The sequence below is a fragment of the Ochotona princeps genome, chromosome X, assembly GCF_030435755.1.
Source record: "Ochotona princeps isolate mOchPri1 chromosome X, mOchPri1.hap1, whole genome shotgun sequence".
Taxonomy (NCBI): Eukaryota; Metazoa; Chordata; class Mammalia; order Lagomorpha; family Ochotonidae; genus Ochotona; species Ochotona princeps.
This window is the reverse complement of record NC_080865.1, coordinates 6,748,190-6,892,368: the sequence shown is the minus strand read 5'-3', so window position 1 is coordinate 6,892,368 and position 144,179 is coordinate 6,748,190. Positions and strand designations below refer to the sequence as shown.

General features: G+C 42.8%; 2 protein-coding genes and 1 long non-coding RNA gene across 6 annotated transcripts; all 3 read left to right on the top strand.

The window, feature by feature from the left end:
* Nucleotides 1-37,807: 37,807 nt before the first annotated feature.
* Nucleotides 37,808-94,141, top strand: LOC131478591 (uncharacterized). Of its 4 annotated transcripts, none has more exons than XR_009244564.1 (5): nt 37,808-37,863; nt 39,724-39,806; nt 40,235-40,337; nt 43,771-43,906; nt 94,112-94,141. It is a non-coding gene; the product is annotated as an uncharacterized LOC131478591 (long non-coding RNA). The 4 variants fall into 4 exon arrangements; XR_009244562.1 differs by having other exon boundaries at nt 43,771-43,914; XR_009244563.1 differs by lacking the exon at nt 94,112-94,141 and adding an exon at nt 44,806-44,914.
* A 27,299-nt stretch (nt 94,142-121,440) lies between these two features.
* On the top strand, nt 121,441-123,709 carry LOC131478509 (E3 ubiquitin-protein ligase TRIM41-like). The gene is made up of 2 exons (XM_058658547.1): nt 121,441-121,577; nt 122,027-123,709. Exon 2 carries the CDS (start codon nt 122,044-122,046, stop codon nt 123,664-123,666), a length of 1,623 nt encoding a protein of 540 aa, XP_058514530.1. The 5' UTR covers nt 121,441-121,577; nt 122,027-122,043; the 3' UTR covers nt 123,667-123,709.
* Nucleotides 123,710-129,473: 5,764 nt separating this feature from the next.
* On the top strand, nt 129,474-132,562 carry LOC131478510 (E3 ubiquitin-protein ligase TRIM41-like). The gene is made up of 2 exons (XM_058658566.1): nt 129,474-130,522; nt 130,894-132,562. The coding sequence occupies exon 2, from the start codon at nt 130,910-130,912 to the stop codon at nt 132,245-132,247; it is 1,338 nt and encodes a 445-aa protein (XP_058514549.1). The 5' UTR covers nt 129,474-130,522; nt 130,894-130,909; the 3' UTR covers nt 132,248-132,562.
* Nucleotides 132,563-144,179: the final 11,617 nt, after the last annotated feature.

The window sequence follows — 144,179 nt, the reverse complement described above, 5'->3', positions numbered from 1 at the left end:
TTGTCAATATAACTTCAGAAATGCACAAATGTCTTGTCTACCAAATCTCTTGCAACCAAAATTGCTGTTTATTCTAGCCCCTGCCTGAAATATATGTGAAATCCTGAATAAAAATTCTCACACAAAATTTTAGAAGTATCTACTACTTTTGAAAACTAAAGTTACAAAAAGAATGAGAGTGAGTGTACATCCACTCACACACAAAAAGATATATCTTCTGTCCTTTGGTTCATTGCATAAATGATCACAATGGCTAGGGCTGTGCCAGACCAAAGCCAGGAGCCTGGAACTCCTTCTAGATGTACCATGTGGGTGGCAGGATCCCAAGCACTCAAGTCATCTTCTGCTGCCTTCCCAGGTACATTAGCAGGGAACCAGATGAGATGCGAAGCAGCTGATACTCAAATTTTGCTCATATGAAATGCCAGTGACAGTCAACAGCTTAGCCTACTATACCACTGGTTTGAAAAACTATTGGTTTCTCAAATGACATTTTTTTTTCAATCCTCAAATTCATCAAATGTCTTTCCTCTAACTCCTTGCCTTGCTCACAAATACTGCATATTTTTACTCCTATGCAGAGGCTATGGAATTTTAGCTTCATAAAAACAGCAGACAGAACAGAGATCGTTAGAGACTGGAGATGGCAGGAAAGACAGTTGATAGAACAAAAGTGCATTCTGAAAGCAGTGATAAATTCTAGTGTTGTAGAGGACAATGAGGTGACTACAATTGAAAGTTGACAGTGTATTTAAAAATCCCTGTAGCAGAGGATTTTGAATGTCTCCAACTCAAAGTAGTACAAATGCTGGAGGTGAAGTTAATGTAATTACTTTAATTTAGCTGTTACATATTGCATACACATATAAAAAAGCACAGTCCATGCCATATATATTAACAGTTCCATATGTCAAAGCTAATTTTTTTTTTTTTTTTTTAAATTTTAGGTCCCAGCGCGGCGGCCTAGCAACTGAAGTCCTCGCCTTGAATGCTGGGATTCCCATATCGGTGCCAGTTCTAATCCTGCGGCCCTGCTTCCCATCCAGCTCCCTGCTTGTGACCTGGGAAAGCAGTTGAGGACGGCCCAAAGCCTTGGGACCCTGCACCCACGTGGGAGACCTGGAGGAGGTTCCTGGTTCCAGGTTTCGGATCAGCGCAGCACCAGCTGTTGCGGTCACTTGGGGAATGATTCATCAGACAGAAGATCTTCCTCACTGTCTCCCCTCCTCTCTGTATATCTGCCTTTCAATAAAAATAAATAAATCTTGATTTTATTTTTAAAAAATCATTGTTTTCTTGTTTTTATCAATCCTAAAACATTGTATCACCATCCCTATCTAATTCTAGCCAAATTCTGCCTGCCTTGAAAAATCTGCTTTACACCAGATTTCAGAATAAATGGAAATATTCCTAATTCTTTTCCACTTATGAGGTGCTGGTGCTTCTTTTGAGATAGGACTGTTATGGTGTTATGCAAGAATACCAGTTTTGTTTGATGGACAGGCTGTTTTGCTGCTATTTGAGAATTATAGCGTATGACAAATGCAATAACTAGCATTCTACATTGCTTCTTAATAGCCTGAACCTAAATCCTAGGACCGAATTCCTGATTTCTGAAGCATCCACTGACTAAAATTGACAACAGTTACATTCAGGGAAATGAGTTACTAGTCTAGAAAGGAAAATCTAGAAATAAAATTTAAATGTGACTGTACTTATTGAGTAGCCATGGACAAAAGTCTTATAAACAGGAAAACAATCACAACAAAATAACCACAATCTGGAAAGGAAGTGACTGAAAAAAAGCAGATAAAAAATGCTTATGGATCGTTAATAGCTACTTCTATCGCAATAGCATTTTTGATGCATGTAGTTTCCAACGGGTAACCTAAGAGTTACTACCTAAGGGTAATCAGAGTTTTGGCAAGAGAAAAAAATGAGTAGGAAAAAGTGTGGGGCAATTCTTTCTCAGCCGCAGTGCATTTTTTTTTTTACTTCCGCAGTGGCAGCGACTTGAAAATCTAGCGCCTCCAATTGTCTGACTCAGTGCGCAAGCTCTCTGTTACCTGTGTCCATTATTACGCATGAGCTAGACAACTGCTCTCTGGGTGAAAACTTCAGCTACCGGGGCCACTTTCCGCAGTCTTGTTTCTCCCTCTGACCGGAACTCAAGCGGTAGGTACATTGTCTGTCTTGCAGTAACTTTAAATGTGTGAGGAAGTCGAGTGGCCCCACAGGATTTGGTGATGTGGTATGTGGACTCAGAGGAGACTGGGCCCCAGGGATAATGTCCTTCTGCTCACAAGTGGCGCTGCTTTTATTCCTGGTGGAGCCAGGCCGGGGGAGGGCATGTGCCTCACTGAGAAAGAGATCAGGTGAAGGTGGGGCATGGGCTGTGGATTCTATTGGAGATGTATGTGTTTTGGAGGCTCCTGTATTCCAGCTTTTTATCTGGACAATGCAGAAAAACCACCAGAATGAATAATGAGAGGTGTGCACTCCAACAAAACTTTTTTTTTTTTCGGTGATAAACAAATAGCTAATGAGATTCTGACTAAACAGTCATTAGAGTTTTCAATTTTAATGATATTTTCGTTAATTTCTCCAGCATGGGAAACCCAAGTTTATGATAACTGTCATCAGAAATGAACTTTGTTTTTTTTTCTATACGATCTAAGACAATTTATCTTCCAAATCGGCAAATATAAATAATGTTGGAAACAGCATGTTTAGTGGATTTGTTTTTGAAGCATGTTTAGAAATAAATTACAGATTGTCATTTAACCATGAAAGTGATCAAATGTAATTATCTTAGCTTTTTTTCCCCAAAAATGACAATATTCTGCTTTCAGTGAGAACTATGAGTCAGAGAGTAAGATCCACCACTCAAACGGCAGGAGAAGCTGATCAAGAATATTTTCAAGACCCAGTTGAACCAATGGATGTGAGTGTTAAATAGATTTTTGAGAAGTTGTTATTGAGTAGCATAGGTACTCTGGTAAAGATCTCCCATGTTTGTAGAATGACGCTCTCATGGAAGAAACATTTGTCTAATAGAATTCTGCTGTGCTCCTGGCAGTTACTCTTACATGCCCAGGAGATCTAGCCAATGACTTTACTCAAGTTTACTCACTCTGTTTAGCACACATGCATCACAGCTCAGACAAAAACAAGTCACTGGAAGTAACTCTTCTAGAAGACAATTTTCTCTGAGAAAAATGATTTTATTGCTAATAAATACACAGGTTCATGTAAAATCCATTACTATTTCATTTTGCATTGATATCTGAGGTGTTAACACTGAATTACTATAAACATCTCCACGTGACCAGATATTATTTTTTAAAAAAACTTTATAATATACACCAAAAGTCTTTGATGATCCTTAAGCATACCAATGTATTATACATAGTTAAATATTACAAGAAAACTTTTTATCTATACCCACTCATTCCAACAGACCCAGCAATCTGGTCATGAAGAACCTCAACCAAAAGCCCCATCAGCGGAAAATAAGAATATCCCATCTTGTCAGGTGACAGAAGAGGGAAGAACTGAAGATGAAGGTAAAAGGAAGGGGGAGTAAAATCCTAAGGAAACGAGGTGTACACATGTGTTGTGCATTATAGCATACTCAATTCCAAGAGGAAGAAAAACATTTGAACAAGGCAGCATTTCTTGAATGTTGCTTCAAAAGTGAAGAATATAGTTTTTAGCATCACTCGTTGTCTTGTTATAAACATTTTTTCCTTATTCTTCAAGATCTAGTATGGGTGCTGCAAAATGCCTAATCCACCAGGCCTCTGGGCCAAGTGCAAGAGTGTAATATTTCACGTTGTCATAAAATTATATATAATTTATTTTTAAAAGGAGATTTATTTCTTTGAGAGGCAGAGTTACAGAGAGATGAGGAGAGACAAATTTCCTCCATCCACTGTTCTGCTCCCCAGATGGCAGCAATGGCTGGGGCTGGACCAATACAAAGCTGGGAGTCAAGTGTTGTCCTCTGGTCTTCCATATGCATACCTTCTCAGACCACCAGCAAGGATCCAGATTAGAAATAGCTAATACTTGAAACATATGGGATGCTAGTGCCATAGGCTGAGGCTTAACATGCTATGCCATGGTATCAGCTAGTTCTTTTATATATTTATATATATATATATATATATATATATACACATATTTTACATATATATATTATAAAATCTTACACAGTTGATTAGGGGGCAAATGGTCAAGGGCTACAGGAAAGTGGGTAAGACCACTGTTTCCACATTCTCTTTTTTCCTTCCTGTTTATGGGGGAACAGGGCAGACAAAGGGAGAAGCCACACCTACCCTCCCAACCACCCCAGGGTCTCCAATGTGGGGCATGCTCTGAGAACATTGCTCAGGTTGTTTTGATAGGTCAACTGTTCTGAATTGCTGCCAATCTCGCCATTCCAAGCACTATGAAATCTCTTCAGAATCCACTGGCTGACATAGTCCACATTAACGTCTCCGTTTGCCCAGATTTTCACTGCCAACACTTGACTGGGGTAGTTGATCAATTTGTTCTGTCCTCTGTTATGGTACCAGGTGTCCTCTACAGGCTCCAGTGCACTGTCATATCCTCCACGTGCACCTGGATATGCTATCCACTGCTCCATCTGAGCCTCTGAGGAAGCTCAGCTTTGACACACACAATCCAGTCAGACCATGGAACCTGCACTTCTCTTCATGGTTGGGGTTCTGAGTCCAGCAGTTCGATTGGGGGGATCCCCAAAGAATCTTCATCTGAAGTGATCCCAGACCTGATTCTTGTGCGTGCATGCCAGCACAGGGCCCAGCACAGTCCATCACCCCAATCAGCTTATGCATATGCTGGTGGTTACAATTGCTGGGTCAGTTTTGTTTCCAGCCCTGTCTTTCACACTGATCAATGGGTGTTGGAGCCCATCCCAATCCTGCCCACCCCACACTTACCCATGTAAACCAGTGGGAGCTGTAGCCTAGTTGAGGCGACTCCCAATAACCTTCACCAGGCCCGCCCCCTGCCCTGGTTTCCATGCTTGCCAGTACGTACAGCAGACTGGTCCGGCCTCTCTCACATCCTGTTGAGTTCTTATACTTGTCAATGGGCATTGAAGCCTAGTTCAACCCAACCAGCCCCACTATCCAGCCCACACACCTGCGACAGGTGCCACTCTCTGTCTAGCCATGCCTGCCCCAGTCCTGGTTCTCATGCTTACCAGATAGAGTGGCATCCCAGGAGGAAGGTGCCTACTGTTTTCCTCCTGGGCCTACTCCCATTCCTGGATAATGCACTCTCCAGGTGGTTCTGCAGTTTAACTTGACAGAATTAGCCCCCAATGCCAGCATCTGCTGGCTGATGCTGCTGCAAAGCCCAACCAACCTTCACCCATTCTGATTTATGCTTGTACCAGAAGGAACAATCAGTCTTGCCTGGCTTTTCCCTTGTCCAGCTCACATGAGGTCCACAGGTGTTGTAGCCTTGCTTGGTCTGGTCTGCCCCCATCCCAACTCATGCTCTCCAGTGGGAGTGGTGTTCTAGCAGGGGAGCCTTCCACATTCCCACTACGAGCTTTGCCCCTTTTCCTGCAGGTCTTGTGTGTGCTGGTTGGGTGCCACGGCCCAGTCTGGCATGGACTGCTAACCTCAGCTTTTGCCGGTGGGTGCTATAGCCTGACCTGACCCGGCCCACTCCCAGTTCCAGCTCAGGTTGAGGGGAGTAGCTAAAGTCTAGCCCGTCCCAGCTGGCACTCAGTCCAAGCCCTCATGTGTGCTGGTGTGTTGTCACTGGACCCAGCCTGACCCACGCTCCATTCTGGTGCTCATTTTTGCCAGCAGATGATGTGAACTGGCCCTGCCTGGTCTGCCCCTGACCTGTGCCAAATGTGTGCTGCTGGGTACCATAACCTGGCCTGATCTAGGCTGCTCCCCATCGTGGTTCTTGCGCTTACCTGCAAGGACTGTGTCCTGACAGAGGAGTTTGCCAGGCTGCTCCATCAGAACCATTCCCAATGCTAGATCTCGCGCACACAGGTGGATTAATGGGCCAGCCCTATTCAGTCCACCTCCTGATCTAATAACCTGAATGGGCCTTAACGCATTCTGGTTATTATTGTTGGATGTTACAGCCCAGTCTAGCCTGGTCCACATGCAGACACAGTTCACACCTTGCTCATCAGAGGCAAAATCATAGCCTAGCCTGTCCTACATCTATCCTGGTCCTCACAAACACCAGTGGGTGCTGGGGTCTGGTCAAGTCCTGCGCACTCAGCCCCAGTCCACACTTGTGCCAAGGTACACTGCAGCCATATCCAGACCAGAATGTGGCTCCCATTCGAGCCCCGTGCTTACCAGTGGGAACCACAACGCAGCCAGAGTGTCCTCTTAGCTCACCAACTAGGTGTGTTCCCAGCGATAGACCTTGCATGTGGCAATGGTTGCTCTGACCCAGCTTGACTTAGTCCCTCAGCTGTCATGATCTTCGCCTTTGGATGCTATAGCCTGGCCTGACCCAGCCTAAACCAGGTCCCACCACTTGCTGGCAGGTACTGGAACCTGGCCCTGCTCTGTCTTCTCCCCTCCCAGTCTCATACAGCCTGGTAGGTGTGACAGCCTAGCTGAGCTTGACCTGTGCTCCAGCCTGGTTTCTGCTCTTTCCAGTGAGGTAAAGTTGGCTCGGCCCTGCCTGGTCACCCCCCTCCAAAACCAACCCACACATTAGCCAAAAGTTGGGATTATTCTGCTCAGGCTGCCCAACACCCAGGCCTGAGACACGTGCTCACCAGCAGGAGCTGTAGTCCCCAATAGGTTCCCCAAGTTTCCCCACTCAGCCTACTTCCTGACCCAGAGCTCACATGCTCCAGCAGGTGCTAGGTCCTTGCCTGGCATAGTCTGCCACATCATCTTGGCCTTTGTATGAACTAGAGCATGTTGCCGCAAGGCCTACCTCACACCCTGTGGCAGGACATATGCACATATGGGTGCTGCAGCCCGGACTTGCCCAGCCTGTTTCCAGTCCCAGCACCCATGAGTGTCAGTGAGTCCATGGTCATTCAGAGCTCAGCCCATCACCACCCCAACTCTTAAGCTAACCCATGGGTCTTGCATTTCCACAGGGCTGGGCCCATTTATCCCCTGCAGAATCTACCCCCAGACCTGGTTCTCTCGTGTGCTGGTTGGTGTCATAACCCTTCCTCATGTGACCCATCCCCTGTTCCGACAGTCAGGTACTGGGATCTAGCCCTGCCAGACAGGCCCTCAGCCATAGCTTTGTGTGGACTGGCATGTGACAGTCAGTCCCATTCTATGCTAACAGCCCATCTCAGGACTCTCATGTGGACTGGTGAATCAGTCTGACCCAAACAGATCATACGGACTCTCCACTCCAAACTACTAGGTCTCAGTCCCCACGCTTGCTAGCAAGTTTGGTGACCCCATCACTGGGAGTCACAGAGGATTCATCCCTCACCTACATTCACATTGGCCTTACCCATGGATGTCTCTAGGCAGAAATTACATACCCCAAAAACCCTAGAGCTTGCCGATGGGTAGCCAGCAGGTGGAGCCTCGCACCACTTGGCATGCTGGTTGCCCAAAAGCTCAGGACTCACTCACCAAGTGGCGACAGTGCCCATGGCCTGAGTCCCAAGCATTGGGCCCGACCTGGCTTGGCTACCCTCCGCAGCCATCATGTTGCTGATGGCTCCTTTTACCTGAACCCCGAGACCAAGCACCCCTTCCCTAGGTTCCTCCTGCCACCAGTATCAGCTATTTCTTAGTCACTTGATCAAAAGCCTATCCATCTTTTAATGGCATTTGAACAGTATCAGGTTTAATAAGTAGAACATGTAAATAAGGCTTATAAAGCATCTGAAATAATACTTAGGGCCATTGGCATACTTTCAAAATGAGAAAAGTGGATCTCAGATATTGTCACTAATCAAAGAGTATTTGGCTGGGGGAGTTGCATTTGCAATTTACTCTCAAGGTTCTGTTTTTCCCATTTTTTTTTAAGCTTCTGAAAGACTAAGTGAATGGATTTAACTACAATGAACATTATCCAAATATCTGTGCAAATTGCATAGTATTTGCCTTTGAAAAGATGCCAGAGGAGCAAATTGTCTAATGAGTGATGGTCACTCTTTCCTCTCACTGTTCTTTCTTAATGTGTTAAAAGACAGATTTCTTTATGCCGTTAAATCTATATACATGAAATACATGAAATTTGAAAGCCTTATATATACAAAAAAATTAAAAATTAAGAAAAAGATTTCTACAAAAATGATAGGTAGCTCAAAATATTAGCATGCAGATAACTGTTGAAGGCTACTTTACAAAGTTTACAGAAATACGTCGTTTGTAAAGTGCATGTTTAATGAACTTTTTGTAGAGTTCTTCTGTACATGGAAGTCAAACTATTCTGAGCCAGAAAATTTTGCTATTGTTTTGCATAACTGTTTTAGTCTTACTTGGAAATTTCTTTTTAAAAATTTTATTTTTATTTTATGATACAATTCCATAGGCTCTGGGATTTGCCTTACCACTTTCCCAAATCCCTTCCCCCCAATACTGATTTCTCCTATATTATTACTATAGTATAGTCCTTCATAAGCAGTCATAAGTTCACCATTCTGCTATTTAAGTGTGTCCTGAATTGCAGGTATGGACAATGGCAGAGAGTCAAGTATCCTATTGCAAGATATACTCAACAGTTTCATTGGGAGTCCATTTTGATTTGGAATTAGAGATGCATACTGCATTATATCTTCACATCTGGATATGGTTGTCTCTATTACACAGTTACTATATATTCCCTTAAATGAAAAGCCATAATACAAAATCAGAACAGAAATAAAATGTAAAAATGTACAACACCTTGAAGTTAAATACCATAGTACTGAATGACCAATGTGTCACTGAAGAAATGCAAAATAATGAAAAACCATCTTGAAGGAAATGATACTACTGTATGACTTATGAATCAGTGAAGAATTTAAGAGAAAAGAAACTATTTCAAAGAAATGAAAATAAAAATAAAAATATTAAAACCCATGAGTTGCAGCAAAAACAGTATTGAAAGAGGCTGTTGATCTTATATTTTGCATATAGGTGGCCTTATAGAGAGCACATATGATATTTATCCTTTTGGGATTGAGCTGTTTCTCTGAGCATAGTTGTGAATGGAATAAATTCATTCTTTTCAATGGCTGAGTAAAATTCCATAGAGTATATTACTACAATTTGTTTATCCACCCCTCTTTGGATGGGCATCTGGGTTGTTTCTATGTCTTTGCTATTGTAGATTGTGCTGCTGTAGGTAGAGGATTACAGATCCCTTTCTCGTATGCAGCTGTCATTTCCTTTGGGTGAATTTTCAGCAGTGGGATATCTGGGTTGTATGGCTGGACAATTTCAGTTCTTTTAGCACTCTCCATACTGATTTCCATAGAGGATGTAATAGTTTACACTCCTGCCATCAGTGAAGGATGGTATCATTCTCCCCGCATCCATGCCAGCAACTGTTGTTAGTGGACTTCTGCTTCTTTCTTGATCATTTCCTTTGCAGTAAGAAGCTTTTTAGTTTAATGTAGTCCCATTTGTCTATTTTAGCTTTGACAGCCTGTACTCTTGGTGTTTTTTTTTCCAAGAATTCTTTCCCAGTTCTTGTATCTTGGAGAGTGCTTGCTGTTTTCCTCTAATAGTTTGATGGTTTGTGGGTGCAGATTTAGGCCCTTGATCCATTCAGAGCTGATTTTTGTATAAGTGACAGGTGGATCTCTTGCTTCTTACCTCTGCAGGCTGCTATTCAATGTCCCAACACCGTTTGTTGAAGAGACCAGACTTTTTCCCTGAATTGTTTTCAGTTTTCTTGTCGAAACTTAGTTGGCTATACACGTGTGGACTACAGTGAATCAGGCCTTCACTTGGTGCCATTGGTATCCTTCATCAGAGTGTCACTTCCAGCTGCTTTACTTTCTATCTAGTTTCCTAATATTATGTCTGGAAAGACAGTAGAATGAAGCTTTAAACACCTGGGCTCCTGCCATCCACATGGGAGACCAGGATGAAGTTCTTGCCTCCTGACTTTTGTTTGGGCTATTGCTAACTTTTGGGAGCATCTGGAGAGTAAACCAGTGTTTGGAAGATCTTTGTCTCTCTGTTTTCCTCTGTGTCTGTCATTCTGCCTTTCAAACAAGTAAAAGTAAATAAATACATTTTCTGTATTGGGTGATTTTCCATAATCTGAATGACAATATCCATTTATTTCTTTTAGCCCCATTCCTATATTCTCACTATAAGAAAATAATTTCATTGTGAATCATGTATCATTTTGCTGTTAATTTTAATGCTTTTTCTATGTGGGGGGATTCATTTAAGAAATGTGATATAAAAGCCTAGTGGACATAAATATATTTTTACAAAATGTGTTCTACTTATCCTAATAAGGATGATTATATTTTCATAGATCTACAAATCCGTTCAGCTAATCCTTCAAATAATTAGTTTAATTGAAATTCAGCTTAGATTTGTGATGTAGACTTCAGCTATCTGAGACAAAGGATGCTTACAATTCTTCATCCAATATTGATACAGGAGAAGTATATGTAGTGTGTTTATTCAATTCTAAGCTAAAGTAAATTTTTACAATATAGGAATGCAAACATGAAAATTACAATCCAGGTTGCTGTAATGTCGTGAAAAAAATCCTACCTTTCTGAATTATTATCTAGCTGTTTCATATTCTATTTTTGCTTTATATCTTGGAAATATGTATTTATGCTATAGTTATAGTAATTGTATAATTAAAAAGCGTACTTTCACTAGATTCACCAATCATGAATAATTTAGGCCATTTTGGTTTCCTATCCATTTCCTCCCTCCTTCTCTTTCTCTCCATTCCACTTTTGCAATTTATATTCTTGTCTGTCCTCTATCTTTATATGTATATATTAATATTTATAAAGATATGCTTGTATTAGAATCAACTAACTAACTTTTTCAACAGCCAGAGCAAGATAATTTAAGGATTCAATCCTTTGGCTGGAAACAGTACATTGAATTCTGAAGAATGTGTTCCCACTCCTGTTTCAAAATTGCTTCATATTTATTTGCAGTTTCAGGGGCTCACAAATTACAAAGGGCTTCCACTCTTAGAACTTGGTGACATAGGTGACAAATCCTTGGGTGGTAACAGCAGTAGCAGATGGGCTATTTGTCTGGATCTAGAGTGTCACTCAATAATGAGAAGCTGGAAGTTGGGGATTTCCTTCTCATAAGGCTTTAGGTGGGGTGTGCGGTGATAGTGGCTCACAAGTAGTTTTGCCCATTGATGTGAACATTTTCTGGTGACTAGCAATCTGAAATACTTTCTGATTTTCTCTCAGAATTGATCTGTGGCTAGATGTTTATTTCCTGTTAGCCCTGGGAGAAGGAAATGTCAGAAGCCTCTTATTACTACATCTTGCTGATGTCATTCAGTATTTTTTTTTTTTTAATTTCTAAGGTCCCCTCTTGGAACTCCATGACATTTCTCAAATTCAAAGTGAAGATGAACAGGAAGATAATCCTGAAATTGAGGAGACATTGAAGGAGCACTAAAATGCCAGAAGTGGGTATGTAGTTCATTAAAGTATAGCATTATGTGATTTTCCCTGCTGATAGTAAGTCTTTTATAACACTGTAGCAATAAAGCTAACGCTACTATAATTACAACACTCATATAAAAAGATTCCTTGAATTATAGTTCAAACTTCCAACACCTGTGACACTGAAATATTATGAAAAAATTGAAAGAAATTGGATCAAAGCCCTATTGAATTATAATATTTGAAAATATTTTATTAGCTTTCAGTATAAATCTAACAAACAGGTAACCCCTTTTGCATGCTTTTATAATTACTTCTAACAAACGATGTGTTTGTGATATGGATTTGGATCAAATATGCTGAGGCACTGAAGAAGATTCTAGTATCAGCTCAAATATAATTTTTGAGTTTCCATATGAAGCCTTTAAATTTTGAAGAATTATTTCCTCTTATTAACAATTTGCAATTTAGATGACACGCACTTAACATTTTTCATATTAAATTTGTTTTTAAAATATGTTGGAATAGCAGTGAAGGGAATAGTATGATTCCCGTCTTTTCTGTGTCTGGTTTATTTCAGTTAACTATCCCTAGGTTGTTTCATTTTGCTGCAGATGTCAGGATAATTCTCCTCAATGGCTGGATATTATTCCATGGTGTATGTAACACCTCATTCTTTTTCCCTGCAATCATTGATGGGATCGTACATAAACTGCTGCTGTATCTTGGCTGTTGTGAATAGCACTGTGAACATTTAGTGCAGGCCTTTACATTCACATGCTGATTTCCATTTTCTTTGGATATACTCACATAGTGGGAGACAGAGAGTATATGTTTGGTCTGTTCTTTGAATATTGAGAAATCTCCAAACTGTTATGTTAATTTAGATTCCCACCATCGTTGTACTAGAGTTTACTCTTTCCATCTCCTTATCAACATGTGTTGTTTTGCACTTTTCTGATAACAGCCATTACAATTTGAATGGAATCACACCTCACTATAGTCTCCTTTTTAATATGCATTTATTTGAAATACAGAACAACAAAAAGAGAGAGAAATTGAGGGAGGGAGAGATTTTCCACCCTCTGTTTCACTCTCCAAATGTCCACAACAAGTTGTTCCGGTTCTGGTTTCAAATCAGAAAGCAGGAACTCCATCCTAGTTCCCACATGGGTGGCCAGGGTCCAAATAATTCGGTCATCTTTCTCTGCCTACCCAGGTGCATTAACAAGAAGCCGAATGAGAAACAGAGCAGCCAATACTGGGACTGGATCTGACACTGTATTATGGGATTCTGGTGTTGGCAAGAGAGGCTTAACTGACTGCGCCACAAAGCTGGACCTCTTATTGTCATTTTGATGCTCATATTCCTGTTGGCTAGTGATACTGAATGTTTTTCATGTATTTGTTGGCTATTTGTATTTCTTTTTACAACATGATTTACTTATTCAAGTAGGAGGGGTGTGGGAAGTAGAGCATTCCTTTATCCAATAGTCATTTTCCCAAATGTCCATGAAGACCAAGACTAGAATTGTCAAAAGCCAAGATGTGTATACTTAATCTGCTCACACACTTGAATTTTAGAATCCACATACGTGAGCCATAACCACTGCATCCCTAGGCTTACATTATCAGTAAGCTAGAGTCAGGCGCCAAGACAGGAATTTGAACTCAGGTTCTACAATATGAGTCATGTCTCTTAGTGCTTAGTGCTAGCTCAAATGTATTTCCCTTTTTCTTTTGAGAACCGTGTAGTGGATTCTTTGTCTACCTCTTAACCACATTCTTCTTTTTATTGTTGTTTTTTAGCTTATTGTTTTTTAGCTTATCTTTTTATTGTTGTTTTTTAGCTTTTTAATATTCTGGATATAATAATTTGTTACAAAATAGTTTGCAAATGTTTTCTGTTTTTTCTTTAATCTTGATTTCTCAGAATTCTTGTTTTTCCTTTCTTTTATTATTATTATTGTTATGGATAGCATTAATTTTTTAATACATTTCCATAGGCTCTGGGATTTCCCTTCGCCCCTCTCCAAACCTCTTCCTCCCCACCCACTGATTTCCCATATGTTATTACTTTGCTATAGTTGTTCATAAACAGTCATAAAGCCATCATTGCAGGCATGGACAATGGCAGAGAGTCCAGCATCCTATTGTCAAGATATATTTAACAGTTTCATTGGGAGTCCATCTTTGATTTGGGAGTAAAAATGCATGCTGTATTGTATTCCCACATCTGGAATTGATAGTCTCAACTACACAGTTACTATATAAATCTTTAAATGAAAAGCCACAAAAAATCAACAACAGGTAAGAAATAGAAAATTATAACGCCGTGAAGTTAAATAACGTGCTACTGAATGACCAATGTGTTGCTGAAGAAACACAAAAGAAAATCAAGAACCTTTTTGAAGACAATAATGTTACTATATGACCTATGAGTCAGTGAAGAATTTAATATTAAGAAAAAAACTGTTTCAAAGAAATGAAACAAGAAAAATCAAAATCCATGAGATATAGTTTCAGCTGATCTTTATTGGTGAGATGTGTTATCTGCAGACAACAGTTAGATGGGTTTTGGTTTCTTAATGCAGTGTACCAATCTATGACAGTTGATAAATGAATTTAATCAATTTACATTCAGGATTAATATGGTGGTAGTTTGGTCCTGTCATTTTAGCAATAGGTTGGTCATTGTTTGGTTTAGTCTTCTGTTGCTATTTTACTGGGATGTTCTTCACATTTGGGTTGGTTTTGTTGGGTGCTGTTACTTTTCTCTGTCAAGAGTGCTTCTTTAAGTATCATTTGTCAGGCAATCAGGAAGAGGCATATTCTTTGATTTTTTTTTTTTACTGTGGAAGAATTTTCTTCTGTTTTCAAAAACAAAGGAAAGCTTTGCTGGGTATGTTATTCTATGCTGACTTTTTTTTCCTTTTAGAAACTGGAATATGTCACTCCATTATCTTTTGGTCTGTAGAGTTTCCTGTGAGAGGTCAGCTGTGAGTCTGATTGCCATTCCTCTATAGGTCAATTGATTCTTTTTTCATGTACACATTTAAGGATCTTTTCCTTATGTTTGATTGAAGACAGCCTGAATATCATGTGTCATGGTGAAGATCACTTTTGATCAACCCTGTTGGGAGTCCTGTGCCCCTCCTGGTTGCTGTTTCCCAATTCTTTCTCTAGATGAGGTAAATTGTCCCTTATTACTTCATTGAATACACCTTTAATCCCAGCTTCTCTTTCTGCTCCTTCTAGGACCCCCCCATAAATCTTATATTTGGCCTTTTAATTATGTCTCTTAATTTCTGAATACTTATTTTAGCTCAACTCAGCTCTGCTTCCAGCCTTTTGTTTGTTTCCCCCTGGTGACAGGAAATATCTTCCAATTCTGAGATCATTGCTTCTGCTTGTTTCATTCTATTTTGGAGACTCTCCACTGCACTTTTAATTTGCTGCACTATATTCTTCATTTCTGATATATCAGCTTTAATTTGATTTATTTCCAGTGCGACATATTCCTTAAATTCCTTGAATGCCTGCTTTACATACTTCTCGATGTTGGTAGAAAGTTTTATAACAAGTGTTTTGAATTCTATATCCCCCATTTTCTCGATGTGTTCCTCGGTTAACCCTGAGATTGGCAAATGCTTTTGCTCCTTTGCGGGTAATTTTTCAGCAACATTCATTGTGCTTTTGTATCTTCTTTTGTTCTTGGTCATTGTACTTCTGGTTAGCAGATTCTTCTCCTTGGGGCAGGTTTCTAGGCTGTGTCACCCATAGATCTAGAGTTCAATTTTACTTATTGCCATTGGTACACATCTCTTTGGTTGTAGTCACTGGTGCCACTCCCTCCAGTGAGTTCCAGGTCTGGATTCTTATGTTAGATTGCCACCACGGTCTCAGTAGCCCCAGCTCCTGGCTCACCACTCTCCACCTCCTGTGATACCGTGCTGAGACTGCACCGTTGTGTGTACAAACTTTCTCCTACTTCCATTTGGGGCAGGTTCCAGGATTAGGAAAATACCAGTTGTCCTATATAGTTAGGTTATTGGTGATGCTAATCTTGCCAGAACCTGTTGGTTGTTAGGTCTGAGGGCCACACAGACCTATTTTGACTTGTACAATGCCGAAGTCAGTATTCTTTCCCTCTGGTATCAATACAGTGCACTGAGCTCAGTGAGTTTGCTCCCAGCTCAGCACATGCACCTGATGTGGCATTACTAGAGTTCTTGATCTGTTGGCCATCAGGTCTGAGGGTCATGTGGACCTGTCTTGGGTGGAACCTGTGGGATGCCACGTTGTTGCAGTTCACTGAAGCAGAAATGAGTTCACTCTCAGCTCAGTGCATGCGCATTGTCCTGTCCCATAGCCTTTGCCTCCTTAAACAAAATGGCACCTGATTTGACTTTAACAGGTGGACTGGGCTGTGAAATCTACCCTGTTTCCGCACCACCCATATGGGACTTGCTGCTCTGTCTCTGCTCCTGGTTGAACCAAACAGAGCAGCAGGATGGGCAGTTATTTTTCTGAGTTCACCTCTTGAGCTCTCAGTGAATGTCCCTTCCCATCTTGTTGCTGGTGGAGTTCTGGCTGCAGGTGCAGTTCAGAACACTGCTCGCTGAATGCTGCTGGGTTATCAGTCACTGCAACACCACACATGCTTTCATGTGTCTGTCAGTCTCTGGGTACCTCTCTGCTGTTTTTCTCTCCTCTCCTATTTCCTGGAATGTGCCTTCTCTACTCCAAACTGGGTAATGTTTTTTGTCTGGTTACATGTGTCCTTACCCTATTCCACCATCTTGATTCTCCCTCCCACTTAGTTTTTATTTTTATGCATAACTTAATGGTCTGTTCTTCAGATTCTGTCAAAATCTGAATGATGCCATTCTCAAATAATAATTGCATTTCAGATCTTTCCTCAAGGAAACCTGGATGACTGAAAAATAAAATGACATGCAATCATCTGGTTGTCTTCTTTTGTCACTTACCAAAATTAGAGTACTTGAAGATCACTAGTGTTTAAAGTGGTTGAGATTAAGGCACCTACGCTAAACATAATCTCTGTCCCACTTTCATTCAATCTTCAGTGTTAATTATGCTTTTGATACATTGTTGAATTCAATTTACTATTACTTACACTTTGTGAATCTATTTTAATCAGAGCCATCAGTCTAGCTTTGTTTCCACATTCTCATCCAGTTTTTCAATTTAGATAATGCTAGTCTTATAGAATGAGTTTGGAAGGGTTCCAGTCTTACAGTATTTGGGAATATTTTGAGTGGAACTGGTGCCAATTCCTAAAAATTTGGTAGAATTAAGCAGTGAAGTTATCTGTTCTTAACTTTCTCTTTTTGTTAGATTTTTTATTACTGATTCAAATTTCTGATGTCATCATATTTTCTATCTGGTAAATTATACATATGCAAACATTAATTCATTCCCTCGGTTCTCAAATATGGGGGCATAGGATTGTTCATAATACTCCCCAATAGGAGTATTATGTAGACTTTTGTATTTATGCATTATCTCATTTTCTATCGGTTATTTCATGAACAACATTTGATATGCTATGATACACTGTGGAATGCACTCCAGTAGTACTTGAATCTAAACATTACAAATATCGTGGAAGAATTGAAAATATTCCACTTGTCCCTCAAATACACTTACTTTTTGAAATGAATTGACATTTTTGCTCTCAATCTCTCAAACAAATAAATCCATCTTTATGGAAAAAAAGAATTTGACTTTCCAGTTGCTTTACTTCCTCTTCTCTTTCCCCTTTGATTTCATTTTCCTTTTTTTGGCTATGTTTTGGGACATAGTATATATTATTACAATTTGATAGCTATAAGGAGGGTGATAGTAGGAAATGTGTGAAACCACATAATTTGTTAAATGACTAGGCGTGCTCTCATAATTGGTATTGAGGCATAACAAGTAAAGCTGCTGCCTGCATCACATATAGATGTCAGTTCGGGCTAAATGCCTGAGAAAATCAGTGGAACATGGCTCAGGTGGATGGACCCCTACCACCTGTGTGGGAGACTTTAAGGAAGCTCCTGGCTTTTGGCTTCAGCTTAGCCCAGTCCTGAATATTTCAGCTGTCTGGGGAATGACCTGACAGATGGAGGAGCTCCCTGTCTCTCTCTCTCCTTCTCTCTGTAACTCTGGCTTTTGAATAAATGAATGTATCTTTTTTTTTAAAAAAAGAAGTGCCATCCACATTTACATATGGATGATACATGCAAAGTTGGGATAATTGGCATCCTACTTAACAAAACATGTAAGAATAAAGTAATTTTATGCATCTTCATAACAAAGGAAACACAAATACAATGGTGGATTTTGCTTTAATTAGCCAGTTCTGAATGTCACATTGTCTTATCACTTAAAAATCAAAATATGATTTAAAGTTGAAACAATTAAATCACATAATGTTAATATGTTAATAATTACTTTCATTTCTTGGATTACTGTTGTTTGTGCACAGATTTTTAGTAAAAACATACACACTTTAGCTTTCCACCTAAAACTAAATTTCAGTATGTTGTTTTGATTTGATTTGTCCTAAATTCCGTTTATTAGCTTCCTTGTACCACTTGTTCAACAAACCTGATTAGAAATCCACCTTCGACCTTTCTGAGAAGTTTAACTAAATAGAAGCCAATAGGTGCCAATTAGGTCCCTAATTTTAGTCTATGTTACAAAACCAAAACTGTGGTATGGCTTTGATGTCATCTAAATAAAATTCTATGTCTTCACCATTGTAGATTATGTTGCTGTAAATACAGGGTTATAAGTCACTTTCTCATATACAGATTTCATTTCCTTTGGATGTATTCCTAGAAATGAGATTGTTGGGTCACATGGTAAATCAATTTTGAGTTGTCTTGGCACTCTCCATACTGACTTCCATAGTGACTGTACTAGCCTACACTTCCTTCTCTCTTATATAAGGCAACCTTCATGCAAAATACAAGATCAAGAGTTATAAAGTGAACATATAGGTACATTTATTCATCTAAAGAAACTGTAGTGAAGAGTAGCACACTATGAAGGGAAGACACATTGCAGTATGCATCCATACTCCCCAGTAAAAGATGAACTCCCATTAAAACGGTTAACTATATCTTGACAATAGGATGCTGGGTTCTTCACCGTTGTCCATTCCTATAATGTCAGAATACATGTAAATAGCAGAATGATGGACTTGCGATTGTTGTTGAAGGACTGCACTATCGCAATAATAAAAGGGAAATTAGTGAGGGAGGCGGAGGGGCACTAGGAACAGGAAAGGGGAAATCCAAATATTTATGGAATTGTATCATGAAAACTAAATAAATAAATAAATACATTTCTATATCATAATGTTCTGAACTATTGTGTTTACATTACAGGCAGAAGACACCAAAACATTTGAATGAAGACAATTGGCAACACTTCCAACGGTGCTTCTATTGATAATCAACTTCAGGTTATCAATAAAAATTTACAGTTTCTGAAAAGGAATCCAGGGCATTTTGAAATGATTGATGTTTCATACTCTGATTTTGTATTACAGAAATCGTGTTTGTGTATTTCTATCACCCTTGAAAAACATTCTCATCTCAGTTCTATCTGTACATTTTTTATCTTTAGCATACGTAATTACACCTTCTTTGAAATAACTTGTTCTGTGCCATTTTACACATTGTATATATTTTTTATCTTTCCTGTTTACAACATTGAACAGACCCAACCTGTACAGTTGAATAGTACCAACAATGTTTACTATCCTTGTCTTATGCATGAATAAGAAATTGGCATTTTAAAAAATTTCCTGTTAATTGCAGTTGTTTGTAAAATTTAGAATGATGCGATTTCATTCTGTTTATGAAGAACTATACTATAGTAATAATATAGGGGAACTCAGTGAGAGGTGAGGGGATAGAGAAGAGAGTAAGGGAAATCCCAGGGCCTATGGAGCTGTATCATAAAATGATGATGATGATGATGATGATGATGATAATAATAATAATAGTAAGTAAAATAAAAATTAAAAAAAGACAAAAAAAGATTTCATTCTATATCAAACTTGCTAAGAGTACTTGTCTTGAATATGTGCTGGCTTTCATGTAGTGCATATATTTACATAATCATAAATCTTTTTCTACCACTAAACTGTCAATTTAGTGCAATGTACTAAACCATTGCTATGTTTAAATCAGCCTGCATTCCTACGAAGAAAATTGCTATGGATTTAGTACTAAAATTATCTAGAACCATCAAAAACTGATGTCATGGATCCAGTGTGGTATCCTAGCAGCTAAACTGCTCGCCTTGCACGTTCCGGGATCCCATATGGCCACTGGTTCTAATCCTGGCAGTCCTGCTTCCCATTCAGCTCCCTTGCTTGTGGCCTGGAAAAGCTGCCAAGGATCCTTCGGAAAGGAAAGCTGTCAAGGAAAGCCTTGGGACCCTGTACCCACCTGGGAAACATGGAAGAGGCTCCTGGCTGCTGGTTTCAGACTGGTGCAGCTCTGGCCATTGCAGCTGCTCGAGGAGTGAATCAACAGACAGAAGATCTCTCTTTGTCTGTCTTCCTCTCTGTATATCTGACTTTGCAATAAAAATAAAATCTTTAAAAAAGCTGATACCACACCATTTGTTAAAATCTGAAATCTTCTAAAGATATTAAGACGTAAGGAGGGAGAAAAAAAACACTTTGCTTATCTGCATGAAATTAGATCGGTTTGACTATCACTATATTTTATCAAGAAGACCCTCTCTCCCCACCCAAATTATTGATTTCAGCCTTATACTCCTCATCTTATAGGCAATCTGATAATTACATCTCTGAATGTCATATTAATCTAATTTCCAAAAGATAATTCTGTAACAAAGGCCATTTTCACAATACATCCTACTTAGAAAAGACAGGAGTTATAAATAGCAATTGCTTCTCCTTCTTGTATTTAATATGTTTTCTGTTCTGGGTAGGTTGTGATGGCTCAATTGGCTAATCCTCTCATTGCAAGCTATAGGATCCCATATGGATGCCAGTTCTCTTCCTGGCTGTTGCGTTTCCCATTCAACTCCCTGCTTATGGTCTAGGAAAGCGGTGGAAGATGGCTCAAGTCTTCAGGATCCTGTATTAACATGGAAAACTGGAAGAGGCTCTTTGGCTCCTGGTTTCTGATCAGCTCTCCTCTAGTCATTGTGATCATTTGGGGAGTGAGCCATTGACCATTTCTCTGTAAATTTGATTTGCCTTTCAAATAAATATAAATAAATCTTTAAAAAGTTTTCTATTCTGGGCCTGGTGCGGTGGCCTAGCAGCTAAAATTTTTGCCTTGAATGCACCAGAATCCCATATGGGCTCCAGTTCTAATCCGGGGGAACCTGCTTCCCATCCAGGTCCCTGCTTGTGGCCTGGGAAAGCAGTAGAGGGCAGCCAAAAGCCTTGGGACCCTGCACCCACATGGGAGACCTAGAAGAGCTCCTCGATCCTGGCTTACGATCGGCGCAGCTCCAGCCGTTGCAGCTCACTTGGGGAGAGAATCATTGAATGGAAGATCTTCGTTTCTGTCTCTCCTCCTCTCTGTATATCTGACTTTGCAAAGATAAATAAATAAATCTTAAAAAGGTTTTTTGTTCCAAGAGAACTGAAAATCTAAATTTCAAATAAAAACAATAGATGAAGAGTATACCATTTTGCTGAAAAAAATGTGTGAGAAATGCCAAGGATAAACATTAGGAAGAAAGATTAGAGCTTAGTTGGGGACAAGGGCAAAGAAAAACGGCCGTATACTGAGACCTATGCTATTTGCACTGTGTGCTTACAGCTTGTGTCATAAAACAGCCATGTGTTTTCATCTTGATTTTGAACGTATTGATCTTTCTGTTGGTGGGAAATACATTTGTGTTTTGGTCATGTCTCCTCATTAGTAAATTAGAACACAAATTTAATTGTGTCTATGGGTAATAAATGAATAACATGAAATAGGTATTACATTACAGGTATATTTAATTTATTTTATTTCATTTTAAAATCCAAATTTCAAAATGATTGAAATTTGCCTTTAAAATTACATGTCTAAGGGCTGATACAGTGTCTCTACTAACTAATCCTCCACTGCCAAGTGCCAGCATTCCATATGGCTCAAATCCCAACTGCTCCACTTCCCATCCAGCTCACTGTTTATGGTCTGAAAATGCATTACAGGACTGCTCAAGTGTTTGGGACTCTTCATGCATGTGGGATACCTGGAAGAAGCTCCTGGTTCCTGGTTTTGGATTGGCTCAGTTCAGGCTATTGTGGTCATTGAGAGTGAACCAATGAATGGAATATCTTTCTCTTTTCCTCTCCTTCTCTGTAGTTCTCCTTTCCCAGATGTCCATCCAGTAATAACTGTTAAAGGAAATGTGGTATATATACACCGAAAGAATAAAAAGAATAAAAAAAATAAAATCCTTTTTTATTGCAACAGAATACATACAACTGAAAATAATTATGCTTATTGAAACAGTAAATTCTAAGAAAGATGACATATGGGGTTTTTTTTTGATACATGGTAGTTTATAGCAAATACAGAAAATGTACAGGAGTGAAATGGATGTCCTGTGACTTAATAGTTGTTTTTAGATATTCTTTGTATTCCTGCAGGGCTATGGTCTTTCTACTTTTCATTTTCTGAATATTATGATTAGTGATGTCATAAGCTTGTGGTTATAGAGTGGGTTAAAATTATGTTTAAGAAAAAATTTTAAAAAACAGTGAAGCAAGGAAGATGGAGGGTGGGAGATATGGTTATTTCCTAAACTTTTACTTACTAAACACATAAAATTTATTTTTATATTAATAACACTTAAAATAATAGGGGCCTGCATTGTGTTGAAGCAGGTTAAACTGCCGCCTGTATGCCAGCTTCCTATGTGAGTGCTGAATGAATTTCCAGCTGTTCCACAACTGATTCAGATCTTTGATATTGTGGCTGGGAAAGCAACAACAGAAGTTTCAGGTTCTTGGGCCTCTGTGATCCACACAAGAGATCAGGAATGAACTCTCAGCCCCCGCCTGCAACATGGCCTAGCCCTGTCCCTGTGCATTGCACCCATCTTTTGCGTGAATGAATCAGCAGATAGAAGATACCCTCCCCTCTCTCCCTCTCTCTAGATTAGATCCAGATACCAGATCAGGGATGAAGGATGGCCTCAAATAAGGGGTGTGGATATTTTGAAAGGACAGAATGATCCTGCAGTTTTTCTTATGTATCCATCTTTCTAAAAAATTTTATTCATTTTTATTTGATAGTAGGGAATACAATGAGAAGAAAGAAAGTGCACACGAGAGAGCTCTTTCATGTGCTGGTTAACTCCCAGGTATCCAAAATTGTTGGAGGTAGGTGGTCTCAACCAGAAGATAAGAGCCAGGAGCTTTCTCTGGGTCTCCCAGGTGTGGGCAGGGCCCTTGGCACTTTGATTATCCTTTCCTATCTCCTAGGCCATTAGCAGGGAGATGGGTTGGAAATAGAGCTGCTGGGTCTCTGAACAGCACAAATATGGGGTGCAAGCCCCACAGATGCAGGATTAGCACATTACTCCAGGGTACCGGCCCCTCCCTGTGTCTCTTAAATATTGTCCAATGTTAAAATGAGGAAATGATCTATCTACATAGCAGACCTGGGAAAGCTAGTCCTACAATACTCAAGAATTTTGGAGCCTTTGGAGTAGAGCAAAACAAGTTTTAAATCACATTTTATTGCATTTGAAATAAAAATGGGAAGAAGTTCCCTCCAGGAGAATACATGAATGGCTGAAGCATCCATTAGTGGATGCTGAGGAAAGATCATCCATGTCAGTCTGGGGGTTGTGTCAGACCTGTGAGTCCCAGAGATGCGTGGTCCAGAGGGCCCTGGGTTTCCTGGCCCAGGTCACCAACCCAGCCTGTGTGGTGGGGGCTGTGTCTGTGAGCCCTGGGGATGAGGAATCTGGTGGTTCCTGAGTAACATGCCCAGGGCTTTGGACCCCCACCTGCGTGGTGGGTGCTGGATCTGTAAGCCTCAGGGGTGGGGGGTCTGGAGTGCCCTGGGTCTTCTGGCCCAGGTTCTAGGGCTCACCTGCATGGTGAGCGTCGGTTCTGTGAGTCCCAGGTGTTGGGGCAGTCCAGTGGGCCCAGGGTCTCCTGGGCGAGGTTCTTGGGTGCACCTGTGCACTGGGTGCTGAATCCATTAGCCCCAGGAATAGGAGGCACAGAGGGCCTTGGGCCAAGGGCCAGCCTACGTACTGGTTGCTGAATTCATGAGCCACAGGCATGGGGTAATACGGCCTGGTCCAGGTTGCCTAGATCAGATCCATGAGCCCACCTAGGAATACTGGTCCTACTCAATGTAGAGGATGGAGTGCTGGATAGCAGATCATGGTGCACACAGAATACAAGATAGTTCATTGTGGCCTGCAGAGGCCATCTGTAACATAGCAGAGAATGGAGAACAAAACATATGGACAACTACCCCAGCCAAATGACGACAGCAAATATCTGGGTGTTTGGAACCAATAAGGTCGAAGGTGTCAGCCAATGGACATTGCAAGGGATTCCCCATCCATAGATCAGTGACACAGACAGCATTTTGAAACTGTCACATCCACCTGGGCAGAACTCTTGGAGCCTGTGCCACCTTGTGACCCTGGGTTGATATCAGGATGCTTTTCCCCATCCCTGAGTACTGGAATGGTTGGGAGTCTGGGTTTGGCCTATCCCCCTATCTCCTCCCTACCCCCAGAAATGGGAATAAGAAATAGAAAGGTTGGAAACAATGATCACACCTACTTTTCACTAATCCTAGATCCTTCCCACCCTGATTGACTAGGTGAACATCATCTAAAATAAAATAATAACAAAAGAATGCATAGAAAAATTCTAAGGATTTTATATTGTTTAGATATGGGTATTCTCAGAGTGATAGTATGTCTTAAGAAAACTATTCTCATACAAGCACAATTTGGTTTCAACACAAGGAATCAATAGTGTAAATCAGCAAATAAGTTGATACTGAGTAAAGATGTATGGTTATCTAAAGAGATGCACCAATAGTGGTTCCTAAAATTCAGCAAAATTCAAGAGGAGTTGGACAGAAAAGTACAAACTTAATGGAGATTATCTTTCTGTTAAAATCTGCTACAAAAAAGCAACCCACATTTAACATACCGAGGTTATGAATATTTTCCATTTCCTGTAAGGTATAAGAAAGAAATTTTCCTGCAATGTATCTATGTATCTTCACTTCATGGTATTCTAGTCAACATTCTCTAGATGAATGTTCATATGCAGGAGACAATATATGATTTTTGTCCTTTTAGGATTTGCTTATTTCACTGAGCATAATGGTCACTAATGAGGATCTTTTTGTTGCAAGTTGTAGAATTTCATTCTTTATAATGGCTCAGTAGAATTCCGTTGCAGTATGCATGTATACTGCTGAATAAAAGAAGCACTCCTAATGAAACTGTAACATAACTGGGCAATAAGATCCTGGAATTTCAACAATTGTCTGTAACTACGATGTCAAGTTACATGTAAATAGTATAATGATAGACATATGACTGTTGTTGAAGGACTCTACTATTGCAACAATATAGGGGAAATCAGTGAAACAAGGATTAGGGGAAGGTGGTGGGGAATCCCCGAACCTATGCATCTAGATCATAAAAAAAAAAAAAAAATAGAAAAGAGCAACTTATAACATCCCCAATTCTATTCACATTATACAGTTGGTCTGTGGAATATATTTAAGTGACAGAAAAACCACAATTCATAAAAATTCATTTGTACTTACCAAATAAAACTACATAAAATTACACAAAAGTCACAAAGAAGCCCACACTTTCTTACTGGCAGATGTACAACTTTATTGAGAACTTGAACCAAAACACCCAAAGCGAGAATACCTGGCAGTATTTCAGTCTATGTTCAGTAACACTTCTGGGTGGGCTTCACCTATAATACAAATACAAAGTGTGCCAGCGTTGATTCACAACATTATGAAGGCATCCTGTCAGACAAACCAAAAACTTTCAGTTTTACATCATAGACTAAAACTGGAGTCTTGAATCAGCCACTCACAGAGTTGCTGTTTGTTAGATCCATACAGAATCACGGATGTGAAACTGTCAAGCACATAGGTCAGCACTGTTAAACACACTACACTATCAGGGCAAGTAAACCCAGAAACTGTCTCAGGACTGATACAATCAAATGAACCTACTGAAAGGTAGTTTTAAGAGGAATGCAAAATGTCCACATGAATATAACAGGCCTACACTAATATTCTAAGAAATATAAGGAGTTTACCTCAAAATGTCTGATTTAAAGGCGACTTGGAGTCACATTCTGATGACCGGATGGATAAAAGTTGAACATGTCACATTTGTCACTGGTAATTATGAAGGAAAGGGAAACCCAAACATAGCATTAGTTTTCTCTCTGTTGTGGGTATATGCAAGGAGGATACCTCGGATAGTTTTAAGTAAGGTAAGCATTTTTCTTAAGATTTTATGCATAGTTTGTATGTAAATATGAGTGGAGCTTTTTTTTTTTAAGTTGAAAGCATTTCTGGATGTATATCCAATTAGCTGGTCACAAATGTTTTCTCAAATGAAATGTTAAATGAAATAAAATAGCAATGACATATGTACTGTGTCTCAGTGTTTGACAAAAAGAAGAAAAAGAGGGACACGTGGTCGAGAGGTTCTGAACAGTAATAAAAATTAATTTTGGAGAATCTTGAAATTCTCAGTAATAGATCTCTACATGCGGCAGAATTTCAATTACTTCCTGGGATGTATTAAATTGGGTATGTTTTCCTAGAATATAAATTATTTTATCCATGAAATCATCAAGTGAAAAGCAGAAGACCACTTCCTTGTTCTTCTATCTATGTGCAACGCCTGCTTGCACTACACATGGGAAGTTCTGACTTAGTGGCAGATTGGATCTAGCTTGAGACATCAACAGCCTATATCGAAGTGTAACTGAGTCCCAATTTTTCCATTCCTAATTCAGCTCTGGTGAGTCTAGGAGGCAGAAGAAGGTGGCCCAGGTCCATGGTCCTCTGCAATCTATACAATTATGAATGACAATATCCCACAACTGAGGTCTTCTTTAAGTAGAAAACAGTAAAAAGAATGAGTAAATGGATTTAATATATGTTGACAATAGTATCCAAGTAAATATGAATACATTCATGGGTTGTAATTTTTTGAAAACGTGTGTAAGAATATCAGTGATTTTTGTGTGTTGATTTTGTATCCTTCCGCTGCACTGGATTGCATTGATTGGCTCTAAAATTTGCTTAGGACAGTATTGAAGTTTCTATTTGCACAGCATCATGGCATAGCAAGTAGGTTTGTTTCCTCTCTCTATGTTTTTTATCTGTGTAGCTTTTTTATTGGTTCTGGCTAACATCTCCTGGGTAATATGGAATTAGAGCAGTAAGAATGGGTCTATTTGTGCTTTAAAATCTTGCAGTGAATGCACTCAACTTTCTGCACTCAAGATGATATGGCCTTTATTACTGTCTGGTGTTTTCTTTCTGTATCTTATTCTGTCTTAAGGAAGTAGAGGTTTGATATTATCAAATGCCTATGGCTTGTTATAGAAATGGTCCTAGGACTTTTATTCTTCATTCTGTTGATTGGATGCATTGATTCGCAAATGAAAATGACACTCAGCAATATTTAATGCTACCTTGGACATGCTGCTGTATTCTGTTATTTGGTAACTTATTTACAATTTTTGGAATCTATATTCCTAAAGTATAATCACAAATACTTTTGTTTATTCTTCATGTGTCACGTGCTTGTGAAAACGAGGTGATGCTGATCTGTTAGAATGTACATATAAATATTTCCTCCATCCCAAAATTTGTTAATTGTATGAGTATAATTGATGTTTGTCTGCCTTAATCGTTTGGTAGATTTAGCAATGCAGCCATCTGAGCCTGGATTGCAGCCATTTGGGGAGTGTGTCAGTGGATGGAAGATCTTTCTCTGTGTCTCTCCTTCTCTACATAATTTGATATGTCTTTCCAAAAAAGTAAACAAAAATGTTTAAAAATCCGTCATTGGAAACAGCTTCTTTAGAGATGGTCTCAGAAAAACTCAAACTACAGAAGGGAAAAAAATGTCAATAAGCAGATTTGCAGAGAGCAGAGGACAGAGTACATCAGGTGATGAGACCAGCAAAATGCAGGGAAAACCTACTTACTCCCTAGTATCTCATAAATGATTAACACTTAGTATACAGAAAAGGACTCAGCAGCAGCAATCCATGGAAAAAGAGAAGTGGACAAAGCAGCTGAATAGGTATATTTCAAAGGAGAGAAAAGGGAAGCACTGGGACCAGAGGTAAATACCCCAGTTAAGAAGCCTCATTCTCAAACTGTAAGTGAATGATATGTGCATTAGCTGTTGCTGGAGATTTTGAATAATATAGCAAGGAAATGTTTATGTACATAATAATTTGCATGGGATTGTAACAATTTGTTTTAGTTGTTTCAGTGCAGAAGTAAGGCCTTGAAAATTGAAACCACTATTGAAGGGTTCCTTATGTCAACATGTCATTATAACATCGATGTCAGCTCCATATGTACTTATAAAGGGTATAATTACTTCAAAACATATTCCTACCTGATGCCATTTCATAGATTACACACCTGGTTCTGGCTTTTGGGGGCTCCAGATGCACTATGATTCTTTATGAATTTCAAAATGTTCTTCTTGTTCATTTTCAGTTGGGGCTTTAGAAGGATCACTGAGATCAGCTTCCACATGAGGCTCTTAGAATTAAAAAAGGTTATGAGTGGTGTCAGCAACATGGTAGAACAGGAGGCTTCTGTGACTTTTCATCTTCCCTGTGTTGCAACAAGCAAACATCTAGGCAGAGATCAAGCACCCCTGGGAGAAATCTACAGAGTGGTTAGTAGACCCCTAATCACCAGAAAGCTGAGAAAATGTGCACTCCTACGGGGTAGAAAAGCTCATGAGAAACTGTCACCAAGCCTACAGAAACTTACCATGAAGCAGCAATCCCTAACACTCACCCTTGCCCTGATGAATGGCAGTGCGGAGCTCTCATTACTTCTGTTCTCTCCTCAGGGTCTGGAATCTGAATAACCCAGCTCCGAGGGTGGAAGCCATTTCTAATTTGTGTGCTCCACGAGATATTTAACAGGCACAGATGGACTGAGAGAAGAGAGACACAGAAAGAAAAACATTACCTGACCTCACTGACATGTGGAACCCAAAGGGGGTGAACAGAGACAGTGGTTGGAAGGCTATCAGGAGAGTGGGTGAGGAACGGGTATTGTAATTGCAAGTGAAGAGCTGCACATTAAATAAATCTAGGGATGCAGAGTGCAACATACATGTTGTTAGCAAACAGAAGAATTATTCCAGTGAACAGTTCCCCGATAGCTGACTGTAGGTACTCTTACCACAGAAAACACACGCTAAGCATATGGAGAGATGCACAGACTAAATTTCTGCACTCTCACAGTTAGAGACTGACTGATAGTGGTGGGGTGAAGACAGATTATCTGTACATCACCTTACTCCCCAGAAGGCCTCAACATCCAGAACTAGCCCAGCCTGGAGTGAGGGGTCAGGAACTCCAACCTCAGCATCCAGTTGTGTGGCTGAAGCCAAAGAATTGAAGCATTTTCTACTACCCTAGCAGCTGTATTCCAATTCAGCTTAGGAAAGACATGGCTGCACGCCCAGGTACACAAAGGCCCAAATCACAAGACTAAGATAAGGAAGCAAGGAAGATATCCATCAACAGATGAATGGATAAAGAAAACGTGTTTACATACACAATGAAATATTACCCAGCCTAAAATGGTGGAAATCGTCACACACTGAATGATATGGAAGTGAAAGACGTCAAATTAAGGGAAACAAGGTAGAAAGAGAAAGACAATCAGCATTTTTATTATTCCAGATGTGGAAGCTGGCAAATCACTTTAAAGACCTATATTAATTTGAAGCAATGACTGTTGGCTGTGAGGTGTAGACAAAGCTTATTCCATAGACTGCTTCACTGTCCAAATGACCTAAATACCCAAGACTTGTGCAGGAAGGACACAGGAATCATGAACTCCGTCCTCTTCTAGCTGTGTAGTGTAGGCCAAAGTATTTGCAGTCATTAGGAGTGTCAGTTCCATTGCACACTTGCAGGATTGCCACTATCACAACACTATTACATGCTCTGTGAATGCATAGAGCATGCATTGAACAGCTTCAGTGTTGCAAATACAGAATGACGATAAGGACACAAAAGTGATGACTGCTTAACATTCCAGGCATACAATGTGTCTCATGAATACTATGATTATGAACCAGGGTTATGCATAATCTAAAACTTTAATTGTATTTAAAGAGATGGAAATTTTATATAACCTGAATTGTTCAATGATCATGGAATTGATACGTGTATTTACTATACGTAACCCCAGAGAAATGAATAAATATAAGAAAATACATATTTAGGTGATTAAATGTCAGTATTATGAATTAATAATTGATTAAAAACTGTAAAAGAGAGGAAAAAATTCAAGTTAAGATAAAATGCGACATGTTGGACTCACAATGAGCAAAAAAAATGAATAAAAGAAGAAAAGGGAAATTTGAATGTAGGCTATGTCTCACATTATTACATTATTGAACTCTAAGGATCCTAAAATGTGCAAGTAAACCATAGATATTCCGTTTCTGGATATGTATTCAAGGTAAAGGGATTTCATAACAGAAAATCTATATGTGTACCTTTATTAATAGCAAGCATAATATCAGTAAGTACAAGACTTTATACATGCAATCACAAGAGAGGGCAGACAGATAGCTAGGAAGTTGGGGAGGAAAGGCTTAAGGACAAGGAAAAAGGGGAATATGTAAACCCTATGTATCTTACCAGTGAGTAAATAGAGAGGAAAACACTATGCATTTAATTGTAAAACTGTGATAACTTTTGTGGAAATGTAGGTTTGCAAAATGAATGGAAGGTGGAAATAATTTGACAGCATAGACATTTGCTTGCTATGCACATTAATAAAAAGCATTCTTACCTACAATTACAAGTTGTATTAAATGGCAGAATGTGAAACTTGTACCTGTTACTTAAGGACTATACTACTGTAAATACATGGGGGGAAATGTAAGAGGGAAATTAGGGAGGGAACAAGCGAAGGGCAAGGGGGGATCCTCACGTCTACCAAAATGAATTGAGAGAGATTATAACAAATAAATTAATTAAAATTAAACAAAAAAATAAAAACCATTCACCTTTCATACAAAACTATAGATGGTGGCAAGACTACAACTTTGAGAACAAAGTAAAAATGTGGCAAAGCCAGCCACCTGTTTGTGAGGAAAAGGCAATAACTGAGCCCTGGATTTCTCCTGTAGAAAATGCATCAGTATTCCAACATATCCAGTTGTGTGCATGCACACTGACCTGGAGATACTCACATGCCATGAAAAAGTAGGTGGGCTTTTGAGAAAGTGGCTGAGACAGAGAAAATACTTTTATATAAAAGAAACAACTGCATTCTTGCTTTCGGTATAGACGCCTGGCCAAGAGGGAATTGTAAAGCTCTCAAAGTCAGTCCTGAAAGGACATAGAACATGCCTCAGAGCAAAGCTGACAAAACTGTAACACATATTCTTCACTTTTGCAGGCAATGTCAGGAAATGTTGGAGACCCATGATGAATGCTTATGTTCTCCCTGTTATCGATGTGTCCCCTTGTATGAGGGACACACACACCTCACACCCAAATGTTTTTTGCTTCAAAGGTATTTTGCCTCATGGTCCTTTACCTTCAACCTCAGCCACGTCCTCATCTTCTACCTCGTGACTAGGGGGAACATCATCCTCTTCATCAGGCAATACCTCTTCTGGCAGAAAATCTTCTTCAATAAGCAGCAGGATCTATTACAATGAGTGTTGGTATATTAAATGGGTTGTTGTAATGCATATTCTAGCTATATATAGTATACAGGTAAATTCAAAAACAAAGAGACTAAAAATAATTATTGTTTTCTACACATATACATTTAAAATTAATTTATTTTATTGTAAAACATATATATATATATATGTTTTACAATATATATATATATATATATATATTGTAAAACATATATATATATATATATATATATCTATATATATATATATATATATGACAAAGAGAATTTGCTTTCCCACTAGCTGGTTCACGCTCCAGATGTGCCAGACAGCACAAGCTGGGCTGATCCTGAATGAGGCACCAAGAACTTTTTCAAGGTCTTCTACATGAATGCAAGGGCCCAAGATTTGAGCTATTCTGAGCTGACTTCCCAGGCCAATAGTAAATCCTGGATCTGAAGTGGAGCACCAAATTTGAACTGGAGCCCATAAGCTGTGCCACACTGAAGGAGCGAGATTTGCTTGTTAAACACCAATGCTGGTACTCAAAACCATATTTTTAATAAAATGGTTTTTTCCCTGTGAGCTGATTCTCCAAGAACTGTTACTACCAGTGATTTAAAGGTATTTTCCTCTGTGCTGGGAAGGAACGGTGCTATCTAGTTCGAATAAGTGTGATTGTGACTGGTTACGTCTCCCAGGAACCTACCAGGATGCATCCTGAATACAGCAGAATGAACATTTCCTGGATGAAGTTCTCCTTCCTGAGATCAACTGGCACCCCTCATCTGGTTATTGACACTGAAGACCTGTGTCAGTGTGTCTATGCTTAGTGACAGTGACTGAAAACTACATCAACAGAAATCATCAGCTATGGAAGCACTCACTTCCTCAGGCTCAACAGGCACTTGAAGTCCTTCTTTCCCATTCTGTCCTTCCTTCAAGGCAGAGGTTGCTTTCACTCTTTCCATCCTATTTTCCTGTGATATTCTGAAAGCAGGACACCATGACTGGGAAAGCACATTTAAAATCATAGTTGTACTGGCCCTCCCATGAACAAATATCAACTTGAAATGAATGAAATTTTGTAGATATTTGCAATACAAGTTCTATGCAAAGCATACATTTCATAATTTCTACGTGTTTGCCATAATGTTTATGCTGCTAACCCTGAGGTAGAAATTTCAGTGAACCAAAGAAAAGACATAGGTGACTTGTGACGATATTCCTCAAGTAATTGGATATTCCATTATGTAGAAAATTGGAAAAAAAAATGCAGAGCAACCTCAGGGGAGGACCTTTCTTTGTTGTCGATTAATTACGAAAACAATAAAAAATAAAATAATAAAAAATAGACCCCTTTGCCACTGAAGAGCCTTGCTGTTGGTGTACAGTTACTCAAACATTCCTTTTCTGGTTTGTTTGCACCATTGGGAAGGGATGAGGAGTTGGTACTGACCATGGGCACACCCCTCTCTGGGCAACTCGGTCTGGTGCTCTACTCAACTCTGAGATGCTCTCCTCAACCCTGCCCCTACCTTCTCCATCTCCACACCTTATCCTCTCCACACTGGTCCACCTTCTCCCTGGTTCTCCTGTGAGGATCCTGGAATCTGTCCTCATGAGCCATGGCAGGAGTCCCTAGGACACAGACATCTCCCACAGCGTGCCCAGACCATGGCACATCTTCAGCTGAGCCCTCGTGAACCAGGCCCAACCCTCCTCCCTTTCCCAGGCTCACTAAGAACATGAGGAGCATGGCGGCCGTGCCCCTGAGAGAGGAGAAGGGCGTCTTCCTCAAGGAGCTTTCTCTTCAGGGACCACGGGTAAAACACAATCCCGGGACACTGCTTGGCGTCTTCTGACACCCTTTCACACTTAGGGTCATCAGAAGGCTGTCACGGACCTACCTGTGGAGTCTCAGGAGGAGTGAAGATTTCGGCAAACAACAGAGAGGCGCGCCAGCTCCAGATGAAAGGCTGCTGTGCAAGAAGACTGCTGAGTCCCAGAGTGTTTGCCCCGAATCTCTTGTCTGTGGGCAGGGCTTGTGTGTACCAGCCTACACTGACACGCAAGTACATGGTGTCCTCCTACTGCAAAAGTTTCTTATCCAACATCAGTGGAGAGATTCAGTAGGAAGACGATGTGATAAAATGTTTCCAAAAAGTTTTTTTTTTATTGTAAGAAACAGCAAAAGCAACACCAATAGAGTGTCAGCTTTGTCAACAAATCCAGTGTGCAGTAAAACATGGGTAGCTCTCTCAACGAGAAAAAAAGTTCATTATCCTTAAGCAGTGAGTTTTTTTTACACCCTGAAGCTGAAGATAAGAGAAGCAAAAAACAATTTTTGCTCACGTTGAATCACACAGAGCATGAATCTTAAATCACCCTGCAGCAAGAATGTCAGACAAGTGAGAAAATCCCTTTCTGACTCCACTTTTAAGCAAGCTCCCTGCTAAATGCCTAGGAAATGAGCAGAATATGGTACAAGTTCCTGGGCTCCTTACAGTTAGGTGGAAATCTGGATAAAGCTTCTAGCTTCAGCCTCACTAAGCTTTAGCAAATACGGGAAATTGTGGAGTAAAGCAGCAGATGAAAAATCTCTCTTCTCCATCACTTAAATATCCTAAATGATGAGCTGTGGGAAGGCTATTCTGCACCAAGGCTGGTATTTCAGGGCTGTGCATTACCGAATCAGAGGATCCAGGACAGAGTGCTTTGTTCCCATCCCAGCTTCCTCCCCATATACACTGTGGGACCCATCAGGTGGTGTCAAGAGCCATTGACTAGCTGCCATGCATGTAAAGAGACCTGGATGAAGATCCTGGCATCCAGCTCTGGCCTGGCACAACACTATCTGCGGTAGAAAATTTGGGGGGAAAATTGCACACAGTATGTTTCTAACTGCTACAACTCTCTCTCTCTTTTTTACATGACACTTACATGTTTATTTTCTCCAAAACAGTGTGACAAGGAGTGTCAGATATTGCTTCAGCTGGTCCATATCCTAAATGGATTTAAACTCTGTTTCTTGTCTAGTCCCATCAGATACCAAAACACCTGGTGACAAGTCGCTGGGAGAGGCCAAGGGCCTTGAGTTACTTTCTCTGACTGTGCATGTACACTCATACAGATCTGGGTCAGAAACTGTGAAGGGTCAGAATCCTGGTGCTCTTATCTGTTTTCGCACTAAGGCACACAGAACCAACATAATCTTTTCACACTTAATTAAATATTAGCTAATGGATATATAGAAAAATTCAAAGAATTCTGTATTGTTTCGACATAGATTAAATCACCACGATACTACATCTTAAAACTATTCTAACACAAATACAATTCGGTTTCAGCACAGGGAATCAATAGTGTAAATTAGCAAATTATCAATTTTATACTGGGTAAAGCTCTAAAGTCATCTAAGGAGCTGCACTAAAAGTGGTTGCAGAAGTTCCGCAAATTAAGATGAATTATCACAGAAAACTACAAACTGAATGGAAAATATTTTTCTGCTAAAGTCTACATACAAACACACACACACACACAAATACTGAAGTTCTGAAATTTTTAAATTTTCTGTCAGGCATAAGAAGAAAAATTTCCTGCAACTTGTCTTCACTTCTCAGCATTCTAACCTCCATTACAAAGTCCTTCTAAAGTAATATATATATATGTGCATGTTTGTCTATTTATTGATCTGGTATTTTGCATGAATATTGCCATATATGAGAGAAGGTATGATATTTGTTCTTTGGTGATTGGCTTATTTTACTGAGCATAACGGTCTCTAGTTTGGACCATTTTGTTTCAAATGGAACAATTCCATTCTTTTTAGTGGCTGAGTAGTATTCCATTGCAGTATGCATCTCTACTCCCAACTAACAGATGAACTCCCAATGAAACTGTAAAATACAGCTTGGCAATAGGATGAAGGACTATCAATCATTGTCTATGCCTCCATCGTCAGGATGCATTTAAAGAGAAGCATGATGGATTTGTGACTTTTTTTTGAAGGACTCTACTATTGTAATAATATAAGTGAAATCAGTGGTGAATGAGTGGTTTAGGTGTTAGTGGAAGGGAAATCCCTGAGTCTATAGAAACATACCATAAATGTTGAATGAACAATAAACAAGGACAATTTCCAACATTGCTGATACCATTTACATTGTACAGTGTGTCTGTGGAATATTTTTAAGTGGTAAAAATATGTAATGATTGGGCCCGGCTCTGTGGCCTTGTGGCTTAGGTCCTTGCCTTAAACGCGCCAGGATCCCATGTGGGTGACAGTTCTAATCCTGGCAGCTCCACTTCCCATCCAGCTCCCTGCTTGTGGCCTGGGAAAGCAGTCGAGGACGGCCCAAAGTCTTGGGACCCTGCACCCACATGGGAGACCTGGAAGAAGTTTCTGGCTCCTGGCTTCGGATCGGCGCAGCACTGGCCTTTGCACTCTCTTGAGGAGTGAATCATCTGAAGGAAGATCTTCCTCTCTGTCTCTCCTCCTCTCTGTATATCTGATTTGTAATAAAAATAACTAAATCTTTTTAAAAAATATGTAATGGTTACGATGTGATGAATACCTGTTATTACTCAAAGAACATATAATGATGTATGCTGAAAATCTGAAAGAATTAAGAGGTGATTTTGCAATATATCTATGCCTATATTACTTGGGGAATTTTTTGCATGAAGTACTTTTGGATTTAATCAAATGCTTTCTCTGCCTCTATATTGATGATCGTATGGCTTTTATTCTTCAATATTTTGATGTTGTGTAGCACATGTATTGTTAAACCATCCCAGCACACCAGGGCTAAATCCCACACGGTCCAGGTGAATGTTCTGTGTGATGTGTTGTTGGATTCTGTTGGCTAGTACTTTGTTGAGGATTTTCGCATATATGTTCATAAGGGATATTGGTCTGTTTCTCTTTCACTGCTGTGTCTCTGTCTAGTTTTGGGTCTAAACTGATGTTGGATTCATAGAAGAGTTTGAAATGAATGTCTCCCTTCCTGTTGTTTTGAATAGGTTGTGTTCGATTGGGGTAAGTTCTTGAAATGTTTTCAGAATTCAGCATTCAGTATCACTCATGATTGTAGGAGGTGCCCTCCAATTCCAAGATTACTCCTTCTGCCTTACTCAGTTTATTACTGAGGCTTTTCATTAAATTTCTAATTTAGTGCAATGTGTTCTGTATTTCTAGTAATTCCACTTGATCTTGTTTTAATGTTGCTATTTCCTGTGTAACATATTCCTTCTCTTCCTTGGACTCTTATATGTGCTCCCCAGTGTTTTTAATGAATTTTTGAACAATTTTTCACAAAAATTTCATTATACTCCAGTTCCTTGATATCATCCTTGTTTAAACCTGACATTGACATAGAAAAGTTCAACCACAGAAAGTGGTTAACAGACCCCTGATCACTAGAAAGCTGAGAAAGTGTCCACATGTAAGAGGTTAGAAGAGCTCATGAAAAATTGTCAAAAAGGAGCAGACTAAAAGAAACAAGCCCAAACTATAGGTTGTCTTCATTCTGATCACATGGACGAAGGACCCTGACATGCACGGATGCACCCGTAACAGCAAAGGAACCACAATTCTGAGAAAGTCAGCAATTAAGCCAAACTTTAAAATAGGTATTAAAATCTTATTTTTAAAACAAGATTCATTTTATTTTCATTGGAAAGTCAGATATACAGAGAGGAGGAGAGACAGAGAGGAAGAACTGTCCTTTGATTCACTCCCCAAGTGGCCTCAATGGCGGAAGCTGGGCTGATCTGAATCCAGGAGCCCAGAGCCTCCTCCAGGTCTCCCACAGGGGTGCAGCTTCCCAAGGCTTTGGGTCGTCCTTGTCTACTATCACCGGACAGGGAGCTGGATGGGAATCCGGGCAGCTGGGATTAGAACCGGCTCCATGTGGGCTACTGGCACGCACAAGGCAAGGACTCCACCTGCTAGGTTACCTTGCCAGGCCCAAAATGGGTATTAAAATATTTAACACTAACTTTGATCAAGGAGGTCTTAATGATGCACCTCCTTCCCAAAGACAGGAAAAGCTTGGAAAAGCGAGCAACACCATCGCTGCAGGTGGAGGAACCATATCTAAAAGAACATTGCAGCCAGAGCACACCTGGTGCCAGAACCCTAAGTTGCGCACAGTAAAGGCACACTGTGCATGCTCAAGAGGAGGGGGCCACGTCTTCTCGCGCATGTGCATGCGCATGCACTTTCCCGCTCTCGCGCATGCGCCTTTTCCGTCTGCTGGCGCGCCTCCCTGTTGTTTGCCGAAATCTTCACTCCTCCTGAGACTCCACAGGTAGGTCCGTGACAGCCTTCTGATGACCCTAAGTGTGAAAGGGTGTCAGAAGACGCCAAGCAGTGTCCCGGGATTATGTTTTACCCGTGGTCCCTGAAGAGAAAGCTCCTTGAGGAAGACGCCCTTCTCCTCTCTCAGGGGCACGGCCGCCATGCTCCTCATGTTCTTAGTGAGCCTGGGAAAGGGAGGAGGGTTGGGCCTGGTTCACGAGGGCTCAGCTGAAGATGTGCCATGGTCTGGGCACGCTGTGGGAGATGTCTGTGTCCTAGGGACTCCTGCCATGGCTCATGAGGACAGATTCCTGGATCCTCACAGGAGAACCAGGGAGAAGGTGGGCGGGGGTCGGGGTGAGGGGAGAGGGAATAGGGGATGGGCGGAGGGAGGTCAGCTCAGAGTTGAGTAGAGCACCAGGCCGAGGTGCCCAGGGAAGGGTGTGCCCATGGTCAGTACCAACTCCTCACCTCTATCAGGATGGCGCAGACAAAAGGCCAAAAGGCATGACAAACCCTGTTTGTCAGCAGGAAACGGGTCTGCTCTGTGAGATTCTGACAGTAATCCCTTTGCGGTGGTGCCTCCCTCTTTTGATGTGGTCTGTAAAAATATGGGGCAGGGCCTGACGTGGGGGCCTAGCGGCTAAAGTCCTCGCCTTGAATGCGCCGGGATCCCATGTGGGTGCCGGATCTAATCGCGGCAGCCCATCTTCACATCTAGCTCTTTGCTTGTGGTCTGGGAAGGCAGTCAAGGATGGCCCGAAGCCTTGGGTCCCTGCGCTCACGTGGGAGACCCAGAGGAGGATCCTGGCTCCTGGCTTCAGATGGATGCAGCTCTGGCCATGCAGCCGTTTGGGGAATGAATCGTGGGACTGAAGATCTGCTTCTCTGTCTCTCCTCCTATCTGGCTTTCCAATAAAAGTGAAATAAATCTTTAAAAAAAAAAGAAATATGGGACAATATCTCCAGAAGCATTCTCTATGTTTGCCATTTGCTACTGGAGATTTCATTGCCGGGCTCTCTCCCATCAATATTTTTGCAAATTTCTAGGAACCATTGACATGTGTTCTTTAACTAGACAGATTTCTGTCCAAATATTGCTTTTTTTAGAATAATATTTTTATATGAAAAAGTGAGATACATGAATTTTCATGTTTTTTTGTTAAACACTGAAATCTCTTTTTATTGAGTAGAAAACAGAGCAGTAAGTAGGTACAGTCAATGTAAATGCTTCATATAATCAACACTGGACTAGTCTGGAACAATTCCACGTTCAGGTGTAACATTATGCTTTTAAAATAGTAAAAATAGTAAAAAAAAAAAAGCATGAATATAACTTCAAGATAGATATTACCGATATAATGTTGTCTGTGATAATGTTTATTCACTTTTGCCTGAAAGAAGATAGTGTGCATGCTGAATTAAAAACGGATTGGGGTAGAGTTTAGAAACTTTGAATAAATATGCAAAAATGTAGTGATGATCAAAAGAATTCAATCAGCTCTCATTCTAAAAGAGTTACTTTATTTTAAGAACGCTTTGAGAGATACAAAGGAGGAATAATTAGGCGGAATATATGCGATCATAATAATTTAGAATTCATAGACATCAAAGCCAAATCCTTCAAATTATCCATGTTGTATTGAATGAAAAGTCAGATTACCAACATAATTTAAATATGCTGGAATGGAGAATATTTAATAGTAATTCATGAAAATAAGAGATGCAGACTGCCAAAATTCAAGTAGGTTCAATGTGGTTATAGATAAGCTATCAATTTTTGTGCATAAATCTCACTTCTTGCAATATCTTCTTTCAGGCAAAAGTGAATTTTCATAATGTTTTATAAGTTGTAACATTCTGTTTTCAGGGTGAATTATGACTAAGAGTTTTATCCCAAGATTTGCCGACAATGAGGATGAATTTCTTCCTGAGCCAGGAGAGCTTGAATATGTGAGTACTGTAATGTCTGATGACCTCTGCTGGTGTTTGATTTGTGAGACAATGTTCCCAAAGAATGTGTACACATTGATGTAGTTCATCCATGTAGATCATGGGTCATAATTGGTCTGATGAGGGAAACGCTCACTCTGCACGTTTTCATTGGGTATCCAGGGTGGATACTCTTTTGATCCTGGGAGACACAGCCCGTGACACCACCGTCCTTCGGACTCAGCTTGTTAGCAATTTCAATTCAGCACCAATAAAATAACTAACGCATTTAAAATATGGCTAGCTAAATCTCTGAGAAAAGTTGCCTCTCTTGCAGAAGCATAATTTCATTAAGAGGTTGAGTAATAAAAGTGTGTTGGAAATCGTCTCTGATGATCTTTGGATGTATTACAGCAAACATTTTCTTTTATTTACATTCATTTCAATAGCTCGTGATGCTTGATATTGAAAATCTTCTTCAGCAGCTGCAGCAATTGGAAAATATTGCACTTGGTCATCACGTGCAAGTTGAGGAAGCACCTCAGGTTGAAGGTAAAAGCAAGGCAATTAAAATACCTTTGGGAATGAGGTGCATGTCACCTTCAAACATTAGGCCACACTCCATAACAGAAAGAGAAAAGATTCTACAAGTGTCTCAAACATGTCCTGAACTTTGGTTGGAAAAGTGAAGAATAGTGCTTGTAACTTTGTGCATTATCTTCCTCTAAGATATTTTCTGTTGTCCTTCAATCATTCTCTTCACAGCTGTAAAATACTATCCAGCCAGGTCTCTACACAGAGTATGAGTTTATTAGGTTTCATTTATGTTGTGAATGTGTATATTAAATCTTGGACCTTTTCTCAAAAACTACATACCTTATCATAGCATGAAGCATGCCTGGTTAATGAACGTGCCTAGTAATGAAATCAACAGGGATGTTAACACATTTTTTGACACATGTTCTGATTAAGAAATCCAAGGCTTAGCTACTGTCTTTTACGGAGGCGTACAACGTGGCCAGGTGAGCTACATTAATACTCCATTCTCAAAGATCATCTTTGTTGTTGTATGAAAATATGGATTTTTTTATTATGTTCATACTACACAAATGTCTGCTGTCAAATATTATATTACTTCCATTTTACTTTACGTTTTGGAAATCTGAATTCCTGCAAAATGTATCATTATTTTTCAAGAAATTCCATGGGATTTCTATCTATATTGGATTTTATGCTTTACTTAATATTTTTACCAGTTTTCTCGTTTCCTAACCCTCACATTCTCACAGCGCCCATACTTATCTTGTCTTCCCTCTGTTCTGATGACATGTGTATAGCAATATTTATCACAATTTTTATATATTGACCTTATGATTGTTGTTTACACAGATCATCAGATTTATTTTCAGTTAGTGTGAAGTAACTTTAGCCTTCCTGTATGCATAGTTCAGAAAAGGGGAAAAGTAGGTCTTTTGGATAATAATTGTGTGCTTACCAATTCAAGGCATTTATCATTTCTACTATAACAAAAGAACTCAAGGGCTGGGCATGATGGCTCAGTTGACTGATCCTCCTTTTATAGACATCTGTGTCCCAAATGACTGCAGGTTCCTGTCCCAGTGGCTCCTCTTCCCATACAGTTCATTGCTTGTGGCCTGGGAAGGCAGCAGAGCAAGACCAAGGACCTTGAAACTCTACACCAAGGTGGGAGATCAGGAGGAGTCTCCAGGCTCCTGGCTGTGGATTGGCTCACCTCCGGCCCTTGGTACCATTTGGGCAGTCAGCTGGGAGAAGCAAGATCTTTCAATTTTTCCTTCTCTCTCTAAATCTGTCTTTATAATAAAAATAATTTCTAAAAACAATTCAAGTTATGATCTACATTCAAATTTCTGTTTTGTCCCAACAATCTCCTTTGTATAGTTTTTTTTCCTTCTCCTGAGTCCAACTAAATGTATCTCACTGTAACATAAATTCATTCACCTCTAGTTTACATGTGCTCTTCCAATGTTTATCTTTTATGACACTAACATTCTAATTATTATTTAATTTTTAGTTCATTTGATGGGTAATACTGTGATAAGTAGATATGCACATTCCATGCATATTGATCATATAAGTTTATTTAGCATTTCCCTCTCAATTCTAACCATTTTTAGTTTTAATATGAACTGTGTGCATATATATATATACATATATATATATACATATATATATATATATGTAATTTTGTTTGCACTTCACAGTTTCACATATCTGGAGTGACATTGCCAGTTCCAACACAGGGTCACAATGCATATCATGTTAAACTGAGCAACATTTCTCTGTCATTATCACTTTATGCCAGGAACCATGAAACTCTTCCCTTTTATCCATTCATAGATTATCTACCAGGTTACTGGTAGCTATGGTATTATAACTTGGCAGAGGAAAACTGGCATTTATTCTTCCTCTCTGGCCCTGTAGCGATATCCATATCAAACTCCCCATCTGCCCAACTTGCTCAGACTACACGCATCACTGTCCTACATTCTGTTCAAAATATTAGGGCTGGTATTGGTGCATATTGAGAAGCTAAATACTCATCAGACACACGCTTTAAAAAAAAGATTTACTTATTTTTATTGCAAAGTCAGATATACAGAGAGGAGAGACAGAAGAAGATCTGTCGTCTGTTGATTCACTCCCCAAGTGACCACAACAGCTGGAGCTGAGCTGATCTGAAGCTAAGAGCTTCTTCCAGGTCTCCCATGTAGGTGCAGGGTCCCAAGGCTTTGGGCCATCCTCAACTGCTTTCCCAGGCCACAAGCAGGGAGTTGGATGGGAAGTGGAACTGCTGGAAAACAAACCAGCACCCATATCGGATCCTGGCGCGTTTAAGGCAAGGACTTTAGCCAGTAGGCTACCATGACAGACACCAGACACGTAATTTTAACCTAGGACTCCTGTGCTACACCTACCTAGAGACTCAAAATATCACTGATTATTTTGATAAAATGCACGTTATTGTGAAGGGAAAAGTAGTTCGATAGAAGAAAAGTACAGTAAGGAAAAAGGTGACATTCAGGAAATGTTATTTTCCTTGTTTAATTCATCAGGTTCCTGAAATAAGCATGTTGATAGTACACATCACAGTCCTGATCAAATCTTCCTGCAGGATTGGTTTCACAAACATGAGGCAAAAAATTTGATCCTTTTGTTGTATGAATTCAGGTTTGGCTGCTTCTCTGGGTTACCACTTTATGTTACTCTAATTTTTGATACTTGGGGTGCACAACATAATCTGTTGCTTAGTAAAAATATAAGTGACTACTGTAGTTCAAATAAATATATCACACACTTCATATTTGTAGTCTTGTTTCGGTAGTTCAAGCCTTTGAAGTCTATCATGTTAGCAAATTTAAAGTAAACTATTCTGTCGCTAACTATATGTGCTGTATGTTGCATCTCAATCTGTATTTAACCTGCTACTTTTTAACCTAGTGATTGATAACACCCACTTCGCACCCTCTCATGAAAATTGGCATTCCAACATTGCTTTTTAGGCCTCACATATAAGTGAGATCAGACAGTATTTTTCATTCTGTATCTACCTTCCTTCAGTCACTCTACCTTCCACCAAGCCTGTTGCATCTCCCAAGGAACACACAGATTGCAAAGTGCTACCAGTGTCAGAGCTAGGTCGTTTAGATCCCAACAGTGAATGCACCTAGAGTTCTCTGTCTGCTTTGAGACTGTGACTCTTGTGTGTAATCCAGAGCACCAGGAATTCCCACTTCATCCACTGAGCTGCTCTGCCCATTTCAGTATGGACGTTTTCTCAGCGCTGTAGTGAATAGGAGTCCGTCAGCCACTCCATTGATTTCTCTTACAGGTGATTGATCCCTGTCCAGAGGCTTGTTTGCTGTAAATCCGGGCAGACAAAACGTCGGAAACCCCTGTTCCACTGTGTTCCTTATGTCACTCAATATATGTTTTTGTTTCTAAGAGCCCCATGGAGAAGCTGATCTCCAGGAGTCGCCTGAAGATGAAACTGCTGATGAAAACGAAGAAAATCCAGAAGGTGATGAGGCATCAGAGCATAGTGGGAGCCCTACAGTGCCAGAAGCAAGTAATTAATGAAGGTGCAACAGTATGAATATGTGAATTAGTTTTCTGTTATTACACGTTTTGTTATACCCATACCAATAATGCTGATGCTACTTCAATGACAGTGTTGACACCAAAAGATTGTTGTGAAAGTAGCTTAATCAGAACCTGACACACGGGGAAACACCACCTAATAATGGAAACAAATAGGCTGATGACCGCACAGATTGTAACAAAAAAGCATTTTCTTACTGGTCATCATAAATCTCCCTTCAGCAGCTAATAGCTATTTCAATCTCTTATAATTTATGCTTTCATTAAATATTTAGGCATTGTGAATTCTCAGTAATGCCACTTCCTCTGACACAGGCATGCCCACTTCTGATTCATCACCCTGCTGATGGGCCTGGAAATGCAGAAGATGGCCCGAATGCTTGGGGCTCTGCAGCCTCATGGGAGGCCTCTGCTAAATTGCAGGAAACTAAATCAGCCAGATACTCAGCATTATTTCTCTAGTCTGGGTCTTGTATTTGCACATAATCAATTTCCTGAATACCAAAGGGAACAATACTTTAACAGATAAATTAGTGGAACTCAACACAGTACCATGAACATTGATGACATCAGAGTTTTTTCTACATCCTTTAAAGCCGGGACACTGAATCCTCACTTGTGTGCTGGCTGTGCTGAAGCTGAAGCTACTAGACTTCCTTGTGCTACTAGAAAGCATGATATGTTTAGCAGCAGTAATATATGTGCCCACCAGCATATGAGCCATGTTTCCACAGAGGTCTAATTACATGTAAGCTGAACTTGACTGTTGCAAACCTCTAGGTTCCATCTATTTTATAAAGTCAAAGAAAGGATTCTCTTAGAGGTCGTCTCAATAATGGTTTGTATCTTAATGTTCCCAATTGTTGTGTTTCTACTGCAGGTGAAGGAGACTCAGATGTTTAAGTGAAGACATGAAATCCTGCAATTGCTCTTCCATGGATGTTGGGATTTCAATTCTCAATAAAGATGCAGAGTTTCCTGGAAAGACATCTTGGGCATCCTTTGTGTGTTTTGACATTGTGTGATCTAATGGGTTTGGGATGTCAAGTTATCAAGTTTGTGTATGCAGTTTCCTTTTGCACACCCTGTGACCTGTTTTACTACAAATCCATCTATAGATCCTTTCTGATTTCCAGCACACACAATCTTCATGCTTGATCAGGAACCCTTGTTCCTTGCGTTGTGATCATGATCCATGTGCCCACTTGACAATGTTGGACAGGCCTACTCTCTACAACATTAGGTAGCAACACAAATGTGGGAGAGTCTTGTATTATGCATGATGGAAAAAGGAAATCTTTCATAACTTCACCATGTGAAGTGTGAGTTTTTCTTTTCTGTAGTATACATTGTCAGAAGGGGATGTTGGTTTTTGGTTTACTAAGAAAATTATTCTGAAATATGGCTGATTTCCATCAAACATTTGTAGCCAATCACTTCAGATGTCCATAGAGTCTAACGCTTATTACCCTGTACAAGTGGAGGATTATACTGGTACATTCCTAGGCATAAACCAACCTTGTTTTTCTGTGAAAAACATTTGCAAAGATGTATTATCCTGCAGGATATTCAATGTCATAATCCCACACTTCATATTTTTCTCTACTTTTTCATGACGTAATTGTTTATATCCTGCACCTGTGTCTCTTCTCTGTGATGGTTTTTCCTCCCAAATTTACTTCAGTAAGCTAAATCGGGATATAAACTTCTTTCAGTGTACTTTAGAACTTACATCTCTTAAAGAGTACTGTAGAACTCAGCTTCCCACATTCAGTTGCACTGAGATAACTTACTCAACTTGTTGTCGGAGTCAGGTTCAGGGATAGAAGCTGAAGAGTCAGCTGCAGGGTAATTCCATCTTTCCAAGCCCATCGTTTAAGGCCTTTAGCCCTTGCTTAGGTACTTGAATGCTGACTTACAGCTCTCTAATCATTTATAATTAATCAACAGCAACCTTGAGGCCCATTTGTTTCTCTACATTGCAAGAAATAGATCTGGTACAAAGGTTGTGGAGTAGTGTGGGAAACTGCTGTTCCTGAGCCCACATCGCATATAGTTGGTTCAATTCTAAGTCACTCCACGGTAAAATCAGTCGAAAATCACCCATGTATATTGGTTCTGCCAGACATGTAGAATACCCATAAAAAATTGTGGCTCCTGGGTTCTTCCTTACTGCTGGCTCTGGCAGCCTTCTGGGGAGTGAATCACTGGATGAAAAATTCTCTCTTTCTCTCTGTCTTTCCCTAATTCTGAATTAATAATTAGTAAAGGAATCTTTGAGGACAGCTAATGTGCATCCAAAGCCCATTGGACTCCATGTCTATTAGAGAAAGGGTTGATTTCACAAACATTATTGATTTTCCATTTCTTGTTTAAAATACTCCCTGGTAAAATGTCTATTAAAATCTTATATATTGAGACCCCGGGGGGGGGGGGCAACGGAGCCCGCAGGTTAGCAGCCATGGGGGCCACCTCAGAGCCGGACTAAAGTCCGAGCTCCGCCCTGCTCCCGTTAGTCGGGAGCGGGGCAACTTGGGTGAGTTCCATTTGCCAAACCCGCAGCAGGGAGGCTGTGGGCGAGTCATCTGTTCTGGGCGGCCAGTGCACCAAGTGGTGCCAGGCTCTGCCTGCAGGCCACCCGGTGGCAAGCTCAGAGGTTTTTATGATATGGAAAGCTATTTGGGGACACCCATCAATAGGCCCAACTTTGGTATAAGGGAGACAGGATTCCTTGCAATGTCCAGGAACAGAGGCTTGAATCTCTAGAATAACACACCCACCGCCCTTGTTAGTGAACGGGATTGGAAAGTGGCGCGATCTAGAGCTCGGGTGTTCAAACCTCCAGCAACTGGGAAGTTGCCAGGGGGCCGCAGGATGGGGAGTCTTGCTCAGATCCTGACTCCAGCCACCAGGTGCTCAAGGCGAACTGTGCCCGGGCCTGCCAGGATAGAACACAGGTCAAGCTGAGTTGGACCATTGCACCTGCTACTCTGCTTGAATCAAGGATGCGAAGCCACAATGTCTAAGGCTGAGGCTAGGACAAATGAGGGACTGAAACAAGCTGAGTCGGAGCAACCACTGGCTGGCGTATGATCTACGGCTAGTAACAGGCCCAGTCTGGGAGCCAAGGGGATACCCTAACTGGGTTGAGGCTCCCTCCAAGGGGCGCGTGTGCGGGAATGGGGGCTGTGTCCTAACCTAGAAATAGTTGTAGTCTCCCAAGGCACTAGTGTGGGCTGGGATTGGATGCACCGGACTGTGCTGGACCCCAACACCGTCTGGTGTCCTGGATAACCAAGGTAAACATGAGACTGGCTAGGCTAGGTCTCGACCCCCCACTGAGCCACTTGTGAACTGTACATGGGTATAGACAAGCCACAGCTGGGCTGAAACATCCTATAACAAGAACCAGAATGGGGTGAAAGCCAGCCAGGTTAAGCCACTGTCCCTGCTAGGACAAGAGGTGAACCTAGAAGAGCTGGCTCAAAACCCCCTGGTATGCGCATAACTTGGCAATGGGAGAGGCTCAGAGGGAGGTGCCTGGGCAACTCCTTTGGCAAGATACAGACCCTCCAGGTTAGCGCAAGAAGCACAATAGGAAACAGCCCAGAATAGGCCATGGAAAATTTCCCACGGGCATACATTTGGCACGGGACAGGGGCAGACCAGGCTGAATCAGTGCATGTTGTCCACTGGCAAATCCAAACACCAGAACGGAGTGTGGGTTGGGCCGGGTTTGGTCGCGACAAACCCAGTGTACAATGTGGACTGTCAGGGCGAGGTTACCGGTACTAGATTTGACTGCAGCGCCCAACCAGCACACTTGAGAACCAGGAAGGGCAGAGCCGGCATGGGAATTTAGGGGCTGGTCCCCTCACCGGACAGCTACTCCCACTGGAGAGCGTGGGCTGGGTTGGGGACAGACCACACTAAACAGGGCTACAACACCTGTGTGCCGCATGGGAACTAGACCAGGGAAAAGCCAGGTTGAGCAAATTATCCCCTGCTGGGGCAAGCATAAACTAGAATGGATGAGGGATGTAAGGACTTAACCACAACACCAGCTGGCTGAAGCTGGCTCTGGGGGCTAATTCTGTTAAGTCAAATCGCGGAACCACCCGAAAAGTGCATAAACCGGGACAGTGAGAGACCCAGGAGGGAAACAATGGGTTCCCCCCTCCTGGGTCACTGCCCCTGCAGGAGGACATGATAACTTGGAAGGGGGCCAGGGTGGCTAGACAGAGAGGAACTCAACAACATCTGTGGGAGCTGGATGGCTGAGCTGGCTAGTTAGAACTAAGCTTTAAAACCCAGGGACAAATACAAGAGTTAAATGGGATGTGGGACAGACTGGACTAGTCTGCTATACACATAGGCAAACCAGGGTAGGGGCGGGCCTAGTGGGGGTTATTGTGGGTTGCCCCAACTAGGCTGCAGCCCCCACTGGTTGATGCAAGTGCCGAGTACGTACTAGGCAGAACCAACCTAGTCTGCAACACCCACTGGTTCCAGAGCAACTCCAGTCCAAAAACAAAACCAGCCCAGGAATTGCACCTATAAGCTGATTGTGGCGATGACCAGCTGGACTCAGAACCCTAGCCAAGAAAAGACAGAGAACAGAACGGGTCAATCAACCATCTCAGATATATGTTGGCAGGGAAAACTGGGCGAATGAAGATTCTATGATGGACAGTGTCAACCAGTGAACTCTGCAACGACCTTACCGAGCTGGGATTGGCGAGACTGGCAGTGATTCATAACTAGAGAAAAATTAAAACCACTAGGGGTTGATCGCAGCTAAATAGTCTCCCCAAGAAGCTGTTCAATACATCTGGACAATGAGCAGCTGGACTATGTGCTTGGCATCTGTTTGCAAGGGAAGAATCTTGATTGAATTTGAACTGTAATGCTGCAACGGGGTGGGGGGTCCACCGTGGGGGAGGGGCATGGAGAGGGGTGGGGGGGAATCCCAGAGCCTATGAAACTGTCACATAATGCAAATAATTAAAAAAAAATAAAAAATAACATAAGCACAGCACACTAAAAAAAATCTTATATATTTTTGCATCTTATTTCATCATGATTTCATCATCTGATTTTTTTATATGTCATGAGAAGCTAATTTTATTTTTTATTTGTTTCTTAAGATTTTATTTTATCTCTAATGATGTCCACATAGTTGATAAGAATTCATGCCCATATGCACCATTGATCGGGGTGGGAATAGTCAAAGAACAGAGTGAAGTGGGTGAGACAATTGCTTCTAATTTTTTGTTCCTGTGTCTGAGGTTTGAGGAGAGAGAAGGTTAGAACACAACTCATTGCAACTTAACCGCATCAGTAACTAGGGACAGCCACTGATGTCATCCTAGTGTCTCCAATATGGAGCACGTTCCAAGAGTACTGCCCAATAGGTTTCAATAGTTCTGGGATGCTGCTGATTTCATTGCTCCAATTTTGAGGAAATACTTCCAACTATGGCTGACATAGTCCACCACAGAGTTCCCACTTGCCCAGACACTTGTAATCAAAACTTGGCCAGGAGAGGTGTCCAATTTGTTCTGCCCTCCATTCTAAGCTATGGCCTTAGACATCAGCTGCAGGCCTCAATGAGCTGTCATGTCCCATATGCGTATCTGGGTGCGTCTGCTGCCCAAGCATGTGTCAAATGAGGAGGCCCATTTGACCATGCACTCCCCAGTGAGAATACGGATCCTGTGGTTTTCCCCATGGTTGGAGTTTTGACTGCATCAGTACATTGGGCAGGGAAGGAATCTCCAAGGAAACCTGGCCTGTAATGACCCTAGCCCTTGCCCCTGTGTATATTCAGCCAGTGTTGTGCACTGTTGTTCATCTCAGTCTGTTGTGCACATCAGCCTACACATACACTGGAGATTGCTGTTGCCCAGTCAGTTCTATCCCAAGTGCCATCTCCTACCAGTGAATGCTGTGTCCCATCCTAACTGCCCACCACAAACTCAGCCCTCACACAGCAGTAACTACAATCTAGTTGGAGCGACCCCCAATAATCCGCACCAGGCCTGCCCACAGCCTCTGTTCCTGTGCATGCTGGTGTGTGCAGCAGACTGATCCAGTCAAATCCAATAACATTCCATTCAGCTCCTGTACACACAAATGGGTGCTGCAGCTTAACAGCCTGATTGACCCTGTTATCCAGTGAACACTCATACCAGTGTGTGCTACCTCTTGTCCAGCTGGTCTTGCCACAAGTCTTAATTCTCATGTTCATGGATGGGAGCTGAAGCCCATTAGAGTGTGCACACAGTTTCCTAGTAGGCTCACTTCCAGCTCCAGAATGGACTTTCCTGGTAGAACTTCTGTCTAGCCTCACATGACTTGCCCCCGACTCCTTGCACTTGTCAGCTGATGCTGCAGCAGAGACTGACCAATCAATACTTTGGCTCATGCATACACCAATGGATAGTCGCTTAGCCCAGCCTGGCTGTTCCTCTAACCCAGCTCACATGCAGGCCAAAAGGTGTTGTAGACCTGCCCAGCCTGTTCTGTCCCCAGTCCAGCTCTCATGTTCACCAGCTGGAGCAGTGACCCATCAGGGAAACCCACACAGTCCCCCTACTGGGCTCATCCCCCCATCTCAGGTCTTACATGTGGTTGTGGATGCTATGCGTCGATCTGGCATGGCTTGCCTCACCTCGGCATTCACTAGCGGGTGCTGTAGCATGGCTCCACCCGGCCTGCTCCAGTTCCAGCTCATGCTGGCGAGTACTGCAGACTAGCCCAGCCTGGACTGCCCACAGTGCCAGCCCTAATGTAAACTAGCTGTCACTGCAGCCTGCCCTGGCCTGTCCCTCACCCTGTTCTGGTTTTCACATCTGTCATTGAATGCTCTGAACTGGTCCAGCCCGACCTGCCCCTAGACCCAACCACATGTATGACAGTGGGTACTGTAACCTGTCCTGGTCTAGGATGATCCCAGTCTTGCTTCTATTGCTTACCAACAGGGACTGCATCCTGACAGAGGAGTTCCCCAAGCTCCTGTATTAGGCCACCTCCCCGTCACAGACCTTGTACACACCAATGGATATTTAGTCTGACTTGGCCTAATTCTTATTACGGCATTCACTGGCGGGTGCAATGGACTTGCTTGACAGACCCACAACCATTCTAGCTCTTACTATTGGGTTTTTAAGCCTAACCCTCCCATGCTCACCCCTAGACCTGGATCTCAAGTAGTTCAAGGGTCCCGGACCTATCCCTACCCATGCTATACTCATTTGCTCTTGTGAGTACCAGCAGGTGCTGGAGTCTAGCCAAGCCTGGCATACCCAAATTCAGTCCACACCCATGCCTCATGATGCTACATCCATGCCCAGCCCAGTTCTTCACCTCCATTCTGAATCTTGCATTCAACAGTGGAAAGAGCTGCCCAGCCAGTGTGTACCCTTAGCACACTTATAAGCCCTGCTTCTAGCCACAGATCATGCATGTGCCTGTGGTTGCTCTGACCTAGCCCAGCATAGCTCACCCCCATTTTTACGCCTTGCGTGCGTCGATATGATATGGGCACCAGTTCATGTCATGGCAGCCCTGATTCCCATCCAGCTCCCTACTTGTGGCCTGGGAAAGTCATCAAGGACAGCCCAAAACCTTGGGACCCTGCATTCACATCAGAGACCTGGAAGAAGCTCCTGGCTCCTGGCTTCAAATTTGCTCAGCTCTAGACATTGCGGCTGCTTGGAGATTGAATCAGCAAACAAAAGGTCTTCCTCTCTGTCTCTCCTCCTCATGGTATATCTGACTTTCCAATAAAAATAAATAAATCTAAAAAAAGAGAAAAAAATCACTTTTTCGCAGCCCCTTCTTTACCCAGAACACACTCCTCACCTGCCCCATTCTTTCTCAGTGGTCCTCCCTCCCACATACCCCAGTACTGCCTCCCTGAGCACTCCACAGCCCCTTCACCCTCGAGAGCACATGTCCCAGATTCTGGTCTTACAACAGTGTGTTACGCCAGTCTGGGACCCTGCCTTGTCTGCTCGGGCACCATACACACCCACATACATGTCCCCAGATCTCAACAGTCAAAGCGCCATGTGTTTGCCTCCACTTGCCTTTAAACAAACGTTAAAAAGAATAGAATAGGCAACCGTGTTGACCCCCTGGCATAGTTAACACGAATTTGGGATCAACCAGGCCAAGAATGTCTGCCAGCTATTAGAGGCTTTTGTCCAACTGGTGTAACACTTGGTAGGTACAACGCAACCTAGGCAATTACCTACAGCAACTTTGTGATTTTGTTTTCGCTGCTCATTTCCTTATTTCAAGGACATTTTCCCAATCTGCACAATGGACACATTCAGGCTTTTTTTTTCACTTGTTTGTATCACTTATTTGTGCCTTTGCATCTCTAACATTATAACTACTTTCCTTGAATGTGAATGTTGTTATTCATAATTCAAGGTTCAGACATATCAACAGATATTGAACCTCGGAAGTCAATTCAGTCTGTTATAAACAGTACATCAGGAGTGATTATAGTCATAAATGTATGTATAGAAATAAATGTATGTATAGAAATATTGGAAATCTAACAGTTCATGTACATGTCTGGGATTCAGTGTATATTGTTTTCATTCATATATACATTGTGTAATGTCCAAATGATGTAACTGTAACATGGCTTCAAACATGATTGTTACTTTAAGTTGGGAATATTCAGAACCCTCTGTTTTATGTTATTGTAATACATTATTCACCTCACTTGGCTGTAGAACTGTACAATTTGTTGTTCCTTTCTAAATATATGTTCTTATCTATTTTATTCCTTTCTAAATATATTTCACATTTATTTCATACTCTCATTCCTTTCTGAATATATTCACATGTATTTCGGACTGACTCAGCCCCTTGTCTCTGCTACCATTTTACTCTTTGGTGTTCGGAAGTAAATAACTAGTTCATTAATCTTACTTTGCATATTTTTAGTGTTAATTTCTTCTCTAGTCATTGAGGCATTTTGGGGAGCAAACCAGAAGATGGATTTGTGCTACAAATTTACTAAGTATGGGAGTGAAGTCCTTGACTGTATCTCCTGGGAAAAGAGAACATCCACCCTGGACTCAGCAGAATGTAATCTTCAATGGATGTTTCTATTGTGAGAGTAACTGACAGCCATTGTCACCAGGAAAGAACTTTGCTAGTCCATTTACACCACTCAATACATGTTCTCAATAATCATTTTAACAAAATCATCATCTTTTACAATATTCACATCAACATACACAACACGCTTTTGGAAAGATTTTGGCTTATCTCCTCCCACTGTAGACTTTGATACAGTTTCTCACCCTCTGATATTTCACATTGAAAGTAGAATATTGTGAGAAACCATTTACTTAAGCGAAAAAAATGAGACACAAAGGTAGAAACAAGAGGATTGTCTACCTGCTGGATCACGATCCAAATGGCCTCAAAGGTAGGGGCCAGGACATGCCCAGGTCTAGCATTAGGACTCCAAGGAACTGGGCTGTTTTCTCTGCCTTCGCAGTCACATTAGCATGGAGCCGCATGGGAAGCAGAGCACCAGGAAACATCATGAAACCCTGGTTCCCATAGGGCATGCTGTAGTTGCAACCTGAGACCTCATACTCTGTGCCACAAAATTGGAAGACTTTCACACATTGAGTCCTCATAGTTAACCAATCAGTTCATTGGAATTACTTCCCATATTTTTAATGCTAAATTCTGCTCTGGCCCTTGAGTTCTTTGGTGAGGAAAGAGGTGGATGGCGATCTCTATACCTCCCTGTGTCTCCGGTTCTTTCTGTGTAACTGTGACGAAAGAAAAGAAAAGAAAAGAAGAAAGAGAGAGAAAGGGAGAAAGGGAGGAAGGGAGGAAGGAAAGAAGGAAGGAAGGAAGGAAGGAAGGAAGGAAGGAAGGAAGGAAGGAAGGAAGGAAGGAAGGAAGGAAGGAATTATATAAATTTTATATCTGAAAATGGGAAATCGTAAAAAAAAGGCATCGTGAACAGTTTTGCCCGTTTCATAGGCAATGCTTTCTTTGAATGAGGCTACAATAGCATAAACCAATAACAAAACCAGAGACTATATTTACATGTAAATAAGAAGTTGCTGCATAACAAAGTAACAAACCACTCTGTGATGGGAAAGCCAAAAATGGGAAAAATATCTGCATATCTTACAATGTAATTTTCAAATTATTTATATCTGGAATATTTAAAATAGCAAGCTCCACAATCTTAAAAAATTAAACTACAAACAGCCCCAGCTGCAAGAAAAATCACATTCAAGAACTACACTAAGAGGCTAGTGGTGTGGCATAGTGGGTTAAGCTTCAGTGAACTGCACCAGCAACCCATGTGGGAGCAGGTTCCAGTTCCAGCTATTGTGCTTAGGAGCCCGCACCCTGTTGAAACACCTGAGAATAAAGCAGGAGACAGCACAAGTGCTTTGGTCCCTGTTACCCACATGAGAGGCCCATAAGTGGTTACTGGTCCTGGCTTCATTGTGTCCCACCATTCCTGTTGTGATCACTTGGGGGGAGTGATCAAGCAGACAAAAGATTTATCACTTCCACTCTCTGTTATGCTGCCTTTAGAATAATAAAAAAGAGACCTGATTAGAAATTTCTCAAAAGAATAATTAGTAGTCAGACATTTGACCTAATAATAAACACCAGTTAAACGTCCCATTTTCTCACATTGAATTGCGGGGGTTATCACTACACTACTTCGGTTCCTACTAGCCAGCTGTTGACTTGAGTAAGTTTCCAGCTCCTGGAGACGCAACAACCCAGTTTTGGATGTTGTGGGGATTTGGAGACTGAACTAATGAACAGAAGTGTTCTTGCTACATGTGTCCTATCCTTGTCCTTCTCTTTTATTGTCTCCAATTCCCTCTTCTCTTCCCCTATACTTCACTTTTTTTAAGATTTATTTGTTTTTATTGGAAAGTCAGATAACAAGAGAGGAGGAAAGACAGAGAGGAAGATCTTCCGTCTGATGAATCACTCCAATTTTAAGCCAGATCTCTGATAACAGCCTGGGGATCAGCAGAAGATGGTCCCAGTATTCGGGTGCATTCCACATCCAGGAGATCCAGATAAAGCTCCTGGCTTCAGTCTGACTGAGTTTTTGAGGAGTAAAACAGTAGATGGAAGATTTCTCTAAGTCTCTTCTCTAACACTTAAATCCTAAATGATGAGCTATGGGCATTTCTACACCAAGACTGGTATTTCAGGGCTGTGCATTACCAAGTTGGAGGATCCAGGCCAGAGTGCTTTATTCCCATCCCAGCTTCCTCCCCATATACACTGTGGGACACATGAGGTGAAGTTAACAGCCATTGAGTAGCTGCCTTGCATGTAAAAGACCTGAATGAAGATCCTGGCATCCAGCTCCAGCCTGGTCCAACACTATCTGGGGTAGAAAATTTGGGGGGGGGGAATGACTCACAGTAAATTTCTATCTGACTGTTGCATATGTCTCTTTTATTTATGATGCTTAAAGATTCATTTATTTGAAAGTCAGTGTGACAAGGAGATTTATGGTAAAGCGAACCCTACAACACTCAAGGGTTTTGGAGCCTTTAGAACATTATGAAACAAGTTTTAATTCACATTTTATTCCATTAGAAGTATAATTGAAAAGAAAGTCCATCCAGGAGAGTACATGAATGTAGAGGTTAGTGTCACTCATAAGAATATATAGAAAAATTAAAATGATTCTGTATTGTTTAGACATGGATGAACTCTAGTGACAATTAGTGCTACCCAAATTATTCTCCTAAAACACAACTGGATTTTAATACAGGGAATTAATTGTCTAAATCAGCAAATAATTAATTTGATGCTGAATAAATACCTGCTGTCTTCTAAAGAGATGCACTGGAATGTTGGAGCTTTCAATTGACTGGGATGATACTCTGCTGATTCTGTCTTCAGACCAGAGAGGGTATACCTAAGAAGCCGTTGATCTTGACTGGACAATAAGATGCTGGACTCTATGTTTGGTATACGCTTGCAATGGGGGAATCTCAACTGAACTTGAGCTGTGGTTATGCAACAAGGTGGAGGAATCCACCATGGTGGGAGGGTTTGGGAAGGGGTGGGGAGAACCCAAGTATCTATGTAACTGTGTCACATAATACAATATAATTAATGAAGTTAAATAATAAATAATTTTAAAAAAAAGAGATGCACTGGAAGTAGTTGCTGAAAGTCAGCAAATTCAAGACGAATTTCCACAGCAAACTACAAACTGAATGGAGGATAAAGTCTATAAAAAATCCTACATTTAACACACCAAGATAATGAAAGTATTTCATTTAATGGCAGGTATGAGAAGAAAGAATTCCAACATTCCTGATTTTATTCATACTACAATTGGTCTGTGGGATATTTTTAAGTGATAAAAATATATAATTATTATAGTGTGAGCAATATCTGTTATTACCCAAAGAACATATGATCATGTATACCGAAAATCTGAAAGAAATAAGATGTGAATTTGCAATAATGTATGTCAAAAGGTTGACAGCAAAAACTCAATACACAAAAACTTTTCTGTACCTGCCAAATAAAACTACATAAAATTTCACCAAAAAAAAGCCTGCACTTTCTTAATATGTAGATGTATACCTTTATTGAAAACTTAAACTCAAACATCCAAGAGAAGAATAACTAGCAGGATTTCAGTTTGTCTTTAATTATACGTCTAGGGGTGCTTCACCTATAACAGAAACACAACGTGTGTCAGCATTATGATTCACGTTATGAAGGCATCCTGTCAGACAAACCAACCCTAGTTTTACATCATAGACTAAAACCTGGAGTCTTGTATCAGCCACTCACAGAGTTGCTGTTTGTTAGATCCATACAGAATCACGGATGTGAAACTGTCAAGCACATAGGTCAGCACTGTTAAACACACTACACTATCAGGGCAAGTAAACCCAGAAACTGTCTCAGGATTGATACAATCAAATGAACCCACTGAAAAGCAAAACCTCTGCATGAATATAACATGCATAAAAAATACTCTAAGAAATAAATATAAGGCGTTTGCCTCTAAATGTCTGATTCAAAGGTGACTTGAAGTCACACTCTGATTACCCAATGGATAAAAGTTAATGTCATATTTGTCGGTGGTAAATATGAAGGAAAGGGAAACCAAAGTAGCATTATTTTTCTCTTTGTTATGGAGATGTACAAGGAAAATATCTTGGCTGGTTTACCAGTATCTTTTTAAATATAGGTGAAGATTTTTCCTAAGATTTTAGACATAATTAGTGTGTGAATATGAGTGAAACTTTTAAAAAGTTGAAAATGTTTCCGGGGGCTGGCCTTGTAATCTAGCGGTTTTCACTTGCATGCACTGGGATCCCATATGGATGCCAGTTCATATTCCGGCTACTCCGTTTCCCTTCCAGCTCCCTTACTGTAGCCTGAGAAAACAGTGGAGGATGACCCAAAGTCTTGGGATCCTGCACCTGTGAGGTAGAATTGGAAGAAGTTCCTGGCTCCTGGCTTCAGATTGGCTCAGCTTCAACTGTTGCGGCCACTTGGGGAGTGAACCAGCAGATGGGAGATCTTTTTCTCTCTCCTTTTCTCTGTAAATCTGAACTCTCAATAAAAATATATAAATCTTAAAAAACAATCTGGAATTATACCTAATTGGGTGGTCACAGAACTCTTCTGACATAAAATGTTTAGTGAACTCAAAAAACAATGAGATACGCACTGTATCTGAAAGAATGACAAAAAATGGAGCGACATAGTAGCGTACAGGAAAATAAGACACTCAGAAATGTTATTAAAGGTAATTTGGAGGGTACCCTGAAATCCTCAGTAACAGAAATCTACATGTGTCAGAAACATCAGCTTCTTGGGATGTATAAAATTGTGTATACTTTCCTAGAATACCAACTATTTTATACACAAAATCACCAAATGAAAAAGAGTGGGTCCCAATAGAATCTCAGAAATACTAAGATGTATACACACAAATATGGAAATCCTAAATGAGATGATGTAATTTCTGGATATGTGTGGACTTACCAAATTTGTACTCAGAAAAGCTGAGCATGCCAGAAATAAATAATATGAACTCAACAGTAAAATGTTCTGCAGTGCACAAAATCCCAGGGTCAGATGGCTTTATTGCTAAATTCTACCAAATGTTTAGGCAGACTAACATCAACAAGACACTATTACTAGATTTTGCAGTGGGGGAAATCCTTTTAAACTCCAGCATCACCTTGATTTCATTAGCAGGTGGGCATGTGATGAATAAACAAAAATATTTGCAAGTATCTGAGGAACATAGATTGCAAAAATTGTAAATGAACTACCAGCCAACTGAATGTAGCAGCATGTCCAAGGCAGCGTTTAGCATTACTGAGTGACATACCCATTGCAAATCAATAAGCCTAATGCATCCCATCAACAGAATGAAGGGTAAAAATCCTAGGACCATTTCCATAAACAACCACAGGATTTGATAAATCAACCCTCTACATTCTTCAAAAAGTCAAGACCAAATTAGATTCAGAAAGAAAACAACTGCAGGTATTAGAGGCCAATAAATGCCCCATACCATCTGGAGTGCAGAAAATTGAGAGCATTCCCTCCAAGATCTGGAACCACACACAGACCTATTCTTGGTGCTTTAATTCCATATCACACAGGATGTTAGGCAGAACCAGTAGGTAAGACAGAGAGAAGGCATGGAGAGAAGAAACAAACCAACTTATCACTATTTCCTGATGCCATGATTCTTTACATGTAGAAACCTCAATACTGCCCTAGGCAACTTTTAAAGGCAATCGATACATCATAGAGTACAGAGGCAGGATACAAAATAAACACAAAAGAATTCACTGTTATTTCTATACACATTTCGAAATGTTAGATCTCATGAACATATTGTATATTATGGTCAACATCTGTTATTTTATTTTATTCATTCTTCTAATTTTTCTACTTTAAAGATGACCACAGCTAATGGGTTATTATTACTTATAAGTATATCTTAAAAACAGGAATATTTTTGACTTACTGGTTCAATTGTTTCCCTTTTTTCATGAGTCTCGTGTATCCTTTTTTATTATTTCCATTTAATTAAGGTTTCCTTTCTGTGTTTACTCTTATTCTTCTAATTTTTGACTACTTAGAAATACCTGTTCATTTAGTATCTATCACTTAACAGATGTGCTTAAAGGTCATGATATGCCCTAAATTGTATGTTTATAGACTGCAGAGTAATACTGCACTCTGTTGTAATTATTCTCAAGTATTTTTAAAATTTATTTATTTATTTATTTTATTCATTGATTACATTGTATTATGTGATACAGCTTCATAGGTGCTGGGATTCTCCCCACCCCTCTCTGCACCCTCCCCCCATGGTAAATTTATTTTTAAAATTTTGTTTTATGACACAGTTTCATAGGCTCTGGGATTCCCCCAACCCCTCCCCATGCCCTCTCCCCATGTTGGATTCCTCCACATTGTTGCAGTAGTACAGTTCATATCCAGTCATGATTCCTTCATTGCGGGCATGGACCATGCAGAAAGTACGACATCTTATTGTCCAGATAAATTCAACACTGCTCAAGAGTTTTTGAAAATGTACTTAGTAGTTCATTTATAAGGCAGATGGAAACAGAGAGGGAGAGAACGCCAGTTTTCTCCTCCTTCCTATGATTCACTGTCCTAAAGGCCAGAACAGCTAACTTTGATGGCTGCTCCTGGATCCTTGAATTCCCACCCTTGTTTCCTATACAGATTGCCAAGGATCAGGTACTTGAGCCATCTTCTCCTGCCTCCTACACTCAGCAACAGAGAACTGGATTGGAAATGGAGAAGCTGGGACATAATCACACTTTGTGATGTCTCAAGTAGTGGTTAGCTCAAAGCACTACTGGGTCATAATCTCCCACTAAATTTTTAGGCAGAATAGAGTAACACTATTAAGAAAAACGGGGGGAATAACTTTGTCTCAAGTATCAATTGCATGTTCGGATGTATCTTTTGAAATAACTTATTCCTTTTAATTTTAATAGACAAAGTATATGCCTGAGAGTGATAGTATTCTTTTGGCAACACCCTACCCAATGCAAGCAAGATTCAGGCTTGTGTTAGCTTGAGGATGAGACCTGTATCCTCAATTCTAGTTTCCCATTAGATTGACGGAGTACAAAATACAGAAACATTACAAGTTGCTTCCCTGAGTGTGCTTTATCAGGAATGTGGAATCAAGAACCAGTACTCAAACACTGGGAGAGTCATATAGCATATAGTTGCCATATTCAGTGTACAAACAGCTGTGTCAAATGGTAGGTCCACTAAAATTCACAAGCCAGTGTTAGGTCGATAACTTGGAAAATACACTAGTATATATAAATTGGGCATTTAGAATTCGGTGCTTTGGTCTTTGTATTCCCAGGTCCATCAACTACTATCTCAAGGCTGGAGGGCATAAAACATAACACCTGATGCGATGCCAGATCATGCCCCCAATCAACATCATCATGCTTGTTAGAAATAGCAATGGGGATGGCGTTGTGATGTAGCAGAATAAGCTGCAGCTAGACCCATGACATCCCTTATTAAACCTGGATTTCAAGTCACAGTGGTCAATTACCAAGGCTGTTATTGTCCTTTGTTCCTTTTTTTTTTTTTTTTTGAGGGGAGAGGTTAGGTTTATTTTAAAATAGGTATTAAAATCTTTAACGCCAACTTCAAAGAGGTCTTAACAATGCATTCCCTTACTAAATGATGGCCTTTGGATTCGGTCCCCAGAGGGCTGAAAGAGAAGAAAGTTTAAAGGAGGCAAGATTAAAGCCAGGGACAAAATCAATGCAGGCAGAGGAACAATATCAACAATATCAGCTTAGACAGAGGACACCATCTATATACCTCAGCCCGAAGACACAAGTGCCACCAACAAGCTACAGAATCAGTGTGCATGCATAAGGACACACCCATTCTATTGCGCATATACCTTTTTATCTGTTGCTGGGCAACTTTGGTTGTTTACCTCAATCATTGTTCCTCTTGAGTGAGACTCCACAGGTAGGTCCGTGACAGCCCTCTGATGACCCTAAGTGTGAGTGGATGTGAAAAGACGCCAAGCAGTGTCCCGGGATTGTGTTTTACCCGTGGTCCCTGAAGAGAAAGCTCCTTGAGGAAGACGCCCTTCTCCTCTCTCAGGGGCACGGCCGCCATGTTCCTCATGTTCTTAGTGAGCCTGGGAAAGGGAGGAGGGTTGGGCCTGGTTCACGAGGGCTCAGCTGAAGATGTGCCATGGTCTGGGCACGCTGTGGGAGATGTCTGTGTCCTAGGGACTCCTGCCATGGCTCATGAGGACAGATTCCTGGATCCTCACAGGAGAACCAGGGAGAAGGTGGGCGGGGGTCGGGGTGAGGGGAGAGGGAATAGGGGATGGGCGGAGGGAAGTCAGCTCAGAGTTGAGTAGAGCACCAGGCCGAGGTGCCCAGGGAAGGGTGTGCCCATGGTCAGTACTAACTCCTCACCTCTATCAGGATGGTATAGAAAAACCACAAAATACAATCAGCGCAGCTCTGTACACCAACAGTAGTTTTTGTCAACAGCAAATGGAGCCAGAATTAATCATCACAGCTCTGCAATCAGCAACATTGTTTGTCAGCAGGAAATGGGCCTGGTTTGTGAGATTCTGACAAAACTCCCTTAAACAAAGAAAGTACTATCGCCCTGGGATTTCTCCTTGAGTATCTGTACAAATATGTAACGAATATCATCATAAGGGTTCTCTGTCTTTGCCATTTGCTATTAGTACTTTACCAAGACAAACCACATCAATATTGATGCAAACTTTTGCAAATTTTGTAGGTGTTTTCTTAAACTGGAACTTCATTTCAAAGTCCCGCCTGGTTAATATTTGCACATTAAAATGTCCAATGCATCTGTTTTCTAATGTGTTTTTCCTTATGATAACATTCTGCTTTTAGGGTGGGTGAGGACTGTGATAGTGAAGCCACTGTTCACAATCATGGATATAGAAGATGAACTGGAATGGCTTCCTGAGCCAGAAGCGCTTGAACATGTGAGTCCTGTACTGTCTGATGACCTCTGCTGGTGTGTTAGCTGTGAAAGACTGTGTCCAAGTAGTGTCTATACACTGATGCAGTTCATCCATGTAGAGCACTAGTAACACTTGGTCTGATGAAAGAAACATTTACTCATCAGGTTTTCATTCTGTATCTAGGGTGGTACTCTTGTGATCCTGGAAGACACAGCCAGTGACATCACTGTCCTTATTCAGTAGCCCTCTGTAACACACTTACAATCCAGGTCTTGATAAAAAAAATAATTTTAAACTCATTTAAATTAATGTTAAGATAGCTTTAAATATCTTACCAAAGAGCTTACTAGAGGAAGTGTCAACTTCTTTAAATAATGAGTAATAGAAGTGTGCTGGAAATCTGTCTCTGTCAGTCATCAGATGTATTACAACAAACTTCATTTACTTACATTCATTTCCATAGCTCATGATGCTTGATATTGAAGATATTTTTCTGGAGGATCTACTGTGGGAAGATGAAGCTGTTCCACTTGGTCAGGGGATGGAAGATGAGGACGCATCTCCAGTTGAAAGTAAAGGCAGGGCATAAAAAGCCTTTGGGGGTGAGGTGTATGTTGCCTTCAAACATTAGGTCACACTCAATACAGCCAAAAAAATTCTACAATCATCTCAAACATTTCCTGTACATTGGATGGAAAAGTGAAGAACAGAGCTTGTAGCTTTGTGCATTGTCTTCCTCTAATGTATTTTCTGTTGTTTTCAAGAATTATTTTAACAGCTACAAAGCACCTTCATTGTCACGGGCCTACACTAAGCACAAATATATTGGGTTTCATTTATGTTGTAAATGTGTCAGGTCCCGTATGGGCACAGGTTCAAGGCCAGGCTGCACCACTTCCCTTCCAGTTCCCTGACTGAGACCAGGGAGTACAGCAGAACATGCTTGAGGCCTTGGGATCCTGCACCCACATGGTAGACCAGGGGGAGGCTCCTTGTTCCTAACTGCAGTACAACACATCTCTGGCACTTGTGGCTGCTTAAGAAGTGGACTGGTGGAAGGAAGGTCTTTCTTGCTACCTTTACTTTTCTCTGTAAATCTACCTTTCTAACAAAAATAATTCATCTTTAAAAACTGAATTCTAGGTATAGTCTACATTCAAATTTCTGTCTTGTTGGAATTAACTCCAATATATATACTTTTTTTCTACTGCTGAGTCCAATTAAATTCATCTCTTTGTAACATAAATTTAGTCCCTTGTATTTTTTTAAAGATTTATTTTTTATTTTTATTGGAAAGGCGGATATACAGATAGGAGGAGAGACAGAGAGGAAGATCTTCCATCCGAGGGTTCACTCCCCAAGCGGCTGCAATGGCTGGAGCTGAGCCAATCCGAAGCCAGGAGCCTGGAACCTCTTTCAGGTTTCCCACACAGGTTCAGGGTCCCAAGGCTTTGTGTCCCTGCTTTCCCAGGGCACAATCAGGGAGCTGGAAGGGAAGCGGGGCCGCCGGAATTAGAACCAGTAACCATATGGGATCCTGGCATGTTTAAGGCGAGGACTTTAACTGTTGCGCTATTACATCGGGCCCCAGTCCCTTGTATTTTGAATGTTATTCCCAATGTTCATCTTTCATGACAGTGACATTCTGATTCATGTCAGGAACATTCTGATATATATACATATATATATATATTATATAAAGATATATATATATATTTAGTTGTTGATGCTCTGAGTTCTGTGAAAGTGGACATGCAAATTCAATGAATTTTGATCAAATAAATTCATTCAGAATTTCCCTCTCATTTGTTTTTAAAGGTTTCTTTAATTTTAATATTTTTTTTAAATTTGGGTTTTCCCTTCACGTTTTCACTTATGTATGGTGATTTGGCAACATTTAATCATTTGGATACAATGCATGTTGAGTTAAACTGAGCAACATTTCTCTGTCCTTATCATTCTGTGCTAGGAGCCATGAAACCTCTGTTCCAATTCCAACTTTACTTCAGTCTCCTGCCTTCCACCACGCCTGTTGCATCTCCCAAGGAACACACAGATTGCTAGGTCATTTAGATCCCAATCATTGTGATGGGAACAGTGAATGTACCTAGAGTTCTCTGTTTTGAGACTGTGACTCTGTGTGTAATCCAGAGCACCAGGAATTCCCACTTCATCCTCTGATCTCTGGGTGAGGAACATGGCAACAGTATGGCACGGGCTTCTCTGCCCATTTCAGTATGGTCGTTTTCTCAGCCCTGTAGTGAATAGGAGTCTGTCAGCCACTCCATTGATTTCTCTCACAGGTGACTGATCTCTGTCCAGAGGCTTATTTGCTGTAATCAGGAAAGATAAAAAGTAAGAAATCCCAGTTCCATTTTGTTCCTGAAGTCACTCAATATTCTTTTGTTTGCTTGTCTGTTTCTAAGAGCCTCATGGAGAAGTTGATCTTCAGAAGCCATGTCAGGCTGAAACTGCAAATGAGAAAGAAGAAAATCCTGAAATTGATGGGGCATTAGAGCACAATCAGAGCCCTACAGTGCCAGAAGCAAGTAAGTAACCAATGAAGATGCAACATTATGTGAATTAGTTTTTTATGTTCTTACAAATTTGGTAACACCTACAGCATTAATCTGCTGCTTTTTAAGGACAGTGTTGACACTAAAAGATTGCTTCTGAAATAATACCTTAATCAGAGCCTGACTGACACATGGAAACACCATCTAATAACAGAAAAAAATTGGGAGATTGCCTTACAAATTATAACATATAAAAGCATTTTCTTACTCATTATTATTACTATCCTTTCAGCAGCTAATAGCTTTCACATCCTCTTATAATTTATGTTTTCAACAAATACTTAGGGCCTGCCGTGGTAGCCTAGCAGCTAAAATCCTAGCTTTGAATGCACAGGGATTCCATACGGGTACCAGTTTTAATCCCAGCAGCCCTGCTTCCTATCCAGCTCTCTGCTTGTGGACTGCGAAAGCAGTAGAGGATGGCCCAAAGCCTGGGGACCCTGAACCTGTGTGGGAGACCTGGAAGAGATTCCAGGCTCCTGGCTGTGGATTGGCTCAGCTCCAGTCATTCCGGTCATTTGGGGAGTGAACCATCGGTCAGAAGATCTTCCTCTCTGTCTCTCCTCCCCTTTGTATATCTGACTTTGCAATAAAAATAATTTAAAAAATACTTAGACACTGCAATGTGTCTGTAAAGCTACCTCAGACAGAAGCATCCCATAGGGAAGCTGGTCTGAGACCCACCTGCTCCATTTCTGATCCATCTTCCTGTTGATTGACCTGGGAATGCAGAAGATGGTCCAAATGATTGCACCTCTGCAGCTTCATGGGAAAACTGTAAGCTCTGGGATCCTAACTTGCACATAGCAGAGCCCAGGCCACTTTGGCTGCCTCAAGAGTGGAGGGAAGATTTCTCTCCCTTTACCTGGCTTTGTATCTGTAAACCTGTCTTTCCAAGAGATAAAAATAAATCACGTGATGTGGTTGTGTACACAGTTTGCATAAAAGATCCTGAGACACTGATCTAGTTTCCAGTATCATTCCAAATATAATTTGTGAGGTTTTCAATGATACTTAGGTATTAAAAATATATACCTTTAACCAACATACAAATCATACATTAAACATATTTGCTTTGTATTGGATATCTTTTTAATGATTTATTTCGTTCTTAATAGTTCAGAGTGACAGAAAGGCAGAGAGGGAGACAGAGACAGGGAGATCTTGCATTTGTAGGTTCATTTCACAAAGGCTACAGAGGCCGGAGCTGAGCATGTTTTAACCCAGTAATCAGGGATTCATTGTAGGACATTTAGGGACACACCAGTAGCTCAAGCATGTGGGCCGTTTTCTGTTGGTTTTCCAGGAACCTTAGAAGGAAACTGGATCAGAAATAGAGAACCCAGAGACTGAACCAATGCTCCTCTGCTGTGTGGGATACTGGCAACACATATGCCAGGTTAACCTGCTAAACCACAGTGCTTGCCCTTTATACTTCCTGTTAAAAAGTGCTGGATTTGTAAGTAACACAGCCATGGGATACATGTTAGTTCCTGTTGTTTGTTCCACAGCATTTCAGCTCATAATCTCTGGAGCCACCCATTGTATTGTATGTGGGGACATTTTATTATTTTGTCTCTGAGCAGTATTCCATTGCACACATACATGACACTTTCATAGTTCATGAAGCCAGTGATCAGGAACACCCGTACACTGATTTCAATCCTAGCTGTTATGGATCATGCTGCAGTGAACATGCAGTGCAGGCCTCAAGTGTACACATGGAGTTCATTTCCTAAAAATACATTGCTGCTTTTGGATGCGTGGGTTATAAGTTAGGTGTGTGTTACGTTTTTGAAGAGCTCCGGATTGCCTTCCATATGTGCTGTATTAATTTCCATTTCCCACATCAGAACATTAGGGTTCACATTTTTTCAGGTCGTCAACCAACACTTGTTCATGGTTCAGAGATATTTGCGTTATCATGAACTTTAGTTTTCTAGGATACCAGTGGGTCTGGGTGGAAGGGCATCAACTACATACCCAGCACAGTGTCTCTAGTCTTCTGTTTATATGACCATATAATGGAGTTCCATTCTGACCAAATGGACAAGTATTCAGGCAGATGAATTGCTAGACTCAGCACAGAAATGGGATACCTGGAAATCTGATCTTCCCCCCCATGGACCTCCAAGTTTTGTCCACAGCCTGTAGAACTGGGACACTGAATCTTCACTGTGTAGTAGGCTGTGGCAGGTGAACAGAACATGGTGTAACATGAAGACACTGGGTACGAAGAACGCTGCCATCAGAATATCATACACAGAATTGGGACAACTGTAAACATGGTCAAGTTTGTGTGTTTGTTTCCTATCTGTGCTTGTTCTTTGTTATCCCAATGGTTCTGGATAAAACTTCCAGAGTTATAAGTGTAAGAGCAATAAGAATAGATCTCTGTGCATTTCCATATATTAGATTGAATGCTTTTATTTGTGGAGTATTCACGGTGATGGGTCATATACATATATATACTATATTACCTTTAGGTGCATTTCTTCAATATCTGATTTGGTCTTGGAGTTTAGGGAATGGAGGTTGAATTTTATCAATTGTCTTTGCAGTGTACAAAAATGGTCACATGATTTTTATCCTTCATTCTGCTGATATGGTGTATTAAGGTTGTTGATTGGCAAATATTTAGCCATATTGCATGCCTCAAATACATCTCGCTTAGTGATGCCAATGATGTTTTAGATGCATTGTTCTATTCACTTGGCAGATATTTTGCTCACAGTTTTAGGAATCTACATACATATCAGAGTATACTTTATGTGTCATATGTTTGGTTTGGGGGTCCATAGAATGCTGGATTGCTATAATGAGTTTTGGAAAGTTCCCTGCCTTCAAATATTATGAAATACCTTGAATAGTGTTGGTATTACCTCTTCCTTAAAAGTTAGACAGAATTCAGCAGTTAAATCAAGTGATGCTAGGTTTTCCTAACCTGAAAAACTTTTCACAAACGATTCAACCTTATTACTTGTTTATGTCCAGTTCAGCTTTCTGGAGTTGTGGGGAGCGGGGTGCTAAAGCCGCTCCTGGGACTGGGAGGGGCCGTTGCAAGATGGGGCTGGCCCAGGGCCAGGAGGCGGAGCTGGTCTTGCCAGCAGGTAAACAGGAAGTCAAGGGATAGGCTTTTGCCCCGCTGTGATTGCTGGCCTATCAGATAGCACCAAGTGGACCCATGGGGAGAAGTGATTGGTGGAGAACTATATAAAAGTAGCTGGTAAAAGACAGATGGGCGGACGGACGGGCAGACAGAACAGCTGACAACGAAGAAAGACTGTGGGGTGACGAGGAGACTGGGGGCAACGAGGAGAAAGACTGGGGAATGAAACAGAGAGTACGGAAAGAAATGTGGGAAGAAGGGTGGCCGAAAATGGGAGGAAGGGTGGCGGAAGAAGCAGAGAGGAAAGCTTAGACCAATGGGGACCGGAGCAGTGGAGAGAAGGTTTTAAATGCAGCCACTTTTGGCAGTGAGTGTGCCTTGTAATTTTAGTGTCGCTGATGGGCGGCAGTGACATGGAGTCATCATGACCAGAATTTGTTTAAATCATACATTTCCAGAAATTGCTTAATTGCTTCAGGTTTGCTGATTTGTGATCATATAGTCCTTTGTATTTCAGTGATGGTATTTGCAATCAGTCCTCTTTAATTGGGTGATTTCATGGATAAAAATCAATGTTCTAGCAAAGCATGCACTCACTGTTTAACATATCCAATAGTATCTGATTCTTGACATCACAGATAATGTCCAGTCACTAAGAAATTCAGTGGTTCCTTAAAAACATTTCATTCTAGAAATAAATTTGGTTTCCTAGTTGTTTTCTTTTGTTTTTCTGTTATTAAGTCTATGGTTCTTTTATTTTCAAGGACACAGTCTATTAACAATTTTCAGTCAAAAATCAAGTGTGATTATTACTAAACAGAAATACTTTCAAATTTATAAAGTGTCATATCTACATATAGGCTATATATTATATATAAATAATTGCTATAAGAGAATAAACTGTGGGAAAGTGAGAATTTCTATTCTAACATAAATGCATCATGGAAAATGATAAAAAAATTTTAAGACATAAAAACAAATGTTTCCCACAGATTGAAAACTACACATGTGGATAGTAAACTAGCCATGGAGACCTCTCAGCACAGCTTCACTACAGAAAGAACACAAATATAGTGCTGGGCATCCTTTCACATCATTTAGGAATTAGAAAATGTGCGATTAATTTTATACCTCTTATCAGAATATGATTTCAAGTCTCCTTTATATCATAGTTCTTGAGGGAAAGTTAGGAAGCCCTGTATCTCCAAAAGTGCAAATTGAACATGAGAATTTTTTAAAAAGGATAAAAAACAAGAACAAACTGAAAAATCAAAAGCAAAAAGCAAAAAAAATCATACATTTTAAATTGTATTTCATATTTTCTAAGTTATTCTGTAATTGTAAATTTTTAACTAAAAATATATAGTGTTTGCTTTCAACCTGAAATTGCCTTTCAAAGATCATTTATCTTCGTTAGTCCTGAATTTGATGTTATTAGGATTCCTTGTGCTACTAAAGGGCATGGTATGTTTAGCAGCAGTAATATATGTGCTCACCAGTGATGACCCATGTTTCCACAGAAGTCTAATTACATGTAAGTCAAACATGATTGTGGCAAGCCTCTAGGCTCCATCCATTTTATAAAGTCAAATCAGAGGATTCTATTGGAGGTTATCTTGATATTCCTCTGCAACTTAATATACCCATGTTGTGTTTCTATTGCAGGTGAAGCAGACTCAGATATGTAAGGGAAAATATTATGAAATCCTGCCAGTTGCTCTTCCGTGGATGTTGCGGTTTCAATTCTCAATAAAGATGTAGAGTTTTCTGGAAATACTTCTTGGACATCCTTTGTGTGTTCTGAAATTGTGTGCTTTGATGGGTTTGGGATGTCCAGTTATCAAGTTTGTGTATTCAAGTTTCCTTCAGCACACATTGTAACCTTTGTTACAAATCAATCTGTAGATCTTGTCTGATTTCTAGCATACACAATCATCATGCTTGAGTAGGAACCTTTGTTTCTTGCATTGGGATCATGATTCATGTACCCACTGGATAATATTGACAGACCCACTCTGTATAACTTTAAGTAGCACCAAAAGTGTTGGAGGCTTTTGTTGTGCACGATTGGAAAGGGAAATCCTACAGCACATCACCATGTGAAGAGTGAATTTTTGTACTGTGGTAGAATGAGATGTAGTTTTTATGGCTTAATAAGAAAATTCTTTTTAAGTATTGTTAATTTCCCTCAAACACTTGCAGTACACCTCTTAAGATTTCCATAGATCCTTCCTCCTATTAATTTATCCAAGTGGGAGATTACACTAGTACATTTTCATGTGTAAACCAACCTTGTTTTTGTTATTAAAATGAATGTGTTAAGATGCATTATCACACAGGATAATAAATGTCATACATAAGAGTACATTTCATATTTTTCTGTACTTATCCATAACTCACTCATTTCCACCTACATCTCTTTGATGGGCTTTCAATAAAATAATTTTGGATATAAACTTCTTTCACTATACTTTAGAACTTATATATCTGAAATATTGAGTACTGTAGGACTCACCCCACCCCCATTCAGCTGCACTGAGAGAATTTATTCATCTTGGTGTTGTAGCCTGCTTTAGGGACAGAGGCTAAAGGATCAGGTTCAGGGTCATTCTGCCTCTCGAAACTGTGTATAATAAATTTCTTCTATTCTTGATGTTTACATAGTTGAGGCTACATGCCCATGTGGACTACCTATTAGGTGGGGAAGATCAAATAATGGGGGATGTGGATAAGACAATTGGTTTCCAATACCCTTTTTCCTTCCAGTAACTGGGGAAGGTGGGAAGAGAAGGGGAGAGCCAGTCCCAACAACCCAACTGTATCAGTACCCAGGGATGGGGGATGGCCACTCGATGTCATCCCAGACTTCCCTATGCGCAGCATGTTTCAAAGGTACTGCTTAAGTGATTTTGATAGTTCTCAGATGCTGTTGATTTCATTGCTCCAAGGTTGAGGAAATCTTCCCAATGGCCATTAACAGACATAGTCCACCACAGAGTCTAGATTCACCCAGATACTCGTTGTCAAAACTTGGTCAGGAGAGTTAACCAATTTGTTCTGCCACCTATGGTACTTGATGTCCTCTGCAGGCTCAATGAACTGGTTGTCATGTCCCCCATGTGCATTTGGGCATGCTGTCCACTGCATGAGCTTCAGCAGCTGAGGCAACCCAGTTCTGACACATGAATTCCATGGTCAGGTCTTGCACTTTTCAAAATGGTTGGAGTTTTGAGACTTGTGGTACAGTTTGTGATATTTCCAAAGAAATCTCACCTGAGGTGACCCCAGACCCAACTCCTTGTATGTTCCAGCCAGTGTGGAATCTGGCTCAGTCTGTCACCCACATTAGCCAACACACAAATAAGTGGCTGCAGTCAACTAGTCAGTTCTGTCCCCAGCCCATCTCATACTCAAACCAATGGATGTGGTATCCCAGTCCATCCCTGCCCACCATACACTCAACCCTCACCTATACCAGTGAGAACCGCAGCCTAGTCGGAGCAGCCACCAGTAACCGCAGCCAAGCCCACCCACTGTCCCAGTCCCTGTGCATGCCAGTATGTGCAGCAGATTGGTCTGATCCAGCCCTCATCCCTTTTGGCTCTCATAGACATCAATGAGTGTTGGAGCCAGCTCAGTTCAACTGACTCCACTATCCAGGCAACACTCATGCCAGTAGGTGCCACCACCTATCCAGTCAGGCCCGCCCCCAGCCCTGGTTCTCATGCTCACCAGAGGACATGCAGTCCATCATAGGGGGCCCAGGCTTTCTCCACTAGGCCCACTCCAAGATCTGGATCTTGCATGTTTCAAGTGGTTCCGTGCACCGAGTCTCACTCAGCATCCACTTGCCAATGCTTGGCAGAGCCCGACTAGCCCAGACTTACTCTGACTCATGCATCTACCAGAGGGCATGGTCACTTAATTCAGGCTGGCTCACCCGCCTTAACCCAGCTCACATGACAGGTTTTGTAGCTTTGCCCTGCCTGATCTGGCCCTAGTCCCAGCACCGTAATTGGCTAGAAAGTAAGCCTATCTCTCTAGAACCTTCGATCATGTCATAGGTCACATACAACACTCACAACTGGCAAGTAGGCTGTGGGTCACGTGTACCAGGTAGCAGTCAGAGATCCAGGGGCAATCTCCCATGACCTCTGCATTCACCAGCAGGGTGCTGTATCCTGGCTGGACCCAATATACCCCCAGTTCTAGCTCATGCTTGTGGGTGCTACAGCCTAGCATAGCCTGGACTGCCCCAAGTCCTGCCCTAATGTGAACTGGCTGGTGTTGTGGCCCAACCCAGCTTGTTCTGGATCTTGTCTTGGTTCTCACATCTTCCAGAGGGTGCTATTAACTGGCCCTGGCTGGCTGGTCCCCAGACCTGACCTACATGTGTACCGGAAGGTATTGTAAATTGTCCTTGTCTGGTCTTCTTCCAGCCTTGGTTATCGGGCTCACCATAGGGAATGAATCCCAACGAATGGCTTTCATGCTCCTCTATTAGGTCACTTTCTATTTCAGATCTTGTCCACACAGGTGGGTTCTTGGTCCACTTCCTGTCCTGGCAGGCACTGAGACATCATGCATGTCAGTGGGTGCTAGGTTCCTACCCACATACTCCACTTCCCAGTCTCAGTCTTTGTACATGCTGGTGGATGTTGCAGCCCGGCTGGCCCAACACCCAAGAATTGCATGCAACTGCAGCTGCTGCATCCTGGAGCAGCCTGGTATCTTCCCAATCCCAGTAACTTTGAATGTTTGTGAGTTCCATGGTTATGCCTAGCTTGGCCTGTCACCACCACCAGCCCTCGAGCAAATGAGCTGGTTTGGTAGTCCCATAGGGATGATCCCACAAATCCCCTACAAAATCTGCTCCCAGACCTGGTTATAGTGTGAATGGTTAGTGTCTTGGCCCACCCTAACATGGACCACCATCTGCCCTGACACTCACTGTCAGGGACTGTGGATGAGTGTTGTCAGGCAAGCACCGCAGCTATGGCTTTCGTGTATGTCAGTAAGCAGAGGTTGATACCAACAAGCCCAGCTCAAGTCTCCCACGTGGGCTGGGCTAGTGTATTGGTTTGTCCCCAAAAAGATCCTCCCGTTTCCCTCCTCAAAACCACCCTGTCTCAGCCCCCTTGTTTACCTGCCAAGTGCAGTAGCCTGGTTGGTGGAAGTCCGCCAGAAGTCACTTCTCACCTGTCATGTTCTCCCTCTCATACAATCCACAGATCCCCTTCCTGAGCAGTCCACAGCGCCCCCATGCTGTAAGCATGCAAATCCACAAGCCTGGTTCTCTGGCAATGTGTCCTGCAGGCCTGGGGCCCTGTCTGCTTGCTCAGGTCTCAGGCACACTCACACAGGTCCCAAGACCCTGATTGCTGGCGTGCTGGCATCTGCCACCAACATATCTTTAAGGAAAAAAATAGAATATTCAAGTATGCTGGCACACTGGCATACGTATCACAAATTTGACATTGACCAGGTCCAGAATGCTCATCAGCTACTGGCTGCTTTTGCCACAGCAACATAACACTGGCGTTGGTACAATACAACCTAGACAATGGCCTAAGCTAGGTCTCCAAACAGTTCAAATCCCTCATTTAGTGCGATACTTCAACTCTTCAGGTACCTGGATCTAGGCATATACCACTCTAATTATATATAATTCAAGAATAGCAACTCTGAAGCTCATTTGAATCCATAAATCCTAAATGACATATCTGTTGCCAGAGTTGTGGAGTAGCGTGTGAAGCAGTCACATGCTAAGACGGCATCTAATATGGTTACTGGTTCAATTCCTGGTTACTCCACTTGAGATTCCTCTCCATGATGATGGCCTGTGAAAAGCAGCAAAAAATAGCCCAAGTATGTTGATTCCAGCCCCATATGTGGGAGACTAGGATGAAGCTTCTGGCTCCTGGGTTCTTACTCACTCACTGCTGGCTCTGGCAGACTTCTGGAGAGTGAATCACCAGATAGAAATCTATCTATCTTTCTCCCACTCTCTTTCATTTGATTTCTCTAACTCTGAAATTATGAGTAAATGAATATTTAAAAACAGTTACTGTGCAGCCAATGACCTTTCATAGATTGTATCCTGGTTAGAGAAAGAGTAATTTCATAAATACTATTAAATTTCCATTTCTTGTTAGAGTCCTGTTATAGAACTGGAAATCTAAGGATTAAAATAAAAGGTGGGAAAAGCAATAGGGTCATAGATACACACACGTGTGTGTGTGTGTGTGTGTGTGGCACAATGAATATTAGTGCCTAGTTATAGAAAGGGAAAAGGAGCCCTCAGAACCTATTCTCACCAGTAATAGCTACTATGTCATCTGTCAGCCTTGACAAGAAATTGTCATGGCTTCCATCTTGGCTCTGACTCACACTTATCTTACTGTTATTGGGAAATAAGATTTTATCACTTGGAACTGAGTCATCATTTTTAAAACTTAAATCACATTTCATATAGTTCAAAATTCTGGTAGAAAATAAACAGATATCATAAGAAATAGCTGTCATATCATATAAATTGGATTTGCATCTACAGTAATTGAATTTGCATTCACCTTCATTCAAATTACAAGATCAATAGATATATAGTAAACATTAATGTACATATAGTCATCTGGAGGTACAGTATAATAGACTGCCATATCAAGATGTGAACATGAATCTCTACTTCCAAATCAAAGATGGACTGCCAATGAATATGAAATATATCTTGACAATAGGATGCTGGGTTTTCCAGCATTCTCCATACCTATAATGTCAGGATATGCTTAAATAACAGAATTATAGGCTTATGACTGTTTTTGAAGGACTATGCAATTGTAATAATATAAGGGAAATCAGTGTGGACAGAGAATTTGAGGAGGGGAGAGGGGAAATCCCAGAGCCTATAAAACTATAACACAAAATAAACAAATAAACTTTTTTAAAAAAGTAGTAATTGTCTTACCATAACTGGATTGACATTCACAGCAGTATATAAGCCTTTAATTTCAATTTATCTTATTTTTACTTTAAAAGTTACATATCTTAGGCCTGGCATGATAGCCTAGTGGCTAAGTCCTTGCCTTTCACATCTTATGGGTACAAGTTCATGTCCTGGCTGCTCAGTTTCCATTCAGCTCGTCGCTTGTGTCCTGGTAAAGCAGTAGAGGATAGCCCAAAACCTTGGAACCCTGCACCCAAATGCAAGGTCTGCAAGAAGCCCCTAACTCCTTGTTTCAGACTGACTCAGCTCTGACTCTGGCAACTTGGAGAGTGAATCAGCAGACAGAAGATCTTTCTGTCTCTTCTTCTCTGAAAATCTTCTTTTCAAATAAAAATAAGTAAATCTTAAAAAAAAAACTTAAATTACTTATCTATCCAATGATGGTACTTTTGAATTTCAAGTAGTGATATTAGGTTGACCTTAAATGACATCAAATTCAGGTAAATATTAACATCAATTAAATAGCAATGTGTCTGGTAGCAAGTATGACACTGATTTAAAACTTGTTTGTAACTACGTGAGATATGACAAAGATGACCAAATGTCACAGGAAGTACTGAGAAATTAAAAGAAAGCTGCATGTGTCACCAGAAAACTTTAGTGATGATTCAGATCATATACCATTACATAACACAAGAGTGCCATTGAAGTAATCAAGAGTGCCTAATCACTACAACAGAAATTACTACTAGCACGATGTTTAAGCTGGCTTGTACAACTCAGATTCAGCAGACAATGAGGCCATGTGGATCCAAATAGTTATTATTTGAAACGCAAGATCATTGCGGTGTCAGCAGGAGCCAGGAGTTTCTTCTGAGTCTGCAATGTGAGATCAAGCCCATGGGACATCCTCTGATGCTTTCCCATCCTTACTCCTGGCCTTTGCCTGCCCAGCTATAATGGTTATCTGGGGAGTGAATAAAACTACATCTTTCTGTGTTTCCAACTTTTTCTGATATTGAGCCATTCAAATAAATGCATGTTTTTAAAAATTATTCTGTAGCTCTGCCTATGGGATAATAAGTCCTGTGCTTGTCATTCTATGTTAGACTTATTTCCCTTCATTTTAAGTCTTTCTACTGGGGTCCGTGTGGTAGGTGTGGAAGACACAAAAGTGTGAAGAGTATTGTTCCATTGCAGGCAGGGCTGCAAGGAATTTCCTGCTGCATGGCAGGGCCTGGCGGATGTCTCTACAACTACCTGAAGGCATTTCCACCTCCGTTTGCATGGACACTGGACAACCCCGCTGAGAATTCTGTGATCTATTTAGACATTGTCTGACACTGCAGAGTTGGTCTTTACCTTCAGTGTGAGCTTGGAAGTTGATGTTACTGAAGGGCTTTTTACTATTCATGATGTCTCTGTCTCTGCTGCCCCCATTGATGATCCTTGATCTTTAACTCCCTCCTTCTGTGATGCATTTCCTCCCCTAACAGATTCAAGATTAAGTTGTAGAATGAGGATTGTAGTAGGAATGTGTTACTGATTGATATGTACCATCTTTTGAGAACTTCCTGACCACAGGGTCAGGGTAGATAACATCCTGCTTTAAGGTGAAACAAACAGCAGAATTATCCTTGGAGACACCCATTTAACCATGACGTAAAAAGTCTGTGCCAGAGTTTGTGACTGTTTCTGTATAAATAAAGCGGACACCATTCTCTGATGGTCCATTATGATCCTGGAATTGTAGTGGTTCATTTCGTTCCTCTTTGAGCCTCATCCACACACCTTTTGCAAGTCCCGAGCTCAGCTGGAGCTGGACTATGGCATCTTTCACCTCCATATCCTCCATGTTTTTTTAGTGAAAATGAGTGGGCATCAATATTTGTATGGCCAACTAATTGTTTATTTTCTATATGAGCCCAATCTTCATGCACACCCCTGTAAATGGCATCCCAGTTGATGTCTTATTTTATCTCCTCTGTGAGTCTGGGAATATAGCTGTGTTTTGTCACAGTATTATTATCAAACTCAGCCTCTCTGATATGTGATTTGGGCCTAAGAATTGGCAGCTGAATAGCTTGGACAAATACCTGTGTTTCTGGTGACATTTGCAAAGAGATTTCTATTTTATTAGATTGTTTTGTATGCCATGTGATTAAAGCCTACTATGCCATTTTACAGTCCAGATCTGCTAATCAGATGCATGAGTTCAGACAAGGTCTTACATACAACAAAGAGGCATAAAATATGCCTGATTGAATATGTTGGTTAAAATTTAAAAAAAACTTATGATTTGAGAAAATGGTTCAAGAGAAATCACAAGGAGAGAAAACGGCAATAATGGGGCAATCAATGGTAATTACCCTGAAATAAGGATCCTGGGATTGTTAAGCATCACAATAATGATGGCATTGGCCTACGGGTTTTATTTCACTACCCTGATGGAATACATGTTATCATTTTTATTTATAACTCATGTATTGATACTTAATTTTATATGATTCTGTTTTTGTGTTTAAGGTGTACAGCATGAAGTGTTGACAAGTAGATACATAGAAATATTTATAATATAAAAATAAGCATTTCCATTGCTTCTTATGTTACACCTTTGTTTGAATGATAAGATTACCTGAAATCCATTGTCTCAGTAAACTTTAAAATATCTGTTGTTTACTAATACAGATGTTGTGCGTTGGTTCTGTAGATTTAATTTATCTACTGTAGGGAAAACTTGAAGTATTTTATGGAAAATTAGTAGTGTTCATATAACCAGGTGAACAAACTAGTACATATATGCTCCTGCATCTGTCTGTTTTGTCTCTGTATCTTCTTAATGAAGTGCATGCTAATAATTGACAATTAATCTAATTTCTTAAACTCTGTTGCTAGTATGAGCTGTAACTTTACAGCAAACAGTGTGTTGGAAATGAAAGAATTTACAGTAATTAACAATAAAACTCCAATGAGTTTTATGTGTGAAATGATACATGTGAACTAAATGTTGGCATCCTCCTTGGAACTCCAGCAACATGTCCAAGGCAGCATTTAGCATTACAGTGACATCTTCAATTGCAAATCAGTAAGCCTAACGCATCCCAAAACCATATTCTTAATAAACTCGCTTTTCCCTGTGAGCTGATTCTCCAAGAACTGTTACTACCAGTGATTTAAAGGTATTTTCCTCTGTGCTGGGAAGGAACGGTGCTATCTAGTTCGAATAAGTGTGATTGTGACTGGTTACGTCTCCCAGGAACCTACCAGGATGCATCCTGAATACAGCAGAATGAACATTTCCTGGATGAAGTTCTCCTTCCTGAGATCAACTGGCACCCCTCATCTGGTTATTGACACTGAAGACCTGTGTCAGTGTGTCTATGCTTAGTGACAGTGACTGAAAACTACATCAACAGAAATCATCAGCTATGGAAGCACTCACTTCCTCAGGCTCAACAGGCACTTGAAGTCCTTCTTTCCCATTCTGTCCTTCCTTCAAGGCAGAGGTTGCTTTCACTCTTTCCATCCTATTTTCCTGGGATATTCTGAAAGCAGGACACCATGACTGGGAAAGCACATTTTAGATAATCATTGCACTGGTGTTCCCACGAACAAATGTCAACCTGAAATGACTAACATTTGTAGGTATTTGCAAAACAAATTCCAAGTGAAGTATCTACCTCCATGATCTCCGCGTGCTTGCCCTGGTTTTTTTTTGTTGTTGTCCAACCTGAGGCAGAAAGTTAAAAGGGCAAATGGCAAAGAAAGACATGACCTGTGACAATATTCCTCAAGCAATTGGGCTTTCCATCATGCAGAAATGTGCCCTCTCCCCCAAAAAGAGTAGGCTGATGAAATTCAGGGATCAGTTTTTGTTTTCTAAGAATTACGGTAACAGTTAAAGAAAGAAAGAAAAGAAAGAGAGAGAGAGAGAGAGAGAGAGAGAGAGAGAGAGAGAGAAAGAAAGAAAGAAAGAAAGAAAGAAAGAAAGAAGAAAAGAAAAGAAAAAAAGAAACAAAGAAAGAAAAGGAAAAAGGAAAGGCCTAACAGTACTGCTGACATACAGAGCTGCAACAATTTCTTTGGCCTTTTTTCTATACCATCCTGATAGAGGTGAGGAGTTGGTACTGACCATGGGCACACCCTTCCCTGGGCACCTCCGCAGGGTGCTCTACTCAACTCTGAGCTGACCTCCCTCCGCCCATCCCCTATTCCCTCTCCCCTCACCCTTCCTGCCCCCGCCCACCTTCTCCCTGGTTCTCCTGTGAGGATCCAGGAATCTGTCCTCATGAGCCATGACAGGAGTCCCTAGGACACAGACATCTCCCACAGCGTGCCCAGACCATGGCACATCTTTAGCTGAGCCCTCGTGAACCAGGCCCAACCCTCCTCCCTTTCCCAGGCTCACTAAGAACATGAGGAACATGGCGGCCGTGCCCCTGAGAGAGGAGAAGGGCGTCTTCCTCAAGGAGCTTTCTCTTCAGGGACCACGGGTAAAACATAATCCCAGGACACTGCTTGGCGTCTTCTTATACTCATTCACATTCGGCCTAGCAAGTGACTTTCCTGCATCAGTGATGATATTGTCAATATCATTCCTCCACCAGTAACGATATTGTTCATTGCCCTTTTGTCCCCTTCCTTTGCCAGCTTTCTTGTCTTTCAGCCACTCTGAGTTGGACCCACCAGCAATCATTTCATAAAGACATGCATCACTAAGACTTCCTTGATAGAAGTTAATGTTAAAGATTTTAATACCTATTTTTAAATATGGCTTAATTGCTGACTTTCTCAGAATTACGGTTCCTTTGCTGTTACAGGTGCATCCATGCATGTGGATCCTTTCTCCATAGCATCAGAATGAAGACATCAGATATTTGGGTCTTGATATCCATTCACCCAGTCTGTTTCTTTTAGACAGCAATTAGATCTTTTATGTTCAAGAATACAGTTGATAACGAGTACCTTGCTCTGCCATTACTCTATACAGATTATTACAGTGTGTCTTAGAATTTGCATTGTTCTTTTATTAGGAGGTGTCTGCCTTTACATCCTTTCATGATGCTGAGTGTCCTTCTGTTTCTTTGTGTTATACATTCGTAGTTATATTTTATGAGACTGCTCTGGTGGTGACAGTTTTCTTCAAATTTTGCTTCTTTTGGTATGTTTTAACTTATCATCATTTGTGATTTATAGCTTCACTGAGTATACTAAACAGCATAGGCAGTGTTGTTTCTTTTAGAATTTACACTGTAACTCATGACCCATGGGGTTTCTTTTTTATTCTAAATTTATATATTTGCTATTATTTTACATTATTATTTTCCATGATTCAGTTTCATAGCTACATCTCCCTCACACAGTAGGACACAGAGGAGACAGAGTAAGGATATACAATACTTTCCCAAATCCAGGAAGATGGGACAGAGACTCAGCTGGAGCCCCAGTTGACACCTTGAATGCTAGCATTCAAAATCAGAATGCCAATATGAGTCTGTTTCTTAGCTGCTGTTTTTCTGATCCAGCTTATTGCTAGAGTCTGGGAAGCCAGGGAAGATGGTCAAAGTGCTTGGGCTCTATCAGTCATTCAGGTGTCCAAGATGGAGTTCCTGATATCTGGCTTAGTCTCTTCCCCTCCACCCACTAATCTCACTCTCATTCTGCCTTTTGAATAAAGAAGCAAATTAGTAGAACAAGTATTTATGTCCCCTACACAGCAAAGTGAGTACACTTACAATTTTATACCCTAGTTCAAAATTGCTGCTGTGATAAGGTGTAGCCAGCTGATAACTAGCACTGCTTGTTGGATTAATTGATAGGGCAGATGGAATGGAAATGGAGGTTCCGTGCCTGCCCTTCTTATCTTCTTTAACTGCCATTCAACTTGATCGAATGTGTGAAACCCATGTTAGAGTCTCCTCATGTGCGTGCCACACCCCTCTTGATTCCTGCCGCCATTCGAGTTTGCAGCACAGAAATGGAACTCAAGGCTTTGCGCACCACCTCCAGCCTCTGCCAACCTCCCTCTGTGCTACATTAGATTAATCAACTGCAGCAAAATTTTGGGCTCTGGGAGCTCCCTTCCTGCCTCCTGCCACTTAGTTAACTGAATACATGTTAACTTTGCCGTGTATAGCTCTTAATCTGATTAGAGGATGACAATTTAAAAACCTTTGACTTCTGCACAGTGCATTTTCTCCTGCAGTGTAGAAGGAGTTGCTGCTGCCAAGTTTGGGCAATAAAAACTCCTCCTAACATCCTACGCTTGGTTCTGGTGTGATCTCTCGCACACTCTGCAACACTACAAGAGAACATTTAAGCACCACCATAGAATTACAACAAATCACATGTCAGTTTGTCAAGATGGTATTCCCTTGAGTCCCACTTTGAAATCAGGCTGCTCCACTTCTGATCTAGCACACTGAATATGTACCTGGAAAAGCAGCAGCAGATGGGCCAAGTACCTGAGCCTTACCACCCATATGCAAGTCTTAGATGTAATTTCTGGTTCTGGGATTCAGCATTGCATAGCCTGAGACACTGTAGAATGTACAGTGTAACTGGAAGACTCAAGATATCAATCATTGTCCCTCACTATAACCATGCATTGCAAACAAAAATTGTTTAATTATATGGGAAAAAACAGGATTTTAAAATCCCCAACCTAAATTACTGAGAAATGTTTTATGTGGTGTTACTGCTTCTGAATTTCATGTGAATGTTCCATGTATGCAGGAAAAAGGGTACAGTACCCATGTATGCTCACATCGACTGTATCAGCTAAAAGATACCAATGACTGTTTTATGTCCACCATTGCTAAAATATAACACTTTTTCTATCAATTGCTGAACAAACTGAGCCCCCACATTCAAGAATATACTTGTTATACCACACTTTGGAATGAGTATAAGTGTCCCCAAGACCTGCCTGCTTTTGAGATGCTAGTCCCTCTGGAGGTAGGACTGAGCTGCCAGGGTTATTCAGTGATAACAGCATCATCTGCACACAACATAGCTGACATTTGTACATTTAGTGTATGATGTGCATACTTTACCCTGCTGTACATAGGGTGGTAATAAATTACATGCATTTGAGGGTTACTATGTGCATATCAGAATGTCCCATGGACCGAAACTGACCATGGTCACATTCAGCAAAGTAACCAGTGTAGACACACCAAAGTACAGAAACCGAACAAACAACAACAACAACAGCAAAAAATCCTGCACACCTCCATTTTGCAGCCACAGACAGAGGCCTGGATGCATTCCTGGAAACATCCCTAACTAAAAAATATCCACACCAGGGAAGAATATCACTGAGGAAAGCAGATACAGAATAGGATTCCCTGCCTTTGACATTGCTTCCATAACAAAGGGCCAGGATTCTGCATATCCTTTCAAAAAGGTACACAACGGGTTTCCATTCACGGAGATCCTGGAAGATAAACTGGGCAGGAACACCAAACTGAGCAGCAGTTTCTTTCACATACCAAACAGCTTGTACTTTGGTGTGGAACAGGCCACTTAGCCTAGGTGTATCAGAGCCAGTCCATATGCTCATGGATGAAATGTGTCTTCCTGCTTATACACCTTCCCGTAGACTTGCCTTTACAAAGACAAGGGCTAGCCAAGCTGCTTACTGAAATCCTTTTTCCTCAAGACTAAGACTACAAAATAAGTCCGCAATAGCCCTCTGATGACCCTAAGTGTGAAAGGGTGTCAGAAGACGCCAAGCAGTGTCCCGGGATTGTGTTTTACCCGTGGTCCCTGAAGAGAAAGCTCCTTGAGGAAGACGCCCTTCTCCTCTCTCAGGGGCACGGCCGCCATGTTCCTCATGTTCTTAGTGAGCCTGGGAAAGGGAGGAGGGTTGGACCTGGTTCACGAGGGCTCAGCTGAAGATGTGCCATGGTCTGGGCACGCTGTGGGAGATGTCTGTGTCCTAGGGACTCCTGTCATGGCTCATGAGGACAGATTCCTGGATCCTCACAGGAGAACCAGGGAGAAGGTGGGCGGGGGCAGGAAGGGTGAGGGGAGAGGGAATAGGGGATGGGCGGAGGGAGGTCAGCTCAGAGTTGAGTAGAGCACCCTGCGGAGGTGCCCAGGGAAGGGTGTGCCCATGGTCTGTACTAACTCTTCACCTCTATCAGGATGGTGTAGAAAAACCACTAAATACTATCAACACAGCTCTATACGCCAACAGCAGTTTTGCCAACAGCAAATGGAGCATTTCTGAGGCCATAAAAATAAATATGAAAATTAAAATGATCCTCTAAAGAACTTGATCAATCTCATGATTCTCTCTGAATCAACTCCATGACAGGCTATCCAAATGTTTGAAAAACACCACCAAAAGTCACGTCTGTCTTTGCCATTTGCCCTTTTAACTTTCTGCCTCAGGTTGGACAACAACAAAAAAAAACCAGGGCAAGCACGCGGAGATCATGGAGGTAGATACTTCACTTGGAATTTGTTTTGCAAATACCTACAAATGTTAGTCATTTCAGGTTGACATTTGTTCGTGGGAACACCAGTGCAATGATTATCTAAAATGTGCTTTCCCAGTCATGGTGTCCTGCTTTCAGAATATCCCAGGAAAATAGGATGGAAAGAGTGAAAGCAACCTCTGCCTTGAAGGAAGGACAGAATGGGAAAGAAGGACTTCAAGTGCCTGTTGAGCCTGAGGAAGTGAGTGCTTCCATAGCTGATGATTTCTGTTGATGTAGTTTTCAGTCACTGTCACTAAGCATAGACACACTGACATAGGTCTTCAGTGTCAATAACCAGATGAGGGGTGCCAGTTGATCTCAGGAAGGAGAACTTCATCCAGGAAATGTTCATTCTGCTGTATTCAGGATGCATCCTGGTAGGTTCCTGGGAGACGTAACCAGTCACAATCACACTTATTCGAGGAAAATACCTTTAAATCACTGGTAGTAACAGTTCTTGGAGAATCAGCTCACAGGGAAAAGCGAGTTTATTAAGAAAGTGGCTGTGGGTACCATTCTGTTGGTTTAACAAGAAAATCTTACTCCTGCAGTGTGGCACAGCATATGCACTCCAATGTTATTATGATGCTCCATGTGTGATCCAGATTTTTAGTAACTCAGCTCAGAATGGCTCAAATATTGGGCCACTTGCACTCATATAGAAGACCCAGAAGAAGTTCCCAGTGCCTTGCTTAGAATCAATCCAGCTCTTGTCAGGCACACTTGGAAAGTGAACAAACTAATCAGAAAGCCTCTCTCTCTCTTTCTCACTCTCTGTCACTTCTCTATGCCTTTTTGTCCTTCTCTCTCTCTGTATAATTCTGTCTTACAAGTAAATAAATTAATCTTAAAATGCAAATATGTAGAATAAAAGAATTGTTTTGTTAATCTGTTTATCTTTAAAATTACCTATTTGTTATATAGTTAGAATGTGCGTTACAACAAAACATTGCATATACCCACACTCATTCCAATAGATCCTGCTGTTGAGCCAGAGGAGCTACTGACTGAAGAAAAGTGGTTGTTCCACTCCTTCAAGAGATAGAATATGAGGATGTGAGGAGGTTGAACGAAAATGACAATGGAAGCAAAATACCTTTTGGTGTGAGGTGTGTGTGTCCCTCATACAAGGGGACACATCAATAACGGGGAGAACCTAAAAATTCGTCATGTGTCCCAGCATTTCCTGACATTTCCTGACAAAGTGAAGAATATGTGTTACAGTTTTGTCAACGTCTTTGCTCTGAGGACTTATTCTCTTTCCCTTCAGGACTGACTGTGAGTGCTTTAAAATTCCTTCTTTGCTTGGTGTCTAAAAGGAAGGCAAGAATACAGTCCTTTCTTTATATATATGTGTGTGTGTGTGTGTGTGTGTGTGTGTGTGTGTGTGTGTGTGTGTTTTCTCTGTCTCAGCCACTTTCCCAAAGCCCACCTACTTTTTCATAGCATGTGAATATCTTTAGGTCAGTTTGCATGACCTCTTATGATTGCATGTATAAAGTCTTGTACTTATTGACATTATGCTGAAATGAAATCCCTTTACCTTCAAAGTATAAGGACCCGATATCAGGATATCCATGGTTTACTTCCACAATTCAGTACACTTAGAGTTCAGTAATGTAATGATGTAAGATATGGCCAACACTCAAATTTTGCTTTGCTCCAAATATTATCCTTTTCATCTTTTTTGCTCATGTTGAGTCCAATATAGTGTATTTTATCCTGATTTGGATTTAGTTTCTTCCCTTTTGCAACTTTTTCACCAATTTTTAATTCATGATACTGACTTTTAATTATTTAAATATGTGTTTTCTTCTGTTTGTTCATTTCTCTTGGGTAATGTGTATAAGTGGGTATGTATTTTATGGCTGCTAAAAAAAAAGATTATTTATGGTTTCCATCTCATGAAATAATTTAAACCTTTAGATTATGAGCACTCCCAGCTCATAATACTAGTGATCATGTGACAATTCCACCGATCACACATCATTTGCCCAGAAGATTAAGCAGTCATCATTTTTATGTCCTTATCGTCATTCTGTGTTTGGAACCCTGAAGCTCTTCCCTTCTATGCATTCACAGAGCATGTAATAGTGTTGTGATAGTGGCAATCCTGCAAGTGTGCAATGGAACTGACACTCCTAATGACTGCAAATACTTTGGCCTACACTACACAGCTAGAAGAGGACGGAGTTCATGATTCCTGTGTCCTTCCTGCACAAGTCTTGGGTATTTAGGTCATTTGGACAGTGAAGCAGTCTATGGAATAAGCTTTGTCTACACCTCACAGCCAACAGTCATTGCTTCAAATTAATATAGGTCTTTAAAGTGATTTGCCAGCTTCCACATCTGGAATAATAAAAATGCTGATTGTCTTTCTCTTTCTACCTTGTTTCCCTTAATTTGACGTCTTTCACTTCCATATCATTCAGTGTGTGACGATTTCCACCATTTTAGGCTGGGTAATATTTCATTGTGTATGTAAACACGTTTTCTTTATCCATTCATCTGTTGATGGATATCTTCCTTGCTTCCTTATCTTAGTCTTGTGATTTGGGCCTTTGTGTACCTGGGCGTGCAGCCATGTCTTTCCTAAGCTGAATTGGAATACAGCTGCTAGGGTAGTAGAAAATGCTTCAATTCTTTGGCTTCAGCCACACAACTGGATGCTGAGGTTGGAGTTCCTGACCCCTCACTCCAGGCTGGGCTAGTTCTGGATGTTGAGGCCTTCTGGGGAGTAAGGTGATGTACAGATAATCTGTCTTCACCCCACCACTATCAGTCAGTCTCTAACTGTGAGAGTGCAGAAATTTAGTCTGTGCATCTCTCCATATGCTTAGCGTGTGTTTTCTGTGGTAAGAGTACCTACAGTCAGCTATCGGGGAACTGTTCACTGGAATAATTCTTCTGTTTGCTAATAACATGTATGTTGCACTCTGCATCCCTAGATTTATTTAATGTGCAGCTCTTCACTTGCAATTACAATACCCGTTCCTCACCCACTCTCCTGATAGCCTTCCAACCACTGTCTCTGTTCACCCCCTTTGGGTTCCACGTGTCAGTGAGGTCAGGTAGTGTTTTTCTTTCTGTGTCTCTCTTCTCTCAGTCCATCTGTGCCTGTTAAATATCTCGTGGAGCACACAAATTAGAAATGGCTTCCACCCTCAGAGCTGGGTTATTCAGATTCCAGACCCTGAGGAGAGAACAGAAGTAATGAGAGCTCCGCACTGCCATTCATCAGGGCAAGGGTGAGTGTTAGGGATTGCTGCTTCATGGTAAGTTTCTGTAGGCTTGGTGACAGTTTCTCATGAGCTTTTCTACCCCGTAGGAGTGCACATTTTCTCAGCTTTCTGGTGATTAGGGGTCTACTAACCACTCTGTAGATTTCTCCCAGGGGTGCTTGATCTCTGCCTAGATGTTTGCTTGTTGCAACACAGGGAAGATGGAAGTTAAATGTTACCTGTTCTACCATGTTGCTGATGCCACCCATAGCCTTTTAAAATTGTACAAGCCTCACATGGAAGCTGATCTCCAGGAATCTTCTTAGGTGGCTACTTGGGGAGTGAATCAGTGGATGGAAAATCTTCCTCTCTGTCTCTCTTCCTCTCTGTATATCTGACTGTAATAAAAATAAACAAATCTTTGAAAAAATAACGACTCTGAGGCTCAATTTCATATTCATAATTTAAAAAGATAATTCTACACACAAAACAGTTTATTATAGTTAACATTCCTTAGAGAGAAGGGTGTTGTTTATTTTCTGTTTCTGTTAAGTGTGTCCTATTGCAAAAGAACTGAAGTTCTGAAGTTCATTAGAATGTGAAACTAGGTGTAGGGTATCTCTTTCATGAAATGATATGGAAGAAGTTTCAAGAATGTAGATCAAGTGAAATATTAGGACCAACAGAGAAAGATTAGATCAACCCCAGCGCAATTTCAAAATATTAAACTAAGTACTCAGTCATTTGCGAATCCATGGGCTGAAATACTTATGGATTTTCATTGTGACTCTGAAACACACCAATCACGTAGCTTGCCAAAAATGGGACTTGTATCACTTGGACTTAACCCCCCTCCCCATGTCTGTTGAGAAAATCACATTTTATATAATCTTGGTGTCCATGGAGAGTAAATAGATTAACATGATAAATAGGTGTTATATCTGAATTTTATTTCCTTCATTCTACCATAACATAAATGATGAAATATTTACATTTTCATTTTATGCAATATCTATTTATAGGTGATACTATTTTTGATTTATAGGTAAGGGTATGAGGTTAACTTTTGAAATGAAGTTGAATACAGTTGAGCAACAATGTTTGAAATAAATTGTAGTATATCTATTCCAAGTAGGAATTGATTCTTTTTATACTTGAAACTTGTTTGTCAAGCTAGCTGAATGCCACAATAAGAGTTGAAAACTGAAAAAGTAGGCTTTAAAGATGCAAGGAAATGTGAAGCATCAGGGAACATCAAAGTCTGTCAGTAAATTGGTCAAGTGCCCATTATAAATCCACAGGGGCCAGTATTACCAATTACTACTGGTACAGTTGTAACATTGCCTTGTCAAACTAGCATAGATAGACCCAGTAAAAAGGCAGTGTGACAAAGTATATTCAAACAGCTTTATTGCTTGAAGAGACACCAGAAGCAAGCTTAGAATAGTGTCAGCTGCATCCACAACCGCATAGCTTACACTGAAGCAGAGGTCCCCCTGCCAGTGAGAAATCCACTCTCTAAATCCTAAGACAGTGAGCAGTTGTCAGTGCCATAGCTGCATGCAGTGAAGCTAGAAAAGTACCCTGTTCATAACTGAACACGGCGAGAAGGTGAGTAATGGATGGCCTTCTGTCATTCTGCAACAGGACAGACAGGCAAGGGAGAAACTGATTCTCACAGCCTGTCACTGTGCTATTCAGCTACGGGTCAGAAGACCAAGATGATGATTTGGTATCCTTGAATGGGACTGGATAAAAAGCAGAGGTTGAGTCCATTTAGTATATAGATCAGCTGAAAGAATAACTGTATCTCCCTGCCACATTGCCTCCTTGTCACATTAAGTATTGTCACAATATTTAAATGGAATATCTTAATCTAGATGCAATAGTTAGGTAGAAATTTACTGTGTGCCGTTTTCACCCCACATTTTCTACACAAGATAGTGTTGGGCCAGGCCAGGATCTTAATCCAGATCTCCTACATGTGTGGCAGCTACTCAAAGGCTGTTGACCCCACCTGATGCATCCCAGGGTATATATGGGAAGGAAGCTGGGATAGGAACAGAGCATGCACTCCCACCTAGACTCTCTAACTTGGTAATGCACAGCCTTGAAATACCAGTCTTGGTGAAAACTGTCTTCCCACAGCTCATTATTTAGGACTTAATTGAGACCACTGCAGAAATGGGGAAGACACTTAGAGAGATCTTCCATTTGCTGCTTCACTCCCCAGATTCCTATGTTGCCCAAAGCTCAGTCAGACCGAAACCAGGAGCTTTTTTGGGATCCCTTTATGGGTAGAAGGGACCCAAGAACTTGTACCATCTTCTGCTGATTCCCAGGTTGTTAACAGGGAAATGACTTAAAAGTGGAGTCATACTGGCGTTTTCACCCCTGCCTGACATTCTTGCTTCAGGGTGATACAAGACTCATCCACCTAACTCCATGTAAGCATAGGATTTTTCTCTTTCGTTCTCCTTTCTGCAGCTATGGGGCGTAAAACTGCTCACTGCCTTAGGGCAAACAAATTTATTTCTCATTGAGGGAAGGACCCCTGTTTCACTGCAAACGCCAAAATTATGGACAAAGTTGACATTATGTTGATCTTACTTCTGCTGTTTCTTCTAATTACACACCTATTTGGATACACGTACACATCACCTTCTTGCCATATCTATCCATTGACGTTAGAGATGTGCTCTTCTTAGCCAGAGGACAATCACGTACTTCTGCATCAGAGATCAGAACACGCAGGCCCCACCTACCAGCATCACACTCCTTTTAAAAGGCTCTGGGACTCAACAGTCCTTTCACAGGAGGCTTTTCGTCTGCTGCATTACAGCGCTGACTGCTGAAGCCTTCACTCCTCCTCAAACTGTGCAGGTAAGTCCCAGTCGACCCTCTTATGATTCTGTGAATGGATGTAAGAAGAGCCAAGCAGCGTCCGGGGATTGTGGTGTTACCCGTAGTCCCTGAAGAGAAAGCTCCTTGAGGAAGACGCCCTTCTCCACTTTCAGGGACAAGGCTGCGATGTTCCTCATGTTCTTAGTGAGCCCGGGAAAGGGAGGAAGGTTAAGCCTGGTTCGCGAGGGCTCAGCTGAAGATGTGCCATGGTCTGGGCACGCTGTGGGAGATGTTTGTGTCCTAGGGACTCCTGCCATGGCTCATGAGGACAGATTCCAGGATCCTCACAGGAGAACCAGGGAGAAGGTGGGCTCCTCATCCCTTCCCGATGGTACAAACCACTAGAATTAATTATCACAAATCTGCATGCCAATAATTGTTTGTCAGCGAGAAATGGACTCGGTTTGTGATATTCTGAGCATATTCCCTAAAAAGAAGAATTACCCCCCAATGATTTCTCTGTTCAGTTTTGCTTCCTAAAATCTCGACGGTGCTATATACCAAAATGTGATGGACATCATCACATGTATTCTCTGCTTTGGCATTGCCATTAGCGCTTTCTTTGTCTGAGGAGCCCACATCAATGTTGTTGAAAAGTTTTAGAAATCATGGAGGTGTTAACTTAAACTGGAAATTCTTTTCAGAGCCCCTCCTGGTTAAACTGATACGTTAAGATATCCAATACATCAGTCTTCTTAACTGTATTTTTCTAATTGTAAGATTCTGTTTTTAGGTGGAATATGACTAAGTTAGTCAAACCAACTGAAACAATCATGGAAGCAGAAGATGAACTGGCATGGCTTCCTGACCCAGAAGAGCTTGAACATGTGAGTCCTGTACTGTCTGATGACCTCTGCTGGTGTGTTAGCTGTGAAAGACTGTGTCCAAGTAGTGTCTATACACTGATGCAGTTCATCCATGTAGAGCACTAGTAACACTTGGTCTGATGAAAGAAACATTTACTCATCAAATTTTCATTCTGTATCCAGGGTGAGTACTCTTGTGATCCTGGAAGACACAGCCAGTGACATCGCTGTCCTTATTTAGTGACCCTCCATAGCACATTTGCAATCCAGGTCTTGATAAAAAAAAAATTTTAACTCATTTAAATTAACATTAAGATAACTTTAAATTTACGTATCTCCCTGAAGAGTCTGCTCTCTAAAGGAAGTGTAACTGCATCAAGAGGAAGAATAGAAGTGTGTTTGAAATTGGTCTCTGATGATCATTAAATGTATTGCAACAACACTTTTCATGTATTCATACTCATTTCATAGCTCATGACGCTTGAGATTGAAGACAGTTTTCTGGAGACGCTACTAGGGGAAGATGGGGATATTCCACTTGATCAGGAGATGGAAGATGAGCAAGCACCTCAGGCTGAAGGTAAAGGCAAGGCAATTAAAATGCTTTGCGGGATGAGGGTAATGCCACCTACATACATTAGGTCACACTCAATAACAGGAGGATAGAGTTGATAGAGGGAAAGTGTGGTGATAGAAAAGGTGACATTAGGGAAATGCTATTTTTATTTATTACATCACATTCACAAAATAAGGATCTTTGATGTTTACGCATGACAGTCATGAACAGATCCACTTACAAGATTGCTTTAACAAAAATGAGGCAGTAAATTTGATCCCTTTCTTGTTCAATTTCAGGCTTTGCTGCTTATCTTGGTTACCACTTTATTTTACTCTCATTTTTCATATTTGAGGTGAACAAGATAATGTCTTGTTTAGTACAAATATAGATAATTACTGCAATCCAAAAAATTAATACGTTACACACTTCATACTCTTAGTCTTGTTTTGGTTGTAAGAGCATCCAAAGTCTATTCTCTCAGGTTAACTTAAAATATTCCCATTACTAACTACTGTATGTGATGTGTGCTGTATGTCCCTCTATTTAACCTGTTACTTTTTTTTAAAAGGATTTATTTTATTTTTATTGGAAAGTCAGATATACAGAGAGGAGGAGAGACAGAGAGGAAAATCTTCTATCCGATGATTCACTCCCCAAGTGAGCGCAAAGGCCAGTGCTATGCCGATCCAAAGCCAGGAGTCAGGAACTTCTTCCAGGTCTCCCACGCGAGTGCAGAGTCCCAAGGCTTTGGGTCGTCCTTGACTGCTTTCCCAGGCCACAAGCAGGGAGCTGGATGGGAAGTGGAGCTGCCGGGATTAGAACCGGCGCCCATATGGGATCCCGGGGCGTTCAAGGCGAGGACTTTAGCTGCTCGGCCACGCCACGGGCCCTAACCTGTTACTTTTTAACCTAGTGATAAACAATACCCATTGCACACATTCTTATCGGAATTGACATTCCACTGTTCCTATACATTCTTCCTTTTCAGGTATCACATGTCAGTGAGATCAGAAAGTGTCGTTTGTTCTGTATTTACCTTCCTTCAGTCAGCCCCGCCTTCCACCAAGGCCTGTTGAAACTCCCAAGGAAACACACACTGCAAAATGCTACCAATGTCAGAGCCGGGCCATTTAGGTCCCAACCACTGAGATAGGAACAGTAGAATTAACTAGAGTTCACTCTAGAGTCTCTGCTTTGAGACTATTACTCTTTGTGAAACCCAGAGCAATAGGAATTCCCACTTCATCCTAACTGACTGAGCTCTGGGTGGGGAACATGAGAATAGTGTGCGCAGGCTCCCCTGCCTGTTTAAGTATGGACATCTTCTCTGTTGTGAATAGGAGTCCGTCAGCGCCTCCCTTGATTTCTCTCAGAGGTGATTGATCTCTATTCAGAGGTTTATTAGCTGTAAATCTAGGAAGACAAAAAGTCAAAAATCCCTGTTCCACCGTGAGCCTCAAGTCACGCAATATGCTTTTTTTGTTTATTTGTTTCTAAGAGCCTAATGGAGAAGTTGATCTCCAGGAGACCTCTGAGGGTGAAACTGCAGGCAACAATGAAGAAAATCCTGCAATCAATGGGACATCAGAGCATAGTCTGAGTCCTACAATGCCAGAACCAAGTAAGTAACCAATCAAGGTGCAACATTTTATGAATTAGTTGTCTGTGTTTTTACTCCATTTGTAATGCCTTCAGCACTAATGCTGGTGCAACTTTAATGACAGTGTTGACACTAAAAGATTGCTGATATATCAGTAGTTTAATCAGAGCTTGATCAACACATGGAAAGAGCATCATATAACTGAAACAAATTTGTAGATTATAACATTTAAAAGCATTCCATAAGGAAGCTGGTTTGAGACACAGCTGTTCCCCTTCCGATCCAGCTCCCTGTTGATGGACGTGGAAAAACAACAGAAAATGGCTCGAGTGCCTAGTTCTTTGCAGTCACATTGGATTTCCTGGCAGACCAAGGAGAATAATACTTTAGTAGATGAAGAGTGGAATTAAGCGCAGCACTGGGGTGCCAGGAATACTGATAATCCCACCTGATGACCTAAAAGTTTCCTCCACAACCTGTACAGCAGGGACACTGAATCCTCACTTGTGTGGCAGACTGCGGTAGGTGAGCAGAACATGCTGTGACATCAAGACACTGGGCACTGAGAGGGCTGCCATCAGAATATCATACACAGAATCATGACAGCTGCGCATAGGGCATGTTTAGCATGTTCTGTCTTATAAATATTTATTTTCTATCTTACTTAATCACTCTGAGTAAAAGTTCCAATATTGCATGGAGTAATAGTGGGTAGATTGGATCTCTCTGTAATCCCATATATTAGAGAGAATGCCTCTAATTTGGGGCATTCGAGATGATCTATGGTATTTGTTACTGATAGTCTTTACCACCTCAAGATATTTTTCTCTCAGTGTCTGATTTGTGAGCATATAGTACTCTGTTTTTCAATAATAGTATTTGTAACCAATCATTTTAGATTGTTCATTTCATTGGAAAAATCCTTGATATTCTAGCAAAGCATGTGTGCACTATTTAACATACCCATCCGTATCTGATTATATCACAGTTAATATCCAGTCACTGAGAAATTTGAGTAGTTCCTAAAAAATTTTAATTTTTTCGAAACAGAATTTTCTAGGTGTCTTATTCTCCTCTCTGTTACACTCTTCATTAAGTCTCTGGGATACAGACTATTTTTAGGGACAGAGACTATTTTTTATCACAATTTTATATCATTACAAATTTCAAATCAGAAATCAAGCATGACCATATAATTTTTATAAATATAGAAATACTTTCAGATGTATGAAGTGTCATTCACATATACACTTAGACTATATATATAAAAACTGAGAATAAGGGAAAAGGAGGAATATTACCTAAAAAAACCCTCAAAAATCACAATAAAAACAATTTTAAAAATAAAAAAAACTGTTTGCTACAGTTTGAAAAATATATATGGGTAATCAGCCCAGGAAACCTCTTGGCACATACCCATAACAGACAGAAAACATATGCACTGCGGGTGTCCCTTCTCTTCATGTAGGCAGTAGAAAATGTGAGATTAATTTTATCTATCTTGTAATCAGAATATGATGTCAAGGCTCCTTTAAATCATACCTTCCTGATTTGCATATATTCTAAGTGATTTTCCTGTGGGTTACAGATTTTAAATGAACATATATAGTTTTTTACTTCATCTTGAAACGGCCTTTCAGAAAGAGCATTTACTTTCATCTACCCTGAACCTAAAGCTATTGGGTTTCCTTCTGCTACTAGAGGGCATTGTATGTGTAGCAACAGTAATATATGTGTTCACCAGTGTATGTCCCATGTTTCCACAGACGTCTAATTACATATAAGCCAAACATGATTGTGGCAAGCCTCTAGGTTCCATCCATTTTATAAAGTCAAAGAAAGGATTCTCTTAGAGGTCGTCTCAATAATGCTGTGCAACATAACGTTTCCAATTGTTGTGTTTCTACTGCAGGTGAAGCAGACCCAGATGTTTAAGTGAAGACTTCATGAAATCCTACGATTGCTCTTCCCTTGTATGTTGGGATTTCAGTTTTAAATAAAGATGTAGAATTTCTTGCATAATAACCTTTGGTATTCTTTGCATGTTTTTGAAATACTGTGCAGTTAATGTGCAGCCAAAACTCTTTCTTAGACTCTACCCTGATTAGAGAAAGGGGTGATTTTATAAATATGATTTTCCATTTCTGGGTTAAAAGATTCCTTGTTACAGAAGAACTGGAAATCTAATATTTAAAACAAAAGATGGGGAAACAGGTTTTCAAGTTTTGAAAAAATGAAAAAGAAAAAGAAAATAGAAATATCAGGGTTTTAAAGCACAATAATTTAGAGTACGTACTATTAGGACCTGGTTATGGAAAGGGAAAAAAGCCCTAAAACCATACTCAGGCTAAGACTAACTACATCAGCCTGGGGCATCAAACAGTCATGTTTTCCATCTTGACTCTGACTCACACTGATCTTAAGTGTTGCTGGGAAATGTACTGACATCATTTGGGTCATAGTCACCATTTTTAAAACATAAATTACATTTTATACAGTTCATGGCGCTGATGGAAATTAAATAGAATGCCATAAATAGGTATCATATCATAATTGGATTTGCATTCACAATAATACATAATCTTAATTTTAAATATTTTAATTTTATTCTAAAACTTTATATCTATCAAGTGGTTACTTTTGAATTTCAAGTAGGATATCAAGTTGACATTAAATGAAGCTGAATTCAGAGGTATATCAACATCAGTTAAATAGCAATATACCTGGCGTCAAGTATGACATTCATTACAAACTTTTTTGTAACTACATGAGATCTGCCAAGGATGACCAAACATCACAGAATGCTGCACATGTCACCAGGAAACATTACTGATGATTCAGATCATACAGCATCACATAACACAAGAGTGCCAGCGAAGTGGTCAATAATACCTAATCAATACAGTTTATGACAACAGAAATTACTATTAGTGCAGTGTTAAGTTGCTGGTCAAATTTGCATAGATTCAGCAGACAATGAGCCCAAGTGGATCCACATAGTTTACTATTTGAAGACATAAGATGAGCGTGGTGCCTGCTGTGTCCCTCATTGTACAACTTGATACTAATTCAATGATAGAAACACAGTGATAGATCAGTAATAGAAACACAGACACTAGCTTGTTCTGCTAGTGAGTCCTTCTGCTCTAATTTTCTTCTGGAGTAGTATTTTTTAATTAGTTTTTATTCGAAAGTCAGAGTTACAGAGAGGGAAGGAGAGACAAGGAGAGACAGACAGAAGAGCAACAGAGAGATCTTGTATTCACTGGGTCAATACTAGAAATAGCTGTGAAGGCAGGAACCAGAAGCTTTTTCTGTGTCTCCCACGTGGGTGTAGAGATCAAGCCCAGGGGACATGCTCTGCTTCTCTTCCAGGCCTCTGGCTGGCAGCTGAATTGGAAGCAGCACCAAACTCAGACTGGAGCGGGAACGTGGTTTCTGCCCTGCAGACAAAGGCTTAAACTGCTGTATTGCAGAGCCTGCCTCACAGATCCAATTCTGAATAAATTTTCTGCTAATGTGACAAGGAAAGCCAAGAGCTGGGGAACAAGTCTCTTACAGGTTTGACCCAAATGAAATTCTAGGCCCCTTGGTTTGGCCTGACTCAGACCTCATACTCATGGCCATTTGGGGAGTAAATGAGATATTCATTCAGTCATTCAAATAAAAGTGTAATTCTTTTAAAAATATTCTATAGATTTGCCTAGAGGATAAAACAGTGCTTGTCATTCTGTGTCAGCCTCATTTCCCTCCATTTTATTTCTTCCACTTCCATATTTTTTTAATGGAAATGAGAGGTTATCAATATTTGTATGGCTATTTTTTTGTATGAACCCCATCTTATTCTTCTATGTACCTGTTGATGGTCATCCTGGTTGATCGCCTATTGCATCTCTTGTGTGAACTTCGGAGTACACCTGTGTTTTGTTATGGTGTTTTCAAACAGCCTCTCTGATATGTGATATGGGCCTAACAATTGGTGGCTGAACTGATAGGCCAAATACCTGTGCTGCTACTGACATTTTTAAGACAAAATTTCACCTGCTGATTACAATATTTTGCATGCCAAATCATCGAAGCCCACTAAAGCCATTTTACAATTCACATCTGGGGATCTAAATGCTAATCAGATACATGGATTCAGAGTAGATCTCACGTATGCTCCAGAAAAGTCCAACCAAAAACTGATGAAACATATTGGGTAAAATAACAAGTCTTTGCAATAGGGAAAGTAGTTCATTTAAGGGAAATTGTGGGAAAAGGAAAGGATTACATTGGGGCAATGGTACTTCCTCTTATTTGTGATAACAGCTCCTGAAATAGGAATCTTGGGATTTTTAAGCATCACAACAATGGTGGTATTGGCCTACAGGTTTGAGTGCACAACTCTGTAGGAATGCATTTTATCATTTTTATTTATATTTCATGCACTGCTGATTAATTTTGATTTTATGGATAGATTGATACCTAGGAGTAAACACATTCAATTCATACAAGTATTACGTGACTATAAACATCACACATAAAGCCCTGACACAGAAATCTCAGTCGTTTCAGAAAACTAACTAAAAAAAAAAACAAATTGACTTTACCAAGTGTTTTAGTCTATCTTTTCTTCATTATTTTACCCTCCATTCCTTTCTTTTAGTCATACTTGAAAAATAATATATATCTCATCAAATTCTAATGTAGTGAATAGTTTTGATGTCACAAAAACCCATGTGAACATATACTGTATTACAAAAACCATAATACTTTCATTTTTAAATTGTGGTTCAACTTCACATAGACTACCAAATATTAAAAGCTTATGTGTGAAAACTAGCCAAAGAATTTTCTTTGCCCTTCTCCAAGAGAGACAGAAAAATAACACTGGGTTTTCCTGTCGGGGTATTTGGTTGATATTTGGGAAGTGCTGTATACGAAGAGCATAGTCACAGCTGCCACATGTACATCATGTGGGAATAGACTGTACCCGCATCCTAGAAACAAAATATATGGATATTTCTGAGCCTAGCACTGACTGCAGATGATTGTAGAAATATTTAAAGAAACAATTTAGTCCACAGATGCAAATGTATGAAAATGTAATTCACACAAGTGTAAATGAAGTGTGAATGCATTTATTCTGCAGACGTGGACAAAACCATTACAAGCCCAAGAAGGAAAACTAAACAGAAAAACAACAGTTGGAGATAGAGATTACTGTTAAAGCAGATATTAAAACAGGCATTAACATACTGCAAGTTCCTTCTATAAGAGCAAGTTGTTTTAAGACATACTTCCTGAAGGATAACAGAGCTGTCCACACAGCATTCCTAGAACACAAAGCTTAGGCAAGAGATTCGAAAAGTGGGCAAAAACTCCTTGTCAGCGCCGGGTCTGCTTGTTCGGCTGTGTCTGCTGAGGCTGGGAGATCCTAAACCCACTTGTAAGCAGCTACTCAGAGTGTATGCTCGCTGCAGACATTCTGTTTTTGTTGGTGCAGACAATCCACGAGAAGGAATGATCAAACCTCTGAACTCCAGCAACATGTTTTTTACCTAGCAAATAGACCCAGGTAGTGAGACAGTGATAGAGTGATAAGTGGCCCACATAGGCGTGCATCAATATGAAAATAAAGTTTTTAAAAAACAGAATCAGGCCTGCTGCAATAACCTAGCGGCTAAATCCTCTCCTGGCATCCACCGAGATCCCATATGGGTGTCGGTTTGCACCCCAGATGCTGCAGTTCCCATCCAATTCCTTGCTTGTAGCCCGAGAAAGCAGCAGAGGACTGCCCAAAGCCTTGGGACCCTGCACTCATGTGGGAGACCAGGAAGAAGCTCCCGGATCCTGGTTTCAGAGTGACTCAAGTCTGGTCGTTGTTGCCACTTGGAGAGTGAACCTGTGGATGGAAGATCTTTCTCTCTGTTTCTCCCTTTCTCTGTAAATCTGATTTTCCAGTAAAAAGAAATATATATTTAAATAAATAAATAAAACATAAAAACAATAGAATGAACTGGATCAATGATGTTGACTATAAGTCAACTCTAAAACCTGTACATAGGAAATGACAAGAAGAAGACATAGGAAAAACATTTCAAAACCGTGCTATAGGCAACAACCTTCATTCGCTGAGTCTGCCATAGGTAACAAATTTCATTAGTAAGTCTGCAAAAACATAAATAATTTAAAAGTAGACAAATGTAATTACGTACAAATAAATACACAGCAAAGAAGAAGAAGAAGAAGTAGTAGTAGTAGTAGTAGTAAATTGATAGGCAGGGATCCAAAAGCCACTCATGGGAAAGGGAAAATTTTTGTTGTTCTGGAGTCATCACCTGGGATCATTCCCAAAGGGCAGAGCCCTGATTTTCTTTTGTCTCAAGCTTTCACAGAGCAACTGCACAGAGCAAGCTTCTGTATGGTGAGAAGCAAGCAAACAGGAAAATACAGAAGCAAGTACATGGGTGTTAGCCTTGAGTTGCCACATTTTGGACCTTTCTGAGCTGTTACAGCTCCCAGTATTTCCTATCTGTTTAGTTGACATTTTATCTGGCTTCAAATGACCATGCTGGCCTTGTTCCTTTATAACTCAGGGCAAGACTCTCTGTGGCCTTCAAGTAAGCAATTCTCTGTGTGGTATGTGCAAACATATTACCTGGTTTTTTTTAAAAAGATTTTATTATTATTGGAAAGCCAGATATACAGAGAGGAGGAGAGACAGAGAGGAAGATCTTCCATCCGATGTTTCACTCCCCAAGTGAGCCGCAACGGGCCGTTGCCACGCCGATCCAAAGCCGGGAACCAGGAACCTCTTCCGGGTCTCCCACGCGGGTGCAGGGTCCCAAAGCCTTGGGCCGTCCTCGACTGCTTTCCCAGGCCACAAGCAGGGAGCTGGATGGGAAGTGGAGCTGCTGGGATTAGAACCGGCACCCATATGGGGTTCCGGGGCATTCAAGGCGAGGACTTTAGCCGCTAGGCCACGCCGCCGGGCCCAAGAAAGTTATTTTCAAATCATAACAACTCTATATTGATTACATGATAGAAAAAAAGGCACAAAACAAATAAATAAATAATACTAACTGTGAACTGTAGCGTCTAGCTTCATGCTAAAGTGGGTAATTGAAGCTGCTGCCTATGAAGTCATCATCCCATATGGGTGTTATTTCATACTTCATATGCTCCACTTTGCATCCAATGCCCCACTAATGGGCCGGGAAAGCAGCAGAAGATGGCCCAAGTGCTTCAGCCCCTTTAACACTTGGATGAAACTCCTTGCTCCTAGATTCAGTCTGACTCAACCCTAGCCTTTGTGGCCACTTGGGAAATGAACAAGAGAAGAGAAAACTTCTCTTTTTGCTCCTTCCTTTCTCTTTGTAACTCTTTCAAATAAATAAATAAAATATTTGAAAGAAAAAAAATGTGCACTTGCATGTTGTTCTTCACCGCATTTCAAATTTTCTGACCCATTCTACAGTTTTCTATATTCCCCAGATGTAATTTATCAACAAGGCTATTATTTTTCATTATTTGATTTCTAGGTTTTGTATTAGCAATATGAGTGTTTACACATAATATTTGCTATAATAGAGAATTTTGAACTTATGCATATAGTTACACCTATGAGTCAGTTTCTGTACTGTATTATCTTCATCATTTGCATTTTTCCCTCTCTTTAGCACTGTTAGACAGGTCTGGAGGTAATAAATTCCCTCACCTTCCACTTTTCTACTTTTCCTTCATATCCAAATAATGGGTTCGTTATGCACAGTGCTTCTAGTTAGCACTTTTCTGCTTCGCTAATAAAATCTTATTCCACTCTGCCCTAATCTTTAATGTTTGTGTCAACAAGTATACTCCTGGTTATACTAAGACATCTTTGCCTGTCATCTTTTCTTTTTTGTTGTATCTTTAAGTCCTCTCTTGGGGCTTTCCTTGTGGCGCAATGGTTAAGCCACAGCCTGCAATGCCAACATCCCATCTCAGAACGCTGATTCAAGACACAATTGCTCCACATATGATTAAGCTCCCTGATAACGTGCCTGGAAAAGCATCAGAAGGTGACCTAACTACTTGGGCCCCTGCAACCCACATGGGAAATTCAGGTGGAGTTCTGGGCTCCTTGCATCAATTGGGCCAGCCTCTGCCATTAACGACATTTTTGAAGTGACCCAGAAGGTGGTGTCTTACCCCATGTCCTTATAACTCTGCCTTTCAAAGAAAAACAAAAAACAAACAAACAAACAGAACACAAAGGAGGGATGTGGAAGGAATACATAGGATAGGGTAGAAGGCATCACAGGGAATACGTGAAATTTATTCATGATATATAATTTTTTAAATGAAAAACAAAAACAGGCATCTCTATCATTAACCTTGGAGATTTTGACTATAATAGGTCCTGGAGTAAATCTATCTGAGTTTAATTTGATGGCTTCTGACGTACCCGTACATGAAGAGATTTAGCTTTCTTTTTCTTTTCTTTTTTTTTTTTTTTTTTTTTTTTTTTTTTTTTTTTGATTTATTTAGTTAGTTAGTTAGCTAGTTTAATTTCATTTTATGACACAGTTTCATAGGCTCTTGGATTCCCCCAACCCCTCCCCATGCCCTCCCCCCATGTTGGATTCCTGCACATTGTTGCAATATTACACTTCATATCCAGTCATGATTCCTTCATTGCAAGCATGTACCATGCACAGAGTCCAGCATCTTATTGTCCAGATAAGTTCAACAGTTTCATTAGGAGACCATCCCTGGTCTGAAAGTAGAGCTGGCAGAATATCATCTCCCTCTAATGAAAACTCACAACATAACATCAACACCAATTTACAACATTATGAGGTTAATTGACATGGAAGAGATGGCAGGGAGGCAGAGGGAGTGGTGGGAAACACGGGGTGAATGTCTGTGCATTCAGTCCTGAAGAACTCGAGCGAGGACGCTGCCCTGAGGATTTCTTACCCCAGCAAATGGTGCAGGTCAGCGGGCAAAGACACTGGGCACTTCCAGTACAGAGTAGCAGAGACCAGGAGGACGGGCCTCAGGCCCATGTGTGGGGCAGTCTGACAAGCAAGGGCCTGGCAAAACACGGCTCAATCCCCCAAGGACACATATCATGTGCTCCCTCTGGTTTAGGGCGACACTGACTCAAAACACAAAACAAATAGACGCACAGGTGACCCAGAATGCACATATACTCTCGCAGGTGAACTCTACAATGGAGACCAGCACAACGGGACGTGGAGATACGTTGCAGTAGGCATGTCTACTCCTGAATAGAAGGAGGACTCCCAGTGAAACAGTTAAATAAACCTTGACAATAGGATACTAGACTTTCCACCATTGCCTATACCTTCAGTGCTATGCTGCACTTCAAAAGCAGAATGTTCAATTGTAACTGTTACTAACAGACTATACTACTTTAGTAACATGGGGGGAATGATGGTGGTGGGGAAATGGCGGGAGGGTCAAATGGGGAGGGAGGAAGGGGAGGGTAAGAGGGGGTGCCTATATGCACAGGACAGTATCATGGAAAATAAAATACATGATTTTTGAAACTGTGTGGCTCAAGGAGATGCCTGAGGCCAGTGTGGCTGAGAAGCAGCACGCAGACCCAGTATAGGGAGTGAAGAACCACAGGATGGCTTGAACCGGGAGCAGATTCTTTGCTGCACCCTGGGTGGCCAGCAGCCAGCCATGGCAGGACAGTGACCAGGGCTATGTGTGTGTTGAGAGCAGCTGAGGTTGGCAGGGGCTGAGGGAGGCACAGGACGAAAGTGAGCAGGTAGAAGGACGAGAGCACTGTGGCAGGCCTGGCAGATCCCAGCCTCCTGTGAAGCCTTGTCCCCATGTTACAGTTCAGCACCTGCGCTCAGAGAACACAGTTACTCTGAGAACCCTTCCAGCTGAGTTCTCTTCATCTTAAGGGCCTGGAGCTCTACCACGTGGCTGCTGCTGCTTCCTCCTCACCCGCAGTGTTTCAGGTGCCACACGGATGGTTCTGGGCTGCCTTCCATCCACGCCTTTCTTTTGCTGCTTTTCTGTTCTTCTGTTAGGACAATAGTGTTGGTGTCTGAGATGAGATCGCCATTGGTTCAACTGGGCTTTGTTTGTGTTGTTTCTGTAGTTCTGTTTTCAATACACCAATGACTTCAGATTCCTCCCCTCATGGGTTGCACTCCCTGGTGTGAGTGTGAGATCCTGAGAACTGGAGTCTCTCAGACATGTGCCTCCTGATTGGCACAGAGAATGCTCCCTGAAGGGTGACTCCTCCTGCTCTGGCAGGGGAGAGGTTGGCTCAGGTTTCCTGCCCCTGTCTTGGTTTTAGCCAGGACCTTTATATTTAATGGTTAAAAAATGAAGCTGTCTCATCATTTCTGACCACAATCCCTTGTGTTGGCCAAATTTCCCCCTGTATTTGTGGGGGATATTATAGGGGAACTGATTTTCTGCCACTACCCCAGGAATAGGTGACCTTTGTTCTAATTTATCTCACTGTGAGTCCTTGGATCAGAGTGGGTTTCCTCTGCTGCCGACAGATTGAAACATCTTTGCTTCTATCCTTTCCTAGATATTCACTAAGAACCTGTGGCGACAAGATGTCCTTCACAACCTCCAAACACTGATGGCTATAGAAGAGTGTGTTGACAGATATATAGTGAAATAGTATCAATTTTTAAAAGCAGATAACTGCCGTTTACTATCATATGAATGGATGTGGAGGGAATGATGCTGAATACAAATATTACATAATAACAGGCTTTCAGGTCCCCTCTGGCCTGGAAGCTTTTTGAACAGCACAGGTGCATGCAGTTGGACCATGTGTCTTGGGGGAGGGGAGTTTGCGCCAGACCTTCATGTCCTCCCCAGCCTAGCACCTTTTTAGCCAGCATAGGTATGGACAGCTGAACACAGGGATTCCCTGGGGGAAGGGAGGCACAGCAGGCTTTTGGGTACCCCCAGCCAGGAAGCTTTTTTTAAGATTTATTTTTATTGGAAAGGCAGATATACAGAGAAGAGAAAAGACAGAGAGGAAGAGCCTCTGATGACCCACTCCCCAAGCAGTCTCAATGGCTGGAGCTGTGCCAATCCTAAACCAGGAGCCAGGAGCCTCTTCTGGGTCTCCCACATAGGGAAAGGGTCCCAAGGCCTTGGGCCGTCCTCAACTGTCCTCCCAGGCCACAAGCAGGGAGCTGGATGGGAAGCGGGGCCATTGGGACCAGAACCAGTGCCCATATGGGATTCCGGCAAATGCAAGATGAGGACTCCAGCTGCTAGGCCACCATGCCGGGCCCCTGGAAGCGTTTCCACCTGTATGTGTGCATGCAGCCTGGCCGTGTAGCTTCCTCTGAGAGGGCCTGGGCCCCTTGGGCCACCTTGCAGTGTACTCTGGGGCTTGGGGATCTGGAAATTGCAAGGGGACAGGGGGATTGCACAGGTTATAGTGAACAATGACCTGTGGGGTTTATACCCAGATGAAGATTTACAGCTGAGCACCTTCCTGGATAAGGCCATGGCATGTGTATGTAAAAAAGGGGCTGAGACCAAATTCGTTTGGAAGGGAGAATAAGAGGGCCTTTAAAAGTCAGACCAGGGCCCGGCGGCGTGGTCTAGCGGCTAAAGTCCTCGCCTTGAAAGCCCCGGGATCCCATATGGGCGCCGGTTCTAATCCCGGCAGCTCCACTTCCCATCCGGCTCCCTGCTTGTGGCCTGGGAAAGCAGGAGAGGACGGCCCAAAGCTTTGGGACCCTGCACCCGCGTGGGAGACCTGGAAGAGGTTCCTGGTTCCTGGCATCGGTTTGGCGCGTACCGGCCCGTTGCGGCTCACTTGGGGAGTGAAACATCGGATGGAAGATCTTCCTCTCTGTCTCTCCTCCTGTCTGTATATCCGGCTTTTCAGTAAAAATAAAATCTTAAAAAAAAAAAAAAAAAAAAAAAAAAAAAGTCAGACCAAATTGCGAGCACTTTTGGGGTAGTTAGCACAGACCAGCACCAAGCACCACCGAATGGCACACAATAAAGCCAAAGCTGGGGCCTACCAGAAAGAGTCAAAATGGGACAGGTGATGTTAGGATGGGCCATGACAATAGCAAAATCTGTGGGGGATATGTGGGCTCATTCCTGTGGAACTCTAACTCCACTGGCAGTCCCAAGACCTGTGGATGGGAACAGGCGTGGCTGGGGAGCTAAGGGGACACCCCAGCTGGGTTGGGGTTCCCACTGGTGAGGATGAGAACATGATTGAGGGCAGCAAGCTGGGCTGGACATGGCTATAGCCTCCCCTGGCTCAGATGTGTACTGGGTCGGGAGTGACAGATTGGGCAAGACTCCAGCCTCCACTGGTAATCGTGAGAGCCAGATTGGGTGCAGAATGGGCTGGGCTAGGCTAGGTCTTGACTCCCATTAAACCACATGAAAGCTGTGTATGGGTGCAGACCAAATTGAATGGGCTGCAGCACCCAACAGTAAGAATCAGAATGGGTGTGGGCTACTTGAGCAAGGCTCCTGTTCCTTTAAGGACAGGAGGTAGACAAAGTCAACCTGGGCCAACCGCCCACTGGTGTGGGTGAAATATACCACTGACAGGAGATCTGACATAGGAGCTTGGGAAATTCCTTCATTGGGATTCAGTCCATGCAGATGAACACAAGAATCAAGGCAAGGAACAATCCAGACCATGCCAGGTTACAGTACTCACCAGCACACATGTGGGTCAGGTCTGGGGATGGGCTAGTCTGGGCCAGTTCATAACATCCCCTGGCGGATCTGAGAACCAGGACAGGGTGCAGAGGAGCCAGATCAAGCCACAATACCAGCCAGTTCACATTAGGGTTGGGACAGTGATCAGGCTGGGCTGGGATAGGCTGCAGCATCCACCAGCAGGACCTGGAACAAGAAGCAGGCTGGACTGGGCCAGGCTGCAAAACACGATTGTGGATGCTGAGGTGAGGCAAGACATGCCAGCCTGATGTGGGTACCAGGTTCGTGAACCCTGGGGGTGAGAGATCCAGCGGCACTTGGTTCGCCTGGCCCTGGTCCTGAGGCCCACCTACTAGGTGGGGGCCAGGTTCATGAGCCCCAGGGTCAGGGGATCTGGAGGGGCTAGGGTTGCTTGCCCAAGTCCTGGGGAACACCTGCATGGTGGGTGCTTGGTTTGTGCACCCTGGGGACAGGGTATCCTGTGGGTTTGGGCCACCTGGCCCAGGTCCTGGGGCTCACCCATACTAGGTGGGTGCCAGGTTCATAAACTCCAGAAATGGGGGACCCAGTGGGGCACAGGTCACCTGGCCCGGGTCTCTTGACCTGCCCATGAGGTGGGTGCCAGGTTCGTGAACCCTGGGAGCGAGGGATCTGGTGGGACTCGGGCTGCCTGGCCTGGGTCCCTGAGCCTGCCTGCGAGATGGGTGTCAGGTTTATGAACCCCAGGGGTGAGATATCCAGCGGGGCTCAGGTATCCTGGCCCAGGTCTCTTGACCCACCTGTGAGGTGGGTGCCAGATTTGTGAGCCCCAATGGTGGGGGATCTGGCAGGGTTTGAAATGCCTGTCCCAGGTGTTTGGGCTCATTTGCAAGAACATGTCCTCCTCAGTGAAAAAGGCAGAGTAGTGGACACAGACCCTGATGCAAATGGAGAATATGGCACCTCATTTGGTACCATAGCAGAAGGAGAACAGAACAAACCAGACAACTACCCCAGCCAAACAATGACAACAAAAAATCTCGGTGACGTGTGGGAGACCTGGAAGAGCTCCTGGCTTCTGGCTTCGGATCAGCGCAACACCGGCCATTGTGGTCACTTGGGGAATGAATCATCGGAGGGAAAATCTTCCTCTCTCTCTCTCCTCCTCTCTGTATATCCACCTTTCCAATAAAAATAAATAAATCTTTTTAAAAAATCTCGGTGAATGGAGATTTGAAGTTGACTGTGTCAGCCAATGGACATTGGGAGGACATTGGATCAGTGAAATTGACAGCATTTCAGAACTATCCAATCCACTTGGGCAGAACTCTCAGAATATGTACACATTGGGACCCTAGGTTAATATCAGGTGGCGGTTCCTCATCCTTGCATACTAGGACATTTGAAAAGTCATGTGTGGCTTCCCCTTTTATCTCTTCCCTTCCCCCCAAAACAAGAAGAAATAGCAAATTTGGAAATGAGTTCACCCAATTTTCCCTAAGCCTCAATTGTTCCCACCCTGATCAACCATGTGATAGTTATAAAAAATAAAACAGGGCTTGGCAGCGTGGCCTAGTGGCTAAGGTCCTCGCCTTGATCCCATATGGCCGCTGGTTCTAATCCCGGCAGCTCCACTTCCTCTCTGTCTCTCCTCCTCTCAGTATATCTGACTTTGTAATGAAAATAAAATAAATCTTTAAAAAAATTAAAAAATAAAACAATTATTTTTAAAAATCACATGATATCATTTACATATGAAATTTTAAAAGCAAGTTGTACATACAGTAATGGAAAATGAAGCAGTGATTACTATGGTCAGTGAGAACAGAGGAAAATGGGAGAAGTCGGTCAAAAGATAGAAAATAGCAGATAACATAAGACAACCATGAAGACATAGAACTACAACAATTTAACTATTATATAATTGCATTATATGACAATTTTTGTTGAATGAGTAGATTTTAGCTACTCTTGTTTGTAAAACTTAATTGTGATGTGGAAGATACATTAATTTGCTTCGCATCATAACTTCATTATCTTTATGTATCCCACAATATCATGTTGAAAACTTCAAACTGATGCAATAAAATTTAATTTAAAAGCGTGAGAGAAAAGGTTTGGTTTTCATTTCCAATAATAACAAATTGAGTTCCTTTTCCTCACATACTCAACAACATTTGCTTAATTTCTTATAACATCCATTTGCACAGGTATGAGATGATACTTTACTGTGGTTTTGATTTATATTCGCTTTATTTCTTGAGAACATATGCCTTTATTTTGGGGAATAACATAATGTATTTGATGATATATCATTTATTTACATGATGGATTAATGTATAAATTCATACTGTATAATGTGGCTTTTTTGCATTTACACAGCAAAGATGATTATATCAGAATACCTAACATGTACGGTGCCTCAGATATTTAACAATTTGCATGATGAAAACACTTTAAAAATCTGTTTTCTTAATAATTTTCTAATATGCATCCTATTGTTACTTAGTTACCATGGTGTACAATGGGTCTCCTGAACTCATTTATTATGTCTGACTGAAAGATTTCCCTTTGATCATATTGCCAATCAGAAGCTTCAGAGAACTGTTTATATTTTACTAATTTTTACTTTTTTATGTTCTACTAATTAGATCATGCACTTCCTGTGACTATCTCGCACCACTTACCAAGGTATGATTCGGGTTTGTTCATGTTCTCCTAGATGACAGAATCTGCTTCATTTTCTAATTATTATTCCATTGTGCATATATGCAAAATTTTCCTTACTCATACATTTGTAGATGGTGACTGGTTGATTCTGTATCACTGCAGTTAAAAATAATAATGCTGGGGCCCGGCGGCGTGGCCGAGCAGCTAAAGTCCTTGCCTTGAACGCCCCAGGATCCCATATGGGCGCCGGTTCTAATCCCGGCAGCTCCACTTCCCATCCAGCTCCCTGCTTGTGGCCTGGGAAAGCAATTGAAGACAGTCCAAAGCCTTGGGACCCTGCACCTGCGTGGGAGACCTGGAGGAAGTTTCTGGCTCCTGGCTTCAGATTGGCTCAACACTGGCTGTTGCGGAAGTGAACCATCGGACGGAAGATCTTCCTCTCTGTCTCTCCTCCTCTCTGTATATCTGACTTTGTAATAAAGTAAATAAATCTTTAAAAAAAAATAATAATGCTGCAAAATATGAGACTGTGTTAGGGTCCAGTTTTGCCAACTCCTCAGAAATGACAAAGAGTCTCGCTGGTAATGCAAAAATCAGGCAGAGTTTATTGTGCCAGCATGCTGGGGTCAGACCATTCTTGGGGCACACAGGCCAGCCAAGCAGAGGTTGGACCGAACTATCAAAAGGCTGGAGATTATATAGGCCCCTTTTGGCTGAAACATACATCAAAAGCAACAACTTTAGACATATTAATTTTTATGGCCTTCAGGCGCAAGCAATCTGCTCCATTCCCACAGTCATTATCTTTTATGGCTCTTTCACTCTCGCACCCTTATCTTTATGGTTCCTCCTTTTCCTGGGACCAGAGACTTGCGCTCCTGCCCTCCTGCGCCTGGGTTAGTTGGTAGATAAGGTTTGTGACACTGTTCACAAGCTTGCAGGGGAGCAAGGATAGATTTATCGCTAAAGTGGATTTTTTCCACAGTCCAGGCGCCTCCTGACCTAGCAAAGTAGCAGTTTGTCGGCACAAAGGAGCCTAACACTGCCCAACAATAACATTCCATTCTAACAATCTAATATTCTAATATTTTACCCACACTCAAGCAACTGCAAATATCCCTTCACCATACTAATCTGACAACATGTGCAGATAGACTCAATAGTAGAGTTTCCAGGCATCTAGTAGTAGTATTACATTTCTATTTTTGTTGAATTTTGACAACCCCCATGCTGTTTCCCACAGTGGATCTATTAATTTACACTCCCACAAACAGGGTTCATTTCTCTTCATATCTTTTCTAAGACTTATTGCCATTTGTGTTTTTAGTAATAGTCATTGTGGGTGGAGTGAGATGGAGCCTTCTTGTGTCTTTGTCTTTTATTTCCCCCAATTTTTGTTGATGTTAAGCATTTGTAGATATATCTTTTAGCCATTTGTGTATTCCCTTTCTTTTATCTTTTTAATGACTTCTTTATTTGAAAGGCAGAGTTACACAGAGACGAAAAGAGATCTTCCCTCTGCTGATTAACTCCCTAAATGCTTCTAAATGCCAAGGACAGACCCAGCAGAAATGGGAAGCTGGGTACATCACTCAGGTACACAATCTATGTGGCAGAGGCCCAAGACCACAGGCCCTGTTATTCTGCTTTCACAGGACCTTTAGCAGGGAGCTGAATCAGAAAGGGAGCAGCAAGGAATCACATCATGCTTACATGGCATGTCAGCATCACAGTCCGAGGTATAACTCCTGTGCTCCATTCAGCAGAGCCAGTAACGTGGACAGGGGATGAAGCAAGGACAGGAGACCAGTGATGGTACAAGTCTCCTCGAGTCTCTATTGCTCCTTCATCTCTCCTTACATACTCTCCCCCACCCACTCCTAATTTAGCCAGGAAATTGGATACAGATGAGTTCAATTAGTCTTGATCTTTTTAGCCACAAGCCCAGTTCCTGTCCAGTTTAGCAAGCTCTAATTAACTCCTTAGCCCACAACACTCCTGCACCACAATCCTGTTTCTGTCATGTCAAAGGTGAACTTTAAGATGTATATTCATTAAAATGAAGACAGCAAGGGAGCATTTTGCAGCAGAAATTAAAACTGAAGTTTGCAGCTCTAGTAAGGCATATCAAAGACAGGGTTCAGTACCTGGCTGCTGACATAATGATGCAGATCTCTCCCAATGTGCTGTAAAGCACAGGAGGATGGCCCAAGTCCTTGCACACCCCCACCCCAATGTCTCCAAGTCACATGGGAGACTTGGATAGTGTTCTTTCCTGACACGGAACTGGCCTCACATAAATAAAGTGTACACTTAAGAATCGTAAATATAAGGCAGAGTGACCGAGGGAGACAGAGACAGGCTGACAGACTTGCAGAAATCTCTCATGCTGCTTATCTTCAAATTTTTAAAAATAACTAGTGTTGGCCCAGGCAGGAGCCAGTTGTGAAGCTTTTCATCTAGGTCTCCCATGTAAATGACAGGGACCCCATTTCCTTGCCATCACATGCAGCCTCCCACAGTGTGTACAGGCAGGAAGCCAGAATTTGAAACAAAACAAATAAAACAAAACAAACTGGATACAAACCAACACCCTCCAATGTGGAATGTGGTCATAACAGGAAATACAAGACTTGCTACACCAAATATCTACCTTACAACCTTACAATTTTTAAAACATTTTATTTTGATTAGAAACGCAGGTTTACCGAGACAAGGAGACACAGAGAAAGACCTTCCATCCACTGGTTCACTCCACAAATGGCTGCAATGTCTGGAACTGAGCTGAACTGCAGCCAGGAGCCAGGTGCTTCTTCTGGGTCTCCCATGCGCGTACAGGGCCCCAAGGCTTTGAAACGTCCTCTACTGCTTTCCCAGGCCACAAGAAGAGTGCTGGATGGGAAATGAAAAAACATGAACCAGCAACCATATGGGACTACAGTGCCTTAAGGGGTAAGATTAGCCAATTGAGCATCAGGCCAGGCCCACACTGCATTCTTAAAACATCACTTTGGGGTCCGGTGTGTTAGCCTAGCGGCTAAAGTTCTCACCTTGAATGTGCCGGGATCCCATATGGGTACCGGTTCTAATCTCGGCAGCCCTGCTTCCCATCCAGCTCCCTGCTTGTGGCCTGGGAAAGCAGTTGAGGGTGGCCCAAAGCTTTGGGACCCTGCACCCGTGTGGGAGACCTGGAAGAGGTTCCTGGCTCCAGGCTTCGGATTGGCTCAGCTCTAGCCATTGTGGCCGCTTGGGGAGTGAACCATTGGACGAAAGATCTCCTCTGTCTCTCCTCCTCTCTGTATATACTCCTTTCCAATAAGAATAAATAAACAAATATTTTTTAAAAATTACTTTGGAAACAGTGTTGTGGCACAGTGGCTTGAGTGACTTCCCTGCAACACTGGCCTTCTGCATGAGCACAGGTTCTAGTTTTGGTTGATCCTCCTCCTTCCATTAGCTTCTCGTGAATATGCCTGTGAAAGCAGAGGAAGATGTCCTGAGTGAGTGATCCCTTCTCCCTCACCAAGAAGAATCTGGTGGAGTTCTGGCCAATGTCTGTGGCCTTGATGAGACCTGGCCACACTGGCAAATTGGGAAGCAAACTAACTATATAAAATATCATATGTGGTTTCTCTTATTCTACCATGTTCTTCTATAACTCTGCTTTCAAATAAATAATTAGAAACAAATAAGATAAACAAATGTACTCATTTAAACTTTTTAAACAACCCACAATCCTGTTTATCTGACAGGCAGAGAAGCAGGCAGAGAGGAGCAGGACCACTAGTTTCTCAGAGCTGCTAGGTCAGTCCTCAAGAACCAGCAGATTCCACTACATTCACCATCACATTGAATCTTAACTTCAAAGGATGATAGTTAAAAACTGCTGAACTGCAACTGCTGCGGTTGTTCTATAGCCTAATCATTTACTGGCAAGTGCCAGAGTCCCATGTGGGCAAGGCTTCATGTTCTGGTTATACCACTTGCAATCCAGCGCCCTGCCATTGTTCCAGAAGAGCAATAGAGGATGGCCCAATACCTTAGGACACTGTACCTACACAGGACCCCAGAAAAGGTTCAGCTACAACCACTGTGGCCACATGCAGTGTTAGGACACTTGGGCAGTGACCTGACAAATAGAAGATCTTTCCCCTCTCTCTTTAAATCTGGCTTTCCAAGAAAATGAATAACTTTCATAAAAATAAAAGCATTACCCCAGCATGGTGACCTAGTGGCTAAAGTCCTCAACATGCATGTAATGGAATCCCATATGGGTGCAGGTTCTAATCCCGGCAGCCCAGGTTCCCGTCCAGCTCCCTGCCTGTAGCTTGGGAAAGCAGGAAAGCCCAAAGCCTTGGGACCCTGAACCGGCATGGTAGACCCAGAAGAAGGTCCAGGTTCCTGGCTTCGGATGGGCTCAGTTTGGGGCTTTGTGGTCACTTAGGGAGTGAATCATCGAATGAGAGATCTTCCTCTGTCTCAGCTAGTCTCTATATATCTCCTTTTCCAATAAAAATAAAAATAAACCTTAAACAATACATAAAACATAAAAATAAAAGTATATGAAGATAGCTGTTAGCATGCTATTTTATCACAGCAGGGCAATTTTAGACTCACAAGGCAGTCTATAGATGCCCAGTTCATGCAGCAAAGAATGATGAGAAAAACACAAACGGCGGCGCACGACAGGCTCCGGGCGAGGCGGGAAAAATCCGGGTCCTCCATCCCCTCCGGGACCTACTGCGCAGGCGTGTTTCTGCACACGCTGCCCCGCATGCGCCGCGCTTTTCCGGTCCGGGCGCCCAGCGCTCCTGGAAGAAGGAGCCCGTTTCTGTGGTGTCGATGTGGGCCGAGGCCTGACACTGCCCTGGTGGGTGCCGGGCCTCCCTCAGGTGCCGGGCCTCCCTCAGGTGCCGGGCCTCCCCTCGTGAGTACCAAGACTCCCCTGGTGGGTGCCGGGCCTCCCCTGGTGGGTGCCGGGCCTTCTCTGGTGAGTACCGGGCCTCCCTCAGGTGCCGGGCCTCCCCTGGTGGGTGCCGGGCCTCCCCTGGTGAGTACCGAGCCTCCCCTGGTGAGTACCGAGCCTCCCCTCGTGAGTACCGGGCCTTCTCTGGTGGGTGCCGGGCCTTCTCTGGTGGGTGCCGGGCCTCCCTCAGGTGCCGGGCCTCCCCTGGTGGGTGCCGCCTTGCCTTGTGCCCTCGTGTCAGATGGCAGCCCTGGAAGCAGTGGTCGGAGGACTCAGGGCTGTGCCGAGCAAGGACTTCGGGCTTGGCGTGTTTCCTGAGGGCCGCTGGCGCCATGTGCTTGATGCCGCGGGCCAGGGGCGCCTGGACACGGTGGGGTCGAGGAGCCGACGGGGCGTGTTGGGGCCGGATTTGTGGGGCCGTGACCGTGTTCTCGTTATGGGACCGTGACAGTGTTGGGGGGACACAGAGGAAGAAGCGTGTTGGGGCCTAATTTATGGCACTGTGAGAATGTTCTACTTTATGGGATTGTGACATGTTCTAATTTATGGGGCCGTGACAATGTTGGGGGGACACAGAGGAGGAAGTGTGTTGCCCGCTAACTTATGGGTCCGTGAGAATGTTGGGAGCAGCTGAGGGGGAAGCGTGTTATGGCTGAATTTGGGATGGTGACAATGTTCGGGGCTGCCAAGGGGGAAGTGTGCTTTGTTGCTGTGGGAGAAACGTTTGTAGGTGACGAGAAGTCTGCTTAGCAGTGGTGACGGCCAGCTGTGACGTGTGGCCTTTTTGTCTGGATGACCTGTCTGCTGACAGCAGTGCAGTGTTGAAAGCCCGCTTTTTGTGTTCAAGTGTGTCTCTAGGTGCAAGATTGCTGCCCATATTAGGGTGGTTGTACCCGGGGACATATACTTAACTGCTATGTCTTCTTGAATGATTGGTAGAACTTGGAGGCCCAAGGGAGGGGGTGAGGTGCCAATGGGTTGTTCTGGGCTTAAGGCTAAGGCTGGCCCCATACCATCTGTAAGGTTGTTTGGTGAGTCTTCCAGAGACAGCATCAAAGATCTCATTCTTCTGTCTGTCTATCTGTCTCTCTCTCTTTCTCTCTGCCTTCCAACTAAATAAAACCAATAAGAGATTTATTTATTTTTATTGGAAAGGCAGGTTTACAGAGAGAAGCAGAGACACCAAGCAGAAGATCTTCCCTCTGCTTGTTCACTGGCCAGATGGCTACAACGGTCAGAGCTAAGGCAGTCTGAAGCCATAAGTTTCTCCTACATTTCCCAAACAACTTCTGGGTCCCAAGGCTTTGGGCTATCCTCCATTGCTTTCCCAGGCCACAAACAGGGAGGTGGTAGAAAGAGGAGTTACCCAGGACAAGATCCGTGGCCCGTATGGGATGCTGCTGGCAGGCAGAGGATAAGCCAATTAAGCTCTGGCTTATCCTAAATCAAATAACAGTTTATGAGCTATAAGGGAAAGGCAAAGAGACAGGCAGAAAAAGGTCCCTCCATCTGTTTCTCCTCCCCAAGGTTTTGAAATAGGTAGGGAATAGGCCAGACTGAAGGCAGGTCAGAGAGCTTAATTCAGGTCTTTGGAGTCTGGGGCCTTGTCTCACCTGCTCGAACCATCAACTGCTGCCTTCCTCAGGAAGTTGAAATTTGCAAAGTTCTGGGATTCAAATACAGGTTTTTTGAGTAGGGTTTGACATTTATTTTAAAAGATTATTTGTAGTGGAAAGGCAGATGACATTTACAGAGAAAGTGGGAACCAGAAATATCTCCCTTCTACTGGTTCAGTCCCCAAAAGGCTGCAACAGCCGTTTCTGAGCAGATCTGAAGCCAGGGTCATTAGCTTCTTCTGTTTCTCCCGTGTAGTTGCACAATTCCAAGGTTTGGGGCCATGCTGTACTGCTTGCCCAGGCTAGAATGATAGTGGAGCAGCCAGGACATGAAACTGGTGTCCCTATGATATCCAAGGATGTGTACAGTGAGGATGTAGCCTTTGCTCTGGGTCCAGGAGTTGGACATTTATGATACTGTGCCTGCTACAATAAATGTGCATCCCCACTTTATCTTTTACAACCCAGTTTTAAACAATTTTTGCTGGCGGACTGGTGTACTATATAGAGTGTGAGAGAGAGATAAAGAGACACAGCCACTCAGGCTGATAAGCTTCCAAAGAGTGGCCATACATACTGCTGTTCCTATCATGTTAAAGGTTAACTTGAGACATCTCTTAATTGACACAAAATGCAGTGCCTTTGATTTAGACAAAATAAGTCTTTTAGGATCATAAATAAAGGGAAGTTAAATGCAGGGAAAGAAATAGATGGACAGGTATTTCCCATATGTTGTTCCCCTCCCCAGATTTCTAAAACTGCTAGTGGGGGTCAAGGTGCGTAGTGGCTTTTCATTGGAGAGCATGATATTCTGCCAGCTCCTCTTTCAGACCAAGGATGGTCTCCAATGAAACGGTTGAATTTACCTGGACAGTAAGATGCTGGACTCTCTGCATATTCTATGCCCACAATGAAGGAGGCATGACTGGATATGAACTGTACCATTGTAACAATATGGAGGACTTCAATATGGGGGCAGGGCTTGGGGAAGGGTTGGCAGAATCCCAGAGTCTATGAAACTGTGTCATAAAATGAAATTAAAGAAAAAAAGAACAAGGCCAGTTTGTTTTTTAAATTTTAGCCGTGTGTGTACGCACGTGCAAACGTGCATGTATAGGGGCATGTGTTTTGATTTCTTGGGATATAGTAAATATTTCAGTGCTGTGAAAGCATTTTTACATGTTCATTTGCCGTCCATGCTACAAAGCGAATGTACGAGGACAGCTGGATCAGCAGAGGGAAGATCCTGAGGGATTAGCAGGTATAGTAGCTTCCTCTGGTGCATCTACACCCCTTGACCAGGCGGGCTGACTGCCAGCAGCCTACTGCCCCTGCTCCATCACCTACTGGGGCTGTCCTCTCTTTCCTCATCCCTGAGGATCCCTTCCATGCAGACAGCTGCCAGCCAGCAGCAGCTCCCCATTGATACCTCGGCAACTGTGCTATACCCTTCTCATACATCTTTGAGTATTTGATTACTGGGACATCCTGGTAGGAAAATCTTGTTTCATCAGATACAGGAAGTTAAATTCATGGCTGCTTGTTCTTACACTCTTGTGGTTAAATTTGACAAGGAATAACGGAACTTAATGGCCAAAGATGAATCTGCAGATTTGGGATACAGTGGGACAGGAGTGATGAGTGATTCAGGGGTATTCCAAGAAGCTACTGCAGGAGGGTTGCATGGACAGTTAATGATGTGTGATGTACCAGAGGAGCCTCATAACTCACTTAAGCATCTGTTGGCAGATGAAGGTATCTCACCAATCTAAACACTGTAATAATTTTCTTAAGAAATAGAACAGATCTGGAGGCACAGAGTGTTACCCAAGAAGATGCCAAACACTGCTCTGGGGTAAATGGTTTGTTGTTCCTTGAAGTAAGCATAGAATCCTGGGAGAATAGAGATGATTTACTTTAGGCTGCCATGAAAACCTGTCAAAACAATCAGGATGGAACACTGCATGTCTGTTATAGAGCACTAACCCTCAGCCCCACAGGGAGGCCAGCTAAGCTGTGAACCTCAACCCCAAAGAGAAGGTCATTGTGGCCATTTGGGGCGTGAACTAGCAGATGAAAGATTCTCTCTCCCTCCCTCTCTCCCTCTCTCCCTCGCTGTCTCTCTGCCCTCCCCTTCCCGTCTCTCTCTCACTCTGCCTTGGAAATAAATAAATAAACGTATAAACCTTTCTTAAAAAGCCAGAATAGTTCTCTTGCATTTCATAGGTACAACTCTGAGAAGTTCAGCATCCTTCCCTCTCCCTCAAATCCCCACCTCCGTTTCATTTCCTTTCATTTTTGCAATTGAATATTTTCTGTTTACTTTATAGTTATACATTTAAAGCAGCACTCACTGTAATGTTCACTAATAAACAGAACACCATTGATTCAAAGGAACATGGACAAGGGAAAAACTATTCAAGTTACGAGATGTCAGTTTTATTCTTACTCATTTTTGTATGTTTATCTTTAGGGGACTACCTCAATTTCACTAACAATGATGGTCTCCAATTGAATTCATTATGTTCTAAAAGAAGTGATTTCTTTCATTCTTATGGCTGAGTAACATTCCATCGTATTTATATACCATACTTTACCCATGTTTATGTCCATTTTTTGGACATCAGTGTTGATTTCACATGTTGTTTTTGTAAGAATGTGATTGGCGTTTCATTTCTTTTTTTTAATAGATTTTATTTATTTTAATTGGAAAAACAGATATACAAAGAGGCGGAGAGATGGAGAGGAAGATCTTCTGTCCTAAGATTCACTCCCCAAGTGCCCACAATGGCAGAAACTGAGCTGATCTGAAGGCAGGAACCAGGAGCCACTTCTGCGCCTCCCACGTGGGTGCAGGGTCCCTAGCCATTGACTCTCCTCTGGTTCTTTCCCAGGCCACAAACTGGAAGCTAAATGAGAAGTGGAGCAGCCGGACATAAACCAGCGTCCATATGAGATCCTGACGCATGCAAGGCGAGGACTATATCCACAAGGCGATAGCACAGTGCCAGACAAGTGTTGTGATTTGAGTTGCTCTAAACATGGGGGGTATAAATAACTCTCTTGTATGTTATTTTGTTTTCTCTTTAGTAAATTTCCGGGAATGGGAGGATAGGTAGATCTGTTTTCAGATTTTTGCAGAATCATCTGTCTTCCATAATGGCCATACTAGTTAAACATTCCACCAACAGTGTATTTTATTCACATTACCCCAAGCATTTATCATTTTTGGATTTTTGGAGGACAGTAGTTCTAACTGGGTTTTGTGACACTTCCTTGTGTTATCTGAGTTATGTTTTCTTAATAGCTAGGTGGCCTGGTCAAGTTTTCCCATGTTCAGTGGATGATACCTGTATTTCATTTGTTGAAAACTGCCTGAGCAAGTCCCTTGCACATTTTTGATATTTATTTTTATTTCAGAGGCAGATCTACAGAGAGAGAAAGAGAGAATGGTCTTTCATCTGCTGGTTTACTTCCCATTTGGCTACAGTCCTAGAACTGAACTAATTCAAGCCAGGAGCCAGTTCTGATCTCCCACGTAAGTGCAGGGGCCTTAGGACTTGAGTCATCCTCCATTGCTTTCCCAGGCCATAAGCAGAGAGCTGAATTGGAATTCATGCAGCTGAGACGTGAACTGGCACCAACCTGGGATGCTGACACTTGAAGGCAAGAATTAACCTGCTGAGCCCTCATACAGGACCCCAAATCCCTTGCCTATTTTTTAGCTGGATTGTTTTTGTTGTGTTCCTTAATTATTTTGAATTTAAGTTCTTTATCTGATGGTAGTTTGTAAGCATTTTCTCCCATTCTGTGGTTGCTTCTAGTTGAGTATTTCCTTTTGTTTGCAGAAGCTTCTTGGCTTAATATAATCTCAATTTATCCATTTTTGGTTTTATTTTCTGTGCCTATGGATTCTTATCCAAGGAGTCTCTGTCCCGAGGTCTTGAAGAGTTTTCCCAGTGTTCTCTAGTAATTTAGTGATGTCAAGTCATGGATTTAGAGCCTTGATCCATTCTGAATTGATTTTTTTATGGGGCGTGATGTTTGGGGTCTTGTTTCATTATTCTGTGTACAGAGATCCAATTTCCCCAACACCTCTTGTTGAAGAGCCTCTCCTTCATCCAGGCTCTGATTTTCAGTCATTTGTCGTGAGTGTTTTGGCTTTAATGTGTGGATTAATACTGTGTTTTTCTTTGTGTTTATTTTGCTCCAGAACCAGGTTGTTTTGAGTGTAACTGACCTATAATGTGTTTTGGAACCTGGTATTTGGATGCCCTCAGCTTTGTTATTTAGGTTAAGATTGCTGTAGTTATTAGGGGTTTCTTGGCTTTCCATGTGATTTTTAGCATTGCTTTCTCTGGATGTGAGAAGAATGCTATTGTTACTCTGGGATTGCACTGAATGTGGAGATTGCTTTGGTTCATGTGGCCATTTTGATGATGTTCTTCCAATCCAAAAACACTGAAGAGCTTTCCATTTTTTTGTGTGTGTCTGTGTCTTCCATTTGTGTCCTCATTGTTATATTCTCATTGTAAAGCTCTTGGGCATCCTTGTTAAATTTATTCCAAGGTATTTAATATTTTTTGTAGCAATTGTGAATGGGAGTAATCTTATAAGTTACTTCTCAGCCATGGCGTTACTTGTATAGACAAATGGCATTTATTTTAGCATGATTTTAATAAGTTAAAAGTTTGCTTAACTCTTCTATGTATTCCGTTAGTCACTTAATGGAGTCATTTGATTCCCCTATATGTAAGATCATGTCATCTACATATGGGGATAACTTGACTTCCTCCTCTTTTCCATATTGTATTCCTTTGATTTCTTTTCCATGAGTTTTTTTTTTTATCATTTCACATGTTTTGACTTTTTAGTCAGGTTTTTGAAAGACTATCTTCTCAGCTTCTGTGATTGTGAGACTTATTTTTCAGAGTCTGTGTATGAATGATATCACATAGAGCCTGTCTTTCTGTGCTTGGCTTATTTCAGTCACCAGCATGACCTCCAGCCCCAACTATGTTGTTGCAAATGAAGAGAACACGTTTGTTGCTGAGAAATATTCTGCTGTCTGTGTACCATGTTTTCTTTATTCACTGATGATGGCATATTTGAGTTGCTTCTGTTTCTTGGCTGTTTTGGACGGTGCTGCAACTCAGTGGGAGTGCATCCTTCGGTTCCATTTTCCTTGGATATATACCCAAGAGTGGGATTGCTGAATCATATTGGTGGTTCTGCTGTGAAGCTTTTGGAAAGCCTCCAAACTGTTTTCCTCAGTGGCTGTACTGATGTGTGTTCCCACCACAGTGTGCAAGTGTTTTATTTTCTTCACAGCCTCACCAGTACTTTTGCTGTTTTGTGATGGCCAGTGTAAGTGGAATGAAGTGAGAGCTTGTGGCAGTCATGATTTGCATTTTCCTGGTGATTAGTAATTTTCAACTTTTTTTTCACATGCCTATTGTTCATTTCTGCATCTTCCTTCATGAGATATCTGTACAGATTTGCTACCTGCTTTTTAATTTTATGTACTTTAGTTTAAGTACTTTAATTTATTTAAATATTTATGTGTTTACCATTGATTTATTTTTTAAATTTTTTTATTAGGGTAAAAAGTTAGAAGGGCTGAAGGGAATATTGAGGAGAAGCCCCACCCAGTCTCCCACCCACCCCAGGTCCTGTGTGTAGGGCATGCTCTAGGATCCTTGCTCTAGTGGTCCCGGTAGTCCACCAGTTATGGGTCGCTGCCAATCTCGCCACTCCAGACAGGATGAGACTGTTGAATAATCCACTGATTGACATAGTCCATCATAGAGTCTCCCTTTGTCCTGTGTTTCGCTGCCAACGTACAGCTGTGGTGGTTGACTGTCCTGTTCTATCTTCCGTCTTTCCTTGGTTAAGGTTCTAAGTCCGCTATTTCGGTTGAGGGGATACCCAAAGAAACTTTTGAGGTGTTCCCAGACCAGAATCCTACATGTACTAACAAGCACAGGACTTGGCACAGTCTGTCTCCCCGCCCAGCTGGTGGTTGCAATTGTAGAGTTGATTCTGTCTTGAGCCTCAACTTCCACTGGGACCAATGGGCTCCACAGTCTGTCCTGGTTCTGCTCATCACACACTCAGCCTACCATTGATTTATTTGAGCCCTAACATGTTTTAGTTATTAACTTCTGCCAAAGATTTATTCTGCAATTGTTTTCTCCTGTTTTACAGCCTGTTTTTTTTTCCATCTCTTGTTTCTTTAATACTACTAGCATTTTTCTTTCATGAAACCCCATTTGTCATTTTGCTGTGTTTTTTTCCTGTGATTTTGGAGTCTGTTCCAAACAACCATTGGCCATTCTAAGACCCTATAGAGTGTCCTCTACATTTTCTCTACAAGATTCACTATTTTATCTCTTATGTTCAGGTCTTTCATACCTGATGAGCTGATTTTTCTTTTTGATGTAGTGCGATAGTTGGCTAGTTTATTCTTCTGTGTATTAATACCAAGTTTCCTCAGCAGCATTTATTGAAGACTGTCCCATGTTTTGTTTTGTTTTTGATTTATTTTTTATTTAAAAGGCAGAGATTTACAGAGAGACAGAGAGGTCTTCAAACCTCTGATTCTCTCCCCAGATGGCCACAATACCAGAGCTCTGCTGGTTTGAAGCTGGGAGCCAGGAGCTTCTTCTGGAACTCTCTGTGGGGGCAGCGGCCTAAGGCCCCAGGCTACCCTCAACTTCTCTCCCAGGGAATAGCAAAAAGCTGCATTGGAAGTGAAGCAGCCAGGACACAGAGCTGTGCCCATATGGGATGTAGGGCTTCCAGGTGTAGGATTGATTCCATATCACCACACTAGCCCCTGTCCCTTTTCCAGTGCAAGTTTTAGGAGGTTTGTCAGAGATCAGCTGACTTTAGATAGGTGGGCATACTTCTAGGCTTTCTGTGATGTCACGTGGGCCCATGTCTGTATTTGTGCTAACCTTGTGCTGTTTGCATCAGAGCCTGGTAAGGCTTTGAGAACTCTATACAGCCAGAAAAGTAGTGATATTACAATGACAGGAACATAAGGGACAGAACCAAAGAATTTTTGTCTGGTGCAGGAGTGTCCCAAATGTAGAGGCAGCCAAGATTGCTGCTGCCACCATTGCCCAGAAGCAAAGACCCAGAGAGACGGAGGTGGTTGTGGCTTGGTTGTAGGAAAGCAAGCCACTACCTGAATATCAAGAACTGGGTTTCTGCCCAGAGATCTGGACACAGAGCCTGCGTGCATCTCTAAGCTTCTGAGCTGCCAGCTCAGGGAGTAGGTTCTGATACAGTCTGCTCAGAAATGGTTTAACAATTCCAGGTCCAAGCAGCCAGCTTCCAGTTGTGGGCCGTACTTGTTGTCACCGTCACTGGCTGGCCAGCAGGATGGAGTCTGGCTGGTGAAGTTGTAACATCAAGAGCCGACAGCCACCAAGGTTCCTCCCCAGTTCAGAGACGTGGTAAGTGCTTCTTTTCTACCAGCTCTCCTGGCTCTTTAGTACCATAGAGGCACAGGCCTCCACCATCCTAGCCTTCTCTATTCCTGAGTGTTGGCTAGTGGTTACCCTCCAGTTTACTATCTCCCTGGAATACTACCTGGATTTAGTGGGTAAAGGTAAAAAGGGCAAACCAAGGAGTGTGCATTTCTCATGAGGCCAGAAGAGCCTTAAGATGAGTTTACACTCCAACGCCTGCAGTACTAGGTAGTGGCACTCAGCTGTTTCACCCTGGTAAGAGACAGTTGTCATGGCGTTGGTCACTCTGTGAATGTGTAAGTTTTCAGGATGACAGTTCTGTGGCTTTGCTTTGGAAGAGATGTGGAGAGACACGTCTAGGGGTGAGGCCAGTCCTCAGGGCTTCTGAAAGGGAGAAGCCACTTCTCTGACCATACCCCTCCATGTCTTCCCAGGCTGCCTAGACAATAAGATGGATGCCCTTGTGATGAAGGGTAAGCCTGAGAAGACCGTTCCAGAGGAGGCAGTGTGCAGCATCTGTCTCAACTACTTCAAAGACCCTGTGACCATCCACTGTGGGCACAACTTCTGCCGAGGGTGTATAACTCAGGTGTGGTGTGTGAGTGATGAGAACAGGGATGAGCTAGAATCAGAGGAGAAAGAGGGGAATGAAAAGAAAGAAGAGGCTGTGGGAACCAGTGCAGGATTAGAAACCCAGAATCGGGGAGAATTACCTGAGAGTGCCTTGAAAGAGGAAGTTGAGGGGAACAGAGGCAATATTGAGTCCAGCTGTGACAGTAAACTCGACCTGTTGGAGGAAGAGGAGGAGAAAGAAAATAGCAAAGATGTTGTGGGTGTCAGTGCTTGGCAGGAAACTAGGAATCAGAGAGAAGTATTTGATAGTGACTTGGAGGACTTTGTGCACAACAGTGGCAATAGCCAGTCCAGTTGGGACAGCTCAGATGCTGTGTTGGAGGAAAAGAAGGAAGATAAACAAGAGGCTGCAAGAGCAAGTGTGTGGTTGGAAACCAGAAATGAAAGAGAAGTATTTCATAGTGACTTGGAGGAGGAGTCTGAGAGGACCAGTGGCAGTAGTGAGTCCAGCTGCGAAAGCTCAGACTTGGAGGAGAAAGAATTGGAGTTGGAGGACACACAGCAAACCTCCAAGGAAGTGAATGAGGAGAATATACTGCAGGAGGAAGAAGAGGATGAAGAGGAGGAGGAAGAAAAGGAAGAGCACCTGGCCCCTGGCCACCCAGTACCTGCCCATTCAGTGCCTCAGAGGCTGTTCACCTGCCCTCAGTGCCGAAAGAGATTTTGTCAGTCCAGCTTCCGCCCCAACGTGGAGCTCGCCAATATGGTGCAGGTGATTCGGCAGATGCAGCCAACCTCTGAGCATGGGAGGCCTGTAAATGAGAGCATGTGTCCTAAGCACCAGGAAGCCCTGAAGCTCTTCTGCACCGTAGATGAAGAGGCCATCTGTGTGGTGTGCCGCGCATCTCGGGGCCACAGAAAGCACAGTGTGGTGCCACTGGAGGAGGTGGTGCAGGCATACAAGGCCCAATTGCAGGAGCAGCTGGAACCCCTTAGTGGTTACCTAGAGACTGTGCAGAACATGAAGGCCAAGAAGGAGAGGCGTGTGACAGAGGTTATGAGCCTGATGAATGTAGAGTCAACAGATGTGTCCTCGGAGTATAAGGAGCTGACTTACTATGTGGACCAAGAACAAGCAGAATGTCAAATAGGGGAGGCACGATCAAAGGCTGAGCGCCTGTCAGAGCTGACCACCAAGCTGAGCTACCTGCTGGCTGAGGTCCAGGAGCGGAGCCAGCAGGATAGCCTACGGCTGCTTCAGGAGACTCTCAAGAAGTGTAGAGAGGTATGGGAACAGCTCCCACATTTCAGCCCCCTTGACCTGAGCAATCCTGATAGTGATGACTTGATAGCAGACGCGATCCTGAGGAAACTGAGCCAGAAACTCTGTGAGGGTAAAGGGATGAACCAGACACCAGACCCTGGCATAGTTCACCTAACCATGATAATGTCCACGGATTGCCATGACCCACCCGGTGGACAGGCCACAGGAGGTTACTGATCACTACACAAGTTTTTTTCAGCCCTCAGCCCACTGCTGTGTATGGGGGTCCTAGGACTTTTTGGTGTGGCTGCTACTATTTTGGAGGCCAAAGTGCAAGTGCTGGTCATGAATCAATCCATCATAAGGACAAGGTGGACTGTGAGAGGACAGCTGTGGGTACTGGTGGTATCCTCTCCTCACTTGGTGATGGAAGCTGAGGACTTCACCTTCCCATGGCATCCCTGCTACAGCAACTAGTGTGGTGTATTTGCACCAGTGGTAACTGTTACTATGTCTGGTCAACACATCAGACATTGCTATATCCAAGTCATATATCCCGGCACTTTGGCATGTGTCTGGACTTTGTGCATGTGCGTCTAGGCTTCTACAGCATGGAGACTCACCTGCCTGTACACCGCTGTGCCTTGCCTTCCCAGGCAGGGATGTCTGTTCTTTCATTAGGTGCTCTGCAAAGTCACCTTCACTAAGCTCTGCCCTTGATCAGTCTGCCATCTGCAGGGGCTCCTGCAGTCATCATTGTTGGTGTAGGGGTCGGGGAGGATGACCCATACGTTTAGATTCTCATCGCATGCTCCACTGCAACTGGTTTACTGTTGGTGCCTTCTTTTGGCTCCCCCGCACTCCAGGTCCATGCTGCTTTCTAGCACCATAAATTAGCCTCCTGACCTCCGGTTCAACCTTCTCAACTGCTATGTCTGCCCAACACCAACATATGTGCCTGTGAATGAGATCATCTCTCTGGTTTTCCCTGTCTAGGCCAGCTCAGGCCTCAGTAGGGAAGTAGGGGAGTTTGTGATTTCGTTCCTTAGCTTCCTTTTCTCCCACTGTGTTTTAAAGCCCGTATCAGTCCTGAGGCTGGAAAGTTTGAGCAACACCTGTAGCATCCCCGTTCCAGCTCTGCTTTTTGGTGCTAAAGGACTTGGAGGTTGTTTTGAGGAGGCAGGCTGTGCAAAAGGGTAGAACTGGCTAAACAATTCCCTGCTTTCCTTGGGAAGGTGAAAAGATTCTAGGCTTTCCTTCCATCCACAATTTCTAGTGCCATAGACCAACCAGAACTTCACTTCAGTGGCACATCTGGAATGGTCGATATCACTGAAATCAAATAACGTTATGCAACATGGGAAGTTATGTTCTCCTTCCTTTTTGTATCAGTTGTACCTGGGAAGAAAGCTCATCCCAACCTACCCCTCCAGATGTACCCATTGCCTTGCTCTTTTTACCCACATGTTCGTGGCGATTGCTTTTCCTGATTTACAGCTCTATTGGTGTTTAGTTCCTGTGGTTTGTTGGACCCTGTCCCTGAAAAAGAAATGCATACAACATAAGGTAGTGAGTGTGCAGAAATATACAGCACCACACTCACTATACAGCTTTTCCAATGTCCTCCCTGCCTCCTTTTCAACCTAGTGAACAAGCGCAACACAACACATTAAGTGCTCTGCAAAGGGGCTTAGAAAAATCTCAGTTCTAAACACAATTTTCCTACCACTTTGTAGAGCTGTTTGCAGGTGTCCAGCATGATCTTGTAACAAGCCAGTCCTCGTTGTGCAGCATTGGCATTCCACATGGTCGCCCGTTCTTATGTCAGCTGCTCCACTTCTGATCCAGCTGCTGCTCATGGCCTAGAAAGGCAGCAGAGAAAGGCTCTAGTCCTTGGGTCCCTCTGCCAGTGTGGGAGACGGAAAAATTTCCTGGTTCCCAGCTTTGGATCATCTCAGCTTTGGCCATTGCTTCCATTTGGGGAGTAAAGCAGGTGATGGAAGGGCACATTTTCTGTCTCCTTCCTCTCTGTAAAATCTGCATTTGAAATTAACTCTTCAAAAATTTGTTCACAAAGATGAACTAGTGTAAAATACAGCAAGAACTGGGTGTCTCCTTGTAGTGCAGTAGGTTAATCCACCTTCTGTAAGGCCGGCATTCCATATGGGCACTTGCTCTGTAAGTGTACACTTGGATCAATCAGGACAGATGTAACCACTGAGCACAATAAAATATAGAGGGGATTTGATATCTTTTCCCTGGCCATTTTACAATTCCTCTTTCCTCGCTCCCAATCCTTGGGAGCCACTAACATATGTTCTATCTATAGTTTTCTTATTGACGGAATACCCTACACGTTAGGATGCCCAGTGTTTGGTCTTTCATATTTTGTTTTTTCATTTAGCCTACCCCATTTTGGGTCCATTTGAGCTGTAATATGCATCACTGAATGCATATGCACTGAGTGGCATTGTTTCACATGAATGTATTTCACTTTGTCCTTTAGCAGTTGTTCAACAACTGGGTGATTTCCACGTTTGCCTGTTACAATGGAAGTGTCTGTAAACATTTGAATAGGAGTCTTGATGAGTGCGTAAATTTCTCTTGAAAGTCTCTAGAATTCTATAGGAGTAAGAAGGCTGAATCCTACCATAAATAGAAATGTTTTTGAAAAGTTGCCTAACTCATGCAACGTCAAAGTACAGTTGTTTACATTCTGGATACATGGTGTGAAGTTTCCAGATAAGATTTTCCAAAATTTTCTTACATTATATGCACTCTGCTTTTCAGATTTGAAGTATATTTTACAGAGGGGCACTTTTTCATGTAGTAAACTTAATTTATGAGTTGTCCAAGTTGTAGGTTTCTGATTTTTGTATCCTAAGAAATCTTTGCGAACCTATGTCATAGAATTTGACATTTTATTATAAAAGTTTATAATGTGGAAAAGTTTTATAACATGGTGCATTAGGATTTAATTCCTATACATGTTGTGGAATAATGTCGGTGGTTCATTTATTGTCATGCTCAAAAACTGTTCTTACAATAAAATATATTTTCTGAGTGAATTGTCTCAATACCTTACTAGTGAAATCAATACACACGTGTGTGTTTATACATATATATATGTATATATTCTGATTTCAGTTTAAGCATTGTTTCTTTAATTGTGGTAATGTGATCACTTGATTACCGTCATTTGCAGTTGTCTTAAGATAATCTGTTTTATGCTTTATGAATTATTAGGATTTTATAATCCATCACTTCATTTTAGTACAGCTTTGTTCATTTCTGCCAAGCATAAAGCTCTAAATATTTTCTTTCCCTGAAACTATAGACATTTTTGGAGAAACTCAGAGATTCACCTACCAAGTTTGAAGAGAACACTTCTTTATTTAGTTTGAAATCAGTTGGGATTAAAGGGAAGACACAGAGAACTTCCATCAGCTGGTTCACTCACGTGCCTTGTCAAGTGAGGAGCTTCATTTGGGTTTTGGTGTCAGGTAATGCTGGCTGTCTAAACTGTGCTGAACAGTATGATCTCCAGTTTTCTTGAGAATTTTAGAGAACTGGCATCGTTTTTTCAGCCAGTGACTGGTAGAATTTGTCTGGGAAGCCTCTAAATCCCCTCAATGACATAGTTTTTTTGAACATGCCGGAACTGAAGAAAGAATCCTGGCTGGCATAGATACTGAGAAGTAGTCTACCATCCTCGTCTCTTCCTCTGATTGCAATGTGTCTGTTTTCGTCAGTCAGGCCATTAGTGTTCGTGCTGAGCCAGTGTTGTCATTAGTTGGGATCCAGAGCAGGTAGCAGACTCTGTAGGGGAACTTGGGGGAGCTTCCCTCCTAGGCCACAGCTTCCCCTGAGAGCACAATATTCAGGACAGTGCAGGCCAGGCACAGCTGGTCCAGGCTACTATATGCACCAGAAGCAGCTAAAACTGTAGGCGGGCTGTGCCAGGTGACTCAAAGCATCCATCAGCTTGCACAAGACCTGAGGCTTGGAATAGACTCTGGAGACTCCCTTACTTGGCTGCAGCTCCCACTGGTGAGTGGGAGAGGTGAGGCTGTGAGTGGTGGGTCTGTAGGATGACCAGACTGGGCTAGGTTTCAAAACCTGCTGGCACTCTCAAGAGTCAAAATGGGTGTGAGCCAAGCCAGGCTAGGCCACGGCACCCACCAGTTCACATGAGGACTGGGACTGCTAGTGGGCCAGGCCAGGCTGGGCTAGCCTGTAGCACCCATTGGTGAGAGCCAGAATGGATGCTGGCCAGTCAGGGTAGGCCTCAGTACCCAGCAGTGAGTGCAAGGATTGGGGGCTGATTGTGTCAGCCTGGGCAGCAGTATCTATCAGCATACAGGAGTTCCAGAGCAGGGAACAAACATACTAGGGGAACTAGAGGAATTCCCTGCTATCCTATGCATGAGAACCAGGGTTGGCAGTAAGTCAGACCAGGCTGGGCTGCAGCACACATTGGTATATATGTGAGCCAGGTCTGGGGACAGGCCAGGGAGCAAACACTTAGCACAAGTGAGAGCCAAGATAGACACAGGCCAGGCTGGTTTGGACTGTAACACCCACGAGTTCATGTGAGTGCTGGGGCTGGATGTGGGTGTGCCACACCCACTGGTGTGAGAACCTAAATATGAGTTGGCAAGCTGGGCTAAGCTGCAGTACCAGCTGGCAAGTGCAGAGACTGGTCGCAAGTCATGTGAGCCTGGACTGCAGTACCCCTAGCAGGTGCAAGATCTGGGGCTGGGAACACGCCTGGCAGGGGAACTTTCACACCCCTGCTAGGCTCTCCATAGTGAAGGCGAGGACAAGAACCAGGCAGGACTGGAGGCAGGGCAGGCTGGTCAAGGTGGCGGCACGTGTCTCTCTTTGTGTGGGCCAGGTATGGGGTTAGGTCTGACTGAGCTAAGCTGTAACATCCATGGGTGTGCCTGAGAGCTAGATGCGATGCAGGCTTGGCTGGGTAAGGCCAAAGCAGAGGCTTGCATGCTGAAAAAGTGGGACTGGGGTGGACCTGGTAGGGGTTATTATAAGTTGCCCTGCCAAGGCTGTGGCACCCACTGCTAATGAGTGAGGACCATAGCAGTGGTGGTCTGGCTGGGCTGGTCTGCAGCAGCCGTCAGTTTGGTGAGACCTATGGGGCTGGGTGAAATTTGTTATGTGCATTAGCTGGTGCAGGTAACAGACTGAACCTGACCCTACACTGGCTGGTGCACACAAAACTCAAGTCTGAGGACACCCTAGGCGAGGCTTCTTGGGGAACTCCCCAGCTAGACCGTTAAACTCAATCCCTGGCCACAGGGAAAAGAGCAGTATGTGTGGTCTGACCTTGGATTGCTTATGTCAGGACTGGGCCTCCTCAGTTGCTGATGTATGTGCTGTGGACAGCATGCCCAGATGCCCACAGGGGTTATGACAGACAGCTCATCTAGGCCAGCAGGGAATGTCGTCTGCCTCATCAGATGCTTTAAAGCAGGGCAGGTGGACAATTCTCCTGGCCAAGCTTTCCTGAGTTTATGGATGCACTAAGCTGGACTTTGTTAACCACTGGACCTTGGGAAGGGTTTCTTAGTTTCTTACCCTGGAGCAAGGAAGCCAACAACTTCACAGAACTATCAAAGCCACTCAAGTAACCCAGTCAGAACACTCTTCCCCACAACTGGGTCTCTAGGGCACCATCAAAGGACTGTTCCCCATCTCCAGATACTAATGCAGCTTGACAGCAAGGAGTGGCCCACCCTCCTCCCCTGCAGACACGGGAGAAAAATAAAAATGAAACATAGTCTGACCCACCTTCCTGCATTGCTGGACCTCCCCACTCTTACCCAGTCCATATTTGTGTGCATCCCTGCCAACTATTTGTATTTTTTAAGAAGTATAATTTACTCTAAATTATGGTAAGTGCCTTATTGGACACTGAAAAACACAGGAGGCCAAGAACAAAATCACAACAAGCTTAATTCAAAATTTCCTCCCCAATGTGCATTTCTGTAGAACAGATTATACAGAATGAATATATCATGCTTTTCCACACTTCATGAATATTTAACAATAGACTGAGTTCTAGGAGGAGTTTAAAACAAAGAATACACAACAAGTTCATCTCTTAGGAAGAATATAATTCTGACTTTCTTGAGGACAAAAAAAATTGTGAAAGATAAAAACCAGCCACGGTCCTCTGGACAGATTTTTGGCTAAGTTATAATTAACACCCAGTATTCCCTACCTGCAGGAGTGAAGACAACACACAACAGCATTGCAGATGAAGTATGTTGTTTCTAAGAGAATGCATGATCAGGTAGGTAATATGAAAATGTTACCACGAAGAAGGTCTATTTTCCGTTGGGTCACTTAAGATACCCGCATAGCACAGTCCAAAGGAAAACCGCATATATCAAGACCCTCATGAAAATGTAACCTTGAACTCAATCTGCACGCATCTCTAAGCTTTTGTCTGCATCTGAGCTGCCCAGGGGTTGGGTTCTGACACACTCTGCTCAGAAATGCTTTTAACAGGGTCCTGAGCAACGGGTCACTGGCTAAATCCTCACCTTGCCATCACCCAGATCCCATATGGATGCCAGTTATGTCCCAGCTGCTCCACTTCCCATCCAGCTCCCTGCTTGTGGCCTGGGAAAGCATCAGAGGTTGACCCAAAGCCTTGGGGCCCTGCAATGCCTGGGATACCAGGGAAAGGGTTCTGGGTCTGCATAGGCTCTAACCAGCTAACAGAAGTTCTTTCTCTGTGTCTCTCCTTCTCTGTGTAAATTGACCTTTCCAATAATGCCAGGTCCAAGCGGCCAGCTTCCAGCCATGGGCAGTCCCTGTTGTCATCACCAATGACTAGCCAGCAGGATGGAGTCTGGCTGGTGAAGCTGTAACACCAAGAGCTGACAGCCACCAAGCTTCCTCCCCAGTCTGGGGATGTGCTGCTTTTCTACCAGCTCTCTTGGCTCTTCAGTACCATAGAGGTGTGGGCCTCCACCATCCTAGCCTTCCTGCTCTGTTCCTGAGTGTGGCCTAGAACTGACATTTTGCTGTCTCCCAGTTCTCTCACTCCCTGACACACAGGGCACAGGTGTGTGTGTGTGTGTGTGTGTGTGTGTGTGTGTGTGTGAGAGAGAGAGAGAGAGAGAGAGAGAGAGAGAGAGCGGAATCATTCCAAAGGAGGGAAGTCAGGAGCAAGGCTAGTGCTCTCATACGGGAAGTCTTGCAGGAGCCTGTGCTCACACAGTGGAAGTGTTGCAGGGAGCCTGGAAGCCAAGGGGCGGGGATTGGTGAGACGACCAGGAGAGCATCAGGGAGAATTTTGTCTCCATGCTTCCTGAGGCCCTGGGTGGTGGCCCACAGCAGTTTCATTCCAGTGGGGAAAGGGGGCGGGGGCAGAATGCCAGGGCTTCTGAAAGGGAAGATGCACCCCTCTGACCCTACCACTGTGTGTCTTCCCAGACTACAGGACAGTGACATGGATGCCCCTCCCACAAAGCCCACCCCAGTGCAGACACTTCAAGAGGAGGCTGTGTGCCCCATCTGCCTCGATTACTTCACAGACCCTGTGTCCATCCGCTGTGGGCACAACTTCTGCCGAGAATGTATAACTCAGTTGTGGAGTAGGAAGCAGGAAGAGTGGAATGCGATCGGATTGGCTGAGGAGGAGGCTGTGGAAGGCATTGAAGGGTTGGACGCCTCCAATTTAGGGGAACAATTTGAGGGTGACTTGGAGGAGGCTGGTGAGATCCCAGATTCCAGCTGGGACAACACAGATTACATGTGGGAAGAGGAGGAGGAAGTGGAGGAGGAAGAGGAGGAGGAAGGGGAGGAGCAGGACAGGGAGGAGGAAATCCTGGACTTGGCAGATATACAGGAAGAGCTTATGGGCGAGGATGAAGAGAATGTTCTAGAAGAGCATGAGGAAGAGGAACTGCAGCCTGTTAACCCTGTGCTTCCCCCTGAAGTGCCTCAGAGGCTGTTCACCTGCCCTCAGTGCCGAAAGAGATTTTGTCAGTCCAGCTTCCGCCCCAACGTGGAGCTCGCCAATATGGTGCAGGTGATTCGGCAGATGCAGCCAACCTCTGAGCATGGGAGGCCTGTAAATGAGAGCATGTGTCCTAAGCACCAGGAAGCCCTGAAGCTCTTCTGCACCGTAGATGAAGAGGCCATCTGTGTGGTGTGCCGCGCATCTCGGGGCCACAGAAAGCACAGTGTGGTGCCACTGGAGGAGGTGGTGCAGGCATACAAAGCCCAATTGCAGGAGCAGCTGGAACCCCTTAGGAGGCACCTGGAAGCTGTTCAGAACCTGAAGGCCAGGGAGGAGAGTCGTTTGATGGAGGGTATGAGCCAGATGAATGCACAGGTGGCACATGTATCCTCGGAGTTTGGGCAGCTGACTTACTATTTGTACCAAGAGCAGAAAGACCTGGAGAGACGCATAAAAGACCAATACAAACGTAAGATATGGCAGGCACAGGTGGAAGCCGAGCACCTGTCAGAGCTGACCACCAAGCTGAGCTGCCTGCTGGCTGAGACCCAGGAGCGGAGCCAGCGGGGCAACCTACGGCTGCTTCAGGAGACTCTGGGAAAGTGTGAAGAAATACAGCGGCAGCTCCCACACGTCAGCTCCCCTGACCTGAGCAATCCCAAAGGTGATGACTTCATGAAAGATGCCGTCGTGAGGAAAATGAGCCAGAACTTCTGTGAGGATGCAGGCCTGAATGAGACATCTGACCCTGGCACATCTCATGCAGCCTCAATGCCATCTTCTGATTGCCATGACCCACCTGATGAACACGCAGAAGGTTACTAACCATCACACAAGTGTTTCTCAACCCTCAGCCCACTGCTGCATATTCGTTGCCAAATATTTCTAGTGCAGCTGCATCTGCTACGCAGGTGGGCCCAAGGACCTGGCCCAGACGCCCTGAGTCCCACTAGACCCTCTGCCCCCAGGACTCAGACCCAGCACCTACTGCTCATGAGGTCGTTATGCTGTAGTAACAGATATCGTTTCAATTTCAATTTTCAATTTATTGTTGCTAGTATGTTAAAAGAGTTATGTGTTTTTCATCCTTAGCGTGTATCATGTTCTTTTACTAAATAAATAAAAACATGGGAGCATTTATTTTCATGCCATGAGGTATATCTGATTTGACTGCTTTAAAATGTTTGTGTATTTTAAAGTTTGAAAGTGAGATTTCTCTACACAACTTTTACCATTTATTTATTTGGAAGGCACAAAAAGAGGTGGGGAAAGACAGAAAAATCTTCCATCCACTGCTGCCCACTTCAAATGGCTACAATGGCCCGGGCAGGGCCAGGCTGAGCCAGGAGCCAGGAGTTCTATCCTGGTCTCCCACATTGCTGGCAGGGGTCCAAGCGATTCACCCATTTTCCATTTCTCTCGGTGGTGCAATAGCAGAGGCCAGGATGAGAAGCAGTACAGCCTAGACCTACTGGCACTCACTATGGGATGCCAGCATCATGGTTGAGGGCTTCACCCCTGTGTCACAATGCCAGCCAACCTCTTTGACAGATTTTGTGTCTGTTGGTGCATTACGGTGGTCACTAATGATATTTCCTAAACTGTTTTAGCGGGTTTTGGTAGCAGATGATCCTGGTGGTGAAAGTTTTCTCTGGCCGGTGTGCTCTTCAGTTGCCTTGAAGAGTTTTAGACCTGACACCATTTCTATCATCAATGATTACTGCAATTTCACAGCGAAGCCAGTAGTGCCTTGAATTTCCTGGAGAACAGGTTTTTTTCTTTAACGTTTTTTGGCTTTTCACTCTGCTTTCATTCTTTTAGTGAATTTAATACTTTTTATAGATGAAAAGGATAAATGTTATGTATCTCTGTGTTACTGATCAAGTTTCCAATTTCATTTAAAATACAGTTTTTAAAAAAGAATTGTCTGTGGGTCGGGCAAGGTAGCCTAGTGGCTAAAGTCCTCACCTTGCGAGCACCGGGATCTTGTATCAGCATCGATTTGTATCACAGCAGCCCCGCTTCCCATCCTGCAGTAGATATGCAGAGAAAAGGAAATACAGAGAGAAAGATCTTCTATCTGCTGGTTTGCTCCCCAAGTGACTGCAAAGGCCAGAGCTGAGCCGATCTGAAGCCAGGAGCTTCCTCGGGGTCTCCCATGGGGATGCAGAATCCCAAGTCCTCAGGTCATCCTTGACTGCTTTCCCAGGCCTCAGGTAGGGAGCTGGATGGGAAGTGGGGCCGCCGGGATACAAACCAGTGCCAATATGGGATCCTAACACAAGCAAGGCGAGGACTTCAACCACTAGACTACCTTACTGGGCCCTAAAATACAAATTTTAAATAACTTCCCATTATGTTCCGTTTTATGTAATTGTCATCTGAAGAATCTGTACTGATGTGTGCTCCAGTTTTACCGATGTTTGTTCTTTATATTCGCTCTGTTTTGTTTTCTCTTGCATGATTCTGCTGAAAGTTTGTGAATTTGGCTAGTGTTTTCAAAGAAACTTCTGGCTTAGTTTCTGTTTTGTATTGAGTTCCTAAAATTTATACTGCTGCTCTGTGTTTTTCCTCATTTTTCTCTTCATCTTGCTTAAAGTACAACATCCAATATTTCTGTCCTTAAATTTGAAGCTTAATTGTTTTCAGACACTTTTGTTTTTGCAAGGTTTATGCATCTGCTTGAAAGGTGTGAAATTACGGAGATCACACACGCACACACACACACACACACACACACACACACACACACAATATCTTCCATTAGATTTTACAATCCCCAGATTGAGCAGAGTCTAGGCCTGTGGCACACTGAAGCCAGGAGCCTCCACTCCATCCAAGTTATCCCCAAGGGAGCTTCTTCCATTTCTTTCACAATTGTGCAGGGTCCCAAGGCTTTGGACCATCCTCTACTGCTTTCTCAGGCTACAAATAAGGAGCTGGATGGGAAGTGGAGCAGCTGGGACACGAGCCAGCACCCATATGGGATTCTGGCGGTTGCAAGGTGGGGATTTAGCAACTAGGCTAGTACACCAGGCCCAGTGAGAGATATTTTTGTTTTGTTTAAGTAGCCTTACCGAGTTATTCACATATTGTAACATTCGCACGTTTAAAGTAGTATACAATTTCATTGGTTTTCACTAGGTTTACAGAGTTGTGTAACCTTTGGCATTTCTGTTTTTCATCACTGTGACAGAAACTGCATAAACATTGCTAGTCTTTCCTTATTCCCTCTCACCACCTCTGCACCCTCCCAGTTCCAAGCATCTAGTTATCTGTTTCTGTTTTGATGTTTCTATTGGCCTGTGAGTTTGAAAAGAAATCCTTGTATGTATTGGTTAATATAGCCCTTGGGCGATAATTTGCCACCTTTCACTTCCGCTGAGCATCCCAAGCTCTGACAACACTGACCTGTAGTCTGTTTCTATGACAGAAGCATTTGATGTTCATATGTATAAGTAAGATCATCCTGTTTAACACTTCTTGACTTTTTAAGGCAAACTTTGGAGAATGTACATTTACTTCTCATCTTTTCATTACTTTAAAATATCCAAGGAGGTAGGGGAAATTTCCTGGTGAGGAAATTTCAACCTGTAGAAACACAAGACACTAGAGAGTCACCGCAATTCACACAAATCCTGATCCTACCCACCATTACAAATGTGCTGATGATCAGAGGAGAATGTCAACATGCAATAGAGAAAAATCCCGCATCAAGGCATTGGTTTTGTGAGGTGATTAAGGTTGTAGAACTTGACTTCTATTTACTGAGACAGAAAGAGAGTTCACCCCCTGTTGTTCTCCCCAAATGCTCACAACAGCCAAGACTGAACCAGGGAAGAGCGAGGAATAAGAAACTATCTGGATCTTCCGTGTGTGCAAGAACAGTCACTTGGGTTATTACATCCTGCCTCCCAAATGCACAAGAGCAGTGTGAGCAATGTTCCTCGCTCAACTGTGTCCCACAAAGTCGTGATTCCAGATTTGTTTACTGTAAGAATGCTGCACCTATCAGATATTTTCTACTAGAGTCACTGTTTGATTTTAAAATGTCTTGATTATCTCTGTGATATAAACTGCTTCACAGTGTAATCATAAACATTTTCATTGTTAGTTTTAAATGATGAAAACTAACCTGATACCATACTCTACTAAATGGGAAAATATGGTGTAAAATTGCCAGGACAACTCAGAAAGGTAGATGGCATATCTTAAAACAGTGATTTGTTTCAGATAGCTGTATGAAGAGAAAACTAAAAAGTCTGCTGATTTCAAGTGTCATGGTTAATCAAAAGTGAAAATAATGAGTCAAAGGGAGATTCGACAGAAATCATGATTCATATTTTAAAAGAGCAATACTTGTGTCTGATGCCCAGAGTAGCAACAGTGGTTTACATTTTGTCACTGCGGGATGGTGTGCCAGTGAGTGTTTCCTATTGCAGCTCCAGCGCAAAAAGTGCTTTGCTGCTTTCCTTCCCTCGATAGACACATGGGAGGGAGACTGTTGGCAGGGTGTTCTAGGCTTCTTCCAGTGGCTTATTACTTTGCTTCTGCAGGAGCGAGGTTTGGGTTGGCACAGGCTTAGGGGAGGAGATATCACCAGATGGATGGAGCTGCAGGACATGATGCTAAATGAAACATGCCAGCGATAGGAACAGATATTTCATGATTCAATTATATGTGGATCCAAAAAGGCTTCAGCAGACAGAGTTGGAAAATAACTCAGTGGTCACCAAGGGCTTGGGTCAGGAGTGGGGAAAAAAGAGATGTGAGCAAAGGATACAAAATTGCAAACAAGCACCGGCTGCCAGGTGCACATGGTGAGCCGTTCACCAGGCAGGGGAGCCCTGGGATTTTGCTTTTTGATGTGCTGCTTAGCTAGCTCCATGCCTAACCCACAGTCCGTTGGAGCCGTGAATCGATCCTAAAAACTCCCGAGGACGGTAAATCTTCCCCTAAGAACCGTTTGGAATAGTTGATGCTGATGGATATTTAAGTTTGTACCCGACAAATTGGAAGTGTTGTCCAATTACTGGAAGCATGCCCACACCATACCTGCTGCGGCAGTGTCACAACAAGACAGCCACTGACTTTGTCGTCCTGAGTTCCTCTTCTCTGATAGCGACTGCAGGTCTCAACTGACAAAGACAGTACCTGTATATTGTAATATTATTGCAATCTCTAAAGGCCTGTATCCAATGCAATAAGATAATGCGATGTAATCTATAAATCAACAATTAATGTCAGACTGCTTATGATCTACATCAAAAAACTGTAAAACCTAAAACACTCTTAATACCCTATTTTACCCCATAATGGGGAGGGAATGCGGAGAAATCTTCCATATCCCTAAAGAGTGTGAGGGAAACGTGTAATATAGCCTACCAAGATCAAAGCTGGTAACTCATAGATAACAGACTCGAGTCAGCACTAGACAATAGTAAAGCTACAAAGACATAGGGGAATAGGCAGCGATCCTGACATCCTCTTAACAGGAGGTCATGTGCACAGAGCAGGGGGTACTCCAGAGTGGAGCAGGTGGACAGGAGGAGGCTCGAATCCCAACCCTGAAGACTCCCAGATCCTCACCAAGGACTATCAATACGAGCGCCAAGGACTACATCCCAACTGCCAAGGAGACCACGGGGAATTGGAGTGCTTTTGGAGGCCAAGAACTCTGAGGTCACCCACCCCCATCTGGAGCTTCCGGAGGGGATGGAAGAAGTCCAAACTCTGCCGTGCAGGAACCAGCGCCATCGGAACAACAACCAGGAGCCCTGAGCGGTCCGCAGAAACAGAAGAATAATAAGCTTAAATATACTCTTATGTATAGTTTTACAATCTGCAACTCTTTTTAAATAGCAAAGTCAGACATACAGAGAGACAGAGAGGAAGATCTTCCATCTGATGATTCACTCCCCAAGCGACCGCAATTGCCAGTGCTGCGCTGATCCGAAGCTAGGAACCAGGAACTTCCTCCAGGTCTCCCATGCAGGTGCAGGGTGCCAAGGCTTTGGGCCGTCCTCGACTGCTTTCCCAGGCCACAAGCAGGGAGCTGGATGGGAAGCGGAGCTGTCGGGATTACAACCGGTGCCCACATGGGATCCCGCCACATTCAAGGCGAGGACTTGAGCAGCTAGGCCACCGCGCCCGGCCCACAATTTGCAACTTTTAACATGTTGCCACATTTACTTGAAACATGGATATTTTATATGTCACCATATACAATTTTTGTCTTTGTTGTTGAAAATAGAGATGGGACAGGGAGAGATATGTGAGAGAGAGAGAGAGAGAGAGAGAGAGAGAGAGAGAGAGAGAGAGAGAGATGAGAGAAACTCTCCCATCTCCTGGATCACTCCCTGAGTGGGAGCAAAGGCTGTTTTTGTCCAGGCAGAAAGCAGCTGGAAGCAAGTCTCGCCTGGTCGAATATGTGAGTGGTGGTTGGGGACCAAGAGCTTGAGACAAATTCTGGTGCATTTCCTGGTATTAGGAAGATACTCGATCAGAAGCAGAGCATCCCAGACTGAAACCTGTGGTCTGATAAGTGATGGAGTTATCAGAAGGGACTTAAGCCTTACTCCATGACAGCTGCCTGGAATGTTTGTAGTATCACAAAAGGCGTTACTAGGGCCTAGTGTGGTAGCCTAGCAGCTCAAGTCTTCACCGTGAAAGCTCCGGGATCCCATATGGGCACCGGTTCTAATTCCGGCAGCCCAGCTTCCCATCCTGCTCCCTGCCTGTGGCCCGGGAAAGCAGTCGAGGAAGGCTCAAAGCCTTGGGACCTTGCAGCCTTGTGGGATACTTACTTGGAAGAAGTTCCTGACTCCTGGTGTCAGAATGGAGGGGAGTGAATCATCAGACTGAAGATGTTCCTCTCTGTCTCTCCTCTTTTCTGCCCATCTCTCAGCGGGGCCTGGGGACATGCTCTGCCTCGGCACCACCAGCACATAATCCAACATGGCAACTTGACTAACAGCAACCCATGTAGGGGGTGATGGCGCCGCAATGGGGGATGATGTCTGCATCACAGGTGATGATGTCACTGTCATAAGAAACAACATCACCATCAGAGGTGAAAATTCACACTCAGGTGGCGACTGCACCATCACAGGTGAGGTCACTGGTTAAAAATGTTATTGATGCTGTTTGCAGAGTTGATCAGGGTGAGAGGGGTCAAGGATCAGGGAATAGTGAGTGAGACCCTATTTATACATTTTCTTCTCCTTCTTCATCCCGCGTACGTGGGAGAGGGGGATACAAGAGGAGAAACCACAGCCAGCTTCCCAACCGCCGTATTCCCCGGGCATTGGGGAACCCCCACCCAAAGTCAGATGAGGTCACTTTTAAGATCACGGTCGGTGGGACCCACATTCTGGCCATGCAATTGCTGGTTCCTGGAGGATGGCTATGGCAGCCCTCTCAGAACCTCACATGATCCGTGTCCACTAGCAGGAAGCTCCAGGCCTGTGGCCAGAGAGTGCGTCTCTCTCTGTCCTGGATGTGAGGTCACTGTGGTAGACGTCCTGGATACGGTACAGACAGTGTGAGCACTTCCCATTCCTGAAGGAGGGGTGGGCAGGCTTCTGTAAAGGTTTGTTTGCAGGGGTATGTGAGTGCAGGCCAACCTGCCTGTGCCTGCTCCAGGGCATCAGTAGGGGCTGGGCAGTCAATATCTGTCCTTAGGTATGCGGTGTGACCGGTCAAACTATGCCTGGCTGGTGACACAGGCTTCCTATCAGATGCTGGTAGAGGCAGGCTGTTCCATTTCCCATCCAGCTGCCTGCTTATGGCCTGGGAAAGCAGCCGAAGATGAGCCAAGTCCTTGGGCTCCTGCAGCCACATCGAAGACCCAAAAGAAGCGCCTAGCTACTGGCTTTGGCCAAGCCCAAACAGCCTATTGTGATTATTTGGGGAGCAAGCCAGCAGAGGGAAGCTCTCTTTCTCTTTTGGCTTCTCCCTCTCCTTTGTTCTCTGACTATCCAAATAAGTCAACCTTTAAAAAGAAATCAAACATCAAAATAAATTCTAATACAGTATCTTTCAAAAACAAAATGACGGCTCAATGTGCCCGATGATAGAAATGTCATCATCTTAAATATTCTTTATTCATAAGAGAGAGACAGAGAGAGGGAGGGGAGAGAGAGGGGACAGAGAGAGAGATCTTCCTCTACTGCTTCACTCCCCAAGGGACAAGAAGCGCCAGAGCCTGGTCATCTGAAGCCGGCAGCCAGGGGTTTCTTCCTGGTCTCACACGCGGCTGCAGGGTCCTCACATTTCAGGCCATCCTCTACTGCTGTCCCAGGCCACAACATGGAGCTGGGCGGGATGGAAGAGCCAGAGCCCACATGTAGGCTTTCCCACAGGCCAAGGCTTTGTCTAAGACGCCACCTGGTGCTGGTTTGAAGCTGCTGCCAGAAGGGTCGGTGGCTGCTGAAATGAGTGATGTTGGCTAGTCTGCAGCCCAGTTTTTGAAGGGAAGTGTAACAGATGCGATGAGCATCCGTTTGCACATGCAGCAGAGAGGAGAGGGGCCCGACACATGGGGGGTTTTATTTAGGGATCCTCTCGTGGAGGCCGCCCCGGATATCCTGGGGCTGCACGACTAGGCAGACAGAGGACAAGTGCGCCCAGCTGCTGGTGCTGGCCAGGAGCTATGGCGTCTGACAGCCACGTGGGGTTGGAGGTTGTCACGTCGGGTGTGTGTGTGTGTGTGTGTGTGTGTGTGTGCGCTCATCCCGGGCCATGGTGCACAGACTCACTTTAAGGCCAGTTACTCTCAGCGTGGACGACCTGCCCATGGAGTTTCCTCCTGGGTTGTAGCCACAGCATCGGGGTCATGACACACCTCGGGGCACAAAAACCACCAGAGAGAAACTGAGTCCCCAAGTGTTTCCTAGGCCCCGCCCACATGTGCCCAGACAGCCCCTGGCTGTCTCTGACTGGATGAGCCAGGCGCCAGTCTGCGCTGAGGACCTCGCCTGCCTGGCTGCCCGTCAGTGCCTCTGATAGGACCAGCGAGGTGCCAGTCTAGGTAGAGGCTCCCGCCCCTGGCTGCTTTTGAATGGATGAAGAAACTGCCAGTTTGCTTGGAGAGACACGCCCTCTAGCTCGCCCTGCCTCTGTCAGATTGGGGGATCCGGATGCCACTCCATCCGGAGAAGCCGGCCCCCTTCCCCGGCCCGCCCTCTCCACTGTCTGACTCTGACTGGATGAAAGAAGTGCCCGTCTCCGTTGAGAACCCTCTGACTGGATGAAAGAAGTGCCAGTCTCCGTTGAGATCGCTCTCGTTCCATCCACCCTTCCGTGACTGAACTGGGTGACGGGTGCCAGTCTGTACTGAGTCCTGCCCTCATGCCCGCCCTGCCTCACTCTAAGTGGATGAAGGACGTGCCAATCTGCGTTGTGGGCCCAGCCCTCGTCTCCGCCTTTGAGTAACTCTGAGTGGATGGGCGACACGCCAGTCTGCATACAGTTACCGCCCTTCTCCCGGCCCTGGCGGACACTGACTGGATGAGCCAGGTGCCAGTCCGAGTAGAAAAGCCGCCCTCACATAGCCCTATGGCGGACTCTGAATGGCTGAGCGAGGTGCCAGTCTGGGCTGAGATCCCCGCCTCTGGCTGATCCTGGCTGGCTGACCCAGCTGTCACTCTGAGGTACTAAGGCAGGCGCTTTGGCTCAGTAGCCACAGCCTCAGCCTGCAGGCGCCAAAACCCCTAAGGACGCAGGTTCATGTCCTGGCTGTTCCACTTCCCATCCAGCTCCCTGCTTGTGGCCTGGGAAAGCAGTCGAGGACGGCCCAAAGCCTTGGCACCCTGCACCTGCATGGGAGACCCGGACGAGCTCCTGGCTCCTGGCTTCAGCTCTACTGAGCTCAGCTCAGCTGTTGTGGTCACTTGGGGAGGGGACCGGCAGACGCTCTCTGCCTCTTCTTGAAAATCGTCCTTTCAATGAACATAAAATAGTATTATGGAGCCCCCCTTGAGGTGACCACTGGGACCCCCTGGCTCACTGAGGGAGGAGCCGTCACCCGAATGTGCCGCCAGAGGGCAGCGTGGGACAGCTGATGGCAGCCAGCTGCACTCTCAGTAGCTCAGGTTGTGGGGGCCCCAGTCACGGGAGTGGGGGTCACTCCCTGAATTACAAGGCAGGAGAAATTCCTGCAACAGCGACTTCAGCAACCCTGCCATGGCCTCAAGAGCAGGGACTGCTTGACAGATGGCATGGAAAACAGAATGAGAAGAGCAAGTTTGTCCTGGGTGCAAAAAGAATGCAAACCTCTGCCTGGTTTTTTCCTCCCTCCCTCCCTCCCTCCCTTTTTTTCTCACTCTATTTCTTCCTGCCTTCCTTTTTTCTGTCTGTCTTTCCTTCCTTCTCTCTTTCTTTCTAATAAGCATGCTTTAAGAACTCTTGTACACTGTTTTTGTTTTTATCTTACTTGGAATGGAAAGACAGATGATTTCATTCACTGGTCCAGTTCTCAATAATGAGGACAGGTAAGGGCTGTGCACACACTGGGGGCTGCATGCAGGCTGAAGGGGAGTAGTGACAACAGTGTAGAAAATTTTCTTTTCTTGCAAAAATTCAAAAAGAAGAAAAGAAGGAATCACGAATGAGGGAGGAAGGAATGTATCATATTCTTAGAGCCCTACCTACATGAAAAAAGTTAAAAATAACATGGAATCCAATTTTAGGATGGAGCATCCTCCCTCCCAGTAGTCACAGAAGTTCCTCATTTGGGTGCTTTTTCTCTCTCCTTCTTTGTTCTTGGAATGATATCAGTATTTGCCCTCTCCAGGTGACTGAAACATTCATCATGTTCCGGTCGTCTAAACAGAAGCTTCTCTCAACAAAGCTCTTCAGAAGGAAAAGAACAATGGCCCATAGGAAGTGTTTGCTGTGAACCAACCGGGTACCCAATTTCCAAAAACTTCTTGCGGCCAATGAAATGGTTCTATGGACTCCATTTCCCCTGTCCTTTAGGCAGATGTCCCTGGCAAGCGATGTTGGCCATGAGATTGCACAGTGTTAGGCACATCAAGAGGGGCTGAGGGCTCAACAGCATTTTGGCTTTGGCCTTGTGTTCAGCAGGAGACAGGGTGTCATGTGCTCAAATTCGAAACAAAACAACAAAGTGATCACCCAGGGCTTTTTGTGGTAAAGAAGGCTCATTAGGACATTCCAGGAGTACTTACTTCAAGCCTGGGCACTCTGATATGAGGTGCTGGGGGGCTCCAAGTCGAGTATCATAACCTCACGGCCAAAGCCCACCCGTCCACCAACTATAGAATTTCATATCCAATACGTATGCACATGGCCTCCTAACTCCACAGAGCCCCAGTCTGCACACAGCCCCCACCTGGGATTACAGCCCCCACCTGGGATCACAACCCCAGTCTGCACACAGCCCCCATCTGGGATCACAGCCCCCACCTGAGCTCACAACCCCAGTCTACACACAGCCCCTATCTGTAAACACAGTCCTGAATCTCCACACTGTCCCACCACTACACACAGCCCAGTCTCTGCACACAGCCTCGTCAATATTGAGTGCTGACAGTGGGCAAGGCCAAGTCTCTCTCACTGATGGGCAGAAACATGGGTGCACACATGCATGGGAGAGAGACAAAACTAGGCGGGTCACTAGATAGGGCAGATGAGAGATGCATAAATGGACGGGGAGAGAAGATGGATGGAGAGACACACCAACAGACAGATGGACGTTGCATAGATGTAGACAGCCTATGCTGAGTGGGTGGGTGGAGGACTGAGTAATGCAGCCATTGTGAGACCTGAGAAACAAAGACCCTGATGCTCTTGGAAGGGCATAGAAGCACAGCTTGGCTGGGAGGCACCGTCGTCCTGGATCCCGCTGTCGAGCTGAGGCTTGTAAGGGAAGCCAACTCATCTGTCCAGGCATGCACAGAGGCCTGCTGGCTGGCGCAATATCCATTCCAGGCTCCGATCACGCAGCCTCAGAGCCTAGCCACCTGACCACTATGGTTCTACTCACCCAAGAATCCATGCAATTTCTCTGAGATCTGGAGAAAGAGCAGAGCCTCCGACAGCCAACACCCCTGGACAGACTGAGGTTTACCCTACCAAGGGTCCGGTTACAGGAACTCCGCTTGACGCTGTGGACACCATGGGAACTGGGGGGGACTTCATAAGTGGGGTAGGAACAGGGTGCCTACCTCATGCACACGAAGGCATTAGGATAGTCCGTGAAGTCCCCCAGTTAATTTCTGTGAGAATGGTTGTCACACAGTGTCATCAACAGCAAATTCTTGTCCACTCTGGATTCCTGGCTCTCCCGAATGGGCTCTCGTTCTGACACGCTTGGCCGGCCATGATGCCATCTGCCCAGTGACTCAGCCACGGGGCCCCCATCCCAGACCAATGCAATAGGGCCACCCAGTGTGGGACTTGTGCGCTTGACACAATGGGGCTCAATAACTCCGTGAATGTACTGGATACACCTGGATTCTCTAGAGGGAGATCTCAACTCAACATGTCGACTGCCATGGGCAAAGATGCCGTGCCCAAAGACGGCTGTGTTCCTGCAAGTGCGGGTCTCACCCTTGCCCCCTGACCCACAGGTTTCCTGCTGACCACTGTCCAGATCATAGCTATGTCCATTCACCTACATGATCCCTGGGTGTCCTCTGTCCATGTTGTGGCTGTCCCCTGACACATAGGACCAGCTGATGGCTGCTGTCCTGGCTGTGTCGACACCCTCATCCACAGGTGGCCCTGCTGA

Coding starts and splice junctions, on each gene's coding strand:
- LOC131478509 (XM_058658547.1), top strand. CDS start 122,044: ATGGATGCCCTTGTGATGAAGGGTAAGCCTGAGAAGACCGTTCCAGAG.
- LOC131478510 (XM_058658566.1), top strand. CDS start 130,910: ATGGATGCCCCTCCCACAAAGCCCACCCCAGTGCAGACACTTCAAGAG.